The sequence below is a fragment of the Astatotilapia calliptera genome, chromosome 11 (genome assembly GCF_964374335.1).
Source record: "Astatotilapia calliptera chromosome 11, fAstCal68.1, whole genome shotgun sequence".
In the NCBI taxonomy this organism is placed as follows: Eukaryota; Metazoa; Chordata; class Actinopteri; order Cichliformes; family Cichlidae; genus Astatotilapia; species Astatotilapia calliptera.
In genome coordinates, this window is record NC_137432.1 from 14,245,661 (window position 1) to 14,389,839 (window position 144,179).

The window sequence follows — 144,179 nt, forward strand, 5'->3', positions numbered from 1 at the left end:
CCTCTTTTAAAGAGATTGTGCAAATATGTGTGTATCCAACCATTAAAAAAATGTTTCCACTTTCATTTAGTCAGAAATCCTCAAAACTACAAGAACGAAGAAAAAACTCAGGCCCTTATTTAAACGTGTGTCCTCGTCACAGCACACATGACATCATCTGCTACGCAATTCATAAGGACCAGACGTCAGCACACTCACGCAGGCATCGTAAAAGGATACATTCGTATATACACAGATTAGCAAATTCCTACATTTATAAAATAATACGCTCATGGAAAAGAAAGTGAGTCACAACAAATACAAACTTCTGTGTGCCTGTGCTGCTTTCACTCTTCAGTACGACCACTTGACTTTGAGCTCATGACAGTGGTTAGTATGCAAAGGCACGCCATTTTGCTAATCAGGACTGCTCGGATCATGAGTGGACTCTTCATCTCCATCTGTCACTGCAAAACAGGGTGGGTCAAAAACCACAGTCTGCATTAGGCTCTCCCATTATGTCTCTGCTACACTGCACGGCTTCACTTTGTATGACCCGGAGAGTGTTATTGTTTCTTTCTGTGCACTGGTGAGCAGAATTTCTTGTACTTCTGCAAATTATGAAGCTGCATATTTTTCACTCATGGTTTAATCAAACATGTTCATTAGTGTTATTCTTGGGGGAGCTGCCCTTAAATCAGAAGTATCCAAATACTTCAGATCAGTGAAGAGTGTTTGAATTTTAATATCATTTGGGAATTAATCGTTAAAAGACACACCACTGAAGCGTCAGACTCTAGAGTCAAAACTCACTATATGAATTACAAGCATGACTGTATGAAGTGAAACTTTAACATCTGACATGTGATAGAGAGACCTGTTTTTTGGTATCAAGTGGATATATATTTTTCACTCTTTACACCTAAAATTCAAACAAAATACACCCTATAATAAACACAACAGTCACCATGATGTGCGTGCAAAAGCCTTTTTTGAAATCTTGGCACCTCATTTAGTCAAAACAAAGTGGATATCTTGTCAGATATACAGCTACATGAGCTGAACACTCATGCTGGAGTTGTTTTTTTTCTGCACAATTATCATTAATCTTCAACATCAATAATGTGATCTACGACTCACCTGTGCCACTAATAACCCGACTCCATCATGCGGCTCCCTGATCGATCAGCGGGTTTGTTCTTGTCAGCAGGGCAGTGCTTGTGATTATTAATGGGAGCTCATAACCATACGCATCAAAAGGATCAAAGATTAAAGAAAAAAATCGGTTTAGTGAATGATAGCGTGTTCTCTGCTGCAGGCTTTCAGTTATATTTGCTTACCAGCAGATGAGATATCAATCATTGATAGCTCCAGCCCAACCTGTGCTGGAGCTGCTGCTGCAAGACTTTAACTTAATTTATTCTTGAGATACATAAACCCATCATTTCTGCCAGGGTTGCATTTCAGTTCAATGCGATTAAATTAAATTAAATTAAATTAAATTAAATTAAATTTATATAGCACTAATTGCAAAAAGGTTCTTTAGATTTTAAGCTAAAGACCCAACAAGAAAGAAGAGAAAAAACCCCAACAATCAGATGACCTGAGTATGAACAAGCACTTGGTGACAGTGGGAAGGAAAAACTCCCTTTTAACAGGAAGAAATCTCCAGCAGAACCAGGGTCAGGGAAGGGAAGTCATCTGCTGCAACCAGTTGGCCCTGATAGGACAAACCTCACCTAAGTTGACCCCCTACTGGGCTTGAGCAGCGGGTTTGTTTTTTTTTAATGCAAAGGCTGCATCAGTTAAGTTTGCTAGTGGTTTCAGCGTAGCAGAGACTTCTTAAACCTGAGAGCTCTTCTCAGACCAGACAGGTTGAGCACACACAGACATATTGTTTTCATATTTTTGTGGAGACATCTAATTGACATAATGTTTTCCCTAGCCCCTTACCCTTACCCTAACCATCAAAAATAAATGCCTAACCCTAACCCAATTGTAACCCTGACACTAAAACTGCATTTTGAGTCTCAAAAATGCCTTCAAACTCGTGGGGACGGGGATTTTGTCCCCATATGGACTGTTGGTCCCCACAAGTATAGTAAACTTCCAATCTTTGGTCCCCACAAATATATAAACATGGTACACACACACTTACACATCCACACACGTGCACAAACACACACACACACTTGATAACAATTGAAAGCACGTGTGCTCCACAGCAACTCGGGAAGATTGTGTTCCTAATTTGCTGCACAGCCTATCAGCTGTGAGTCTCAGTGTGTCTGGCGGAGGATGAGGTTGATTAGAAACTCACGGCAAATGTGCCAATAACTCTACCTGGCTCTGCTTCCTACTCTGTTACTTACTCTGAAGTCACTTTTGTTCAGTACAGAAGTTTTTAAACCATAGAAAACAGTGTTTATGCTGGCTTAGTGTTTTGTCTAAATAATGCTTTAACATTTAGATGTCAGTGTTTCCCACATCTTCAGATGATGTCAAATTAATATACTTTGGCTGTTTTGAACAGTTGTTATTTTTAAAGTTGGGTTGTTATTTAGGAAAAAACTAAAAACTGCATATTGATTCAACACCCTGAAACTTGTCTCTGTGTGGGATACTGAAATGATTAGGCTGACAGACTTTGAACTTTTCTGAGCCTGAGAAGTTCAACGACATTTTCAAGGACTTCTAGGCAGAGGTGTTATGCTGCACAGATCCCGATGCATCTCATAACTTATAGATAAAGGCCTTAACAGATACCACTAACTGTTTGCTCTGTGAAGTGACATCTCCTTGTCTTCCTGAAGGTTAGATTTCATACAATACAAGTTATACAAATTCATGATGTTTCTGGAGTTTGTCTTTTCTTGTGTTTTGATTTTACTTTCTTTATGACCTCTCCGTCCCCACAGAGTTTGGTTCACTCCTCCATTTTTGAAAACAAAATAAAAATCTTGAGGCCACATCAAAGACACAGCTGAACATGCAGAGCAAACCTATACTGGCAGTCATGGTGTCTAAATGTGTCTGAAGCTGCTAGCGAAGGCAGAGGTGTCTGATGGACTAAAGCAGTGGCTCCACTCTCAGGTCAAAGATGTAAGTGAAACAAGTTTCTTTTATGTTGGGCTGAAATTGAAATCTGAGCTGACAGCAGCCAGTAGAAGAACTGAAACTAAACAATTATCTTTTCACATCAGATCTTCTTTTTCATATTTTAGAAACTTTTCAACTTATCTATGCTTAACAAATGTTTGTTCCGATTCATTATTTCTTCTGCCAGTGAGTTTATGAGTTTACCCAAAGAGTTTTGGGTAAACTTCAGTATAATGCAGCAGAATTTAAGGATCAGTGTTTGTCTCCTTTTGGCTTAAATAAGAAAAATGATTTCATTAGACATGTCCACTGAGGGGAGTGAACAGCACTTTTTGGCTGCTTTAACCGGCATCATTTCAGTCTATGTACTTCCGTGTTGGATTTTTGGATGTGCTTTATGGGGCTTTGCTAAGACGGAAGCTATAAATGGATGCACAGATGATTAATATAGTAAAAACATGCACAAATGGGTATACTGATGATGATGACAACTGCCCTAAAGATTAGTTCCACACAGATGGATTAATAGAGTAAATCTATTTAAAGAAACACTGGCAGGACTCTTTACTCACGGGTAATGAGTATTTAGCTTCAGATTTATAACAGCTGAGTAGAAGAAAATAATATTATAAAATATTACAAAAAAATCCCAAAATATAAATGTTTTAAATTATATATATATATATATATATATATATATATATATATATATATATATATATATATATATATATATATATATATATATATATATATATATGTGTATATAGACCACAGCGACCTCCCTGAACAGGGTCCAGTAACCATCACAGTGGCAGATATCCAAGAAAGGGTCTCCAGTATGAAGAGTTGGACAGCACCAGGGCCCGACATGGTTCACGCCTACTGGCTGAAGAAGCTGACTGCACTCCACGAGCGTCTGGCAGCACAAATGAACCAGCTGCTAGTTAACGAGAGACACCCGGAATGGCTAACCGAAGGTCGGACGGTCCTGATCCCCAAGGACCCCAAGAAGGGACCGGTCCCCTCCAACTACCGACCAATAACCTGCCTCAGTACTACATGGAAGCTCCTGTCAGGCATCATATCGGCTAAGATGAACAGGCACATGGGTCAATACATGAGCGGGACACAGAAAGGAATTGGCAAGAATACCAGAGGCGCAAAACACCAGCTACTGGTAGACAGAACAATCAGCCAAGACTGCAAGACCAGACTGACCAACCTGTGCACTGCCTGGATTGATTACAAGAAGGCCTATGACTCAATGCCCCACAGCTGGATACTGGAATGCCTAGAATTGTACAAGATCAATGGGACCCTAAGAGCCTTCATCAGGAACTCAATGGGGATGTGGCGTACAACACTAGAGGCCAACTCCAAGCCCATAGCACAAGTCACCAAGGAGATGCTCTGTCCCCACTGCTGTTCTGCATAGGCCTGAACCCCCTCAGTGAGATCATTAACAAGACTGGCTACGGATACCGACTACGGAACGGAGCAGTTGTCAGCCACCTCCTGTACATGGATGACATCAAGCTGTATGCCAAGAGTGAACGAGACATCGATTCACTGATCCACACTACCAGGCTATACAGCAATGACATTGGAATGTCGTTCGGACTGGAGAAGTGTAGTCGGATGGTAACAAAGAGAGGGAAGGTAGTCAGAACTGAGGGGATTGAACTACCAGAAGGCAACATTGCAGACATAGAGGACAGTTACAGGTACCTGGGGATCCCACAGGCGAATGGGAACCATGAAGAGGCCGCTAGAAAAGCTGCAACCACCAAGTACCTGCAGAGGGTCAGGCAAGTCCTGAGGAGTCAGCTGAATGGTAAGAACAAGATCCGGGCCATCAACTCGTACACCCTGCCCGTGATCAGGTACCCTGCTGGGGTAATAGGCTGGCCAAAGGAGGAGATAGAAGCCACTGACATAAAGACAAGAAAGCTCCTTACCATGCATGGAGGGTTTCACCCCAAGTCCAGCACCCTGAGGCTGTATGCTAAGCGGAAGGAAGGGGGCCGGGGACTGGTGAGTGTCAGCACCACAGTCCAGGATGAGACAAGGAACATCCAAGAATACATTGGGAAGATGGCCCCAACTGACCGAGTGCTCAGTGAATACCTCAGGCAGCAGAAACCCAAGAAAGAGGAGGGAGACGAGGAACCATCATGGAAGGACAGGCCCCTGCACGGTATGTACCACCGGCAGATAGAGGAGGTGGCTGATATCCAGAAATCCTACCAGTGGCTGGACAAAGCTGGACTGAAAGACAGCACAGAGGCACTAATCATGGCAGCACAAGAACAAGCTCTGAGCACAAGATCCATAGAGGCTGGGGTCTATCACACCAGGCAAGACCCCAGGTGCAGGCTGTGTAAAGATGCCCCAGAGACAATCCAGCACATAACAGCAGGGTGCAAGATGCTAGCAGGCAAGGCATACATGGAACGCCATAACCAAGTGGCCGGCATAGTGTACAGGAACATCTGTGCCGAGTATAACCTGGAAGTCCCGAGGTCAAAATGGGAGATGCCCCCAAGGGTGGAGAATGACCGAGCTAAGATCCTGTGGGACTTCCAGATACAGACGGACAAAATGGTGGTGGCTAACCAACCGGACATAGTGGTGGTAGACAAACAGAAGAAGACGGCCGTAGTGATCGATGTAGCGGTTCCGAATGACAGCAATATCAGGAAGAAGGAACACGAGAAGCTGGAGAAATACCAAGGGCTCAGAGAAGAGCTCGAGAGGATGTGGAGGGTGAAGGTAACGGTGGTCCCCGTGGTAATCGGAGCACTAGGTGCGGTGACTCCCAAGCTAGGCGAGTGGCTCCAGCAGATCCCGGGAACAACATCGGAGATCTCTGTCCAGAAGAGCGCAGTCCTGGGAACAGCTAAGATACTGTGCAGGACCCTCAAGCTCCCAGGCCTCTGGTAGAGGACCCGAGCTTGAAGGATAAACCGCCCGCAGGGGCGTGCTGGGTGTTTATATATATATATATAATGTACCAGAGGTGTGGACTCGAGTCACATGACTTGGACTCGAGTCAGACTCGAGTCATTAATTTTATGACTTTAGACTTGACTTGAAAAAATGTTCTAAGACTTGTGACTTGACTTGGACTTTTACACCAATGACTTGGGACTTGAATTGGACTTGAACCGGTTTACTTGAAAAGACTTGATATTTTACCCCAAATATAAAATTTAACATGCATATTATATAGAGATTGAAAATGTGACGTCATTCACGGGTAGAACCGCAAAGGATTCTGGGAACTCGTGGCAAGCGGTAATAGCGCACGCAGGCTTTCAATTAAAATCAGTTATACAGCGATAAAAAGAAACACAAAAATGTCAAGAAGCTGTTGTATTATTAACTGCAATAGCCGGTCGCATGACAGCCACGGGAAGCCGACGGGTAAAGAGATCGGTTGTTATCGGATTACGTCGTTGAAGAGAAATTGTTCATGTTTCCGAAGTAACAAAGACGCGGACGGATGGCCTGGATTGCAGCCATTCAAAGATCAAATATAACGTCCCAGAACACTCCAGCTCACAGGTTAGTCTGCTCCAAGCATTTACACAAAGGTCAGTGTCTTTTAGTAGTTAATACGTCATTTTTCATAACATAATTGGTGATATAGGTTACAAGCAAGAACAGAAATTGTCGCGCTATGCTCCTTTGTTTATTGTGCATAAATAGTGAATTGTCCTGACACAATATTGCGTTTCGCTTCTGTTATTATGGTACATTGACAAAAACATATACTTTTATTCACAGGATAAAACAGTTTTTTTGTATCACTGATTGCCCAGTGCGATTACAGCATACAATATTATTGTCACTGCTACATTTCTGTGATGGGTACCAGAAATTATTTCCACTACTAATTAATTACCGTTGAGCTCAAAGGTCCTATTAATAAACGGTTAAGGAATGTGTATTTATGACGACGATTTGTGAGACTGGTAAACTTATGATAGGTACGATGGTCTTTCGTTCTACACGGTGCATTTCAAGGTCCTGCACCCATCCGGCGGTAAACTGTACCTGGGCTTGTTGCAGTGACCTGAAGTTACTAAACTTCATGAGTGTGTGCACTCACTCCAAGAACCGTATGATTATAAATATGCATATAAATATGCTACGATGAGATAGCTGACTTCATCTAACTAGCAAATGTTGTCCAGGCTACGTTGGTGATACAGTTTTTTTTAATGTGTATGATATTTTTGTCATGCGATTTTAAAGCTGGTCCTACAACCGCATCCAAGAATAACATGCAGCTTATCTCAGAACTGTCGGTGAAAATTATTCTTGGAGCTAGGTTTAATTGAGCTGCATTTTAAAGAGGTGCAATTTCACAATTTGTGTATATTTTCTAAGTTCACTATTTTGTCATGTGTTGAGAAAAACACAGATTTAAAAATTACATGGTCTAATATTTACATTTAGCATATAACTGCAACATTATTTTTTCTTTTTTTTTTTTAAAGACTCGAAAGGACTTGAAATTCAAAGTTTCAGACTTGTGACTTGACTCGGACTTTTACACCAGTGACTTGAGACTCGACTCTGACTTGCCTGACATTACTTGAGACTTGACTTGAGACTTGAGGATAAAGACTTGAGACTTACTTGAGACTTGCAAAACAATGACTTGGTCCCACCTCTGTAATGTACATACACCTTACATTTCTATATTTTTTTAAATTAAAATAGCGTTGTTATTAATGATATTGTTTGCATTTTTGTAATCTTAATAAAATTTGCCTTTTGAATATTGATCATTCCTTTACCTGTGATACTGGAGATTTTTGAGTTTTCAATTTTTGTATTGTAACAGTGGGTTCCACTAAAACGCTGTTTCCTCGGATTTGCTCTGGGAACTCAAACACATCTGATTTTCCTCCATGTCCTCTTCAGGAGTTTGATGCTTGTGCATACATACTTCCCTGAATAGCAGCTGAAATGTATTTCAGAGCCTGGGGCCCACAATCTTTGTAAATCTGTCACACTCAGTGTCTTTGTTCTTTAAGATGGTGGCTGAAGTGTGGACTATGTGTGGCACCTATATCCAAATATTCTTTTCTAATCTTACTGTACTGATGAGAAAAAACCCCTAACGGTCTTCATTTGTTAACCCTAACATTAACATTGTTAAAATTCCTGTGGTGCATTTAAGTTGCTATGATACTGACACGTCTTTTCATTTTGTGCGTCATGCCAGTACATTTACTCTGCCATCAGTGAAGTCCTCTGATGTACAATGACATTTGCAAAAACTTATAACATGGATTGGCAGTTTGTTTTGTGCCGACAACATCAGATCAAAATATTTTTTTAAATTCTTTTTTAAGATGCGTTCATTCCCTCCCAGATAATTTTCCCAATGACTCTGAACTCTTACTATAAATACAATTTTTTGTAACATATATAATGATTATAATCTGTCACTGTGCTAGCCTTAATGATGTAAAAACATAGATAAGTTTTCTACAAAGGAATGTCATGGCCAGAGTAAGAACAAAATACTTTATTGTTCATTCTGAGAAAAGAGATTAAACTTAAAATACTATTTGAGTACTCGATTTTTGAGAATAAAGTCACAATGTGAAGACTAAAGCTGCCGCTACAAGTCAAAATCTGCCACGGCTACAACCCAATCTACAGAATGCATTGTGTAGATGAGTTCGTGAAATCGCACTTCAAAAGCGGTTTTAGTAGCAAGGAAATGGTTTCTCTTTTAGCAGATAAACACAGTCAGGTGATTTGTATAAGGATGTTGAAGAGATGGTGCAGAAAGATGTATTTGGTCAGATGGAAAAAACACAAAGTTAAAAGAGTTGGCCAAAATTAATACACCGATGCAAGGATTTTGATGGTAACACCCCCGTGCATCATAGGACAGCTGATCAGGTTGTTTCACTAACTCATCCACACAAGGCTTTTGCAGAGGGTACAGCAGCTGTAGAAGTTGTTGGATTCGAAAGAACAACTGTAATCTACACATTTCAACTTTATTCTCAAAATAGTATTTAGATTTTAATCTTGAAATTTTGACTTTTTTCAAGATGAACATGTTTTTTTTTTATTACTCCATTGTTTTTTTTGTACTTTTTTGATTATTTTTGGTCACTTCTGTTGTGTTCTTGACAGTGAGCCTCCTATTTTCCTCATTACTCACACCCTTCCTGCTGCTCTGTTTGTATCCACTGAATCAGCTCATCAGTCACGGATGATTTGAATGAAAACGGAATCTGACCCAAAATGCTGAAAACCAAATCTGACAACTTTTACCCCTTCTGGGAGCTCAAGGGTAATTCTCTTACAAACCGCCTAAACAATCCCAGAGATTGTTAGCAAGACTGGAAGACAGACATGGTCAACACACAACACTCCAACTGAATGTGGCAGCACAGCCATTACACCGGAGAGTGTTTGTCTTATAAATGAGTATCACTGTCAGGGTGTATGTCAGATGAGCATTTCTTTGATCTCGGTGAAACACAAATGACTCTGCAGAGTGACTCAGACCCAATTAAGCCTCTCACCATCTAACAGTGCCTTTATTCTTCAAGCCTTCCCCAACCAATTGTCTCTCCAATCACGACCTCAGACGTGCGCTTTAACTGCAATCTCCCCTCTTTGACCCTCTTTCACAAATGTGTGAGAAAAACAGAGTATTTTGGCTTATTAAAAACTGCATTAGTGGTTTGATTAGCCTTTGGTTAACTGTGAGAATGAGCAGCATATAGAGTTTGAGGCACATACCAGCTGAGTACCTGATGCCCATCCGTGTCTGGAGATTAAGCATTCCCAGTCGTGACACAAATATGTAAATCTGTTTTGATCAGAGAAAAAGCCAGATGCTGTCAATTTAGCCCACAGCGATCAAGATTCAAAGTCCCAGCTCTTTAATTTTTACTTTTTAAAAAAGTCTTCTTAATATAAGCTGACGTCAGGAGTCAGCTCCCGAGTGTGGATCAATTACGAAACTGTCTGAAACAACAGTTTGCATGATGACAAATGATCCACTGATGTCTGCGTTACCTCCGCCTGCCTATGGAGTTATACAAGTAAATCCAAGTAATTAAATAAATTCAGTAATCTTTTTTTAACAGTCCAAATAAGTGAAATATCTTGAGTTCATCTAACATTTTCTTTCATTTGAGTTAGTTCAACTTATTATTTTTGATCAGCTTCAACTGTTTTGCCTATGAAATACCTGCTGCTTAAAAACAGCATTTATTCTTTATTTATTCTTTATTTCAATTATACGGCAGTCATCTTTGGAAGGCTTTGATTCCTGGGGTCCCAAACATAAAAGATATGTCTTTAGTCTCATATAAAAGCTGGACTGATTTAGATTCTGTTAAAAAGTGAACTGTCCTTGTCTTTTATTAGCTCTTCACAGGTTCCTGCACTTTAACATTCACCGAACACCAGAGTTAGCATTATTATACAAAAAAGTAACGTACACATTACAGTTTAGTTTGCTTAAAAGTTTGCAGTATGTTACTTATAGTAGTAACTTATGGAGAAAGTCACCCACCTTACTTTATCTTTATATGTCTTTACTGTGCATTTACTTAAAGACTGGACGTACCATCTTTTTTGTCACTTCTACCTTACTCCTCTGGCAATTTTAATAATGGTAAAATGTGTAGAAATGCTGTCATTTATACCTAACCTATGATACTTGTAGCAACATTCAATAGATGTACAAATATTATATGAAATGTAAAAGATTTTATTTGATGTTTGATCAGAAAAAAACACGAAATGCCAAAGACATATATAAGACTAATTTATATTCACTATTCAACTTCAAATGGTTACAACTTGTGAAAAAACTCATAAATGAAGTTGCTTAACAAAGTATATTTGCTAAATTGCAATTGCCTGCCACTATAATGCCATCCAGTGTCCAGTGTATGACTACAGTGGCAATTTGGTGCCAATTTGTACTTGTGTAGTTGTCCCATAATGAATTAGCTTGTTGCAATTCGTATTGCATTCATAATTTTTGATCGGCTTCTCTAAAGTTAGAATGCAAAAGTTCCAAAAATGCCAAACAGATATTTACTTCTATTAAAGCTGATAACCAAGAGTTGTTAAAAATAGATTACTACATTTAAAATCCGCTGCCCAAACTGTTGACTAAATATAGCACTGCAGTGAAAAAGAAGGGATACCCAGAGATAAAATATAGAGGTTAAATGGTAAATGAGAAACCACTGACCCTATTACTAAAACCAATACATCATAAGAGAGCGGGATCATTGAGGAATATTTGCGCTACTGATCCAGCTGCTCTGTATCAAATTACATAGAGACCAGAGTAACAATAGCCTGTTGATCCACTGATTCACACGCAAGGGTCGTCTGCATTATGAAGACTGATCACTAAACCAACACTGGTGACAGCACTGTTAGATTTTTTGTGTGTGAACATAAAATAAAAGTATGAAGTGCCTCCTGCCTGCAGTCCTTTTACAAACATATCTCACCCCTGTGGTTAAGCTAAAGGGAGAGAAACCCTGATTGTGTACACTGTCCTAAGAATACAGCCAAAGCTACTCAATAACAACACAGTACCAGTGTACAGTGTTACATAAGACCGACAGGACTATAAATGCAACACTATGTGCTATAATTTGAATATAGTAACATTGTTTAATTTACTATGTTTGCTCACATTAAAGTACATAGAGCAAGACAGGAAAACAACAAAGAGAACAGGTCGTTGTTCTATATTAGCACGGTTCTTGTTCTGTATTATGACATCTTACACGGAGAGTGTTGCCACTCAAAGTGCCAATTTTTCCTAGTGGTAGCTCTCAGCATTACATCAAAACAAACCAGAAGTTTGTAAAGATGTGTGTGTAAAAAACAGGAAACTTTCGTCTGCAAAAAAGTTCTGCTTTAAATCCTTTTTGCAGAACCTCTCCACAGCCTAAAGAAGTGGGTTTAACTGTTGTTACACATGTATATATTAAGTGTACATGTTTTTTTATTATAAGAATGCCAGTTTGACCACTTCAAAAATGTCAGTTGGGGATACCTTTTTAGATACTAATACGTGTTTCTTTGTATTGCTTTGCCTGGTTGTGCAGCTGGCAAACTGACATATTTAACCTCCTAAGACCTGAACTCTTCCACAGCATGCATTTTTAATTTCTCTTTGATATTTGGGCATGTTGGGACCTGATGAATGTAAAAACAAAGAATTTCCAGATTTTTAAAATTTTTTTTTTTTACCTGATTTTTGTTTCTGAGAGAAATGACATCCACATATAAGGACATTTGTTTTAAATGTTGATAGAACAGTGGCAGTATAATGTCCTCATATCTGGATATCAGTCCCCTGTAGAGCAAAATGTATTATTTTGCTCTAGAAATCCCAAAATATGATGTCTACATACATGGATGCCAGGAGGTTAAATAAGGTTGGTAGATGTTGTTTATATGCTTAAAATGGTCATTTTAGTGCATTTCTAGGTGGTTGTTAGATAAGCATGATTTATACTAAAAATAGGTGCCTTTTTTTTTTTTGTTTAGCAGCGCCCACTTGGTTGAGCAGCAAACCCATATGCCAAAAGACTGCAGGGGCCTCGGCTTGAAAAAAGGACATTGCTTGCACGTCAGTCTCCCTCACGCTCTCCCTGCTTTTCCTGTCTACTCTACTGTTGCTGTCCAATAAAGCCTAAAAATGCAGGAAAACAAAAAACAACAGGTGATTTTTACTAGGCGATGGTTTCATAACATATCATACATAATTCAGTTTTTGTTTATAAGGACGGGATGTTATTATTAATGGATAAAGTTGTTACAATGCTTTTCTAATATGTTATAGCTGCACAAGTGCTTTATTTTAGTCTGTTGCTGGATGAATGAAAGGGTGCCTGGTAACATCATGGTATCTGATACAAATATGAACCTTCATGGACTTGTGTGCCAACTTTGGTTGTTCAGCTCCTGATGGTGTAGGATGAGCTGATGGACAAAGAAACAAATAGAGTGAGCTTTTGTGTATTACAGTGAAATACAGTAATCTGTTACTATTGTAATCAGGAGACTTAAAGCGACATTAGACTTTGACATGGGAATGTAGGGGCAGCCTCTATGGTAATTCAGGTTGGAGGACTTGTTGTGTTTCAGGGCTCTGAATAAAAACAGCACAGTCTGTGTTAAGCTTCCTCTGACTTCCTCCAAAGCATCACAGGAAAAGTCACAAACATGCAAACCTCAAATGCTCATCATTCTTAAAACAAATAAATCTGTTGAACACTGAACGTCGAGTGTTCCAGCGCGATCTAAAAAAAACGAGTAAATCTTTTAAAAAAGCACCAACTGTCTAACTACATTATTGCATGTGGCAGTTTGAAACAATGATGAAATTTCAGATTTCATCTGGATGTCATCATTGTCTGTGGCTCCATCAGCAAAGTTTGGAGCTTCAAATTCCACCTTAAAGTTTCTGGGCATTAAGAAAGTGCTACACGCTGAGGAAGAACTCTGGGGGGAAAACCACCAGCCATGAACTTTAATTACACCAGCTTATAAGAGAGATGCGCTTTCAGCTTCATCTCTATTTGCCCCAGCTCACCACAGTTATTGGAAAATAAGAAACAAAAGAGTGTATAACCCAACATTTCTAAGAAAGTGCGGCAATAACAGTGATACGCTTGTCTTCACGCACTTTGTAATATCGCATGTCTGTCGTTCCCTTTCTTCCCCCGGCCGGCGCACACAGGTGCGATGCCGTCATTTCCCCTTTTCAATCCATCTTTTAAACGGTCTGTCTCTGTCACCTTTTTATTGGTGCCGTGCTGCCTGGAGGACCACACGGACACACAGACAAAGACCGTGGCGCAAAATACAGAATCACCCACACACAGCAGCGCGTCACACACACTGTAGGGGTGGACAATATAGCCATCCCCTGCTGGTTAATCACAGAATGGTGTGATCTTTCTAAAGTCACTCCCTCCTGAACCTTATGGTGGTGCTGGGACTCATATCGATTTTGCACACATGTTGAGCTGTAAGAACAGATAGAAGGCAGCAACACTGTGTTTGTGTGTGTGCGAGTTAGTGATGTGTCCATGCTGTTATTTCATTATCCAGCTGATGATGGCTCACCTACTGAGCCAGCCCACAGAGATCAGTCAGTCCTGCAGTGTTACTAACATCTTAACAGGTAGCATTTGTACTGTGTTCTAACAATGCCAACAAATGACATGTTTTTAATTTGAGTCCCATTAACATTTGCCTATGACAAAGAAACATGGGGCAAAGATCCAAATTGTCACTGAGATCCCAATGAAAAGCCTCGGCTATTCTTTTTGCAAGAATGATGAGAAGTGATATTAAACGATGGCTTGGCTGATCGAGGGTTCATCCTACAACAAGCTAAAGGTCGAAAAAAGAAGAAAATAGCAGACTGACTTCAAATGAAAAACCAGCAGAAAGATTTCAGTAATGTTTGGGATGATCTTCACTAAAGAGAAAGCATCTTTGGAATGAAACCTCTATGGGAATGATGGCATCAAGAGTAAGATACAATTTTTTACAATGTTTCATTTTCCTTACAGCAGTGTTTCTAACTGTGGGGCAGGGCTGCGGGCTCACAGCAGGTGGGCTGAGCACAATCAGGCAAAAGATAAGAAGGGAAAAACAGATTTATTTAGGCCAATGTTAGCATGGATCATTTTTTCATTGCTATAAAATAAAATGGGAAACAAATGGGAACGTGAACGTTTTTCAGCTTCTTAAATAGGACATCCTAGAAAAATATTCAGCTGTTCAGAATAGAATAACCCTTGTACAGTAGCTTTATGTTTTAAGGATGAGTGTGAAACACAGAAGTTTACAAAAATATGAATTTGGCTGATTGTGTTTTGCTGTTTTAAAGTCTTTCAGCTCTTCATCACACTGTCTTTGTCCATTTAGCCAGCTCAAAACTGATGCAACGCAACTAACAAACATGAGCCACGACAGTGAACATCATGTTTTGGAGATATGCCTGTGGGAATCCACCAGCCCAATGCCGGCTACATATTCACTGTATTGTTCTTTTCATATATCAGAGATAACTCATAAATTGTAGCTACTTTTGCATTTCACTAAAGCTGCTGGTGAAGCTCCAGGTCTCTTACATCAACACATGCACATAAGTTAGAAAGTTAACAACAGTGGATCACTCAGAGAGAAGCAATAGGATGCGTTTTGACTCCACCTCACCTCGTCCACCCACATAGTGCACAGCCGCTCCTCTCAGACTCAGAGCAAGAGCTGCGTCTGCCCAGCGAGAAACATCAGAGTCATGGATTTATTTATGTTTTAATCTAAATCTAGTGACCGAGCAGCTGATGTGACAACAGTGAGGCTCTGGTTGGCGTCTACAGGTGTGATGCCCCATTTCAGTCATTGCTCAAATTGTCTGTCATGTTTTTATTGGTGTGGGCCGTCGCAGTTATCTGAAGGGAAACACGGATGTCAACAGGAAAGCCTCGCGTTCACCCTCACACACAGAGACATTAAGCATAGCTTAACATGCGAGCACGAATACAATATAATTAATTCCACATTACAGCATATCGGTGCCTAACATAGTGTAAATGTGGACGTATTCTACAGTTTATCAGTCTTGTTAACGCCGCATTTCTCTCAGTATTTGCAGCTGTTTGTGTGTGTGCGGCTTGCCACAATTCTCTCAACACATTTTCTCCATTCAGCCAGCTAAACTCTCAATTTCCTGCCAGTGACAGACCGCCTCAGGCTGGCAATACAATTGTCTAAAATAGAAGAGAAGAGGGTGCGATGAAGAGGGTGTGTTTGGAATAGAGGAGTGAGATCCTTTCTCTCTACCTTGCTGATTCAGAATAAACATTACAAACAGAGTGAGGCTTCTAAGTGATTTTAAATCTATCCCAGCACCCAACACCACCGTCATATTCTCTCTCACAGTTGCCATTACATGCAGAGCAGCTTTGTGGTAGACCTAAGATTGAAAAGGTGGCTGGGCTGGCTGCACATGGTTTAAATGCACCATTATCACCTCTCCTGTCCTTGGAGGGTGGAGGCATTTAATAACTCCAGAAGAACAGTCACATTAGAGAAAACAGTGGTTGGAGACTGTGATACAAGCACATTTAATCAAAATGTGCAATAAATTTCCAAGCTCATTGCCTTTGAAACGGTTGTTTTGAAGATAGGAACTATTTCTACGACCACTCGGTGTCCGTTCTCATATTCAGTGAAACTTTAGTGCATCAATAAAAAGGCAATTGTCATGATCCTGGGTCATTTTGACCCAGCGTTTTGTGTTTCCTTTTGGTTTCACCTTGTGTTTTGTGTTTATTCTGGTTTTAGTTTTTAGGATTTGGTTCTTGTGTTTAGTGCTTGAGTGTTGTATCAGCCCTACCTGTGTCTGTCCTCTGTGCTCTGTTCGGGTCCTCGAGTTTTGTGTTGTAAAACAGTCCCAGTTTAGGTTCGTGTCTTTGTGCAGTCCTCGCCACCCTCATTTCTGTATATATTTCACCCTTTGTAAATAAAACGCTCACCTGCATCTAGCCGTTTCTTGCATCTTGGGTCCTCATTTAACTCCACCACACGACTGCTGCCCCAGCCGTGACAGCAATCATCTCAATCTGCTATCAGTTTGCAATCAGCTCATCATTTTGTAATTGGCTGGGGTCAAGCTGCCGATTACATGTAATCTGTTTGTGATAATATGGATTAACTGTAATAAACTGTCAAAAATCACAAATCTACAAACACAGAAATTTCCCAGTGACATTGTTGTACAACCAGAAACTGGAAGTTAGAAATTCTTCCACGCATAGTAATGTAGTTGCTGGAGGATGGCAAATTCATTTCAAAACTGGGCAAATATGCAGTAATCTTGATTTTATATAGCAGTACAACCAGAAAAGAATCAGTTGGCAACCAGTTGAGTCAACTCCTATTGCAAGGAGACACATTGCAGACAAGTTGCACTCACTGGTGCAGACTGACTCAGACTGACTGCAACATGTTGTCATGTTATCTGTCTGTTTATTAATTAGAAGGCAGTTCTTTGAAAACCTTCAGCAGTCTGTCAGAGAGTGATTGCAGTGAGTTGTTTGGAGACAGGTAGTCTCCCAACAGATGACTGTGCAATCTTCTTGTGAACAAAAGTGTTTGCCCAGAGGTCGAGGGTGCTGCATGCTCAGCCTCTGGTTGACCAGTTGGTTCCTGAATAGAACAAAATGTAATGTAATCACCAGACAACCACTTATTTTTCCTCATTTTTCCTAATTCCTATTTTTCCACAAGGAAGTTACTATCCTGCTTTTACCATAAAGGCAGATCAAGGAAATTAACTGGATAACAAATCTGACTTGAACCAGTTTGAGCTCTGGAGAAGAGCAAACAAACCACAAAGCTCAGTTTTGGCTGGACCCCATAATAGATCACAAACAGCAGGTGGCTACATAATGGCTTCATGCCTTGAGGATTTTGCTCAAACTTAGTGACATCATAAGATAAGACATTGGTTGAAATATTTCCCTAAATCCCTGATTGTGATGTTTAGCACACAGTCATCTTTTAAAAATGTTTTATTGCTGGTTATGTAAGACAAAATGAGTCCACCCCAGGACAGCATTTTGCACTTCCTGTCTGCTAATACTCTAATTTCAAACACTTAAACATATTTCCCACATCCCAAAAAAATCTAATAACATTTCCGAATGAATATTTCTGCCATCAACAGGGCACAGTTTTCCCCTGTTTAACTTGCTGCAGAACTTTCTACCATTACTGTTACACACACAGTGGCACAGACAGGGCGACACATGTAACTGATACTGCAGGATAGTACACATGCACACACTTACACACTCACACACTGTTTTTTATGGCCCAGAGAGGAGCATTAGTACTGATTAAAGGACCTATTAGAGAAAAAAAAAGCAGCTGAATGTAGTCTCACGTTATTTCCCCTGAGAAACTCATTTTTAAGATGCTTCAATAAGACCTCGCAGCTCCGGACTCACAAATTGTTCATTTGAATTCAAATAGCTTACAGCTTTTCATATAATTCCCCAAATCGGAAAAAGAATTTAATCACCATGTTCCAAGATGTTATCCAGATTAAGACAATCCTGCAAATGACAAATATGATTTAGAGGTTTGTTAGAAAGCTTCGATGCCACGATGTGGAAAATCAGAGAGAGCAGCAAAGTTCAGTAAGATTATTTCCTCTGAGAAAGCAGTCTTGAACAAATAACATCACACAGCAGCACAGGCGCACAATAACTCAACTACTGTTCATTATTGTCGCAATGCCCCCACAGTTCTGTCGCAAAACATTGGTATTGGGGAACAGAACTTACAGTAGGTGGAAAATACTATGGCTTTGCCTGAAGGGCAGGACTGCACTTTCTCATATCTTGGAGCTGCAAATGTCTTTCTTTTTTCCTGCAGATTAATTCTGCCTTAAAAAAATAAAATAAAAAAACAACAATAAAAAACATGTTCATGTTTTTATATCACGCCTGCCCATACAGGTTTTACTATTCATTCAGAATTCCCTCATGTTTCAGGTTAACGAGAAAATGTGAGCTTGTTAACAGGCTGAGAGGGAGAACATTGAAAGGAGAAGAAGAAATAGAGGTTGGGAATAAAAGAAGAAGAGACAACAAGAAAAAGATGGAAGAAGAAGCAGATTATAAAAGATATCAGAAGATGAATAAGATAAAAGAAGATTTTAAAAGAAGAAAACTATAAAACAAGGAAATAGAAGAAAAATACTCTGTTTAGTACCCTATAGTGAGAAAGGTGTAACTGCATGTTTTTTTACATTAACCAGAAATAAGAAGTTCTCATAATACATGTACAAACGCTGTTGTCCTTGTCAAAGGGTAGAAGAACCTCAAGGATGTCTACTGAGAAAAATCCTGACTAAAGACATTTTCACACATGAATTTCAGCTTTGTGAGAACTGATTAAGATGAATGTGCAGAGCGCACGTCTGCACCTCCACATTTAATGGCCTTTAACTTGAATGGCCCCCATCGGTCTGATTGTACCAATGAGAGAACAGCTCTGGTACCTCAATCCACAGCAAGCGAGTCGGTATCTCGAATTATACCTCCTGCATGTCCCAGTCAGACAGCTCTATCACCTGAAATCAAACTTATTGTTTCCTGTAGTGAGGAAATAGCAGACAAACGATCTCCAGTTGTGTGCTGCAGTGTTCCCACCTGATGGTCCCAAAGTTTTCTGAAGTTTTTTCCTGTTCCTTTCCTGTTTCTGTGAAAAATGATTTTGCTGGGTCTGCCTGGAAGCTTTTGCTCATGTTGTCCCAGCTGCAATACCAGTGGCTTCCAGGATTACATGTGTTTAAACTCCAGATAAAAGATACTTCATCATGACACCCTCGGTCATAGTTGGCTAAAAGTTTAGAAAAGGAGAAACTTCTGTACATTTGAAGAAGACTTTGGAGGTTAAAAAAAGCCACTGAAACTATCCAGATGCTGAAGAAGATGAAATTCTTGCTCATTCCTTGAGCTCCCAGTTTTTTATTTCATTATTTTGCCTTTGTCTTCACATGGCTGCAAAAAAAACCTTTACCAGTAAAAAAAAAAAAGCATCTAACTGTTTCCATCAGCAATCAGCATGTTTTTAAGTGTATGTAGTTAATGCTTAATAATCATCATCATTTTTGCCCCCTCTCACTCCCCACCTCTGTGCTCATCTCTGCACCCAACCTTCCCTTCATGTCCAACAATAGAAAACGCACCAGTTAATTAAAGAATGGAGGGTCCATCTACTGAAGAGGTTTGTGACCCATACACCACAAGAGTGCAATTAAATCAAGTACCCGCTGGCAGGAGGAGAGACAGAGAGAATAAATATGAATACATTCCTTAAAAATCTGTGTGCATGTATGTTTCCTTTGAGAAGTGATGTCATTATGAGCCACAGGCCTGTGTGGAACACCTTGTTTGGGTATTTTATTTTTTAAAAAGGCAGAATAATCACTGAAGATTAACGCAACATGTTGTAAGTGATTCTTAGTGAACTTGGCATCAGGACAAATCTGTGTTCAGTACCAAAACTGGTATTGGATGCTGCTTTTTGCAATATTTATGCTGTTATAATAGCTTTTTCTTGTCTTTCCTGTGGTAATTATTATGCTCCAAGTTCCATAAAGAGCTGGCATTTAAAGTCCAGGATCAACTCAAGTTTACGGCATCAGAGATCCACAAAAATACAATCATAACCAAAGCAGAATCCAAAACCATGAAGACATTATGTAGCCATCCCCTTCCTGTGAACTTAATACCACGGGGAAGAATATCCACTGTCTGTCTACTGCAATGAGATTGCAGCTCATCCAATATGCAGAAGCAGGTATGCTAGGTATGAATTTCAAACAGTCTGCAAAGAATCTCTTATTATCAAATGGTTCATAGAGCCAGACTCATGAATGCATGTGTTTAAGCTCAGAATGGCAGAGAGAGTGACGACAGCATCAACCACAGAACTGGAGCTGAGCTGTTTGTTGGAAATTAGATGAAGAATAATATGTCAATCTGACTCTAACTATGCCTGACTGATGTTGTCGACTTCTAAGCTGTAGGTTTTTCTATGAGAAATGTTTGATTGACTAATCCAAAAATACATAAACATGACGATGGGAGTAATGAAAAACTAATGTTACGTTTACATCACTAAAGCCCAACACATAATATAAACCCTTAACCAAAGTTTGCACTCATCCATTCAGCCAAAGCAGGCAAGAACCCCTCGGGGTTCATTTCAGCCTGGTTATATTTTACCACAGCATAAATCACCATAATGAGCATGCAGAGTGGGAACCAGAAGAAATGGAAAATTTGCACATGGCTTAGGCAGATGGCAGATACAAAGTAGCAGCTAGTTAGCAGAGAGCAAATGCCTTCACTCAGACTGACACAGAGCAGCACAGGCACCAACATGCAAGCAACTGAAAGAGTTCAAACTTCAAACCAACAGGCAAACTTTAGTTGGTGAAGTGATTCAGCCGTCGTCGGCGGAGCGGTCCTTTAGGTTGGGCCTGGTGTTGCAGCATGGGCAGAAAAATACCCCGATTTCTAACTTTGTGTGTGACTGATGCACAAGAGGTAATCTGAGCTTGTAAATACAACACTTCATTACACAAACCCACTTCCACAGTTTGGTCTAAAGTTAGTTGTAGCATTTGCAGTTTTCACATTAAGAGGTGGGCGGGTGAGCAGTCGTTTCTCATTTTACCTCATCATTTTCATAGATTTTTTTTTTTATTGTTGCTTGAATCAGTTGACGCTGACCTATGAATCACTCTAGCATGACACATGACACACCTAACTCAAGGGATCACCTAACTCAACGATCATTCATCGTTGTGTCCGCACATAACAGAAAACTCAGCAAAGAACCACTTAATTTCCCACTGTTAGATTTTTCCTATTTCTTTGACTGAATCTACGATAAAAGCCAAAGGTAGCAGAAAAATACATAAAATAGCATTTTTGCACTAACACGGTGATTCTCAAAGTGCTGTTGGCCTATGACTTTTATATTCTGGCATGCTGTGCAGAAAACAAATATTGACACAGGACCTCAGAGATACATCTGGCCATTCTGTTGATCCATCTACTGAAGCCTCATCAGAAATGGTCTCAGGTGAAGTGTGGCTGTCAAGAAGGCTGCTAGGGCTCCTGAAATATGTTTTGCAGTCAAACGGTGCATTTTGAGTTGCCCTAATGTTTTTTCTTAACACTTCCTGACCTCGGCCTCACCCTCACTATTTCCGTTGACTGTCATTTTTAATTACATCACAAACACATATATAATCTTCTTCTACTTTGTGGAAATCAGTTATTCTGGTTTGTGTTGCACAGCTGCTAAATGTTGACATGGTCTGAAAAGTCAGTGTTAGCTTAAAAATTTGCAGTCCCTGTTTGTTTTCCTATATTTGAGAAGAAAAGCCATAAAAACTTTCTTTCTGTTTTCTGGCTTTTAATTCACATTCATTTTTTTCCTCCCCAATAACAGAGAGAACCTGTCTGATGAGGCTTACAGGCTGACTTTTGTAATGAAATCCTGTGAGAGGGTAGTGGATTAGTGAGCTTCCAGTTGTCTCTTGACATCTGCCCACTTGATACCTCAAAATCTATGAATTCTTATTTAAAACACAAAGTGAGTGCGGTGTTTGTCTTTGACAGAGGGCAGAGGGGCACGAGTATCAGCCTACAGGTGCGTGCCTGATCAAAAAGTTCATGGCAGTGTTATGAGACAGACATATGGCAGCCTTATTAACATAGTGCTAAAGAGCTAAATCACACCCGGGACAGACTCAGACTATCCACTGGCAGCCTCCCACATCTGACAGTGTCAAACCTTGGTGTAATTTGAGTGAAAGGGAGCTAGCTCACAATCCTCTCTCAACTTTCTGACACATCTTTGATTTCTTTTTTGCAGGTTTGAATTGAAAGATACGTTTTCCTCATTTCAGAGGTGGGACTGCGCTGCTGGGTAAAAAAAAAATTACTTTAAATATCCTCCCGGTGCCAGGTCACAGCTCACATAAAATAAAATAAAAAGTCTGAATAGGAAAATAAATGGAAAAAGAACAGTCTGACACAGTTACTGAATGAGGAATGAAGACCAGCGCAACAGAGAATGACAGAGAATGGCTAAAATCCATTGTTCATATACAGCAAGTGAATGATTGGTGTACAGTATTGTGCAAATATTAGTTTATTTTAATTTGTGCAGGTCCACTGGCTTTACTGACATTAAGCAACATTTCATAACAAAAGGGAGCTGCAATAAAGAACTTTATATGTTTAAAGGTCCAGGATGCATCCGCAGGGGAGTTAGATTTTCAAGGAAGAGCCAGAGAGTGAAAATATGTTTCAAAAGTACTTTAATACCTTTCTGTAAACTCAGCGGTACCTGAACTACTGAAGAATTTAACAGGATTCACAAAAATGCTGCAAGCAAGCAGCCATTTATATCTACCCAACAGGTGTAATGTACCTGAGTCCTGTATGTTTCAGCTCCAGCAAACAACAACGTTGTAAAATGAATCCTTTGACTCAGACAATTTGATGATAGCTAAAATAGATCATTAGGTTTTAATGAACTTTTAAAAGCACAGTTTGCACTTCAGGGTGTTATTATTCCAGCGTTCGAATCTGTAAAATATATATGAAAGGGATCCTCATGCTGTTACTTTCATTCTGGCCTTCAGAGACACTGAATTTTTATGTTATTTTACTTTATTTATTTTTAATCAAACATTAAAAAGCAGAATTTTATTTCAAAACTTCCACATGTGTTATATAAACCCTACATATTCACACTCATAGCATCACTGTTTCGTGTATAAGTGCTGTACCCACAAGCTGTGATTCGGATTTTTTCTTTAATTAAGTACTTCATAGATTGACAAAATGATCCCACTTCTATTTAATTAAACAATTTAAAGATGCCAAGAAGACACTGGGGATGTTTTTACTGTTTAAAGAAAAGCTGTTGTACACAGAGCTCATACACATTCATCGCTGATGAAGGTACACACTCAGACAGGAGATAATATAAGCAAGTACCGTATGTGTTTCTGATCTTTAACACTCACGTCTGTTTGATTGCATGACACATCCACGAGATTACAGTGGATCCATGTGCATGACACCAAAAGGCTTCGTTAGAAGTCTCAGAGTTTCATTCTTCTCCACTTCATTCTGTCATAATTTCATCAGAGATCATCAGTGGAAAAAAGAAAAGATAGTCCCAGGATGATTTTCAGGCCGTCAGACATGAACAGTGTCCCTGCTTTTGATCAGCTAAAGCTGTTAGAGCCTCGCTGCAGCTGGCGAAGGCACTGACCTGCAAGTTTGTTATCATCTACAGCAAACCAGTTAAAGATCCCCAAAGCGTCTCTTTACTGGATTCAAAATACTAACCCCTCATTTTCAGTCACAGGTGTATTTAAAGCTGCCACCTTTGTCCCAATCCTCTCTCTCCTAGATTGGCGTGGGTACATGTGGAAGTGTGTGTGAGCGTTCATTATGCTTTCTAAGTTTACATGCATGTTTGCGTCTTCACTGGCGTCAGCGCTGTCACTTTCTGCACCAGCACCAGGCTCCTCCCACAGGCCGAGGCTCCTCCCCCTCCCTCTCTGTCAGTATAAAGTATGGTCTTCTCTCAATCTCATACTCAGTCACAGCCTCATCAGTGGAGCAAAGCTCACTATCTTCAAATCAGCCTCTCCTGGTTTACTTCAACAGCTGCAGGTAAGGTTTAAAATATTCTCTGCAGTTTGTTTCATTTTAAAACTTCATTTTATTTCTCTGTTTTCCTGTCACAGGAGGATGTCCCCTCATTTTCAGTTATTTATACACTGAAAATGAGAATACTGTAGACAAGTAAAGACTGGACTGGTATTTATATAGATAGTTATCCATCTATATGTCGTTTTCTTCTTTTGCCTTTTTAGAGCACAAATGAAATGTTTATTACAGTGGATCTTTTCTTCTCTTTATTTAAGTGAGTGGTGGGTTTTAATGAAAGAAAATTATATTCATACACGAGCCAAACAGAATTATTAAAAGATTATACAATATTTATGATTAAAAGTCTTTAAAAAGTAACAGATGAGTAAAAATAGATCCATGCTGAAAGCTGAGCTGAAAGAGAATTATGTCTGAGTGTCCAAATGACCACATAAGAAATTTAATTTTGCCCCTAACTTTTATCTGGAGGAAAACTCTGTGTTTGTGTTTAAATGCTCACAGAAGCTGCTGGTTCTGTGAGCATCATTTGACCTTTGTTGTGGATAAAATTATCATTCCAAGAGTTGGAGTTAAAAGAAAGTAGGAAAGAAATTCCTCATCACATTTCATAGGAGCTATTTTTATTTTTATTTTTAATCTCTGTGTATAAACTAAGTAGTGATGGGTAAAAGTGTTATTTTCTCATTTTGTTTTCTGAGGAGAGGAGAGGAGAGCTGTCACATACATTACATTATCACATCATTACCAGCCTATTACATAATGATTGAGAGACAATGACCAGCTGCTAAAAGGAATTATATTAGCATGAGCAGAATGGCTATTTACACCACCGCTGTGTCTGTTTAAACAAATTATTCAAACCAAACGTTTCACTGGACTTATGGTGATAAAATCACACAAGAAGAAATTCTCCATTTCAGTTGGTTTAAAACTGCAGAGGAGGGCGATTTCACCTGCACGTCTGTAATGATTTGACCAGTGAACAACGACTAGAAGACGTTCTGGACTGTTAACGGTACAAAAGGATCTAGACTAAGAACAAAGACTCAGTACATAAAATAAATGAAAAATCTAAAACACTTATTTTTTTATTTGTTCTGCAAAGGTAGAAACCATGGCAAAGTTATGCTCTCCTGCATATCTATGTTCTGGTGTTTATGGGCTGTAAAAAGATCATCCTTGACTTAGTAAATATATTAACACAGAGAGACGCAGCAGAGCGCTGTAACACTGTGACAGACTGAGGCAGTGGGGTTTTTGATTTATCTGAGATTGAAAGCCTCCAAGCAGCTTTTGCTGTTGGTTTTATCTAATTATCCACTTTAACTCATTTTCCTTTGGAAATAAATTTCGGGAGTAAAACATTATTCATCAAAGATAATATGCTGCTTTGGCAGGCTTCAAGATCAAAATAAAATAAATAAATCATCAAAATGATCTTCTAACCAAATTAATAAGAAACATCTATAAATGTATTTATTATTATGTTTAATAATATTATATGTATTTACATGAGGGGTTAAAAAGGTTTCATGCCTCTGCTTTCAGTGTGAGTAAACTTCATGTATTGATTCTGTGTGACACCGACTGTCCTGTGAGCCCCGTTCAAAAAACAGCACATAGATCAACATTCGACTATAGAGACCGCAACTCCAAACAGCACATACATATACATGTATGTGTCTGTGTGTAAAAATGAAGCCGTTCTGTCACAGGCAGAGCAGGAGAGTATTTATGAAACATGAAATAATGTTTGCTGTAGTTCGAGGCAGAACCATTAAAGAGTCATCTCTTTCTCACCCGATGTGTTTAAATGACCTTAAATTGATTTATTGCTGCTTTTTGCAAAGCCAATATTGCCTGCATTGGTTTGTTTTCCCTTAGCAAGCTGAGGTGAGACAGAAAGAGAGAAGAGGGCAGATGAGAGGCAGTAAAGAGCAAATAAAGACTAACTGGAAATGTGCTATTGAGTTTGTTTAACTGTTATTCTCTCCCTGTCTCTCCATCCAGCCATGAATGTAGGCATCTGTGTTTGTGTTATCCTGGCTGCTTTGTCCAGTGGTTCCCTGAGTCTGCCTTCACAATCAATTGTAAGACACACACACACACACACACACACACACACACACACACACACACACACACACACACACACACACACACACACACACACACACACACACATTATGCAGAGCTAAACAGCGCGTACATTGCCAATTAAGGGAAGTGGAGTAGGACCCTGATTACAAACTTTAATGTCTAAATTGCCTCCACGTGGTACAATTGGATTCAATTTTTCACTGGAGGATAAATATTTTTTTTCATTTGAATTTTTTTTTTTGTTTTTATTACTTTTTAAATGTGTTATTTCATAAATGTGTCATTTTCTCCACAGACAGCTGAAAGTACGGCTCTTCTCTCAGGCAGCGGATCTCTCCCTTCTCCCAGCCTGAAACGGCAGGCTCGCTCCGCTCCAGCGCCCCTCTCAGGGCATCTTATCAACTACAGCCAGCACCAAGAGGACGCAGACACTCCAGACAGCCTGAACCAGCTTCTGGCCAGACTCATCTCTAGGAAAGGTGTGATCAGACTGCCGATACAGAATAAGAGAACAAAGGATGGGAAGAGAAAATAAAATGACCGCCTTTCCCTTTTCCCTTTACTTGTCATCTCATTACATGCTCATATTTCCCTCTTCCTCACATCCATCCTTCTGCAGCTTGCGTTCATTCATGCTGTGTTTCAGTCCCACCATCTGGCATTTCCCACCTCCCTCTGGCCTCCTCTCTTCATCTTTCCACGCTTGCTACTCCCCTAACATTTCTGCCTGCGCCCTCTATCATAGTCGTCTGCCTACCTCCTGACCTCACTCTCTGCTTCCTCTGTCACCGCGCATCGGTTTTTTTCTTTCAAGTAAACGCTGTGTGACTACGAGACCTGCTGAGCTCATGGACAGAAATAGAAACACAGCGAGTCAGCATGAGTTAGATCAACAGTGCCATTTGGAAGATAGACCGTATATTATTATCATACAGTATGGGTAGTTTAAAAAAAAAAAAGAAGAACAACATAAGTTTTATGAAATGCAGTGAATGTTTTCTTTTGTTTAGTTTGTTTCATCCATGTCTCCTCTAGGCTCTGCCTACCACACCAGATCCTCCCTCAGCAGCAGAGCCAGTGGTCTCCCCCCCAACCACAGGATAAAGGACAGAGATTATCTCGGCTGGATGGACTTCGGACGGCGTAGTGCAGAGGAGTACGAATACTAGTCCTGAAGGCACGGCTTTGTTTCTTCGAACGCTGAGCCCAAAACCTCCAACATCACCAGTTAAAGTTTTTATTTTAAAAAACCTGGAGCCCTTTTCACACTGCACTCTCAGCCCACCAGAGCTGACTTAGTGAGAAGTATATCTCAGCACATATCCTTCAATCTACGAACCACAAACTTCAATCCAAAACTTACGGCACATTATTGTATATCTGTGTTGCTGTTAAGACCAAAGGTAGCAATGCTTGTCCATCCCGCAGTGCTTTCTTAGTCCCTCACTCTCTCTGTGGTTTGGATGGTAATCACTAAAAATGAGTCACAAAAAAAGTTTTTTCATGGAAAAAAGGTGTTTTGATTTCTTAAAATATGGGGTCACTGTAATTTTCTAACCAGCATAGAGTTTTTAATTTGTTTGGCAGTACTTTCTTACTTAAAGTTACATGAGTAGCTCACGATCTGCTAATGCTATTAGACATTGGTTACACAGCAGATGCTTGTTACCATAAATTCATTGTTAGTTAAGTTGTTTTTGACAAATGCAATGTTAGCTTTTTGGTGTTAACAGATCAGTGAAGAAACAGTAGGTCTGGTATAACAATGGGAAATGCCACATTTCCATTTCAGTGGATATACAGAGCTTAACTAAGAAATCACAAATATTTTAGCAATGAGTCAAAACTTGTTTAAAACTAAAAAAGATTATCATTTAGTCTGCAATAAATCATGTTTATATGACTAAATTTAAGCCAGTGCTCTGAGAACTGCACTAAAAACATCATTTCGATTAATATGCTGCTGGATTAACCCATTACAGAAACATTAAAAATGATTTTGGCAATTACCAGTATTGTTAATTTAGGGCTTCTGTGACATTAAACTTACACTGGGTGGAGATCTAATTAATTTGTTTAGCACTGTAAGTCCAACAACTTCAACTGTTAAAAGGCAAAAATTACAAAAAGCTGTTAAACATAACACCCTTTAAATATATTTCCAGTGAGAAAAATCAGTGTCTTAGGATTTAGACATTCGTATTTTAAAGTACTGTTAAAATGCTTAATTTTACTGAGCGTTACTGTATGAATGTATCTGTAGACTTTTAATGTGCCCTTAAGGTGTCCTCTGCAAACTAATCTTCATAAAATTACACAATAAAAAAACAAAAACGACACAACAATAAAAAGCATGTTGTTTCATATCACACCATGCTCAACACTGAATGTGACACATCATTCAAAAATCTTTGATCGTGCTAGAAACTGGGAGAACTGGGTGAAAAGTGGCTAACATGGCAGGCTGCTGCAGTGTGCAGTGTGAAAAGGGCAAAACAGGTTTTGACAAGCACAAAGTGTTGTCTGTTTGATACCTGGGAGTCTCCCTGACTTTGCATAATGGACTTCAGTGGCAGACACAATAACATCAGGATGCTGCAGATATTAAATCTACAGATTAGAAATGTTTTCTTTTCTTTTCTTTTTTTAACGGCCTTTATTATATATAAAGGTTAACTCTCTGTATTAAGTCATTTGTTTCTACAGATTCAGTGAAACTCCAAATAAAGCTTTGTTTTCCTCCAATGTCAGCAAGAAATTCAAACGCTTTCTTTTCAGTCTCATGATCTTATGGTTTCAGGGCACAGGTGGTGGGGCAGTTCTCTATATAGTGTTAGATTTGATCACTGCAGAAGAGAAAGAATGGATGTCTCTTTTTTTTACAAACCTTTGGTGCAACCCAGTGTGGGATTTCAGCAAAAGAAAGCCAAAACATTTTCATTTGTGCCCACTATAAGTAAAATAGCTTTGGGACAAAGGAGCTGGTAGCTAGAAAAGGTTATAATTTAAATCAGACTTAAGTCTCAAAGAGCTCATTTTGCCTTTAAAAGTGTTTGTGTTCGTGCCTGGGGATTAATTAAAGTGGATTATGTTAATGATCTGTTAGTCCTAATGCAATGAAGTTAGGATGAGTACTGTGAATAAAATAAAAAGCCCTAAAATAATAAAAACAAATCTCCTGGTGAAATGAACTAAATGCTGATGAGGGGCAAAATAAAAAATTATCTTCCTCACAAATATGAAAACAGAAAGACAAATTAAACTCTGGCTCTGTTTCTAATTAAATTTGTACTTGAAGTCTTTGTGTGCGAAACTGGCAAAAGTGATATAAATATACTGATAGGTGCTCTTTGATGAACACGTGGAAAGGAATTCTCTTCCGTTTATCCAATTTAAAGTCACGGGGAGGCTGGAACTGACCCCAGCTGCCATAGAGCGAGAGGAGACACCCCGAACAGGTCGCCTGTTACAGGACCAATGCAGAGAGACAGATAATCATTCATAGATTTATCAACTTACTGTGATATTAACTTACCAATATTAGTTATGATGTTATGACAATGAAAAATCCCATCATAGCTTAAAGACCTTACACTAAAATATTATCACAATAGAGTACTTCTGTCCCAGATTGCAGGCTTACTTGTGATTCATTCAAATCTACTGGAAGTTGGACCAGTGAGGCCATGAGATAAGTGAACCATTTTGAAGAAGAAGTCTCACAATTACTAAGATACACTACCTGGCTTAGCTTTGATTACAGCAGGCATTCGCTGTGGCATTGTTTCAATAAGCTTCTGCAATGTCACAAGATTTATTTCCATTCAGTGTTGGATAATTTTTTTTTTACCAACATCTTGTATTGATGATGATAGTGTTTTTTCTTTTACCTTTCAATACGGATGGTCTGTTTATGTTTTGATCAAGAGCCTTTTTTGGGCAGCTGAAGAGGAGAAGTCTATCTTATGTCCAACCTCTGGCTGTATCTTGGTCACATTACCCAGCAAAACCCAGTATGCAGGTTCATCTGTAACAGTCCTTGTGCCACAGATCAACACTGTTGCTTCTACATTAAACAGAAGAGCAGCGACATGGGTGCAGGTCTCCGGGACTCCGGCCTTACAGGTGCAGTGGGCGGCTTCAACCTTCCCTGTGATGCTCACAATGACCCATGGCTGTAATGCTGGTTCATTCAGTCTTTGAGAGGGCAGTACCTGAAACACACACAGACCCCAACCCCAGATCACAGCACTGCCCCCACAGACTTGTACAGTAGTGTTACACCCCGGCCTAGGCAACCGGGGTGCAACGTAGAAAAACAAAGATACGGAAAATAAAACCACGAAGGCCCTCCACCAAAATCCCAAAACGAAGGTGTCTCCAACGAAAATATTAACAAACCCATTCACAACTATTTACAACAGACTATTTATTTACAACAAACACACCAAACTATTTACAACACGGGGGAGATCGCGACCATGACACACTGAAACACAAGGCTTAAATACATAGAGGGAGCAATCAGGAAATGGACCACAGGAGGGAAACACAGCTGGGGCAAATTAGAACTGACGAGACAGGGAAAATGTAAACTGAACACACTAAGATAACACAGACTTTCAAAGTAAAGCAGGAAATACACAAGTCATGCAAAAACAAAACACCGACACACCGAAACGTAACATTTCCCCCTACCCAAAAATCAAACATGTAACCCCAAGTGAAAAGTTTGATTCAGACAAACGAAGGCTGAAACGAAGGCAGACGAAGCTGATGGAGGCTGGAGCGGTCCCACTGACCCTCCAGCAGACGACGAAGGCTGGAGCGGTCCCTCGGACCCTCCAGTGAAGGCGGATGAAGGCTGGAGCGGTCCCACGGACCCTCCAGCGATGACAAAGGCTGGGGCGGTCCCACGGACCCTCCCCCCAGCGAAGGCGGATGAAGGCAGACGAAGCTGATGGAGGCTGGAGCGGTCCCACGGACCCTCCAGCAGACGACGAAGGCTGGTGCGGTCCCCCGGACCCTCCAGCAGAGGCGGATGAAGGCTGGAGCGGTCCCTCGGACGCTCCAGCGAAGGCGGATGAGCAGCCCACCAGCTGCACACACGGACACGCAGCCCATCAGCTGCACACACGGACACGCAGCCCACCAGCTGCACACACGGACACGCAGCCCACCAGCTGCACACACGGACACGCAGCCCACCAGCTGCAGAAGGCTGGAGCGGTCCCTCGGATCCTCCAGCGAAGGCGGATGAAGGCTGGAGCGGTCCCTCGGATCCTCCAGCGAAGACAGAAGGCCGAAGCTGTCCCTCCTTCGGACCCTCCAGCGATCCCGGACGAGCCCCCATATGTTACACCCCGGCCTAGGCAACCGGGGTGCAACGTAGAAAAACAAAGATACGGAAAATAAAACCACGAAGGCCCTCCACCAAAATCCCAAAACGAAGGTGTCTCCAACGAAAATATTAACAAACCCATTCACAACTATTTACAACAGACTATTTATTTACAACAAACACACCAAACTATTTACAACACGGGGGAGATCGCGACCATGACACACTGAAACACAAGGCTTAAATACATAGAGGGAGCAATCAGGAAATGGACCACAGGAGGGAAACACAGCTGGGGCAAATTAGAACTGACGAGACAGGGAAAATGTAAACTGAACACACTAAGATAACACAGACTTTCAAAGTAAAGCAGGAAATACACAAGTCATGCAAAAACAAAACACCGACACACCGAAACGTAACAGTAGGCATGATGGGTGCATCACTTCATCTGCCTCTCTTCGTACCCTGTTGCGCCCATCACTCTGGAACAAGGTAAATCTGGACTCATCAGACCACATGACCTTCTTTCATTGCTCCACAGTCCAATCTTTATGCTCCCTAGCAAATTGAAGCCTCTTTTTTTTTCGGTTTGCCTCACTGATCAGTGTTTTTTTTTTGGGCTCCACATCTATTCAGTCCCAATCTGTTGAGTTCCTTTTGCATTGCGTGTGTGGAAATGCTCTTATTTTCACTATTAAACATAGCCCTGAGTTCTACTGTTGTTGTTGTTGTTTTTTAAAATTAGATTTCACCAAATGTTTAAGTGATATCCGATCACAATCAATTTTTTTCCGGTCACGTTTCTTCCTCGAAGACGATTGGGTACCCACAACCCTTCCACTTTTTAATAATGCGTTGGACAGTTCTTAATCCAATTTTAGTAGTTTCTGCATCTCCTTAGATGTTATCTTTTATCAATGCATGCCAATGATTTGACCCTTTCCAAACACTATCATCTTTTCCACGACCACGAGATGAGTCTTTCGACATGGTTGTTTATGAAATGAGAAGCAACTCATTGCACCAGTTGGGGTTAAACAACTTGTTGCCAGCTGAAAGACCTATGCAGTAATTATCCAATAGGAGGGCTTGTACCCATTTGCTTAGTTAAATCCAGGTGGTTACCTTTTTTTGGCCAGGCAGTGTAATTACATTACTAATTTGCAGACTTACGGACACACATTTAAAAAAAAAAAAAAAAAAAAAGTGGTATTGCAGCATTTGAACAGTCGATTACTGGATACCTTAATGACCTCCACAGACTGTTGTGTGCAGTAATTACCTCATTGATTTGTTAAAAAGTGCAAAGATGTGTGAGAGATGAATTGTGGGGCTTCTGTGGGAACAGCAGGAAAAAGAAGACTCACACATGCTTGGAGTTGAATTTTCACAAACTTGTAATGAAAGATACTTTTCATTTTTGCCTTTATACACAAATACAGCTCATAATGTTGCCTGCTCTATTACGTGCTAACATTCACAACATTCATTCATATTCAAGTGACTGACTTTGATGTGCCGTCACAGAACTGTCACCACTCTATGTTTTCGTGTGCAGAACACAAGAAGGACCAATGTAATAGAACACAACATGGTTATATTACCTTAAGTAATAATTTGGTAACCCTCTGTTTACATTGAAAACATGTTGAATGATCAGACAACTCAATGAATTTAATGTAATGAGTGAAATACTCATTGGTGGCATTGCTTGACTGATTTTTCAGCGCAGTTTCATCTGTTGTTGGATAAAGAGAAATCGTCATTGAGCTGCACTTGAGGACAGTATGAATGTAACTGTTAACATGCTTCCTGGTTGGAGGCTCATCGAATACACAAGAATATTGTAGCTCTCTGTTGGAGTCATCTGAAGTTTTTCACTTTCTATTCTAAGTTTTCTGCATGATTACGGTGAGTACACCTATGTCACACATATGAAATAAGAATTTCAGCTAAAATTTCTCTTTATTAAAAAATGGTGGCATGTGTTATCTGCACACAGGATGAAAATGTCTCTTTATATAGACAGGTGGGTATCTGCTGGTCTCTTAGCTCAGATTTATCCATCCAGTCTCGTTCAAAGTCCTGAACTCAGTTGATCTGCTGTAGTAAGAGTATAACTCATTTTGAAAAAGGTATTTAAAAAAAAAAAAATACAAAATGACTAGTTATGTTATAATGGGTCTGTTTATTTATTCGTTTTAGATGCACTGATTACCATCGTCCTCACACACTCTATTGAAAACAGACATGCACACATTCACGCTCCAACACGCAGACACATTTGAAATAATCACCATCTGACATTCAGAACATGTTAAAAACCAGGAAGACATGAAACAATCAATATCAGTTGTACAAAGTTTACAACAACAGAATAATACCAACTACCCTAAACCGAGCCATAGTGTTAGAAAGTGCAGGAGGCCACGAGTCCCTGTTTGTAGGGCTAGCAAAAACAGATCCAGGAGCAGCTTATGTATGCGATTAATACATTTATAGTGTGAATGTGAGTATTAAGAGACAAATGTGTCTCAATTGTTCAAGTGCAAAAGTAAACAGGGAAAAATAAAGAAGACTTGTGATGCTGAACTTAAGCAGGGCTTAAAAGTGCAACGGAAATATCAGAGGTAAACTTTACAACAAACGATGCATCGCTATCACCTTAATCAGAGTTTCTGGAAATTTCTGCCCCAAAATCGATTTGAATGTGGATGCACAACATATTATTTTCGACTTATTGTCTTTGAGCACATTGATTGGAGACATAAATACTAAGGTCCTGTGTTCAAGTCATTCTCGTATAAGACACTGCTCACACACATATTTACATGCACACCCACATCAGTACCTAAAAGCACACAAATAGAGGCAACAACTGTAAAACTAAACAAGGATCAAGTGCTTTCGAAGTTAGAATAAAGGAAAATCATTAACGGCATTGCTACAATATAATGAGGCTGTAGATATTTGGCATTGGTTTCATCACGTTTAGCTGGACTGTTTGACAAAGCAACACTAGGTTAGTAACCTTTTATTGGCTACAATTGTCTTTTTGACAATTATTAATTGGAATTGAGTTCGTTTTCTAAATAATGTGACACCTCTCAGCGTTATGGATTGATATGAGTTTGGCTGGTGTGTTTATGAGGGTTGACACAGGAGGTTTGGCAAAGATTTTTTTTTTCCAGGCGATTAACGTGTACGCGTGAGATTAATGTGAAGTTCACGTGAAATTAAAAAACAAAATTAACCATATGCTGATAAAACAAGACAATCAAAGCAGTTTTAAAAGCCTCGGCTGAAGACATGACTGTTACAGCTGTAGAGATGGTAGTGATTTATAAACAGCATCATTAAACAGTGATAGTGAGCCTGGCATTAGTCAATAGGCAAACTCTTACCCAGTTCCCATTACTGAGCTTGAGTCCTGCTGGTTATAGAAACACTAACAGCTACTGGCTGGTTACTGGTGGCTGATTTAGTGGCTAAATGATATGGATTAATTACTCACATCCTCCAGACACACTGTCAACCCTTCAAATCTGATCTGCTCTAGCTCTCGTGCATTTATTTTTATTTTATGCTTCACTTTAAGACATCCACGTGGAACCACAAATCTAATCGATCTAAGCACGTTTCACAGGGTCTTCACTGAGGGCAGGGAAACAGCTCAGCAGTGGCTAAAGATTCAAAAGGTGAGGGGGAGGGTGGGGTCTTTAGTACACCAAAACCAAGCTCACTAAACTGCAACTACCTGTAACGGAGATTTTCTGGAACTAAACTCCACATTCACTGACATGGTCACAAAATGCTGCCATGACTACACACACACACACACACACACACACACAAGCTACCAACCACGCTCACGTGAACTAGTCATGTACTTCAAATGTGCAACTTTCACTTGCTCATATATATATCTGTATTCAAAGAAACTATATTTATTCTAAAAAAGTTTTACTCAAGTTTAAATGTATTTTCATGTTCGCATTAGAAACTTCACGTATAATATATTGATCGAGAGAACACAGTGTATCTCGTTGTCGCTGTCACACTGACAGGATGCTACAGATGAGGTCTATCTGTAAAGAGCACAGTCCTGGGTCACTAAAATACCGTTAAGAATCGACTCTTCCTTCAAGTACCAGAGTAAAAGGTGAGAGGGGCTAAATTAAGACTATAAGAGCTAAATGCATCTGCATGTGTGTGTGACTGAGTGTTTTTAGTTTTCATTGGCATGATCATGTGACCGTTTGGTTTCGTACTCCTCACTTCTTCCTCTTTGGTCCCTGTTCTGGTCTTAATGAAAGTCTGCAGTTAGTTTATTTGGATAATTTGAGAATGACTGCACACTGGAACACAGAGTGCTGAATATTAAAAAAAAACCAATTAAATTACTATCTATACCGACCACTGATGTGTAAAGGAATTACTAGTATTTGTATGTGTGTGTGTCAGTGGAAGTGTCCCATGGCTTCAGCAGCCTTCACTCTCACAACAGGATCTGGATCTTGAAGCAGCATCACCAAACCTGTAAACGAACGCACACAAATATTAAAACCAGCAAACAAACAGAATGAGATCAGAGAGGAAATGAAGGGATTTTTTCACTTTACCTTTAGTGATGGTGCCCATGTTGAGGTGGGAGTGATGCTCCTCTTGAAGATTTCCCAGCATGAACCCTGATGATGGATACATCATCATCATCATCACATGTCATCTGTAAACTATCATACTGTAACCTAACTGACACAGAGGCTGGTTTTCATTTGACACTTCGTGCTTATTGATAGAACTTCAGTTTATAATATGGAGTGATCTTTTAAAGTGCAGTGATACCTATAAACATGGCAGCTCCTGCTCTGACCTCAGGCCAGTTACTCTTGAAGAATTGGATGACTGAAATGTGGTAGAAGTTCAGCATGCCAGGAAAGTCCTGAATCTACAGCCCACAAAACACACAATAAGCATCACAAACGAGCATCTATATTATGATTTATTGTAACTTTGCGGTGAGAAAAGCAAACATCAGGACAGAAAGCTGACAAAATCTAAAACTAACGGTTTGAATTTATCTCCCCACATTTAAATAAGCTTAACTCAGACGGTCTCTCAGCTCACCAGGTATTTTGTGAGGTCGTTGATGAATTCTCCGTAGTGCAAGCTCTTATCTTCATGTAGGTGGTTCTGAAACATGGCTGTGATCTGTTCTGATCCCACTACAGGAGCACACACTCGCATCGCATACTTACACGCCTAAACAAACAAATCAATCCACTTTTACATGACAGCATGTAACAGCTCACCCTCTAGTACTAAAGTGTATCTGCAATAAGAGAGAAAGCTGCTGTCACAGTTTGTGTGTGCTTTCCAACTTTACCTTAACCACCTCCGGGTTTGGATCAACCAGGTGTAACAGCAGGCTGACCAGAACATTGTGGATCTGGTCTTTGAACACTTGCTCTCCTGAGCCAAACGTGGACAGGTTACCCATGAGATGGATGGAAGTACAGCGGATGTCATCGTTCTCCTGGTTGAGAGTCAGAAGCGGCACTTAGCATTTTATCTAGACAACTAGAGAAAGTGCATTGCCTGTTTCATCGTCTCATGTAGGTTGGAATGGGAAATTTCACTTTATTAGGCACAGAGGTGTAGGCAGGTAAACAGGTGTGCCTACAAAAAGGGCCCTGTTAGTAGGCACACCTGCTGAAAAGCCACAAACGTACAGGTGTCTCATAAAGCCTCCTTGCGTCTGAATATTTAAAAAGTCATCTTCTCACAGGACTGAACAAAGCTTGAGAAATCTAACTGACCTCAGATGTGAATGAACTTTTAAGAAATATTGATATAAAATACAACAAAATGTTACTTTATTTAGATTAATATTTGATTAATAACATGATACAGGACATATATAAAGACCAAGCTTACACTTTCCAAGAAAGGTTTAATCTTCATGAAGATGTAGACCGCGAGTAGGTGAACGTTTTTCTTGTCAAGGTGGACAAGAACTTTAGACAAGCCTGACATGGCCTCAAGTGTGATCAGTTTACCTGTTTCAGTTTTATATAGAAAAAAGAGAGATCTGATTAATGACTGTACCATGTACGCTTTAAGAAACACTGCAGTGAATTAGATACAAATGTTTATTAGCGTTACCTTTTTTCACTTTTAATCTGCTGTTGACTTACCTGGATCATCTTTCTCCTCCATTCCTGAACTCATGGCTGCCAGCAGCTCCTTGGCATATTTATTCACCTAATATGAAAGTTACATGTGAGTGAGTGTCGTAACAGTTAGGGTGGCTGAGTGCGAGTGCTGTGAGTGTGCGTACCTTTTCAGGTGAGCCCACGGCTATGTTCCCCAGCCCTCGCACAGACAACATGCGGACCGTGCAGCATGGATCTGATATCCTCTCCATCATGTTGTTCATTAACACATCTACTAACATCAGCTCTGTCACCACATGATGGTTCAACAGCTGGAGTCACAAGATAAGACCGTGACAAAAGACATAAAATAAATAAAAAACATTTTATTGTTGTTCTCCTGCTGCTGGCCAATGAAGCTGCTAAAGATACTCATTTAGTCATTTGCAATTTAGATATAACGATAAGAATTGGAGACATGTAATCACTGGGTTTATCACCTCAGAAAAGAAAGCAGTGACAGTGATTCGCTGGCATTCATAGATATTGTTCAGTAATGGACACAGACACTCCACGATTGCAGGCAATCTGGGACCAGCATGCTTAGCCATCGCCCTAAGGACAAGGCAAACAAACGCTTGTTTACAAAGACACCATAGCACATTTAGAGCACATTTAAATTAACATTTTAACTCCTAATAAGACAGGGTTTGGATAAAATGCAAAACAAGGGCATAGTTTTAAAAGAGATTTACAGCTTTACTGATGTGCAACATGAAGATATCTGTACCTTGCTAGCAGTGTCACTCCTTTAACATGTGTACTGGCTTCCTTCACTGCATCCCAGGCGTTATCCTCATCCAGTTTTTTCATCACCTCATCTAACTGGGCTCGTGCTAACAAAATTCTCAGCGCTTCAGCTGCTACCCTGGAAGAGAAGAAAGGATTGGATCCAAAAGTTCACCCACAGAAACACCTGACATTCTAACTTGACAGAGATTTTATTTATTTATTTTATACATAAAAAAAAAAAGATGAGTACCCTGCGACGTGGATGGAGGCAGTGTGTTTTGAGTTGCTGTCCTTTGGTGCTGAGACTCCGACGCTCGCTCCCAGTCGCACAGTGAGGCAGGAGAATAGCCGAGGGAACAGACTGACCGCTGGCTCCTGACTCTGACCGTTTAATAACAGCTCCTTGAGACCGCATGTCATCTGAATGACAAAAGTCACACAACATTCACACCCATCAATTATCTATAGTAAATTTACCAAGTTTAAAAACAGCACCAGAAACTAAACACAAGCTAATTTCTTTGTAGTCTGTACAACAGACTTTCATGATATGTGTGTGTCCTGTGCACAACAATTGCATCTCAATTTACATGTAGTGAGTCACTTTGTAACTTACAGCCAGTGGCTGATTAGTAGCCACCTTTGTTGTTCCTCCTCTCATCAATGACTCCTTCTTGTCTACGTAGGGTGCCATGATGCTAAGTTTCTCCATCACCATCTCCATGATCTGATTAGCTACAATGGGGTCTGCTCCCAAAGCCATCCACATCTCACTGATCCAGCTGCACGAACAAATACGCTTCATGTTCACACATGTCCCAGAAAATATCTGTTACAGCTAAAATATGAGCAATTCTTTCTTATATTAAGACACAAAACAGCTGGCATGTGGTCATGCTGAGGAAGAGGATTTAAAGGTTCTTTATACTTACTTGTCATAAGGAAGTGGTTGGTTGACTAGTGTATTGATAACAGTCTGTAGATGCTGAGAAGCCAGGATAAGTACTGTTTGTCCCACTGCCACTCTCACCTGAACATAATACAATAAAACAGTTATTCTTAGCAAAGCGAGTGAGTTCATTAAGTACCTGCAAGAAAACAAAGTAAGAGAGTTGTGAAGTAAACGGCTCATCATTGCAAAATAGGGCTCAAAGGTATTCTTCTAATTTGCTCTTTGTTATTTTAACATGGGGATAATAAGAAATCCTTTAAATTGTAAATGCTGATAACGCTCAATATCTGAATAATTTAAGTGTGTGATATATGAATTGTGCATTCATGTTTGTCTTTACCTGGTCCTCTGTGACGCTCTGCAGACGCACATGCAGCACCTCCAGCATCTCTGGGACCTACATACACACCAAACAACACAGAAACAAACAATCGCTGTGTTTGGTGATCCAGCAGGACAGCAGCAGGTAAAGCACTTCACTGTTACAGTTGCAAAACCATGTCTGTGAAGCTGGTTACATTTAGCAGGACTTTTGATTTGATGTCATCTGTACGGCCATCAAGATCATTTTAGACAAACACAATCTAACTAAACCAGTAACAGCTATACTTTCCATGTCCTGCTTAATTCTCAGAAATATTTCATCAACATTTCTGGGATGTCTTGACCTAACAGGCCTCTACAGGTCACACCAGATCATGTGAATCAGGTCAGAGCTAAGAGGCTCCAAAAAAGTGGAATTTCCTCCTTTCTTTGTCTTTTTTTGTAAACCACTTTGCTGTTTAATTCTGTTCTGAATTTATTGCTCACTCATTGATTCAAAGATTTCTTGGCCCTTGGGTTGCAAAGCAGCCAATCTTGAGTTTTTAAATGTAGTTTGTACCTTCAAAGTGGTCTTTAAAAAAAATAAAAAAAAAACTTTCCCCTTCATTAGGCGTTTTCCCGATCAGTGTTTTTTATGAATACATGAACAAAGACTTTAACAAGGTTTAAAGATTTACAGTGCCGTTTTTTGCAGCCCTTTGGTCTTCTTCAACTCCCAAGACTGAGTGTTATTCCCTTTGATGTTTGAAGGACACCTACTCCCAGGAGAGTAGCAGTAGTCTTAAATTTTATTCACTTGTAGACAATTAGTTGTTTTCGCGGGCTGAATAACATCCAGATCTTTAGAAGTGCTTGTTGCTTTGTTGCTGCTTTTCCCTGCTTGGCGGATCGCTCAAATGCCTCTTCTTAAGGTTCTGTGAAAGCTATCCCCCAAATTTGTGAGTAGGCAAATGTTGTATACATTTATTTATAAGGAAATGTCAGTGATTCCAGAGATTTCTCTTTTGCAACTTTATATCATATGCAATGACTGTACAGGCATAAGAAAATGCAACTAAAGGCAGTCCGTGCGTTACCATATCTTGTAGTCCGCCTCCTCTGTTCTTGAGCAGAGTATTCAGAATGACAGTTGAAGCTCGGCAGCAGTTTGTCTGGCTGTCGACAAGCCCTTCAAACAGCATGAACACCAATGTCGTCAGCTGCTGCTGAGGCAGACGCTTACTCATCACCTGATTTCATGCAGGGAAAGATACAGTTACACACACACACACACACACACACACACACACACACACACACACACACACCTACATTATGGTGGACAGAGTGTGACAGACTATACGCATTACAACAGATAACTGCACAAACATATTGTTGAGTGTCATACTAAAAGATAAAATCCACACTGGCAAGAAAACAAGTATTGAGCACGAGCAATAAAGCAGTTTGCAGCTCTCCTGCGCGTACCTTGGTAAGGTCTGAGCAGGTCTTGTACAGAACTGAGTGGTCAGGGTTCTCCAGCCGATCCTTTAACAACAGCAGAGAGTCCACAGATTCATCCTTATAATCCAAAGAGAATCCTAGGAACAGGGATAGAAATATTTAAATAAGTTTTACACTGACAATAATTATTCACAGTTCAACTCCAGATTATCCAACCCCTGCTCCTTTTATAAACTAATAACAAAATAACAGACAGGGTCTCATCATTGCCTCCTTACCTTTCCCCACTTTATGACATGGTACTTCCTTAAAACAATGTATAAAATGTCAAAGCGTTACATGACTGTACCTTCATATCGAAGTTGTATATAAAGGAGTGTGTGTATGCACTCGACGGCAGCAGCGCGCACGGCAGGGACAGGGTCCGAACAGCGTGGAGACAGGCGGCCCAGCAGAGCTCCAAGGTTGTGGAAAGACACCATGTTCTACACAAAGTTTTGAGTTGTTAAATGGTAATTACACGATTATCCATTGAATTATAAAAACATTTTGTCACCAATATATCTGCCCTATGTTTTTGTGTGTACCTTGACAGTCAGGTTATCCAGGTAGTAAGCCAGTATGTGAGCTGTGGCTGTGATAGCTCGCTCCCTCTCGTGGTCCTGTCCAGAACTCAACCATGATTCAATGTGCTGCACAAGGAAGTCACATCAGAAAACGCAGGTTACATACACTATGGTAAATGGCCTGTATTTGTATAGTGCTTTACTTTGTCCTTTACAAAAGCTTTACACGTACACTACGATATGATACTGGCATGTTAAAGTCAATCATTACTGTATGGCAGTCTACAATACTTAAAGATTTTTATAAAGTTATTTGTGGAACTGGAGTCGTGAGCAGGACTGACAGAAACTAAAATTAAAAGCAGAGAAAGAGCAATTTGTATCATGCACTTAAAACCAGAAATAAATAGTGCTAGAATCACCAGATACCTAATGATACAATATTGTCACTATACTTCACTCACAATATAATATTATTGTACTTTTAACATATGCTGAATATATTCAAAAGCATATTTTGGAATTTATATTTCAGTTTAAAAAGGTGATTTGTCTTCAAAGTTAAACTATTTCAGTATTTGTTTTACTCTATAAGATAAAGTTATTGCCTTTATTTTTTGTGCTTTAAATGAGATTGTTAAGCAGATCCTGCTTTAGACCCTTCACTAAAACCTGCTGTCAATGCTGGAGCGTGAGGAGGCTGCTGTGACTGAGCCATCAGCGTGCTTTGAAGTAGGAGCTAGCTTTAGTCGAGCTAAGTGTGTCCAGTGTTGGACAGTTTCTCACTTGCATTAAACTGAGTCAACATTATGTCAGGATGATGGTAAGAGAGTATTTAAATTATTTTTCTAATAGAAGTATTATTTATTTAATAGAATATTGATATTTTGTTTCCCTTAATCGATCTATTATCACCATGTAAAACACTGTGCTACTATTCTGTATTGATTTTATTCCCCATTCTTCTACTGCTCGACCAAAACTACTAGTAAAGATTTTCATCAGCCCCTTAATCTTATGACAAAATGACCTCATTTATTTTTAAAAAATTAAATAAATAACATATTGAATAGCCAAGTGAAAACAAGAGCATTTGCTGAAGCGGCAGGCTTCACCTTAAAGACATTCTGTAAACCGTCGGGTGTTGGATCTTTAGCCAATACGCTCTTCAGCAGCTCCTGCAGAGCAGCCAGCGTGTCTTTGTACAGCGCCTGTAGAGATCCACCAGAATATATTGACTGACAGCATGACAGCATTTAAAATACTTGGCTACAATGACAGACAAAGTTTGCTATAAAGATCAGAGGTGGTACAAACAAACTACAGCAGATCTCAGTCTATCTCACTTCACCTTTCTCTGCTTGGGGTCGAGTGGCTCCTCTTCTTTAGTTTTCTCTGGAGTGTTCGTCTCAGCTGGCAGACAGAACACACTGTTGATACACACCTTTAGCAAGTCAAAGTTCTCATTCTCGCTCATCGGAGGGTCCAGTGGACTGAGGCATTAAGGTCAAAGATAAAACACTGGGAGATGACAGAGCTTCAGTCACTGATGATTCATTTCACGTCAGCAAAGTGCTGCCTCGTATTTGTCTTCTGTTGACTTTGAGTTCTGTGGTTATCATTTAAGTCTGCAAAAGGAAGTCACCCCAAATCAAAGTTTTACAGTTCATTCAGTGCAAACAGTAAGATTAACTACTACAAACACTCATTTATTAGTAAGCGCTCTGTACATATATTCAGTAGCTGTTAGTCTCTATTATTAAGGGACTTAATTTGTGTCATATTACTTTGCAAAGTTCAGTTTCTTCACTGAAGTGAAGGATACATAAGGTTGGCACACGTGCTCATCACAAGCTGGCGTACTGGAGTCCTCAGTGCATCAGCTTGCTCTGCCTTAATGAAGTCCTGACCAGTGAAAAAAATAAAAGACAAGAACATGTCTGCTGTTCTTACTGTCTGCAATTATTGTGTAACAAGAAGCTGGCCCTTAATTTCCACTGACCAGCATAACAGTAATGAGCTCCTGCTTGCGAGAGAAGATGTAGCCCTGTTTCTTCACACACTCACTGATGGCTCTGGCTATGAGGCCAACACTCTGGATCAAACTGAGCTTCATAGTCAGGTCCTGTATTGGGAAAATGCAGAGATGACGGTGCACAAAATAAAGACAAATGACGCACAAAGACATAAAAAAAACAACAAAAAAAAACAAAGAGAGAAAATGATTCGGGTCAAGAGGCAGTCTCCGTTATCAAGAATGAACAAGATGCACTGCAAACCTGTTTTAGCAGACACAACTCTAAACAAAGCATAGTAAAAATAAACAATAAAATACATATAATAATAAATCAGTCAGCTAATTAATTGAATCAATCCAACATGTATATTGCAGATTGATCCTCCATGCCTATGGATGGAAAGAAATGTGAGGTGATCAGTAGAACAACACAACATCTGCAAGCTCTGATCAGTAAGACATAAAAGGTGTTCACACAGCGTGCGAGTCACCAGTGAGTAATGTAACAGCAATCAACCTTTAAGCAAATAAGGCAAAAAGAAAGAAAGAGTAGAGCTTATAGTGAAGAACAGAGAGAGACGGACCTGAAGGTGTTATTTATCAATGTCACCCTGACTAGAACAATGCCGTAAACACAGCTGTTTCTTTGCCCCAAATGATTATAATCACAAGACAAAATGTTAACAGCTTAACAGCACACACATAATACAATATTGTCGTAAACCTGAATATTATTTAGTAAGGACTAATGTAAGAAAGGTGGTCTGCTAGTTTCTTATCATCTGCTCTTTGTAGCTGAGAGCCGACAACAAAAGATAAAAAAATCTTTCAAGCTTTCCTGAAGTGAGTGTGTGAGATATTTTCAGTGATGCATCACTTTGAAGCTACATTTCCCAGAAGTACACCACGGTCCCTTATTGCAATAAGAAGTGATGCTCAATATGGTTTCCGACAGTTCAACAACCAAATTTAGCTGGGATATATTTTAGTCTCATTGCTATTAGGTGATTGTAAAAAAGTTTTAAATTGCATTTTAAAAATCAACATAAACTCCACCACCACACTGGAAACATGTTAGTGATCGATCATACATGAATGCCTTCAGAGGACAGTAAAGTCTGGTGCTCTTGCACCGTGAAACTTCACATGTATGCAGTGAAGCTGGGTTGAAGCATAATGAAAAGGCTGTTTTACTGCACAGCGCTCTCAAATTGAAGACTTTCATGTATGATTTTAGTGACAATATCACCAAAAGTATGCAGATTTTATGCAGAAATATATTAAGAAAGGAGGGTGAGATCAAACTGAAGAAAGAGGAAATGTTAACTAGCAAGGATTAAAGACAAAGCTCCTGGATTCCTGTGACGATACCTTTGTCTCTACTTTAATCCCCAGAACCTGCATAAAGAAAAGGTGATAAGGAATGAGCTCACATACAAACACAGCCCTGATTCCTGCAGGATTCAGTCAAATAAAATGTTCATCAATAAGCTGTTAAAATTAAGAGTTTCCTTGTTCACTGCCTGTAGCATCAGACCTGGATTTTAGCTCAGTTTGCTGTTTTTTCTCTTTCTTCTCATGAACTGTCTGATCACCTAAGTCAGCGGTCCCCAACCTTTTTAGCACCACAGACCAGTTTAATGTCAGACAATATTTTCACAGACTGGCCTTTAAGGTGTTGCGGATAAATACAACAAAATAAAATGATACGACCAAGACAAAAACTGTGGTATTTTGTAAATATAATAATAAAGGCAAATTCACTGTGTAATTGTGTAACTTTATTAGCAGCGTCCTCCTGAAATGCGCCGACAGCATTGAGAGTAACATCCTCCTCTCTGCCCCTTAATGCTCTCTGGTCGCTATGGTAATGCGTAAATATTTCTTTCAAATATATACACCTAAGCCTCAACTCTCGCGGCACAGACCAGACGACTCACAGACTGGTCCCCAGCCAGGGGGTTGGGGACCGCTGACCTAAGTGATGCAGGAGTCTGTGACACCCAGCAACACCATCTCAAACAATGGCAAACTACTAAATCACAGGACTGTTTCTCTGTGTTTCCATACCTTGGTGTTGAAATGTTTACTGATGCAGCGTAGGATGTCCTGATCAATGCGGTTCAGAATCTTTTCTGGAGGGGCGTTCGCAGCCACCTGACCGTAGCACAGGATTAATGTGCTTTTCACCTTCTCCACCTCGACATCATTACGCTCCTGAGGTTAGACAAGAAAGGAATAACCAGCCGTTTTGTTTTTTGTAAAAAAAAACTGTACAATCAGTATTCATTTTGTTAACCAATAATTTTTGTCACACTTTTTCCTAATAAAAACAAGCTGACAAGGAAATAAAAAATAATGCTCGAGGACAAAAACGATGACGGGATGTGTTGCCACTTTTTGTCAACGAAAAAAAAATATTGAAAATATTCTGCAGAGACAAGATCCAATAAGAACTATCTAAGAGACAGGTGTATAGATGGGTGGGAATATGGAAGTGATCCAGTCAGAAGTAATCTCTGATCTTAAATTAACATATGAGAGGAAGAGAAGAGTAGACATATGGACACATTTGATATTTCATGTCAAGGAAAATAAACAGTGTTGAGAAACTGTCACCAACAAAACTTGACACTCTTTCACACTTTATAATGTAGCCAACGTCAGATTTGGTCTCATATCTTATGATATTTAGCTAAAACTACAATAATTTAGATTTTTTTAGAATGAGATTTTGGTCAAAAGATTGTGAACAAATCAAAATTTGACGTCTAAATGAACACTGCTCTACATAAAATAAACATAAGGAAACTTGTTATTTGCACATTTTCCATCGTACTTTCAGCAGGTTAAAGATGCTCGGTGACTTCTTGAAGGCATCCGATTTTCCAAACTCATCCAGCTTGGCCAGAGTTCCCTCCAAGTGGCTATTTGCACACAGACCGACGCCCATCGCCACTCCCTGAGAGATGCAGATGACGGGGATTTAGAGTCAGACTATAAACCTGTGCAACAACATCGAAAGTGACATGAGTTTTGTACGAAAGAATATTGTCAGGTGAAAGTTTCAGGTACCTCTCTTTCGACTGCATCATTGTGCCGAGCTGCGAGGAGAACTTCATGCAGCTGTTTTTTGACCAGGTCTTTATTGAAACAGTGTTGGAGAGTCACTCCTATACATCGATACAGGAAGCTCTAAAAAAAGGGAAAAAAAAAGGCTCATTATATAAATATCTAAGCAGCATTTTCATATCTTTCTCTCCTATAAGAGGAACATCTATGATATCAATTATACTATACAAAATTTACTAGTTAAGTTTTGTTTATTTTCAAGCTACACCCTTGGTCAGGTGTAACTTTTCAACTTTCTGTATACAATCAAAAAATATATATATAAATAAATAAATATAAATTTTATGTGTTCTGCTAAGCATTCATTATGTCTGCAGCAGATGACCAAATCAAATTATACCTTGCAATTGGATTTAAGAATGAAGAAATACTTGTGATTTAAATATGATTCATAATATTAGCATGAAAAAAAATGGACCCATTTAGAAGAAAACAACTTGGTGATTTGGGTGAGATGATGAACGTTTGGCATCAGCTCTCATTGCACAGTCTTGCCAAAATATGCACAAGGAGTACCATGGGCATCATTTTAGTGCTAATGTGTGCTGTGTGAACTGTGGTCTCATATTTGTGATGGAAATCTTAGAATATTGCAGTTTTCTTCTCTTGGAAATTGACAATTTTACTGTCAGAAATTCTGACGTTTTTCTTAGATTTATTACCACCCTCTACCTGCTCCATATTTTTCACTTCTAAATTAAGTTTGCTTTGAAGTCTTAGCAGCTCTGAACTGATTTAATAAACCTTTACTGTTAAAAAGGTACCTACCTTCTCCTCTAAGGCGTTGTTATATGTAGGGAGGTATCTGGTTGATTCAGCTGCCAACTGACATACCCACTTATCATCATCAAGTGCTGTCAGGGTTTTAGACAAGAGCTGTGGACAGTTTTAGCACCGTTAGGATGACTTTGATCAAATTAATTGACTTAAATGTTTTTTGACGAAGCAGGGATCATAACAGTCTAACTATATAAATAATCTAATAATGATGACAACCATCATTCACTCTCTTCCCAAATAAGTGGGACGATATTTTTGTTTTATTCAGCTGAAAATCACTAATGCATTTGAAGAGGGAATATTAAAAATAAACCCACACACCTCCAGTAACCTCTTGTCCCATTCCTTCTTATCCAGACTCTCTGCAGCGGACTCTGTTAAAACCAAAAACCACAGTCAGAAAGCTCTGGCAGCAGCATAGTGAAAAATACTGTGCATGAGGATGACACTCAAGGTGACGATCATCTTTACAAGAAAAAAAAAAAACAAAAAAAAACCAAGCATGAGAACCCCTGAAGGGCAAAAGTGCCAGTTTGTGTAACTACAGCAAAGCACATATATAGTATAATACAAATAAATGCATAAAATGATTACTGTATGTGCACATATTTTCATACCCTCTAGTACTGTAAGCAGTGGAGCTATTTCTTTGTCCCAGACTGCCTCAGCATTGGGGTGAATGTTAATACTGAGGATTTGGAGGAGAGAGAGGGACGGAGCGCCATGATCTCTGTTATTGAATGGAAAAGCTGCATTCACCTACAAAAACAGATACGTATCATTTATATCACAGATCACATAAAAGACAAACAATTGCAGTAAATCTGTCTAACTTGGTTATTGCTCCGTGGTAGGAGGAGCTAGAGAAAAAAATGCAACTACAAAGAATTTGGGATTAAAAGCCATAGAGAGTGAAACAAACGCATGCACGCACACAAAAAACACAAATACAGACTTAACTTTCACTCACAGTATGCATATAACACCCCATCATTATATGCAGATCACACACACACACACACACACACACACACACACACACACACACACACACACACACACACACACACACACACACACCGGGGATTAAATTAGCAGAATAAATCCATGCAGTCCTTTTTTCTTTTTGTTTCATTTTCTTTTTTTTAATTTTATTACAAAAATTTTGCTCCAGCCAATTATTAGATGGGATGCTTGGCAAGCCTTTATTTGAATACTGAAGATGCAAAAAGGGAATTAGGTTTAGCCGATGCTTCTATATTTGCTTACCAGCAGTCTGATCATCAGTGTTTGTGGAGATGGTAGATTGACTAAAGGACAGAGATGAGACATGTTTAGGTTAAACTGATCATTCAGAACAAGAACAAGAGACGTAAGAACAAATTTCAATGCTTATGAAGTTATTTATAATATTATTTTTTCCACTTCCACACACAACATTTCAACATAGACCCCTTACAGCACACTGCTTTCCACACGTTACATAAAGAAGTGTCTATAGCCATGTACCTTCCCGTGTAAAGTCGATTTTGAAGCTGGGCTCTTGGTTATTTTTCTTCTTGCTGCCCAGCACTATGAGACTTTTACAAAGAGGAGTAGTGGCATTGGTGTACTGTGAAGGGGTCAGATAAAACAGCAACTTTGGCCACAGTACCTTCAAACAAGAAAACACACATGTTAAATATCACAGCAAAGTTCTTAAACGTAACACTTTTAACTGACTAGTAGTACAAATCAAATTTAACTGACCTACACTACTAGTCAGGGAAGTTTCACACATGCACAGCATAAAATAAAGACATAAGAAACACCTGCTGCTAACACCGTTTCCTGAACAACACATGTTAATATATATATACACAATATTTATCAGATCAGACTGGTAGAAAGGGTACATACATCGGCTAGTCGTCCAACAGTGGTAGTGAGGAGATGAAGGGTGTTGTCACACATTGACCTGAGTGACTCGTTAGTTACCTCCTCTGGATCTGTGGGCCTCTGACTCCGCTGAAGACACACAGAAAAGGGCACAGGTAGTAATACATATTTTACTTAAAAACATCTTTGCTGGTCCTTCTGTACAGTTCTTCCTTAATCTGGGGTGCTAAAGTCCTCAGGTTATCTGTGAGAGGACTGATGTTTCACATCTGCAGAATCTGTCATTTTCAGCTCCATATAGTTCATTAATCTTATAGACTTTAAGATAAAGTATTAAAGCTCATTTGTGAATTATGAATTGTGAATGATTATGAATGTCTGGGCATTAATGGGCTTGTTTGCATGTCATCATTCATGTTTGCACCTTAGATTTTAATCACATGGAAAACAGAAAATGATATTTGTTTTTACTGTTACCATTTTGTACATCGTGTACATATATACAACAAAAAGCCACCATACTAACACACACATACAGCACTGAAAATGCAACTAACAGAGAACTTCCATACAAATCAGGAAAAAAAAAAAAAAGGGGGAAATGAACACAAAAGGAGTTGTACCTGATACGTGTCAGGTAAAGCACAATGTTGAACTATGAATCGAACCAGTAACTCTCCTCCCTCTAACTCCAAGTAGCCGTGATGAGCCATGGCACTGATCACTTGGACCACACGCTTCTTCACCTGGGAAACAATGACATCATTGTCTAAACAACTAAAAGCTTAAGGAAAAGAGTAAAACACAAGAAGAATATGTTCATCCATCTAACAGCATGATAGTCAAAAAAAAATAAAATAAAAAGGTGTGTGTGTGTGTGTGTGTGTGTGTGCGTGCGTTACCTTGTTGCTGTGGTCAGCCATCGGCTGTCTGATGCTGGCCAGAATCAGCAGCTTCTTGCTCTCCATAGTAGAAGCTGTAATGCACAGGTACTAATAAAGGCAAAGTCTTAAATAATCAAATGAATCAACACTTCTATGTATGCACACATAGATACATAAATACTATCACGTGATTTAGGTAAACTGAACAATTTGCTTCTTACTTGTCTTGAAATGTCTGTGTGCCGTAAAACAGGCAAGTGTGTGATCAGGGAATAGTGTGTGTCATGCTTGGAGCTGTTATTGTATTTCCTTACTGGAGGAGTTGATGAGGTGACGGAGGACAGCCAAGGAGCCCATCCTGCTTCTCTCATTACTGTTCTCCAACTTCTGAAGAACAAACATAACCAGGCGATCTGGGAAAGAGTTCGCTAAAGGGAGAGAATTAGAAGTTTAAAAAAAATAAAATAAATACATTTAAATGTGAAATGCATAAATTGACACAGATGTAATAATCAGGTCAAAAAAAGGCAAGCAAAGCAAGACAGAGGATAAGAGCAGTCCACAAACTGCCACAGTTAATGCAATTATCCTGTGGTGGAAACTGGGTCTAACACGCTAATGCACATCTCATTACTGCTCTTGTGACTCTCCAGAGCTAAACCAGATAGAAAAGCTTGACCGGACAACATTCAGCTGTCACTGTGCACTCCACATCAACATAAGAAGAAAAATAAAAGTAAAATTAGTACCAATCAAACTGAAGCAGCGCAGGACCTCATTGTGGTTCTTGACAGTAGGAGGGTTACTGTAGTCAACAGGGGCAGACACCTGGTAGAAACAAGGGAAGAGCATCATGGTGTCTATTCTGGTGACTTTTAGTTACATCAGGAAAATAATGGTCGCGGTAGATTAGATTATTTTAGATGTCATTAAAAATGGCTCACTATAACACAATTGTGCTACATGTCGCATTATTCTAAATAATATTTTTACCATTACCTTTATCCCTTGTATTAAAACAGCTGTGATAATAACAGCGTATGTGTTATTCAGCATGGATAAAATACAGTTTTCTAATTTGGTTTCTGTGGCTTCGGGTGTCATGGGTGCAGATGTGTGTTTGGATCAGTGACAGCCAGGAAATGTATATCTACCTAATACGAATCACTGCATTTGTATATTAAAAATGGGACTGATATAATTTTACATAACAAGGACTCTGCTCATAATCTACAAGTCAGAGTGCAAATCAAGCAGCTAAAGACAATAAAACATTTGTATAAACGCTCTCCTGCAGCTGTATCATATATAGGGATGATGGTGTTCTCCTGCTGCTGAAGAATGGGAGAATATTAACATGAGTTCATTTTTGCATGGACCAGTGCATTTTTGAAAACCATAATAAAAAAAATTAACAGTCTGAGCACATGGTCTGTTTTTACAGCACAAAGTCACATGTGTTTATTGTTTTTGAAAAGCTTCATGTGCCACCACTTTCCCACTTCGGGTACACTTCTCAGCTGAAAATAAGAACTGAAAATGTTGTAGGAACACATTCTTAACAGCAACATGCGCTTTTAAGCACCGTTAAATATTACATATATAAAATGGAGGGAAAAAAAATTACAAAAGGAACTGTAACAGACACTGCTGCTGTAACATTATGCCATCACATCACATTACGTAGTTGAGGTGAAATTTTGCAACACGCAGGCATCAGGCCAAGTGTCAGCTGAGTCACAAGGATGTGAAAATGTGTGACCTCAGTAACAGTTACGGTCATTTGATTCATCAACTAAGAAAAGCAGCACAGGTGAGCAATTCGCAAGAATTAACCCAGTCCATTCATTCACAGATTTGTGCTTTCAATACCATAAGTAGTTCAGCACCAAACAGAAATACTGAGAAACAATTCTTCTAACCATTTGTTTCTCATCAATACACTACACAATCAATGATACCAATTTATTACCATGCAAAGAAATGCACTTAAAGTGTACCTGTTGGTGCAGTGCAAAGAGCAGAGCTTCCAGTTGTGCCTCCAGCACCCTGCTGCCCATGTTGACAGATGCATCTAGGACTTGGCACAGACTCTGTTTAGAAAAACAAAACAGGTACACTCACGCAAAGGCTCAGACTCAGTTTAAGATGCACTTCTACTTAAAGCCAGGACAGAGTTTAGAGATGCTCAGAGAGTAATGGTCCTCCATTTCCTTACATAAATTATACTTTCTACAAAAACCCATAATAAACAATCCCTACACTGATGCATCACACTGTGCCCACCTTGCTAATGATGTAGTGCTCGTTGTTTTTCTTGTACAGGGACAGGATGGCAGGAACAAGTCTGGGAATCTGTTCCTCCAGTTTGTCGCTGGCCATCAGATGACACATTGATCCCACCGCCTCAGCCACTGTCAGCCTCAACTGGAAGCCAAACAGAAAAGAAAAGTCAGAATATGAGGTGATAGAGATGACAAAGATTAGGTGAGTACTTGGACATATGTGTAATAAGAATGACCTTCACATCAATAACCTGTGATTGAATAAATATTAGTTCCCAGAACAAGCCTCTTTCTGAGATAATTTAACTAAATACTCTTCTAATAAACAGTTGTATCTTCCCAATTGTGCAACAAACGGTTTAATTGTTTGGTTCAGTAACACAGATTAATATAGAGTCAGTACAAAAAGTAAAGATGTCACCCTCTTCTAGTTGAGTTTTGTGACTCTCTTTTGTTGACTAAAACAGATTGCACCTTCCAGAAAACTCAAAAAACATTTTTTTGGGAATTTCCCAATAAAACAGTGTCTCTCCAGGATAGGAGAGTAAATTACACCAAGTGTTCTCTCTGTGAGAAAATTAATTTAGCTTTTATCATTTATTTTTTTATTTGTCATTGCAGCTTTGGATGGCTTACTTCTGCTTCCTTAATGATTCAGCTTCCTTCAACAATGCCTCAACCCATGACTTCTTGCAAAATGTAGGTGGTTTTTCAGTTGTATAGTCCACTGCATTTCATATCATCTTGCACGATCAACCTACCTTGGGCTCTCTGCTTTGTAACCAGTTATTGAAGAGGATTTCAAAAGCAGCATAGATGTCACTGGAGAACGTGTCTTTTCTGACTGAAGGATCTGGAGCCTTGTCTAAGTTGGCCAGGTACTCCAAGATACTGTCGCTGAAATGAGACAGAGCTGCAGGGAGAGAAAAAACAACAAAAAAGGAAACAGAAAAGCCGTGTGACTGTAAAGAGCAGGCAAAGCAAATACGCGAACATCGTGAAGCTGCACTTTTTGTTTGGTTTGTTCAGTCAAAATCTAAGAAACCACTGGAAAACAGGTCAGGTGGTTCTTACCAGAAGAGAAGACCCACTTTATGTTGTCCTGTTTTGCCATGCTCAGCATGGGTAACATGGTTCCCAGAATAGCATTCAGAAACGGCACCATGCCATAAACTAGAGAACAGAACAGATTACACATTTATGGCACGCTTACATTTCCCTCTTCCTCTATAACAGCAGTGAGACATACATTGGCATTATTTTTGCACTATGAGACTAATTTTTATACAATAATTCAAATGGATTTGTCTATCAGTTATTTGGCTGTTACCACAATAAGTGACACTCAGACATGAGTAGTTCAGACAACTCTGATTATTTTTCTTTTAAGTTATTCCAGATTTCATTTTATGGAGTTTGGGGAGAAAAAAAACAACAACTTCATTCATGCCATAAAACACATGCTCAAATTCAAATGTAGGATTAGTAACGTCAGCCGCACTTTAAAGGCCCTTTAAAGACTGACAAACTCTGTTTAACTACCTGACATGCTACTTTGGTAGCTGCCATACTTGGAGCACAGACACTGAAGTTCAGGGCTCTAAATAAGTTTTACTAATCCATTAGAAAAGTACACATCAGCTCAGAAGTTTTGAAAAATATCTTACTGCTGCCAGTATGACTCCATACTTAGTGGAAAAAATGAGCCCTAATCATTTGTAATCACAGAGTGCTCCTAAAAAACAGAGAGAAAGAAAAAAATCCTGGTGTTGTGCAAAATCTTTGACCTGCAAGTGCTCTTACTGGACAGGTTTAACAGGTTCAGCTTTTCTCAGCAACCGCTCAATTCCTTTCTTCTCAGCCAAAATCCTACCCTGGCCTGTATGTGGGCTTCCTTAAAGACAGACTGCACATTTTTCCTTTCATGTACGCCAGTAAAAATGTCCTTACCATTTGAATCAGAGAGGTTGGCCAGTGTTTGAACTACAAAGAAGTGAGGCAGGACCCCTGGCTGGAACTTGCTTAGTATCTCCTCCATGATGTCATTGATGTGCTTATTACCCACCGCGACCAAGATATTACTGGCTGCCTGCTGCCAGTCTGGGATGACCTCCTGAATCAACCATGAAGGCAGAACAACAATGAAGAGGATGTAAGAAAGGGGCCACACGAAACTGTATGACTAAGGCTTTTAAGATATCTTAATCAAAACTCAATCATGTAATGTCCACACTCTTAAAAAACACAAAAATCAATGATTAAAAGTAAATATTCTACCTTTGTCAAAGGAGCTTAGAAAGAAAAACATCTGGACTTCTTTAAGTTTCTTGAAGACGTTACACCTCTCAGCTTCTTTAGCTCTAAAGAAGAAGAACTGAAGAAGCTTCTCTGATGAGAGGTGAAAGGTCCACTTAAAGAAGTCCAGATGCTTTTCTTTCCAAGCTCCTTAGACTACGATGACCTGGGCGACTGAGAACCTTCACAAACATAAATAATTTACCTTTGATCGAGTCATTTCATCTGAGGCCAGGGAGATAATACTCTTTATCCTGGAAGGACTGATCTCCTCTATCCTGCAGCTAACAATCAGCTCAATAGTCCGAAGAATCACAACTCTGTGGCTCACCACCAGCTACAGAAGAAAGATGAGATGAAGAAGAGGAAGATATGAAGAGGCGATATAAAAGCATGGAGAAAAAAAAAAAAAAAAAAAAAGAGGACCACAGGCTGGTCTGCGATGGAATAACATCAGTCACTATGCCAATAAGCTCTCCGACCACACAGAAATCAGCCTTCATTTTGATGTCAGTACAAGCGTAAAATCTGATGACTGCATCTCCCAAAGCTGTGTTACCTTGTTGTCAAAATCTGTCCATAGAAAGGCAGAGCTTCCAAAATAGCCTTTGTGGTAGTTTCTGTTATAGTATATGTCTCCCTAAGCACATTTTAGCATGATGATACTGACGGATTAATAAGATGAAAACAGTATCAGCCTCACTGACAAGGTCATTAACATAAAGGAGAACAGGAACACAATGGAGTGAAACAGGAAATTAAAATGCTACAGGAGCAGTTAATCTGAAACATAACAGCATGACTCTGTTTTCTGCTGAATGTCAGGGACTGCCTTTAGATAAGCAAAGAATATATCACCAAGAACATTTTACACCATCTAAATTTAAAAAAGCCAACTAATGAACTGAATGAATTCAGTGGCTACAGCGGTATCAAAAGTCTCTGCATCTGTGTGCGGGAAAAAAATGCAGAAAAACAGGCTCAAAATAGATTTAACAGTCCATATTGCTTTTAAACATTAAACGACTTTGCAGTTGTTTTCTTAGTTACGTAATTATGGCTGACTTTCGTCTTCCTAAGGACTCTCACTATTCTGGGTTGTTACCTTAGGGTGTTTCAGGAGGTAGTCCTGACACATGGCCAACACTCGGTCTGGCTGCTGTTTTCCCAGAGTCAAAATAGACTTCCTGACTTGTTCCTGGACTTCTGAGTCTTTATCGGTGGCTGCATCAAGAAGAGCCAGGGTCACCTCTGAAAGGAGAAAACAACCTCAGAAGCATATCGGAGCAGAAAAGGAGTAAACATAAGTGGATGGACAACATTTCAGAAAGCTAAATTGACCAATGTCAAATACATGTGGCTTAGCCTTCAGTAGGGAAGGGAAGAGACTCACGTTCAACATCCGTCTCATCCATGTTGGACAGCAAGGAGCTCTGGCTTCCTGGAGCCAGAGGCCAAAGAGGGGTTGTTTCTCCTGGGATACAGATGGGCTAGAGCTACCGAAGACAGTATACAGTATTTACAGTTAATACTGTTCTTAATATTGCCATTTTTTCATTGGAAATAAACTGCTGTTTTGACTTGGGAGCAACCAAAATCATTTGATTCATTTAAAATGTTCATACTACCATCCCAGTATGGATGTTCCTTTATCAAATATGTGCAGTAATGTATGCAAAAACATGACAACCAGGGGTTAAAGTGGGTTGGAACAATCTGAAATAGCATCCCACCGCCTTCAGTTAATGATTAATTACATCTGATAGAGAGGTTAGTGCATCTTACTATTGAGTGAGTTGTGCTTGTTTCCAGTGATGGCATGGAGACACTTGCTCAATAATAAGAAAACAATGACATCCCATGGTTCATTTACATCTTAAACACATCCCTTTTTCCTTTTCATCCCTGTGATGCAATTAATGGTGCTGATTTAAATAAGGTTTCACGGTAGTCTGCATCTAGTTAGTGCCACAGAAGAGGTAAGAAATGATTTTTAATGGGGAAGTATTGTAAAAAGTAACTTTAAAACAGCTCAACAAATATCAACAAATGCACAAACTATATCCGTGCAGTGTGTTGCAAAATACATCCGTGAGCTAAATGCTCAGTTGCTTTTTTTTTCCCAGGGAGAGGAAAAAAATGTTAACATGCATCACTGACATATGGAGAAAGATGCCAGAAAGATGAGTTATTTATTTTTAAAGAATGGGATTTTCACATGCTGAGCAGTCTCTGAGTTTTAAATCAGATACTGGATTATGCATGATGTGTTGTTGAATTATGTTTTTGCCTAACATTTTGCAAATGCTTACATGAAAATATGGCAGTAGGCAGTTTACTGCATGCTACACTGGTTAGTTTGCAGTATTGTTATCAAGTTTACAGAGAATTAGTATGTTGAACTGAATATATCTTGGGTACTGCTAATGGGTTACATGAGTTTATATTTAAGGTGATTAAGTTGATGCGGATTAGACTCATTCACCGAAGTCTACCTTTTACTGTCTTAACATCTGCTTATATCTTGTTGAATTCAGGTGGTTAAATCCATAAAGAGCAGGGAATATCGGAGTAGCATGGCAGTTCAGCTGATCACAATCTGCAGACAAAGAAACATCTACTGGACATCACAGAACACATTTTTATGTAACTTACTTCTAACTCACAGTAATTATTTGGCCCTGCTGCAGCCAATCTTTGTGCCTTCACCTGCCAAATCTCAGTTTAACCTCTGATTACAACAACTCACGTAGACACAGGGAACCTGCGGGAAGCTACCTGAGAGCAGACAGTTGATTGTGACCTCTGTGACAAGTTCACACTGAGACACGCTAACACCTATTAATGAGTTTAAGGCTGTATTCAACCAAAAACTGCCACTATCTGGTCAATAGGACTTAACTTTTTATCAGTCCGCCACACCTGCTGTGCTAAAGGGTTAACATAACCAACAACTGAATCGTTGCTAGCTCGTTCAGTCATTTATTGTAATTTTACGTTGATTATACCATAAAGAACGATGACATTGCAAGCAAACACACCGTGTGGGCTAAGCTAAGTAGAGTGCCTGAAGTGAAGCCACTTATACATGAGTGAACTGTTAAACCTTTAGCTTTTACCTGCTTTGGTGGTGATGCTGCTGTCGCAACCTACTCAAGAGTCATTAGTGTGCTAACCTAGCAGCAGCTGCTGCTACGGAAGAGCTACTAGCCTTCTTATTGAAGCAAAACAGCGGCCTTTCTAATATGGCTAACTTACCAGCCGAGGGTCTGCCAAACAATAATCTCTCACCCCACGGTCAAGTCTTATCTTGGTTTAAAAAACAGGCTTGCGTATCCGTGTCACAGTTGACGTTAGCGCCTGACTAAAGACTGCAGGTGTAAACACGCTTGGTCATGTGCTTTCAGTCAGCAGGAACGCATCAGGCAGGGGGCGTGGCTAGCGTGCAGACCTGAAACACATAGAGCTGCCACTTTCACTGCTACCGAGAGGTATCGAGACTTTGACTTGCTCAAGTGCGTCATCAAATTAGTATTTATTTCTGTTGGGTAAACTGGGTACCTCATCATAATTCATTATTTAAAAAAAAAAGTAAAAACGGCTAAAAAAAGATAAAGTGGATGTGGGTGTTTGATGTGATTTACTCAAAGAAAAACATTCAAGCGTAAGTGTGAGTGTAAATGGAGCACAAACGCAATTTTAACATACTAACAGTACTAATAGAACAAATCTCCATACTGTAATGGAGTTGTGGTTATGAATTTTTAAAAAAGGGTATGATCCTTTTATAGACGAAACGTCTGTCAATAAAGATTGATTCATTGATTCATTGAATCATTGATTGATTGATAAAGTAGATGTTTTTTCTAACTATAGATTTAATATTTATGTCTTTTAAGACTCTAACAAGGGTTACTGGGGAAAAGACCACATTATTTCATCAAACAATAAAAGTACAAATTCCAATCTTGACTTGGTTACTGTGCTCTAATTCTACACAAATTAAATGTGTGCAGGAAATGTCATCTCCAAAAGAATATAAAGACTTTACAGATTGAAATGTTTACTTAAAAGCCCAAAAGAATATTTGTCATGTCTCTTGGAGCAATAGTTAAAATCGTGGGGAAATACTGCCATCTAATGATCCACCCTAACATTGTCGCATGGGAAGTAGTTTCACCTCTGTCGTTATTTGTTCACTTCTCTCTGTGATGATAGTTTTCATTACATATTAACTACAGTGCTTAAGAGTTCTGTGCAGATTCAGTTTTTTCTCTTTGTTTTTAGTTTTCTTCGTTGGTCTAACCATGGACTATAATAATGACCAAGTGTTCACAGATAGAGTTGTGACTGGAGTCCAAAGATATGTAAATGAACTAGCTAACAATAGAAAGCATAGAACATGCCTAATTATTAACAAATATAGTTCAACATTTGACATTTGTCGCACCTTTAAGCATTTTTTGTAGGTCCTGTGTTGAACTTGTTATGAGAGGAAATCAGAAAAAGAAAGAACAGTCGACTGTATCTGTCTTGGTGCTAAGAAGAGATTATAGATGTTGCATTAAAGATTCTTTTTACATTTTTAACGCCCCAAATTGGGATTTTTAGCATTCTTTTGCAGGACAAAGAGCAAGCCACACACTGTTGTCCAGGTTTTAAAAAATGCTTGATTTAAATAATCTTAATTAATCTTTAACAAATGCTTTGCAGCTTTGACTTTCAAAGCTGTTGGCGACCAATCACTGAAGGAGGAAAAATGTCACTACAGCATATAGTTTGCCATGGCAGCCCAGTGTATAATGCAGGCAACCCGAATCTGACCTGTGAAAATCTAAACCAAATTACTGTCTTAATACTTTTAGGTAACTGAAGTTATACACAGAAAGTGAAGAAACAATCAACAGATTGTATTGGTCAAAACTAAACATATATTCAGAAGTCATTTAAATACATATATGGCCATTTTAAAAGAGAGCTACAGTGAAAATGTTCATCAGTAATGGATGCGGTAATCTTGATTCCCTCTCTTCCTCTATCTGATGGATGCAGGTGAGGACCATCTCTTTAATTTGGAGCATTTGCATGCAAGACACTTTATTAATCAGCACAAAACATCAAGTATACAAACTCTGTGTTTGAGTCCCAAATAGTGAATTTGTGCCTGCCAGTTTCTTTTTAATAAAACATGAAAAATGAAATATTAAATTGCCTCAAATAAAAGTTTTGGGCAAATTTTGAGCAGGCAATGAAAGAATCGAATCTATATTTGACATTGATTTTAGCAATTTTACAATAGCCCTTTTTAATTTTTATGCCAACATATTTTAGACTAAATAAATAATAACAAAGACTTAATAATAATAACAACAATAATAATACAGATAAATGTTTGGCAGTTAGACTCAGATGGCCTAAATGCTGGTGGTGGAGATGAAGGTGGCTTGAATGGAGCTTGAGTGATGAGTGAGTGGAGACGGGGAGGAGGTGGGTTGCACAAAGGAGTCCGCGAAGGAGAAAGACAGATGCGCAGTGAGATTTTAAGTACGTGACACGAATGTTGATTGGCCGGGAAAAGGCAGAGAGAAGATGACTGGACTAGCCCAGCGATGACACAAGCAGCTTGACAGCGTGGGAAAGTGGATAAATCTTAGATTTATTTGGCAGCATATGGGAGCGAGCAGACATTGAACCTTCCCATAAGCTTCATTTAAGAAAAATAGAACTAGGGTGGGGAAAAACCTTGCATTTTATTCAATATACTGGAAGAAAAAAAAAAAGATCAGCACTAGGTGGTGAAAAAGACATTTTCTCAGGTTTGCTTCTCTGAAGAGTAAGATATGTATGTTTCACTTGTCGTTTTCTGGTTGTGACGTTCTGCTCAGCAGTCTGCAACTGTTTACAGAACTGGACTTTATCATTTTTATCACTGTTTAAGCATGAAGAAAGGAACCAGAACTGCTGTTTACTCTGTTTATACACACAAATTTGGGACAAAAGAGACTTGGACATCAGTTATTTCCTGAGGAAGTTCACTGCTTACATTTCAAAAGACTAACATAAGCTTTCTGTACCAGGAATGATGAAGTAGAGTCTGCATATTACAGCAGTGTATCTTATACCAAGACATATAATTAGAAAACTTGCTGATATGAAATAAATTGCTGGTCTCACTGTGCAGCATTGATTCATCTCGTTTACTCCCCTGCAGTGAACAAATTGAATAAACAACAAAACATTCAGCAGAATTTCCTCCCTGTAGTCACCCTGTTGTCGGGTAGAAGCCTGAGGAGTGGACATTGCTGTCAAAGACAAAGAGGCTACATTCAGAACCACCGTCCTCTCACTGCAAAAATGCAGAGCTCTGGTTCACCCCCAAATCAGACCGTTTTAGTATATTTGACCTCTCTCTTCTTTTGTTGTTTGTAGCCTACAGCATATTAAACAGTTTTCATATTCATCTCTGTGAACTGACCGACCTCATAAGCGAGTGTGGGAACCTCCACCTGTTGCATACTTTCCAGAGTGGATATGCTCTTCAGCATTACTTCTCTGTGTAGCAGAATGAATACTGTATGCAGTACTTTTGTTTTTAATCCAACTACTAACCAATCATATTAGATGGCTCTGCTATAAATAGTAGCTGCCATCTGAGTGTCCCTGAATCGCTCACCTGTTGTTATCCGCATGCGGCCTTTCGGTCACCTGACTTCCCTGGGTGTTACAGTTAGGAGTTGCGTACATGTTGCGGCTTCCTCAGCCTGAATTGGCTGTACTTTTGTTGATTGGTGTTACTCATGTTATCACCTGCGGATTATCTTCCTGAAGCCTCCCATCGCTGCTGGTATGTGTTTATTTTGTGTCATTTATTATTTTACTTGGTGGTAAATAAGTGTGTTTATAGGCAGTGTTGGGAAGGTTACTTTTAAAATGTATTCCACTACAGATTACAGAATACATGCCCTAAAATGTATTTTGTAACATATTCCTTTACGTTACTCAGTGAGAGTAACGTATTCTGATTACTTTGGATTACTTAATATTTTTTCATGCTTTTTACAACTACATGAAAGTACTATTGCTGTGTGATTTATTACTATTACTGAAGGATAATCGCCATACCAATACCAACTAGATTCTTAAATTTTAATATAAAATAAATGAGTAACAGTAAGGTGGACATTAGGTAAGGCTGCACTTTTTGCAGCGATCTCGTATAGAAAACTATTCCGCGTGTATATAAAACAGGTCCGCGGCTCCGAGCGTTAGTACAGGGACAGTTACTCATATTTTGTATTTTAAATACATTCAACAAAAATATAAACGCAACACCTTTGTTACTGCTCCCATTCCCCATGGGATGGACGTAGAGACCTAAAATTCATTCCAGATACACAATATAACCATCCCTCCCAAACAGTGGTCACAAATCAGTCCAAATGTGTGGTAGTGGGCACATCTGCTATATTGAGATAATCCATCCCACCTCACAGGTGTGCCACATCAGGATGCTGATCTGACATCATGAGTAGTGCACAGGTGTACCTCAGACTGCCCACAACAAAAGGCCACCCTGGAATGTGCAGTTTTTTGCGCTATTGGGGGTCTGGGGACCCAGAACCGGTCAGTATCTGGTGTGACCACCATTTGCCTCATGCAGTGCAACACATCGTCGCAAGTAGTGTATCAGATTGTCAATTGTGGCCTGTGGAATGTTGGTCCACTCCACTTCAATGGCTGTGCGAGGTTGTTGGATATTCGTGGGAACTGGTACACGCTGTTGTATACGCCGGTCAAGCACATCCCGAACATGCTCAATGGGTGACATGTCCGGTGAGTATGCTGGCCATGCAAGAACTGGGACATTCTCAGCTGCCATCTGCCCTGAACAATGTGAACCATGATTCATCCGTGAAGCGCACACCTCTCCAACGTGCCAGACGCCATCGAATGTGAGCATTTGCCCACACAAGTCTGTTACGGCGACGAGCTGGAGTCAGGTCAAGACCCCGATGAGGACGACTGGCATGCAGTTGAGCGTCCCTGAGACGGTTTCTGACAGTTTGTGCAGAAATTGTTTGGTTGTGCAAACCAATTGTTCCAGCAGCTGTCTGGGTGGCTGGTCTCAGACGATCTTGGAGGTGAACCTGCTGGATGTGGAGGTCCTGGGCTGGTGTGGTTACACAAGGTCTGCGGTTGTGAGGCCGGTTGGATGTGCTGCCATATTCTCTGAAACGCCTGTGGAGACGGCTTATGGTTGAGAAATGAACATTCAATGCACGGGCGACAGATCTGGTTGACATTCCTGCAGTCAGCATGCCAATTGCACGCTCCCTCATTGCTTGTGGCATCTGTGGCATTTTGCTGTGAGACAAAACTACACATTCCAGGGTGGCCTTTTGTTGTGGGCAGTATAAGGTACACCTGTGCACTACTCATGATGTCAGATCAGCATCCTGATGTGGCACACCTGTGAGGTGGGATGGATTATCTCAATATAGCAGATGTGCCCACTACCACACATTTGGACTGATTTGTGACCACTGTTTGGGAGGGATGGTTATATTGTGTATCTGGAATGAATTTTAGGTCTCTACGTCCATCCCATGGGGAATGGGAGCAGTAACAAAGGTGTTGCGTTTATATTTTTGTTGAGTGTACGTAACGGTGGTACATGCCGTTACTCCCCAACACTGTTTATTGGCTTCTGCAGAAACCTCATATGGGCTACTTTGTTAACAAATTGAGCGACGCTGTTTGATCGGAAGTGTAGGCCTCAGTGGGTGGCTGATAACTTTTATAGCTTGGGCGCCACTGCTTCTCCGGGCTACACTGACAGAAGTTCTGCTGCTTTACCTTTTCTTTTGGATTTCTTTTTTTGTTTTGTTTTGTTGTTTGTCTGTTCTGTTTGCGTTGTTTGCCGTCTCACTGGAAGTGTTGGGATATGGGAGCCTGTTGATGTGCATGTGAATTGATTGAATTTTTTACTTAGAGCAGTTGGATGTATGACAATTTGGCGTGACACTGTAACCCCCCTAACCCCCCTGGAAATTACGCCCCTGTGAGCAGTTGAAAGTGTAAATGATGACTTTTTGTCAGTGATTGGTTTTTGTTTCCAATGCTGGACAAAACATGTTATGGTTGTTCCTCCACTCACAGGTGTGGTTTTCAGTGAGAAGCAACAGCAAAACACAAATTAATTTAAAAGGAACAGTAACATGCACTGGTGTTATAAATAAAGTATAAAGGCACTTTCTCCATTTAACCATATATGACAGAGAAAAACTCTTACTGTATACGGCGACATCTCTTGATGCATTTCCAGAAGAACTGATGGCCATGCAGGAATACAATCCACCATCAGAGGGCACCACCTCATCAATCATCAACACATTATCCACCACTCGCACACGGCCTGAAGTTGAACTCTGACAGAGAGAAAAAGACAGAAGGTGTTTTTCTGGTCTGAAATCTGACTAAAGCACAGCTGCTTTCGAAATGAAACACAATCAAACCAACCAAAGACTTGAAGCATGATGGCAGCACTGCTCTCAGCAATCTTGTTGGTAGCCGTGCAGACGTACTCCTCAAAGTTCTTCCTGACAACAGACTGTATAGTCATCTGGCTGCTGTCTGAGTTGAAGTGATGACGGGAGGGGTTAAACTCCACAGGCCTGGAAAAAATGAAGGTAAATTTACTTTCATGGCAAGCATGCATATATGTTAACTAACTAAAAAGAAAAGAATGAACTGTGTGATTAATTAGATAAGTTTATCTGCACGGTGGTTAGCACTGTTGCCGCACAGCAAGAAGGTCCTGAGTTCAATTCCAACATCAGGCCGGGATCTTTCTGTGTGGAGTTTGCATGTTCTCCCCGTGTTTGCGTGGGTTCCCTCCGGGTACTCCGGCTTCCTCCCAAAGACATGCAGCTTGTGGGGATAGGTTAATTGGATAATCCAAATTGCCTCTAGGTGTGAATGTGTGAGTAAATGTGAGTGCGAATGGTTGTCTGTCCCTGTGTGTTGGCCCTGCGACAGACTGGCGACCTGTCCAGGGTGTACCCCGCCTCTCGCCCTATGACAGCTGGGATAGGCTCCAGCACCCCCCGCGACCCCGAAAAGGATGACCGGAAGAGAATGGATGGTGCTTTTCTTTTTCCATTTGTCAAGGGGTTGACATTTGTAAAAGCACAGTAAGAGAGAAATGAGACACTGGCAGACCGACTCAGAGTTTCAAAGACGTGCGCACGGGTGAGAGTCTCTGAGCAGACTAACACACCGAGCACCGTTTACTCGCTTTATTTATAAGGCAAAATGGGTTACATAGTACTTCCTTTTTCAACTGAAGAGGGGAGAGCTCAGGCATTGTCTTAGCTATCTAACTTCTGCACACAAACTGAAAAACAACGACACAGCAGTATTCATGCTTATCTGACATCGCAGACACTGAAGTAAAGAATGCATGTATATCCTGTCTTTGTCAAACATCTCACACACTTAAGCAAGGAATACATTGTGTTCTTTTCAACAGTAAGCTTTACCGTGTGAAAATATATAAACACTTGATTATAAGGCATACTTGTTTCTACTTGATTATACTTTAATGATTTAACTAAAATAAAAATTCTCTTAACATTCCCTCCTGATGTTAATATATTTCACATATTTTACTCAATGCATAGTCACTTGTTAGTCACATTTTCAACTTGCACGTCATTCAGTGAAATAATTAAACAACAAGCTTGTCAAGATTGTCATAGAGATTTTCTTCTCTCTCTCTCACACTCAGCATATCATACTGACGATAGGGATCCTCCATAACTGACTGAGCCAAGACATGGTTTCCTAACATACGCTTGAACATGTTTGTCATTATGCTTCTCAGACATGGGATAATACAAGCAATGAAAAGGCAAAATAGTAACATCACACTGAAAAGGGCCAACAGGCCTTTAATCAGTAGAGATTTCCAAGAGCCGCTCAGCAGCCAGTCCCACCAACCTTGAGTATCGGTAACGTAGTCCTGCTGCTGAGCGTCTCTCAGTTGTTTCAAAACATTCAAAGCATTTGTCATGTTTAATGAATGGATGTTATCAGGTATGTAGGTACAACATGTAGTGTTAAACAATACGCAGAGACCACCTTTCTCTGCGAGAATGATGTCTAAAGCCACTCGGTGCTGCATGACAGTGATGCGAATTGCATCAATTTCTTCATTCTGTCCTTGATTAATGCGGGTTGAAGCATTTAAAAATAATCCAAAACGATAGTCCAGGGTTTCTATCTATAGTGCGTGTTTCCCTACTCCTATCCATGGAAACAAAGCGTGTATTACCTTCTGGCTCTTGGTCCAGAGTTTGAAGTCATCTGGTACATCAGAACCAAGATATGGATCATGGGGCTTGAGGCCTGTGTTACGTTTAGCTCTGGTGTTGCTGTTCACTGACATCTTAAAGGTGTGGTCAGATACCAGAACAGGGGCACAGAGTCCGGTGCTGTTTGGTGGCAGCATGAAATAGACTTTCAGGCCACACGCCCAAGCTGCGCCCTGTACCCAGTATGTACCTGTTGATGAGCCGATGCCATCCCAATCTGGTGCCGCCAGGATCATGGAGCAGTTTCGGTTTTGTCCTAATTTCTTCAGACCCTGGGGCGTACCTGTTTGTCCGGTTGCTCCTGTGAAGTTAAAGCACACTGGGTGTTGTATGTCAGGTGGCAAAACAACTGAGAATGATTTCAGTTTTCTATGGCTGACGTTTATATGCACCCAGTAGGCTTCATTGCAGGTGTAGTTTATATTTGGGTACTGGTGGGTGCAGTTTGTTATGTTGTAGATTAGAGACTTTACACTCTGTGGGACTATATATTGTGTAGTGTTGTGGCATGTGTTGCTGTTTTGGTCCTTTATGGATCCACCTATCACCATCACAGGTTTTCCTGGTGTTGATCAGGTCCCGGTAATGGCTTTGTCATATATGCAGAGTGCTTCAGCCTTGGTTCGGGGTTTTCCATACACTGTGGCATGGAGTGCTGTCGTGGGCATATGTGAGCAGACATAGCAGTTTGTGGCATTGTCTTCTCTGTGCACTCTGTCATGGACATACCGGTACCATGCATTGTTCAGCCACGGGTGGTTGTGTTCTTTGTCTATCTCCTTCAGGTGCGAGTTGTCGTGGGTCCACCTCTTAGGTCGGAGAATAATTGGTACTGTCTTGTGGGTTCCACTGGGCATCAACCAAAAGAGTGTCGTCATCAGGAGGATAGCCATTAGACAGAATATGTAGCACATGAGTAGTTTTCGTTTGATGTCACAAGCGCCCAAGCACAACAGCTTTGGGGCTGGAACTGGTGCTAGCATTGATTCTGAAGCTGGTTCTTCTTCTGGATTTATCAGGTTGTTTTCCTCAGTCATCTTGTTGAGATTTTATTCAGGCGTCCCTGGTGTTATTATTGGTTCTGCTCTTCGGTGGGATAGGTCAGTCTGATCTTCAGGGCGACCAGGCACACCCGAGCTCCCACGTGAGTAGCACTGCCGAGGAAGCACAGGGCGGGAAACCCGTTCAGCCCTGTCCTCCAGCAGGGGTTCACGTAAGAGTCAGGGGAACCGGCGTCTTATTGTGGTGCAAACACTTTCTTCACGTGGGATTGATGAATCCACGAAACTCGTTCGGCTATCTTACACGCTGTGGGTGTGGTAAGTAGCACCTGGAAGGGACCTTCCCACTTTGGAGCACTCCAGTTTTTCCGCTGGAGGACTTTAATCAGAATCCAATCACCGGGGTTCAACCTGCAAGAAACTGAAGAAAAGTCACTCGGCAGTTGATTGCTTAATCTCACTTCTTTATTCTCAAATAGTTTTGTCATCCATTCTGCCATTGTTGTTTCTGCAATAGATTTATTAATTGGCTCACTCATTATGGGGAGTGGAAAATGTCTGCCATGTACGATTTCAAATGGCGTTAGACCACCTGTTCCTTGAGTTATTCTCATCCATAATTTAACCAAGCTTAGACATTCAGGCCAAGGTTTTTTAGTCTCTTCCATACATTTCCTCAACCTTTGTTTAATTGTGCCGTTAGTTCTCTCGACTAATCCTGCACTTTGTGGATGATAAGAACAGTGATGTTTTATGCTGAAGCCTAAAGCTTCAGAAACTTTACTTATTACTTCATTTACAAAATGTGTGCCATTGTCTGATCTTATCAGAGATGGAATACCGTACGTTGGAATAAAATGATTACATAGACATTTTGCTACTGATATTGCATCTGCTTTTTTCACTGGGTATATTTCTGGCCACTTGGAAAATACATCAATTATCACAAGTGCATATTTGGAGGATTGTGATTCATTTAATTCTATGAAATCCATGTGGACAGTGTGAAATGGATGCGGTGGTATAGGGAAATGCCCTCGCTTTGGACGTAGATTTCCCTGTGCGTTGTGTCTTTGGCAAATCATACATGTTCTGATAAACTCTTGTGCTGAACTTTCAAAATTTTTTGTATAGAATTGTTTATTAAGAATATTAATCATCCCTCCTGATGACACATGAGTTTTCCCATGTGTCACTAAAGCAGCAGTTCTATGCAAAGATTTTGGAAGCACTGGTTTGCCATTACACATCATGAGGTTGTCTTTTAATTCTGCTCCATCTTTCAACCAAGATTTTTGTTCACTCAGCGATGCTGTTTTCTGTGCATCTGCTAGTATTTCTAAAGGTATTAGATCTATGGTTTCTGTTGTTAAAACATCAATTTGTTTTTCTGCAGCTGCTTTTGCTGCTTTGTCAGCAAAGTTATTTCCTCTCGTAATTTCTGTGTCATCCTTTTGATGAGCTGCACATTTGCATAGTGCTAATTCTTTTGGCAACGTTATTACTTCTAATAGCTTTTTTAGAAGGTTTGCATGTTGAACTGTGTTGCCTGAGGAAGTTGTCATTCCTCTGTTATGCCATATTTTAGCGAAATGATGAACTGCTGAATAGACATATTGACTGTCTGTGTAAACATTAACACTTTGACCCTTATACAAAGTACATGCTCTGATGACTGCGGTTAGTTCTGCGCTTTGAGCAGAGTTTGAGGAGCTGAGAGCTTTTGCTTCTATCACTTTATCAACAGTTGTGACCGCATAACCCACACAATTTCTACCGTGAATGTCTTTTGACGCTGAGCCGTCCACAAAAACATTACTGAAACTGCTCTGGGGGGAGCTGTATATATCAGTGCGAGGTTTTGTATCTTCCTCTAATTTTTGAATGCAACAGTGTTGTTCTCCGTCCAGAGAAATCGGCAAAAGTGTACTTGGGTTTAGCTGGCCACACTTCTCTATTTTTATGTGTGATTGTGTAAGTAGAATCCCCACATAAGAAAGTTGTCTTGCATGCGTGAGGAAAGAGAGGTTCGCTTGGAGCAAAATAGAGGTCACTGCATGTGGGACTTTGATGATCAATTTATGTCCTAGAACAATGTCTGCACATTTTTTAACTGCCTCTGCTGCTGCTGCGCATGCCTGAACACAGGTAGGTAATCCAGCAGCTACAGAGTCAAGTTTGCATGAGTAGAAAGCTAATGGACGTTGTTTTTCTCCAAAAGCTTGAGTTAAGACTGCTTTCATATACCCTCCTGCACCATCAACATGGAGAACGAAAGGTTTTCCATAGTCTGGTAATGCTAAGACGGTACATGTCTGCAGTGCTATTTTCAAATCAACGAAAGCTTTTTCTGCTTCTGGAGTCCATTGTACTTTGTCTTTTTTACTGCTAGGTCTTTTTTACTGGAAGAATTGGTGTATTACACGTGGCTTTATTAGTTTTCACGAGAATACCTGCTTTCTGCATGTCTGCAATTACTGGCCTAATTCTTTCCTTTGCTTCTGCACTCAAAGGATATTGTGGTTTCACAGGCCTTCTGGCCCTTATGCTGACCTAACTATCAGAGTGTCATTAGAGAATTTCATTTTCACTTGAGGCAATTTTAGATACCTTCTAGTTTTTCAAAGAATTCACACATCTTACATATTTCAAACTTTGAAGTTTTTTGTTTTGTATATATATTATTTCCTAAACTTTGCATTGTTCATAGCTCACAGTTCTAAAACTGGGCATTTGTAAATCATATGTCTAATCACTATGTGTCACCATAATCCACAAGTATTGGCACAAATTTGTTTCCAAACTAACAAAATAATCAAACAAAACAAAAACGTACATGAGTCAGGATACAAAGAGACAAAGAAAAATGCTGCCAGAAACAAAGCAGAAGTGTGAGGGGAAACTGAGCTCACAGACAGCTGTATGTGTTCGCTTTTAACAGCATGCAGCCTCTGCTCTAAAAAAAAGAACCAATAAAAATAAAAGAAAATGTGTAACATGCTTATCAACTTAGCGGTGTCCACACATTTAATTCAGCTTCATAATCCTGTAGGTTTAGTTATTATCTACAGGGTTTGGCTTATTAGTTGTTATTATAGATGTGCTCTGTATCTCAGTAATATTTATCTAGGATAAATGACAGGTTTTCAAGCAGGTTAAGTGCCTCTATGCACCTAATTGGTTTAGATATTGCTTTTATTTTCTTCATCTCATATGTCATTATACTGAGTTTGAGCAAACCTTTAAGCTTGATGCAGACTTCTTCATAACAATTGTCCATCTCACATCATACTGGCTAAGATACTTCTTGTCAATATTAATATTATATTTTTATTAATTATTATCATCTTTTTCTCTCTATATAATAACAATAGTGTATTACAATATTTTATTAGTGTATATCACTATATTATTACTGAGCCAATTTAATAGTTAGGATCATCTTACTCGGCAAACAGATAATTTATAGTTCATCCAATCTGTACAAGATTTGCTTTTTTCTCTTAACAGGTTTGTGCCTACTTTTAGACTGGTCTTCTGTTTGCCTCATCTCAGATCCAACCTTCAGATTATTATATTTTATTTTGTATCCATCAGGGACCGTGAGTGAGCTGCAGTCTCACTCACCCTCCAGGATGGAAACATTTATCTTTTCACACACTTTCCTTGGCTGAACAATGACACAGCCTTAATCTACCTTATGCATCTCTCTTTTTTATAGAAAAGGTCTTCATATGAATGATTTCCTTTTATTTATTTCATACAATCTGGGCATGATGGGTCATAAATGCACTGATTTTTGCAGCCACGGCCACTATCTCTATGTGACATAAAAAGGGGATCGGTTAGATGCTGTTTTGTCACATGTCCTGAGGCTGATTTCACAATTATAGTGTTTTTTGAGAATGTTACATTTGGGACTTCTACAGTTAAGACAGTTCTACAAGCTCCTGTGTCTCAAAACATTTTTAACGGCACACCTTTCACATATATTACAACTGCTGGTTTGGCTTTTGACTTTTTTCCACATATAACTCTTTTTGCAAAGCGGTTTTTAAAGCATTTATTGAATCAGGGGTGCATTTGCCTTGCCAAGCTGGACAATATATTTTATGTGGATTTCTCCACCTTTTTGCACTGACTATTCCTGCATTTGAACAGTTTTTTCTAACCACTCTTCGTCTGCTGTTAATTTTACTTTAGTTTTAGAGTTACCCATTTTGAACTAATTACGTCAGAACTGTGACACCTTTGGCATGAAAAAGTGAGAATGGGTTTTCGATAACAGCCTTCTACTCTCTCACTAATTGAGAGAGCGGTTATCGATTTTACGTGATGAAGCACAACCCTTTTCACCTTTACCAATACGTGAGTGTTCACAGGAAAACAGTTTGAGAAGTGGTTCGACCGCGTATTGGGTCGTAAAAACAACTCACTCCTCACAAACAAAGCGCGTTTCTATGATTTTTATTGAGATTTTCCGTAGGCCTATTTATTTGTGTAACACCTTCACCTTCAGCCACTCTTCTTGAGTGACCGGAAACCTGTTCCGTTACAGCCACTCCCAGAGCGACCGGAACTTTTAATAGCGATTTTTCTAGAATTTCGCTCTTGCCTGTCGTCTTCCTAGTCCCGCATGGACACTGAGATCTGTCGGCGTACCTAGGTTTACACACTACTTAAAGGAAAATCTCAATATCAACGTATTTTAGCGCTTGGTGGAATGCGTGTCATATTCACCTCTACTGTGGCGCTGCGTTTTTGGATCCGGTGCTCATCGGGTCCTGGAGTCGTGAAGGCCGAACGCTGACCGGAGATCGAATTCACGTGTCCGGGTTTTTCGTTTTACTGATCAGATTTCTTCCAGCGCAGGCGTCACGACGTCAGGATCCGATGGAGACCGTCTATGGAAAACTAGACGTTAAAAATAACAGTCAGTTCTCCGGCTACGAAGGACCAATTAAATGTCAAGGGGTTGACATTTGTAAAAGCACAGTAAGAGAGAAATGAGACACTGGCAGACCGACTCAGAGTTTCAAAGACGTGCGCACGGGTGAGAGTCTCTGAGCAGACTAACACACCGAGCACCGTTTACTCGCTTTATTTATAAGGCAAAATGGGTTACATAGTACTTCCTTTTTCAACTGAAGAGGGGAGAGCTCAGGCATTGTCTTAGCTATCTAACTTCTGCACACAAACTGAAAAACAACGACACAGCAGTATTCATGCTTATCTGACATCGCAGACACTGAAGTAAAGAATGCATGTATATCCTGTCTTTGTCAAACATCTCACACACTTAAGCAAGGAATACATTGTGTTCTTTTCAACAGTAAGCTTTACCGTGTGAAAATATATAAACACTTGATTATAAGGCATACTTGTTTCTACTTGATTATACTTTAATGATTTAACTAAAATAAAAATTCTCTTAACACCATTACATGTGGTGTAAATGATATTGAACCACATAATTGTTCTGACATGGTTATACTTGTTTTCCATTTTATGAAAAACAAAAAGTTTACCTGTAGATAGAGAAATAACATAAACATCTGCAGACATTTTTTATTCCATCCTAACCTAACAATTATGAAATTTACCAGAATTGAGTCCTGTTTATTTTGACTTAATTTTTATTTTGGTTGTCATTATATAACACTGTTTTGCCAGCAGCAGATATCAGTGGTTGTTTGTCAAAAAAACATCTCAGAGAAGGGAAAAAAGTGTCTGTTTTAAAGAATGTATTTTTATACAGTGGAGTTTACTGATGGCGACTCGGGAGGTTTTAGTCAAAAGTCAACCCATTTAGATTGTAACAATCTCATTAGTTAAATTTAAATGGAGGAAATTAGTCAAAGAAATGCAGAGTTTGCAAACTGGCACGTAACATCATGTAGCATTACCGTAAGTTGTTTGTTGGAGTATTTTTGGGTCTTATCTCGGCCTCTACTATTGACAGAAGTTCTTTCTTTTGTTTGGCAGCCGCCTTGGGGAGATGATGAAAGGAAAACAGGGGACTTAACAAATAAACACATTTGGTAAACCAATTTTCTTCACCACACTCTCACACGTTGTAAACATATCAGATCTACCCAGATAGATAACAACGTCCGCTGCACACACACACACACAACAACAGGCCAGCATCTATGGGACTGATAAACTTCTTATTAACAGTGCAGACTTTCGGACTTCCCCAAAGAGATTCTGGCAAACCGTCAGGCGACTCAGGAGGGGAAAGCGGTGCTCTACCTGCACTGTGTACAGTGCAGGTGGAGTGCTGCTGACTTCGACTGAGAAAATTGCCAGGCAGTGGAAGGAATACTTCGAGGACCTCCTCAATCCCACTGGCACGTCTTCCGTGGTGGAAGCAGAATCTGGGGACGAAGGGGATAACCCGCCAATCTCTGGGGGCGAGGTCACTGAGGCAGTTAAACAACTCCTTGGTGGCAGAGCCCCTGGGGTGGACGGGGTCCACCCCGAGTTCCTGAAGGCTCTGGATGTTGTAGGGCTGTCTTGGTTGACACACCTCTACAATGTTGCGTGGAGATCAGGGGCAGTACCCCTGAAGTGGTGGGAATGAGAATCAGCACCTCCAAATCTGAGGCTATGGTCCTCAGCTGGAAAAGGGGGGAGTACCCACTGCGGGTCGGGGATGAGTTCCTGCCCCAAAGTGGAGGAGTTTAAGTATCTCAGGGTCTTGTTCCCGAGTGACGGGAGAAAGGAGCCGGAGATTGACAGATGGATTGGTGCAGCGGACGCAGCGATGCGGACGCTGTACTGGTCTGTTGTGGTGAGGAGAGAGCTGAGTGTAAAAGTGAAGCTCTCAATTTACTGGTGAATCTACGTCCCTACCCTCACCTATGGCCACGAGCTGTGGGTAGTGACCGAAAGAACGAGATCGCGAATACAAGCGGCAGAAATGAGCTTCCTCCGAAGGGTGGCTGGCCTCTCCCTTAGAGATAGGGTGAGAAGTTCGGCCATTTGGAAGGGGCTGGGAGTAGAGCCGCTGCTCCTCCACATCGAAAGGAGCCAGTTGAGGTGGTTCGGGCATCTGACAAGGATGCCTCCTGGGCACCTCCTGGGTGAGGTTTTCCGGGCATGTCCCACCGGGAGGAGGCCCTGGGGCAGACCCAGGACATGCTGGAGAGATTATATCTCTCGGCTGGCCTGGAAACGTCTTGGTGTTCCCCCGGACAAGCTGGAGGAGGTGGCTGGGGAGAGGGAGGTCTGGGCTTCTCTGCTTGGGCTGCTGCCCCCGCGCGCGACCCGGCCCTGGATAAGTGGAAGAAAATGGATGGATGAATGGACAGTTCTACTATATAAAGGATAAAATATATGTTAATTGTTCCTGAAAGTAAGAAATTATTGTGCTCAATCAGCCAAAACACAATCTATAAAAAAGTTACATAAATAAGATAGCTTTAAAAAAATGCTCAAAAGAAAATAGTTAAATTATTTAGATATAAATGAAATAAAGTAAAACAAAGGAGCTAAAAAAACCAAACCCCCCCCCCCCCCCCCCCCGCCCACAGAAATCGAATCATAAGACATTAAAATGGTAACTTCAATGTTCAGTGTAAATTGCTGAAGAATAAAGTCAATGTATACAGTCTTCCATTTCAGCCTGTTGTTAATGTGGATGCTCAGGCATCTATACTGCTCCATATCAACATCCTGGCCCGAGATAGACAGGTCAAGGTCAAGTGGCTTTATTGTCATTCCAACCATGTGCAGTGGTACAGTACACAGTGAAATGAGACAACCTTCCTCCAAGACCCTGGTGCTACATATGACATATAACACACAATCAACGCAGGACTACATAAAGTGCAATGTGCAAAAAATGCAAAAACAAAACCAAGACAGAACAGAACGTTACAGACACAAGACAGTGCAGACACAACTGCAATAGAAATGACTGAGCATTGTGCAAAAAGTAACTTGGTGTATGAAGGTGTGCTGTCTGTGTGTGTATGAAATTGTGCAGATAAGTGCTTGGTAGTGACGTGTATGAGGGTGTGTGTGTGTGTGTCAGTCCAGTCACTGAGTGTTCAGGAGTCTAACAGCCTGGGGGAAGAAACTGTTTGTCAGTCTGACAGTGAGGGCCCGAATGCTCCGGTACCTCTTGTCAGAAGGCAGCCGGGCGAATAGTGTCCGTGAGGGTTTCTCCAAAATGCCTGTGGCTTTGCGGATGTAGCTGGTGCGATAAGTGTCTGTGATGGAGGAAAGAGAGGCTCCAGTGATGTTCTCATCTGTTCTCACTATCTGTTGTAGGGTGTTGCGATCCGATACAGTGCAGTTATCATCAGACCAGACAGTGATGCAGCTGCTCAGGACGCTCTCAATAGTCCCTCTGTAAAAGTAGGAGTTTTCAGTGCTTTTTCACTTTCAGAAGCAGAAGCTTTCACTGAGTTAGTGCAGAGCTGTACTGACAGTTTGAGGTGTATGAGGTGAACAGGAATAGAGACAGCATAGCCGCTCACCACTATATAAAACAAAGCACTGTGGCCTGCCTGTCAGGTGGTGTGTAATCTTAGACATGATGGGCCATTCTCACATTGTACAGAAAAAACTGCCATCAGTCATAACTGTGGTCAATCTCATTTTATATTACATGAAAGAAGAAATTCAGATTAGCAGCCACATCATACTCATGCTGATCACACTCACTATTACACAGCACTGCATCTGCAGACAGACTTTTTTCTTTGTTTTCTAGTCCTGATGTTTTCTTCAGAAGTCAACAGATGTTTACGTGACTGGAGTTTATCACATCCTAAACATCCAAACATGAAGAAAGCAACTGAGACTACAGTTTAACTCTGTTTATACACAGCTGGATTTCGAGAAAGATAAAAAGTTGGTATCAAAAAAGTTGCTTGGATATCAAAATACCAACATTAGCTCAGCATACCACGACTGAACAATAAGGTTTTTAATGCTGTAGTCATGTGAGTTATAGTACATAGTACATCTTGCTTACTTGAAGGATTTAAGTCAGAAATCCATTCAGCACAACTGGAGTCAATACTTGGTTGATCTGGAATTAAAAACTGCTAAATAAATGTTGTGTTCAGTGACTGTAGAAGCTTTTGGCTTCACTTTTGTAAAGTGGGAGGAAGCAGAGACATGTCATCATTCTTTTTATACATTTACATTAAATTTGAACATGGCGCTCAGTGAGCTGTGGAAGCACAGTCATTTCCATGCAGGGCTTTTTTTTAATGGAACATATTATATTCTTAAACTCTCTAAATATAGTAGCCAGGTGTTATATGTAACTGTGATAGGCTTAGTCAATAAAGAAAAAACAGGTTTTCTCAGTGTTCATAGTTTTACTGTATGAGATAATTACACCAGGAAAAAGGGAAAAACATTCATTTGGTGAGTAAAAGAGACATACAGCTGCTTTCCAAGTCAAAGTTTTTTATAAAACACAAAGAGAAAGAAGTAACATGTATTTACAAGAATGTACAGTGAAAAACATAATATAAAAACAAACATGCATCGCCTTCAAAAATTCGAAGATACTTCAAATAAATTGTCGTTTGAACAGCTTGCGCCCTGTAATCATTAATTTGGTCATAAATACAAAAATGAGTTACATCAATCAGTTTTGTGTCTAGCAACCATATCATACATGTCGGCTATTATTACAGGTACTTTAAAGAGGGATCTCATTTTAAGGTCCCCTAAGTGGTCAGTGACACTAGCAGAGCTTCAAAACTTTTCCTAAAAAAGTGCTTGAGAACAAAACTGGCTAAAAAGTCCAATTATGTTTTTCATTTTTACAACATTTCTCATTTAGTCACGGTACGGCTTTTAAACCCAATAAATACCAACACAAATTAGCATACTTTAAATTAAGGTTGGTTATGTGTAGGTTTAGTATATATTGCCCTTTAAATAGTCCACATGGTAAAGTTGTCATATTTGGTGTTACATTAATAGGATATTTTGTCATAGACATAAGTTAGTAGAGCTGCCACAGTGCAGTAATAATAAAAAGTTAGTAACAAAAACCAAAATGAACTAGGTCCTCACGCCTGTGTAACATTCAAATGTGAAAGGCAAACCTTTGTTGTGTCTTTATGATTTTTTTTCATAAATCAAGTGTAAAGTTAGAAAGTAACAACAATGGCTTTAGCCTGTAAACCACAGACATGAGGATTACCCTGTAAAAGCAGACAAAGTAACAAAAAAACTTCTGCTAATCTCCTGTCTGCAGTCACGTATCAACCAGGTCAGCTAGAAGCTTGAGGAGAGGACGGTGCTGTCACGAGAGGCTGCACAAAGAATCGCTGTCCACTGACTGAAACCGTTCAGAGGTTTGGGTCAGGCCAAAGTCAGCCAGTCCCCTACGGAGTGTTAAAGTGTTTGCCCTTTCCCATGGCACCTATCATTACTTCACTTCTTCTTCTGTTGTTTGTAAAGTACATGAAATCTTCCCGTCTTTGTTTTCTTGTCTCATGCATTAATGCTGGGCAGGTCTCTATCAGGTTGGGTTTTCCTGCGAGACGAAAAGAAGTAGTCGGTGAGATTCTCAACGCATGTTTATGACATATCTGTGTAGATTTACAGTGTGTGGGAGAAAATGAACGTACTCATTCTTGGTGAGTGGGGCCTTGTCACATTTCCCTTCCTTGAGTGGGACCCCCACCTGTTGCATACTGCTTTTCAGAGTGGACATGCCCTTCAGCTTTACTTCTCTGCAGACAAAACACATAAATATATGAGTTATGATCATGGAAATATATGATATAAGCTTCATCTCCTCCAGGTTATTCCAAACACTTACCCCTTTTCACCTCCTTCTTCCAGCTTTTTGATTCCTGGAACTTTCTGCCCAAAGAGCTTCACGGCAATGCACATGAGCAGGCCGCAGTGGTTTCTGTAGCAGCAGGTGGCATCGACAGCAATGAATACCACCAGAAAGATGATCATGACGATGCCAACCACAGCGCCTTTGGTCATGCCGCTCTTGGCTGGTGGGAGAGAGGAAAAAGTCTCAATGCGCAAACAGAAAACATTAAACATCTTTATTCTGACAAGAAAATTCTATTATTCAGGTAGATCTGCTGTGATTTTGTATGAGTGTCAGTTTTTCAATGTATAAATTACACTCTAAGAATAACTTCTAGCTCCGTATATGCTGCAGATCTCAAGAGGCCACATACCAGACTGTTCTGCGATGGTGAAGTTGAATGTGGCAGGTATGGAGGAACCGTTGGCATTGACTGCTGAGACTTCCAGCTGATAGTTTGAGCCAAAAGCCAAGTCTTTGAGGGAAACAGAGTCAGCATCAGGTGGCATCTGCAGTTCCTTCCACTCAGCCTCTTCTTTATCCTGGTTAAAGACAGCAGAGCAACCAAAGGACTTAATCAAGGGAAATGGGTTGATGGAGACAAACACAAAGACAGGCTCATGCTGTCTCTTACCTGTCTGTATCGAACATTAAACTGCAACACAGGGCTGCCACCATCTACCGTGTGTTTAAGAGGGACAGAGAAGGTGTTGCTCTCTATTTTCATCTCATCAGAGGATAGAACTGGACTGTCAGGTTCACCTGTGGGAACGACGCAAGAAAAACACGAAGAATTCATAACAATATTTAAAACCTGATCACTGCATTTGACTGATTTACTTAAATTAGCATGTCAGGTTAGTTTAGCAAAAAACTGTGAGAACTTTACCTTCTGAGGATGGATGACGGTGGATTACATCATGTGATGAACAGCGCGAGTGAATATCAGGAGACGGAAGAAGATGACATGGAAAAGAAAAAGTAATGATGGCAGATAAGGATGTAGTACCACAAAAACATCAGCAAGCATCCTGCACAGTGTGAACCAGTAATTCATTCACTCCTATTTAAATTTATGGAATGAATTAGAGATATAATGTATGCTTTATATAATATGTTGGTAATGTGTGAAGAACTTACGTATTCCCTGTGTGTGGACATTGTGTGTCTCAGAGAACTTTCCACGTCCCACTGCATTCAGTGCAGAGAGACGTACTGTGTACGAAGTGTACGGCTTGAGGTTGATAACAAGAGGATCTACAAAAAACACACAAACAGCATCAGATACTGCACATATTCAAGTCCTACTACTCATTCACACATTCATAAAACTTTTACTTGTGAGCAGGTGAAAGTGTAAATGATGACTGATGCATATACACGGCTGGAAAGAGGAGGTGTTTCACCTGTAGCCGGGACGGTGTTCTCCTTCCACTGCTCTGTGGGTTTTTCTTTCCACTGCAGGACAAAACTTGTGATGGGTGTTCCTCCACTCACAGGTGTGGTTTTCAGTGAGAAGTGGACTGAAGCTGGACCCGCAGAGACTGACAGGTAGAGAGGTGGACCGGGCTGAGCTGAAGTTAGGGTGTAAAATGAAAAAAATGAAAAAGGGAACAGCAAAACACAAATTAATATAAAAGAAACAGAACATGCACTGGTGTTATAAATAAAGTATAAAGGCACTTTCTCCATTTAACCATATATGACAGAGAAAAACTCTTACTGTATACGGCGACATCTCTTGATGCATTTCCAGAAGAACTGATGGCCATGCAGGAATACAATCCACCATCAGAGGGCACCACCTCATCAATCATCAACACATTATCCACCACTCGCACGCGGCCTGAAGTTGAACTCTGACAGAGAGAAAAAGACAGAAGGTAAAAACATTTTAAAAAACATTACATATATTTAACCATATAACATTATGGGCTCTATCAAATTTTTCAATTCAGGATTAGTGCTTACATATAGGTCCTTGAATTCAGCTACACAATTTGCTGTTTGAATCTAAGTATTTATGTTTATACAGTCTTACCAGTGTTTGTCCATTTTGCTTGTTGAGCCAGTGTAATTCAGGGTGGGGATGGCCAGTCACATTACAGGACACAGATACAGCCTCACCCACCAACACACGCTGCTGCTCTGCTGAGACAAACACCTCGGGGGCCTCTGAAATGAAACACATCAATGATCGTGACACAAACTGCTGAAACAAGATTTAAAAAGAGTTTTTCTAGCACAGCTGTTTTTAAAGTGAAACACAATCAAACCAACCAAAGACATGAAGCATGATGGTAGCGCTGCTCTCAGCAATCTTGTTGGTGGCCGTGCAGACGTACTCCCCAAAGTCCTCCCTCACAACAGACTGTATAGTCAGCTGGCTGCTGTCTGAGTTGAAGTGATGACGGGAGGGGTTAAACTGAACAGGCCTGGAAAAAATGAAATAAATAGAAAATTGCTTATTTTTTTCATGTTAATATGCTATGCAATATGAGATAGTGAGACTGTTTAGATATCAGGAATGGAGAAAACGAGGCCAGGAGAGGGAGGCAGAGATAAAGCTGGAAATCAAGGAACACACACACACAGCCCCCTTAGACACGTGCACTCTGCTCCACCCGCTGATGCACAGTGTAGATGTCACGCTACATTAGTGACGGAGAGCGTCAGGGGGACTAGTCCAAACATCAACACAACGTGACCCAGTTTCTTTGCTGATTGTACATTTTCCCTCAGCTATGGTGGTAATTAAAACCAATAAAAACAACAACAACAACAACATTATTTACATTTTGTGACAAGCATGCATATATGTGAATTAAATAAAAAGGAAAGGATGAACTGTGTGAAAAATCAGACAAGTTTAACCTTAGAGGTTTTGTGATGCCGTTAGAGAGAGGGATGTAACGTGCTCAGATCGTGTTCAGCCCATACATTTGATTTTTATTATTAAATCATAAAATGTGGTCTTACATGGTCCAGGTGATGTTGGGTTGTGGCAGACCGTCCACCAAACACAACAAAGAGACGTTAGTTTCAGGTCCAGCCAACACTTTCTTCACCTCTTCTCTCAGTCTCACAGTCGGGGGAGCTGCAGGAGAGGGTTGAGTTTCAGTACATTTTCAGGTGGGTTTTTTTTGTTTGTTAATCTCATTCTAAAACTCAATGAGGAAGTGATGATAATAATTCAGCCTCATGAATGTGTTGGTGCAAAACAGTCACTTACCATTGACAACAACAGAAACAGAGAGTTCCATAAAGATTGACGGCCTCCCTCTGATCTGAGCTCTGCACACGTATGTCCCAGCATCCTCTCTCTTCACCTTTTCAATACGGAGCGTGTTATCAGACTGCTTACGCATATGCCCTCCCACTGAAGCAAGAGAAGAAAGGCAGAAAAAATTAACTAAAAACTATTTTGATGCAGAAATATTGATTAGAGGAGCTTTGGCTATGATAGTCATACACCAACTTTTGCTTATTACGACTCTAAAGTTTACAGGAGAGTTTGCTTGGGAAACTGAATGTTCACAAAAGGTTCACAAAACGCTCTTTTTAAATCACAAAGCAAGCCTTCATATTGCAGGGTAGCATCAGGTCCTATGTTCCCATTTTTTGCTCTTACCATTAGAGATTTCTTGCTGGTTCTTAAACCACTGAACATCCACCTGTGGCTGTCCAGTCACCAGGCAGGGTACCAGCCCATCTGTACCCTCCAGAAACTCATGGTAGGTCTTAGTGCTTCCAAAGGATGGCCCATCTGACAGAAGAGGAAAAGATTAAGGATAAAGCAACAAGTCCTAGCATACATTTTACTGAGTTTAAAGTTTAAATGGAAAAAGTGCCGCCAGCTGTTACGTACCATAAACAAACAGCTGTATCTGAGCATCATCTTTATGTCCGCTGTCAAAATCGCAGTGGCAGGTGTACCTGCCAGCATCCTGCATTGTAGCCTTCTTAATTACCAATTTGGAGGAGGCCTCGTCCAACTTATTCACAATCTCTTCATCATCTATGTCCTCCCCATCCTTTTGCCAGGTTATGTCTCCCTCTGCTCCAGCTGAGAGGAGAGACAAGAAGGTCAAAAAGAAAAAGAGAGGGGAAAAAAATATAATTTGTAGCCTTATTTTAATACCTTCACAAGAGTATAAAGCTGGATTGCAAAATATGTTCATGCTGAATCGTTTCAATTAGATAAGAAATATAAACGACTCACCTTTACACAACAGCAAGATCTCATCTCCAACTTTAATATCTAGTTTAGTGGAAATGATGCTCATTTTAGCATCTGGAGGAGAAGACAGGAGAGGAGATTGGTTTTAGTCTGGGATGTTTTTCCTCTCTTTGGAAGAAGAAAAACACAGAGCAACATCTCATCCAAAGCAAACACAGTAACACTGTTGTTCCTAAATCACCTATCAGGACTTTTTAGTTCATTGTTAAACATTTAACAGACAGCAGTTGAATGACATGCACAACACATCTCTCCCCAGTAAATCCAGTTCAAACACTCCAACGCTCTGTGGATGTGTCTCTCAATAAAGCATAGTTTTCTTGAATAATTTCATCCTTACACTTCACAGTTTTCATAGACCACAGTCTCAGTTTTCCCACTCTGACAACTCTGCATTTCCACTTCAAAATCATTAAAAACATCAGCAGATCTTACCTATGCTGTCCATCAGCTGCAGGAGCAGCAAGGCCAATGTCAGGATGCGAGTTGGTTGGTTCATCTTGCTCACCTGTCTGCAGATTACCGATCTTTCAAACGACAACTGTGCTGTCAGCAAATCAAATTCAGAAAAATCAGCTAGTCAAAAAATAAATCTGTCTGAGTATGAAACTGACAGGCAAACACCTGTATCCTATCCACCGAGCACCACTCTGAGAGAAACAGGGTCTATGTCAGTGGTTATATAGGGGCACAAGGGCAAAAGAGATGAGAGGAAATGAGGAGGAGGAGGCGGGGAACAGACTTCTGGTCTCTCATCCCTCCTAAAACTCCAGCAGAGTCACTTTGGGTCATTCAGGAAGAAAACTGGGATGTGGTGAGTGAATGACGTCATTGCTCCTCTCATCTTTTCCTTAATCTCTCTCTTTTTGTTTTGCTCAAAATGGTCCCCCACGTTCTATTATCTTTATCTCTTTTGTTCATTTTTTTCACCGCATTCTGCTTTGCTCCCCTCCAGTTTCTCGGCCAGTTCAATTCAATTCGGCACGCTCTATCAGCGCATAGGTCACGTGAGCAGTTGAAAATGTGTGACACAGAAAAGCTCAATCTAATAGGTAATCCATGAATGTGCATCAAGAATGGGAAAAATTGCAATTATAGTAGATTTGCTTGTTTATATGTTTGTAAGTTCATTTCATGTGACTGCCTACACTGTAAGAACAAGTCCTAATATAAAAGTATTTTACTGTGTATTTTGCAGTTTTGTTCTGTTCTTCTAGAATATCATTAAATTTACATCAATAGTCTGTGATTTCACATTTCAAATGTAAATTAATGTAAAATCACTGTAATGTAATAAAACATAATGTCCTTGTTTTTTAAATGTATTTGTCTGTACATATGCATATTTAGATTGTTAAAATACATTCACAGATGTATCATGATTGCACAAATATTTGTCCGTTATGTGAAGGATTGAACTGTTAAATTCAAATGTAATGCTATGGAAAAATATATAACATGATTCCTATAAACTTTGTTTACATCAAATAATAATTGTTATTGCTATATAGGGCGATCGTGGCTCAAGAGTTGGCAGTTCGCCTTGTAATCGGAAGGTTGCCGGTTCGAGCTGTCAGTCTGTCCCCAGGCATGCAATCCACTATTATTTAAGTTAACTGTATATTTCTGTACATTTAAGTATTATTATTCATATTGCCACATTCATAGTCAATGAATGTGCAATGAAATTACCTATAAACAAAGTCATTGTTTATAGGTAATTTCATTGCTTGATCACATTAAAATGTTCCTAATTTAATGTTTAAAAGCACTTGAAAAAGGCAAAATCCCATGTAAAATTAGGGCAACCAACTGTATTGTCATTACTGAAAAAAACCTTATTTTTATGGGAAAGTTATTTTCTGTTATTTCATGGTATTATTTTGGCGCCCCAGCTGCCAGAATATTACTGTTTTTCTAGGATTTCTTTTTAACAGTGTATGTTTGCCAGTATTGTTGGGTTGGCCTGTTTTAATTCATATTTATCTTCTTTTCTATCTTTTCATTTGCACTTTTTTTTTAACACTGCAAAACAACAACATTTTTCTTCAGAATAAACAATGTGCACAAATTAGGTACGGTATTTACATTGCATATATCGCTAAATATACCTCTACATCACATCAGTGTGTGTATGTGCATGCTCTGTCCTTCAGTTTGCATTGTGTAAGGACACAATCGTTATCTCATTTTATGGGAATATTTGTATTATTCTCATTACCGAGGAGGCATTAGGTTCTTTAAAATCTGCAGTTAAAAAGTTACATTTGCTAAAGTTCACGTTGCCCCTCTCTCGCTCCCTCTCTCTCACCTTCTCCACCCTGTTCCCTCCTTGTCCCTTCAGGCTGCCGGATGAAAGTGAGGGGAGGCAGCCCTCAAGGGAAAGAAGAGATGGAGAAAGATATTTTTATCATTCCATCGTTTGTTCCTCTCATTTAAAGAGGGTCACATTCTTCTCAAGAAAGCGCACCAGACTGCACATACAGCATGGCAACGCTCGCATTCACAGACATTTTACATCCTGCAGGAAGCTGAGATCAACAAACCACAGTGATGCCCATTCTGCTGCAAAGAAAACAATTTCTTAACTTTGCAAAACAGCTCGTATTCTGGGATCGCCTTTGGTAGTGTTAATTGTTGGCTACATTTGATCACAGACCTTGAAAAAAAAAGCTTTTGTTTGAGATGTGAAAGCGACGTCAAATCAAAGGAGCGAAGTGTATACAGTGACGAGGTGACATAAATGTTGTGTTTTCACGGGAGAATGGTTTTTTTCTCTTGTCACTCTCAAAATGAGACATGCCACTGAGCAAGCGTGTGCTACTCACATCAGATTAAAGCAAGAATAAACAATCAGCAGTAATCAGTGAAAAGCAAAATGATGTAGGTGCTTTTTTTGTACTACGTGCTCTGTGAATCTATCATGGTCTGTTAAGTTACTGCTGAATCAGTGATTCTGTTCTTAACAACTTCTGATATATCAAAATATAAATGCAGTGCCTTTCATGAGAACTGATTAATGTTGTTGAGGATTATCTTTAAATCTTATCAGGGTTTAAAATTGTGCATTGTTAAAGGTGTGCAAAGAGTCCTGGCTCCCCACTGAAGCATTTTTAGACCATTTTTTAATGCAGTTACGTTTCAATAAGGCTTGCTTTAAGTGTTCTAACCATCTTTGTGCCTGTGCCCATTTTTAATGTGTTAATTTATTTTGATGTCAGCAAGAATTAGATATGATCTTTGGGATCCAGCATCTATAGTGGGTGGATTTAACTATCTATTGCTAACCAAAGTCGGTACAACATTAGTTCATAACTTAGTCCAAATTGGTCACTCTTGGTTTCAAAAAAATAACACGATTGTTTACATCACCATAAATGTGCTAAATTCAAGTGTTGGTCTGCCACATAATCCCATATACTACATGGTTGCCATGTATATGGGACAAAATAGCAAAGACTGTTTGGGCCACACTGTTTGTTTGAGCTGCTCAGTCAGGGAAACCCATGCCTTGAAACTCTTGGTGTACAGTGTTTGTGCTGATGTTCATGTCAGAGGAGCTTGGAGCTCTGCAGTTATTGAGGCAGTGGAGAGCTGCTGACTTTTATGCGCTATGTATCTCAGTGCTCAGAGACTCACTCTGTAACTTCACATTATCTGCCACTTTGTGCCTGAGATTATTGCAGTGGTGGATCCTATTGCAGTACTGTGCTGAACTACAGTGAGCTCTTTAGAACGATCCACTATTTCACAAATGTTTGTTCAGGTCCACTGCACGACTAGGTGCTTGATTTCATACACCTGTGGAAATGCGACTGAAAATACTTGGATTCAAAAACTGAGAGACCGTGTCGTCCAATACCCTTGTCCACCGAGTGTCGTGGAATCCACTATGACAAAATCAAACACAGTAACTAGCAATAGGGAACACTTTACATCCCTTTTGATCATAACCATAAAGATCGTAATGATGATCAGTGTTATGAACTTAAACGTGTAAAAGTGTACACACATGCACGCATACAGTTTATGCCACTGTGTTTCATCTATGTGATGTTAGTCAAGTCTTGTTCCTTTGGGTCCTATCACTTCCACTGGCCAACTGCCAGCCTGCCTCTCCTTCTTTCCCTTTGATAGCCTATCAGTGTCTCCACACCAACGTCCAGCCAGCCAGTCAAAGGTTGGAGAGCCCAAAGGGGACACCTATCAGGTTGATTATCAGGAGGTGTTATTATGGCTCATTAGAACAGAGTGCGCTCATAACGAGGGCGTTTAACGACGGTGGTCACACACACACAGATCTTGTTGGCATCATATTTATTTGAGTCTTTTTTCTTTTTTTTTTGCTTGATTACTAGCAAAATTTATAAAACTGACAAAAGTCTTGCTTTAATTCATGGTGCTGCTAACAATTTATTAGTTCAGGCCCAAGGCGCTATGAAGGCAAAATCCAAAATAACCACACATCTAAGTGGTCACACAAAGATCAAGAGGAGTAATGATGTGATTAGCACTGTTGCCTTATAGCTAGTAGGTTATTGGTTAGAACCACGACTGGAGGCCTGCATACTCTCTGGGTACTAGGGTTTCCTCCCATAGTCCAAAGACATGCATGTTAGAGTAATTAGTGAGGCTAAAGCTTAACGTGTATTAATGCACTGTCAGCTAAAAATGAAACTGTAAGTAGTAAGCATAAGTAAATGTGAGTATGAATTTTGAGAGTACCGGTCGCAGCAGATGGCCGCCCCTCCCTGAGCCTGGTTCTGCCGGAGGTTTCTTCCTGTTAAAAGGGAGTTTTTCCTTCCCACTGTTGCCAAAGTCCTTGCTCATAGGGGGTCATATGATTGTTGGGTTTTTCTCTGTATCTATGAAGCGCCTTGAGGCGACTTATGTTGGGATTTGGCGCTATATAAATAAAATTGAATTGAATTGAATTGAATTACTTGCAAAGACGACATTAGTTTACATACCTCCCTAAATATCACATTGTTTTTATTTTGTTTTTTTTCTAAAGGAAAGTTTCAATATAACAGCTTTAAATACATAAACATATATGTTACCTGAACAGAGAGACTGACTAATCAGTAAATAGTGAACATATATATGTTTGTCTCATTTTTTTTTTTCATTTGTTGGTCTCAGCAGCATTTTTTGGGGCTATCTAGTGGCCATAAACTGTTACACATTACATTATCCAAGAGCTTTATTTCTTGCCTGTGAGTTATACATTAACCCAAGACAGTATTTTTTAATATTAACTCTAACTGTTGACATCTAAGAATTTTTGCAACCCCTCTTTTTGATCTTGTGGCAAATAAACAAATAAACTTAGAACAACAGGTGATTTTGTCAAAAACTCAAAATTGTACTTATATTAATAACTCTCTGTTTAACAAGACCAAGAAGGACTTGGCAGAATGTGTAAAATTTATTTCCATTTGGAACATTTTGCAGAGATTAGTGGGAAACAAACAGATTTAACATCCGGTAACACAGCGTTCCCAGATAAAAACTCTATCGTACTTTCTATGTGCCATTTATTTACCCAAGACAACATTCTTCGATGAAGACACACCATCCACAAACACACAAATACACACACACACACACACACACACACACACACACACACACACACACACACACACACACACACACACACACACACACACACACACACACACACAGCATGGTAACGGTGTCCACGTCCTCTGTTTTGTCCTTGTGGCCAATAAATAAACAAATTGAGAACAATTGTTCCAGCTGTTGGTGCCAAAACCTCAACATTACGCTTATATTTATAACTACATATATTTATAGCCAAACTGTCTCAGACATACATGCAAATTCACAAGCAAATGCTCAAAAACAGACTAAATCCAGTTAATATACTCAAACAAAATATACTAAAACTAAGTAAAGCTGTGTACCATATTGTCGATGGTGGAATCCATTTGTTTTGTTTTGGGGGGTTTTCTAACATCAAGGGGAGAAGTATATTGAAATTGATTAAATTATTATACTTTATACTAATTATTATACTTTATACTAACTATTATACTTAATACTTAATCTGCTTTTTCAGGTTAAAGAGTATCAGCAACCAGGTGGTGCCACGCATAGCACGATAGCTAAAACATCTAACAAAAACGCACCTTTGGTTGAGCTGAACAAATCAAATTTTATAATGGCTTATGATTTGTTTTTCTTATGTACATAACAGAAGCCTAATTTGTCTTCCAAATCTAGAAGGACGCATCCATCCTTAAACCCAACCACAAAAAAATGAAATAAAATTCTAAAAAGTGTAAAAGAAAAACTGATTCCAGGATGTGAACTGTCTTTGGCTTTGGGGTCACGCAATGGGCCAACATGTCTCCTTTGTTGGCTTTTCAGGTAAGAAAATGATGCTAAAGGGGTTTTCTGGTGGATCAGAATATAACAAATATTTGCTATACAAATAAAAACAACTCTTCTTTCATGTTCAATTCATGTGTTTAAAGGCTACACATAAGTTAAAATGGTAGACATATAGACTTAAAATAGTAAAGAATAATAATTTTTTTTTAAACTATGCTGATTAAAAAACAAAGCAAAAAAAAAACTAAATTTTCCTTCTTTGTTGGAGTTTGAGAGATAAAGAAAGATGAGTTGGAAACTTGCTGTTTGTCTTCGTTTTCACAGAAGAACAAACATTTTAACAAAACCTTTAAAAGCAGGTAAGTCTGTAAAAAAAAAAGAAAAGAAAAATTCAACATAACATCCCAAGATCTCTTTTAGCTAGTTTTAAGTTGTACGTTAAAGTTAACCAGGTAAGCAAAGTTAGATTTGAAGAAATTTAGAAGTGTAGAAGTATATATTTTTATGTATCGTTTAAGATAAAAAGACCTTATTAAAAAAACATGTTTCAGTGTCAAAGACACAGAGGACCTTAAATGTGTCTAAGGACAGATAATACACAAAAGAATTGCATACACGAACATGTACAGACTGACAGGAACAAGAGCAGCTGAAGACATGAGGACGAGACAGGCAGGAAGGAGTGAGAGACAGCAAGGCTCTCGTGACTGAGGAGAGGCCCACCCTCGCTCTCCCCTTTGTGTGAACAAAACAGACCGCTGTGAGTATGTGCTTGTCCTCAAGCGTCTTCATTATGCTGAAAATCCTGGCTCATGTTTTTTGTATTGTTTTTAAAAAGCTACTTAGATACATTTTTAAGTTCAACTTTTTAAAAGTTTAAACAGTTTCCAAATGTTCAGAGTCTCGAAAAAAGGCAAAAGTTTTCGTTCCAGTTTGAAGAATGGAAAAGTGAGGCAAGTACAACAAAAGAATTTGGCAGATTATGAACATGTGAAAAACTGTGCAATGGAGCGATGTAACGGATAAATAATTTTCCAAATCCCAGAGGACAGTTTTTCATTCCTAACACACATTGCTCCATCCGAGTTTCATTCATCTCTGATCAGATCAGACTACATAAATGACTCCAGATTCTCAGGATTTATGCAAATTTGTTCTTTATAAAAACTATATTGCAGACACGGGTGAATTAAAAGTTCCAGACAAAAATATTAATAGAAAATATAATGAGGAAGAATCGTGTTATCATTGCCAAGAAATCTATTCATGCGGTCACAGTATTGTTGTTCTCTAACATCACGATGCAGGAAGTACTTAGTGCTTGCACACAGATGATAACGGATGCTTAGCCAGTGCACGTACGACATTGCAAAGGCTTGTGTACATGTGTCTGTGTATGTGCGCAACGGTAGACATTAAGTACAGACCGAATCCATCAAGCTGTCTGAGTATGTGTTGTCTTAATTGAGTTTATTGTGTGCTGCATGCTGCATTGTGATATTATGTACTATAGATGAGGTAATCAAAGTCTTCACAATTTTACATTGAGCAACATTATTCTGAAATGATTTCATAATTTGCAGATGCATATTTTTGCAGATTGGTGATTATTTGCCCTTTTTTTTTTTATCTTTATCATGTATCATGTTACTGATCTGTTACCAACATAATAACCATATGTTTCTTTTGAGTACCCCCTATACTGTCAGCTTTTTATTGCTCCCATCACAACTTTTTTCAGACATGTTGCTGCCATTAAATTCAAAATGCCCCAGTCCCATTTAAAACATTTGATATACGTTCTATGTTCTACTGTAAATAAAACATGGGCATGAAATTCGGACTTTTTTTTTAAATTTATATTTTATATAAATTGTTTAACAAAGAAACACATTGGAAGAGAACCAGAGATTAATAATAACTAATACTTCATTGTAGAGAGGTGTATAAATGCAGAGTGAGTGAAAAAAGGTGAGTGAAGACGAAACACACACAGTGCATCATGGGAGGATGAATGGTCTCTCTCTTTCTAGACCCTGTCAGTTCTCTTGCTGCTGCATTTTGGATCAACTGAAGGCTTTTCAGGGAGCTTTCAGCACATCTATAATGAAGGAAACTGTTTCCAGGGCCTACTCCGTGGATCGGCTTCCTCCGAGGCGTGGACGTCTATCAGCAGAGAATGTACCTTCACCTATCAGCAGAGAATGTCCCTTAGTCTGTAACACAGTCAAATATATTCTCAAGTAATATTCAAGTATGCCATTCAGCGTGTTAGTACGAGCAGCTCGGGAGCAGCTTGGGAGAACAAGAAAACAGAGACTGCTTTAGATTGTCTTCCCAAAGTGACTCAACTTTATTCACAAGTACAACAGTTTATATAGAGGGTAAAATTCATGAGACAGCAGATTTATCAGTTTAAACCAGTACAGACCAAGATAAGGCAGCGTCTTCCTGCCCTTGGGTGAAGAAGCATCCTTTGTGTAGTTTATTAGTTCAGCTACAATTGTGATTATCTCAGCGACATATTTTCAAGGCACAAAACGAAGAGTTCTTACATTAGTGAAATCTGAAACAAACCATTTGGCCTTCAACAGGCGTCTAAAAGATTAAGAAACTAATGTAGCTGAGGGAGTGATCTCTGTGGTATTTCAACCTTGTACCAGCCTGTGATTCTCACACATCAATTCTTGGGTCAAAGAGAAAAATAACTAAAACAAAAGGGGCCTTATTGAATGACAGAGTTTTCCTGCATAATGTCACTATAAAACAATATCCAGTAAATGCTACCATGGTACTAAAATACCTAACATATAATAACAAATTACAGAGTTTTTATGCGGCCAGACTAAAGAGCTGAGCTGCATAAAAAACTAAATCTGAGCCCTGGCTGAACGATATGACCCAAGCTGTCAGATGCGAGTGAGGTTTAAGTGTCACAATCCGGGTGTTTTAGTTCAGATCATTGACTCTGTTCTTAGTGCATCGCAGACTGACTGTATTGAGCCCTCCCCTGCAGCCTGTGAAAGTTTCTTTTACACTTTTTTAATGAGAAGGTTTCTCCACTAGGGTTCAAATCTCTCCTTCTGCTCATGGCCCCTCAGTCTGTGTTCCTTGCTATACTGTCTTTGACAGGTTTGAGACGTTGACTTTGTCCTCTTTAAAGGAGAGTTTTGGTAGTTTGAAGCCTGCGTACTAAAGTGTACACATTAGTTTTTGACTGCTGGTGAAAGAAAAGTTTTCTTTACAAATAACTCTCTCACTGAACTAACACAGCCAATCCCTCAACATGTTTGTACTCTCTGCTCATATTGCCTGCATATTAAATCATTTTTTGCTTTTTAAAGAACGCATTTTAGCATTGCACTCAACAACAATCAAATCCTCCCCAACAAAAAAAGTAAAGTAAGGACCAAATGGCATTATATTTGTTGACGTTAATGTACAACGTGGGATGCAAGTGGCCCACGGGCTGTGAGTTTGAGAGCCCTGCTCTATATAATTGCATAATGGCTGTTCTACATCTAGCCAGGGCTCATCTAAGAAAGTGTATTTTAACCTTCCTGAGATGAATTTGTAGCCTGTTGGCTAAGAAGTGGTGGCGAAAGTTAGGCAGATCTAGTCCTCCTCTATCCTTGGTCCTTTGTAGGGTTTTTTAAGAGCTTATCTTCCCAAGGAATTTAGAAATGGAAAATTCCAGAGATCTAAAACAGTCAGGAGATGGTTTACGCGGGATCATTGAGAATAAATAATTGATTCTTGGCAAAACCCTCATTTGTTTTGAAGCGACTCTTCCCATGAGTGATATGGGTAGAGACTTCCATCTAGGCCATAGGTGTCAAACTCTGGCCCACGGGCCAAATTTGGCAAAGCCATACCAAATTACTATTAGAGCTGGCCTACTGGTATTATACAGCTAATATATATATTGTTTAGTTTTAAGCTTTGCTCGTTCCATATTCAGTTTTTCAGCAAAACTTGTTTGAGTCCATAAGAAAAGATTCATTCTTATATCTAGAGGACGATTTTTTTTCCCAATAAATATTAACGTTAGCCTGCGACTTTGTTCCAGTTCTGAATTTTGGCCCACTGTGTATTTGAGTTTGACACCCCTGATCTAGATCATCTTCTACTTTCCTTAAAAGTGGGATGTGATTTAATGCAGTTACATCTGCAAGCCTAGGAGGAATATTTAACATTTCCAGATTGCAGTTGGGTAGAAGAAGAATAACAAAAGAAGCAATTAATTGAAAGAACTGTAGATTTTAAACAGTTTATATACCAGTATATGTACTCACAATACAAAACGTTTTGTTAAGTGCAGATAATTTAATGATTAGAAATCTGCCCTCTGGATTTATAACTGTGAGTATGTAACATTAATATTTTTGTGTATTAAAATGCTACTCCCCTTTGTCTAGAGTTATAGCAGGCAGAGAACACATTAGGAAACTCGGGTGTTTTAAGTTCATCTGTAGCTGTGACAGTCTATGAGTACATCTGCCTGCAGTTTTTTAAGCTGGTTACATATCTTTAACCTCTGTTCTCTGGAGCAAGCTCCATGCATATTCCATGTGATATTCCATAGTTGTGTATGTGTAGTGAGTGTGGAAAAAGGCACTACTATCTATCAGTCAAGTTTTAAAAAATATGTGGCAAGAGGCTCCATAAGTCTGATTATGTGTATGCATATTGATTTGTATGAGCGAGTGTGTAGGCGCTTGTGCGTGTGGGTCCTATATGTCTGTATGCGCTGTGCGGCTGTAGTGGATGTGCTGATGCTGAGTGCACGATTATGCCGTGCAGATGTGTAAAAATCGTTGTTTGTGACTGCATATTGAAATAGGTGATCGGTGCAGTGAAAGAGAAGAGAAGGAAGAAAACCATGGAAAAGGGCAAGCGAGAGGGATGAAACAGAAAACTTGAACAAAAAATAAAACATTGTAACTAATACAAGACTCTATCTAAGTGGGAAAAAATGCCTGCCACCAGTTTAAGAGTTAAATTTTGGAAGATTTTTTTTTTCTGCTTGTCCCGTAGTTAAATGTATGAGGTGCAAAAATGCCGTGGTCTGCAGTCATGTCTGTAAGATAGTCATTAGCTGTGTCTCAATGCAGGGGCTGCATCCAGAGGCTGTGCAACGCTGTGAAATTGGACGGTCTAGGCTTCAGATTCGCGTCACTGCTGTCTCGGTGGAGTTTAATAAACTCAGCCGTCTGCTCGTTGCTATCTAAAATATACAGTGGGGCAAAAAAGTATTTAGTCAGCCACCGATTGTGCAAGTTCCCCCACCTAAAATGATGACAGAGGTCAGTAATTTGCACCAGAGGTACACTTCAACTGTGAGAGACAGAATGTGAAAAAAAAATCCATGAATTCACATGGTAGGATTTGTAAAGAATTTATTCGTAAATCAGGGTGGAAAATAAGTATTTGGTCACCTCAAACAAGGAAAATCTCTGGCTCTCACAGACCTGTAACGTCTTCTGTAAGAAGCTTTTCTGTCCCCCACTCGTTACCTGTATGAATGGCACCTGTTTGAACTCATCATCTGTATAAAAGACACCTGTCCACAGCCTCAAACAGTCAGACTCCAAACTCCGCCATGGCCAAGACCAAAGAGCTTTCGAAGGACACCAGGAAAAGTATTGTAGACCTGCACCAGACTGGGAAGAGTGAATCTACAATAGGCAAGCAGCTTGGTGTGAAAAAATCAACTGTGGGAGCAATCATCAGAAAATGGAAGACATACAAGACCACTGATAATCTCCCTCGATCTGGGGCTCCACGCAAGATCTCATCCCGTGGGGTCAAAATGATCATGAGAACGGTGAGCAAAGATCCCAGAACCACACGGGGGGACCTGGTGAATGACCTGCAGAGAGCTGGGACCAAAGTAACAAAGGTCACCATCAGTAACACACTACAACGGCAGGGAATCAAATCCCGCAGTGCCAGACGTGTTCCGCTGCTGAAGCCAGCGCATGTCCAGGCCCGTCTGAAGTTTGCCAGAGAGCACATGGATGATACAGCAGAGGATTGGGAGAATGTCATGTGGTCAGATGAAACCAAAGTAGAACTTTTTGGTATAAACTCAACTCGTCGTGTTTGGAGGAAGAAGAATACTGAGTTGCATCCCAAGAACACCATACCTACTGTGAAGCATGGGGGTGGAAACATCATGCTATGGGGCTGTTTTTCTGCCAAGGGGACAGGACGACTGATCCGTGTTAAGGACAGAATGAATGGGGCCATGTATCGTGAGATTTTGAGCCAAAACCTCCTTCCATCAATGAGAACTTTGAAGATGAAACGAGGCTGGGTCTTCCAACATGACAATGATCCAAAACACACCGCCCGGGCAACAAAGGAGTGGCTCCGTAAGAAGCATTTGAAAGTCCTGGAGTGGCCTAGCCAGTCTCCAGACCTCAACCCCATAGAAAATCTGTGGTGGGAGTTGAAAGTCCGTGTTGCTCGGCGACAGCCCCAAAACATCACTGCTCTCGAGAAGATCTGCATGGAGGAATGGGCCAAAATACCAGCTACTGTGTGTGCAAACCTGGTAAAGACCTATAGTAAACGTTTGACCTCTGTTATTGCCAACAAAGGTTATGTTACAAAGTATTGAGTTGTATTTTTGTTATTGACCAAATACTTATTTTCCACCCTGATTTACGAATAAATTCTTTACAAATCCTACCATGTGGATTCATGGATTTTTTTTTCACATTCTGTCTCTCACAGTTGAAGTGTACCTCTGGTGCAAATTACTGACCTCTGTCATCATTTTAGGTGGGGGAACTTGCACAATCGGTGGCTGACTAAATACTTTTTTGCCCCAATGTAACAGGACATTGGAGCAAATTCTCGACCATCTCACACTTCTGTTTAATCAGTTTTCTGTTTGACGTCTATTCAGCTGTGTAAAAACTATAACTTTAATCTCAGCCAAACCAATTTACTCATAAAACACTTAAAAAAGCCAAACAATGACATTTTTAAGTTCTAAGTGACTTATCTATAACCTGAGTAGATAAAGACCGCGCAGGGTTTGAAAATGATGTGCCAGGAGTTCGCTGTTCTCGCCGGCTCTAGTGAGCCTTGACCACCCAGTCAGGTCAATAGCTGACCGGGTGTTCAAACCACGGAGGACACCCAACCCATCCTTCAAATTCGGGCAATGAAGGATGCATTTGTCGGCCACATTTGGAGCAACCTTCCAATTTGGACCGCCTTCATCGCATCGCTGTGAAATAATCGGCCTTCAAATGCGGCCTCCAAAGGATCCAGACCCTGAATTGCGACACAGCCATTGTTACTAAAATAACGCTGGACCGGGCTCTAAACAAAAGAAGTGATAGTGATAGTATTGCAGCGTCTTGCTAAATTTATACAAAGTGTATTTATACACAGAAATACAGACAGAAAGATGCCCTGAGGTCATGACACCCTGTTTACACCAGCCATTGTTGTCACATAAATACCTAATAAACAAACACCGCAGTGGGCTGTCTGTGTGTATACCACTTTTACGTGCATTGTGTGTGGCTATTCTGAACTCATCCAGCATCTTGTGCGACCCTGCACCTCCACATTTCTCCAGGTCGTAATGGGAGTAACACACCCACACAGTTTCCTGCTCGGTGCTCCTCTCTTCCTGACCTCTTTTGCCATACAGGAAACTCATAGTGAATACACAGAGGACAAAGACAGGTGATACTCATGACCTTCTAATATTTGATTGCTTGGTTTTCTCTGATGAGATGTGATATCACGAAAGATTTGGGTCAGAGGTAAAGCACTATAGTTACACTCCAGTGACCCCAGACGGGCAACAGGAAATATTTAGATGTTTTTCTTAAAATGTATTGACTAAACAAAGTACTGTAAGAAATGGTTTTTCAGCCAAAGCCATGTCGCTCATCAAACAGCCCCACAGTCTAAACAATCTTGGATGTCGCCATAAAGTCTCTCACCAGAGCTTTCATCTGAACATCGAGAACATCCAGACCCACTCTGGCAGATCCAGCTGCAGATGAGACGGTGAAGTTTCCTTGCTGTGATTTTTTTTTAAAAAACCCAACATCAGAGCATTGCAGTTACATCATTTTACATTTTGTTTATTTTAACTTAAAAATAGAGCTGTTTCCTGATAGAACATCAAGATATTTTCTTCTTAAAGAAGTCAGCATATCAGGCATGCTTTCAAACGAGTGAAAAGTATTTAGCATTGTTATTATTCAGAAATTCACTATTCTTCCTCACTCACACAATCCATCATCAGTCTGTGATTGGGAGCCACTCCCCTGGAATTAGTTTTACTATAGCTGAGCCTGCCGATGCTACTGTACGTCACTGAAATTCAAAATACAATCAGCCACAACAATAGAAGGAAGACAGATGGTAGGCTGCTCTGAAGACAGTTCATCTAAAATTAAACATCTTTAGTCTAATCAGCTATTTTTGCACACAAACAGAGGGACATACCTATCTACAAGCAGCTTCTGCAGCAGCGTACGCATGGGCTCAGTTTGGCCTTGGCCATTGGATGAATTTCAATCACACATTTATTCTGAGGTCATTCAAATTTAATCATTTGGCCATTTGGGGGAAAAAAAAGTTTGCTTATAAAACAATAAATAACCCAAACGCTGACATTGTTAATTGGTGGGAAGTTTTCAATTCCAGCCCAGTTTCTTAACTCAAATACAAACTTTACCAAAATAGAGGCCTGTTTATTTGTCTTATAGTTTATTTTTTTGCCATTACATGAGTGAATGAACACATGTCCAAACAGTGCGCTTTGGCAGTGGCTGATATTTTACTAGGGTTTCCGTTAAGGATGCTTTCTGACAAACAACTGCTTTTTAAGCTCTGATCTGGACAGAGTGAGAAAAAATAAAGAGCGGATCTTTATACAGTCGGGAACTTGCGAGCACAGGCTTCACTGAAGGTTTGGAAAGTCATCCCACTTAGATTATTGCAGATTAGCAACAATCAGCACAAACACGACAGATTTATACGTAGGAAGTTCATTATAGTGGCAACAGTGACCTTCATGTACTTTAAAGACAGTGTTTGCAAACTGGCACGTAACATGCGGCATTACTGTAAATCGTTTGTTGGGGTATTTTGCGGTCTTATCTCGGCCTCTTCTATTGACAGAGGCCTTTTCTTTTGTTGAAATGGTGCGACGATAAAAGGGAAAAGAGAAGATCTGACAAATAAACACATTCGGTAAGCTCACTTTATTCCCCACACTTTCATACATAGTAAACTCAGTACAGATTGCCGCAAAGAGATATGAAAGTTCACTCCGCACAACAGATTTGTGTCCACAACAACAGGCCAGTGTCAGCATCGATAAACCTTCTGATAAAATCTGTAGTGGAACACAGACTATGGATTCACATAGACAAGGCATATTTGTCAAAATTACTTTTATAGGATTTTTAAAAATTGTCTTTATGTCGTCAGCATGTTTCTTCTCAGCAACAGCCCACTCATAGCATTGCTAATTTATTAATCCATACCACATTAATGCCAGATCTTGACACATATCTTGCAGAAGCATGACTTCTCCAAGCACTGTGTGCCTGCCAGTCTGATGATGTGACCTGAAGCTGGTGAACGTGACTGTTTGTTGTGCCTGAGCCTCATTCAGGGATTTTTTTGTTTATTTTCTTTAGTCTTTTTTGGACCTCCCTGACCACATCCTCTTACGTTTTTTCAGCGTTACTCCTACCGTCATCCCTGTCGCCCCCCATCAAAACACACCCACGTAGTCCTAGGCATGTGCACAGTGTCATGCATACAGGAAATGGAACGTGCTGCTGAAACAATAGAAAGACATCTTAACTGCAGCCAGGAGCCACACTGCAGACGAAGCAGTGGCACATAGATGAGACATTAGGTCACTTTTGCCAAATTTCTGGAACCCTTTGCGCTGGACTATGAGCTTATTGATATGTGAACGTGTGGATTTTAAATTTTATCTTCACATTAGAAGACTCTTTGGGACAAAACTTGGTTTTTTCAAGTGTGACTTCTAATTTAACATACAGCCCAGTGGATGATAATAATAATATTGGTGTCCTTTTAGGCCATTTGCCCAAGGGCTCTCTTACAGTTCCGCCTCCTCTTCCTCCTACTCTTTCTGTCCAGGCTCCCTGTCTGACTGTCTGTGTCTCTACGTGACCGGTCCCGGGTCTTTCAGTGCCAGTGGAGGCCGCCGTGACATGAGATAACACTAACTAGCTTCCTGCCATTATTCCTAATTGCCCCACGGCCCGGAACTGTGCAGACACCCTGGGTGGGGCGTGACTGAGGAGTATGTTCGTCTATGTGAGTGTGTGTGTGTGTCTGTGAAATTTAAGTTTTCATATATCTGCAAATGCTAACTACCTGTTTATGAGTTTATGACCAGATGTCTGAGATAGAGGAGTGCTGTTTTAACAGTGGCAACAGAGGAACAGAGAAGAAATATGTAGATAACTGAGTGAAATTCAATCGTATTTATATGCCAGCAGTTCACAATAACAGTCAAATTCAGGGTGGTTTTTGTCATAAGGTTTAGCGAGAAAATCGTTGCAATCCAACAATTAGCTATAAACAAGCACTTGGCGACTGTGGGAAGGAAGAATCCCTTTTTAACACGAGGAGACCTCTGGGAGAGTCAGACTCAGTGACAGGCAGTGCTGTGATTGGTGTAGGGGTGAAGGGAAAGACAATAAAGGAGAGCACAGAGAGATAAGTGTAAGCGAGATGCAAGCATTAGGTATAAAAACCAGAGAGCGCATGAACAGTCTCAAGCATCAAATGCACATAAGCTCTAAATTAATAAAAATGGAGCTATGGAGAAACACCCACTTTGTATTTGTGATGAATGGTAGCGGCCTGTAACATATGCCACACAACACGCAACAGTGACAGGGACTGGGTCATACAGACTGGGCGGATGCTTAGATGCACTGTATGCTATCACTGGTCTATCTGCAGATGTCTACAGCAGGCTATATGACCCTAGGGAGGGCTGGCGGCATGTGTCTTATAAAGACAACAGCAAGATACTTTTGTAGACAACCACTTGTTTAACGGGGCGGGGGGGGGGGGGGGGGGGGGGGGGCCACATCACAGGCTCACATTTACATCTATTCCAGTTAATTGTTTCTGCTAGATGTTATTTCAAAGCAACTTTGTCCAAATTATTTTTGGACAAAAACAGTTTTGTCATTTTTAGGCTGGTCAAAAACACCTTTAATGCAAAATCATTTGATTGGTGTGAACAGTGCTCTGGGTGATGGAAGTCAACACACTAAGGAAGACTATGCTGGCTGCTTGTCGCAAACTTTATTAAGATTACAGGATCTTCTAAGGGACTATTAGTTATCTTGTGTACTGTATGCTGTGTGTGTGTGTATGATGAGAGCATCAAAGCAGGATAGCATCCTGTGGGCAGCCCAGGGCAGGACCAGCGGGTACAAGGCGGCAGCGAGGTGGGTGTCCTAGAGCACATCATTTACTTTTTGAGATCCACACACACCCAATTCTTCCCCTGGGGACAAAAGGCCACCATGTAATTGAAATAGTGTCAGAACTCTGGGGAGAGGCACATGCAGAGAAGCTGTTCCAGAAACTACTTTAACTTAACTTTAACTATGTAAAAAAAGAAACATCAGAAAAAACTGAAGGACAATAGGCAATAATTAAGGAGAGTGCATCAACATTTTTTTTAAAGTAATTTAGTAGTTTGAGTCAATGATTGCTAAAGTCTATGTTTGCATTTAGCAGATACAGAGGGAAAAAACGTCTCACAAAAATAAATATCAGAAAATAAACTTAGAAATCTTGAGCGTAATGGATAAATGTATTTTAAGTTAATTCTTAAATGATAGTCACTGATGAAAACTTGACAAATTAAATGTTCCTTCCAATGGATAATGCAGGATATAACTGGAGTGGCTCCATCGTGTTTTATGCCAACGGAAAAACAAAACGTAGGCCAAAATGAAAAAGTTACAAATATGAACATACTATTAGTTTTGGTTTAGTCAGGAAGAGGGCCCATCATGTGGCGAAGATGCTGAACGTGTATGTGCCCACGTACTGCAAACAACCCACAGGCTGCATGGGACAGTTAGAGTGGCAGTGGTATGAAATTAAGTTATAAAGAGAAGATAATTTATGTTGATTTGTTTAAAAAATACACACAAGTATATATTTATATCAAACTCTATTTTTATTCTTTAGCATTTACACCAAAGAATAAAAATAGATTTATTAAATAAACAGGAACAGAAATTAAGTCTATTTTATGATGACTAGTAAGATTGCACTGATTTGTGGAACCAAATTAATAGAAATTCAATATCTAGTGTTGTTTGAGTTTTTGATAATTAATGAACTTATAACTGGTAACAACTTGGTAATATGTTATGCACGATTTAGAAAATGTGCAGTATTATGCATAAAATGGTTTTGTTGGTTAAATATTTAATTTGTTTGGTTGTTTTTGTTTTTATTACAAACTTGAAAAAGAAACTCTTTAACTCAGAGTTTCTCTGTAACAAAATCTGTTAGTGTATAGAGCTGATACAAGTTAGGAAGGATTTGGTTTATTCATTTATATATAAAACTGTTGTATTCGTTTTGTCTGCGTTCTGTTCTGTAAGCCTTCTTTTGCACAATGTTATTAATAGTATTATATATTCATGTGAATTGGTTTGCACAGTTCTGCAAAAAATACATTTTTGTCACGTTCAGCTCACTTGAGTTTGGCTTCTTTTACTTTGCCTTGCTCGTGGAGGCCCCTTAGGTGCAAATAACAAGAACAAAATATGCAAATACACAAAAAAATATAACAAATATATATAACAAAACACAAAAGGTTTAAGAAAACAGATTGAAAACAGTAGAAACACACACAATGGTATTTTATTTAATAAAAGGTTTCATTTTGCAAAATGATTTCTTGTTTCTTTTGTTTTTCTTTTCATTTTACTGTTTTTCACGCTGTTATATTAGGGCACAAAAGCATCATGATGAGCCACTGTGTCTGTGTTTTATGAGGAGCTGGTTACTGTGCTTTGTTCATGAGGATACTTGGCTGCCATCTACTGGTTGAATCAAATCATTGTTAAGTTTAGTAATAATTTGGAGCAGCAGTTTTTGTTGGGGTTTTTTTTGGGGGGGGGGGGGGGGGTTAAATCTAAGAATTTTGAGTCAGTTAACAGTAGATACTTGATCTGAAGTAGCTGACATATCGACATAGTAAAGAGTTTAATTGTTCCAGAACTCCCTCTCTGTCTTTGTTTCATCTGGCAGTCAAAATGTATCTAATCTATTACTAATTATCTCAATTTTTTTATATTAAACTAAAAGCGGCTGATTGCACCATGATCATGAGGGCATGAATAATGCTGTGACAGCTATTTCTCTCGCATGTCATTAAATTCTTTTCAAAGACCTGTAATGAAGCACAAAACCCACAGACCAAACTAAACTTACTCAGCTACCCAGTTTATGTGTAACACTGCTGGCCTCCAGTGTCATCTGAGATGCTTTCAGGTAGAAACTATAGGCATCTGTTGCATCTTCATAAAACCAAAACATGACCACTGAATTTGAACCACTGAACATCTCAGTAATTTATTATTGAACATCTGTTACCATTTTTAAAAAGTTAGAAAGCTGTATAAAATGTAATCTCATAATTGTCTTATTGACAGTTTGAAGAAAAATAGCTTTTAGGTACTAAAAAGAAACAGCTGTCAAAGCACTTCTGCCAACATATTCAAAATCACTTTATTTTTTCATAAGATGGTGCATTTCCTCATTTTAAACTTTTGATATGCTTAATATTTTGTAAAACATGGGCTTATGTGATTTGCAAATCATATAATTTTGTTAGCTAATTTCATTTTTGTTTTATCCGAGACGTTGACATGTATATAAAATGTGAAAAATAAAGTTTATCAGCAAAAGTGAAGCTGCAAAAACCATTTGAAACAATGGGAATCAGGGTCTGCCAGACAGAACATTTTATTGCTGCTCTGAGCTGTCCAATGTGTGGAGGAGGTGGAGGAGGGTGTGGTAGTTAATGTTCTCAGTGGTATTAGCAATGTGTGCTGGACTGCCAGTTGTGTCTTTTTCCCTTTACTTAAAGGGAAAAAATAATGAACAATAATGAACAATGTAATACTGCAAACTGCTATTTGAAGGAAACACATTATCAACAACATTATGCCTCTCTGTATCCTCACATCAAGTTGGAGTGAATCCACATTAATATGATCCTGGGCTTGAATTGGCTTTAGTTACTTCCTGTCCACATTTCCTTGTCTCTGATTGGCACCTTTGTTCCTGTTTACCTTAAGTGAAATCAAGTGGTACAGATTATCATTAATAAGGACTGCACTCCCTTCCCCTCACATCTTTCACTTGCACATGAGGTGGCATGTTTGTTATATTTGCTCTTTTCATTAGGTAGTTTATTTTATTAATTAATTAATTTATCTTGCAGTAAGCTAATAACCCAGAGTCTAGTCTTTGTCCCTTTGTATTCGGGTACAAATACAAAGAGGGGAGCCCTGGAAGGGCGTCACCCAGCCACTATGTTGCAGAAGCCCTAGGAGGTTGTGGCGATGAGCCTGCAGGCTCTGCCGGCCAGCCAGAGAAAACCGAGGTTTGGTCCCAGAGAAGAGAGAAAATCTTTAGGAATTATTTAGAGACAGACAGTTTTAAAATCATTTAACCACTTAATTCAACAAGTCTATGGAGATATATGTCAACGTTTATATGGCTTTAAATGTGTCATAAACAGCATTAATGTGTGTGTATTTTATTCTCTTAGTTCACTTTACGAAAGCACATGGCAACTCCATATAAAAAAAGAACAGATAAAGTCCAGTACTGGACTGTTTTTGTGCTTTTGAGGCCAAATCACCCAGGGCTTCTTAGATTAGACTGACGAGTATTTGAAATGTCAGCAATTCTTGATTATTGTAGTTTCATCACTGATTTATCGGTAGTCATAAATGAAGCAAACGTTTCAATTATCCATGCTTAAAAGTAACAAGGCTTGTTTGGTAGACTCATCTTTGGTGATACTGACACCGATAGTGAAACTGATTAGTCCTGGAGAGCAGCTCAGCAAAACAGCTCACCTACATGTACCTGTGGTTCCATCCTCTAACAAATGCTACTGCTGTCATGATATCATGTGCTGTGTAAATGTGCAGGCAGGAGATTGGACCTAAATGCAGGACTCACAGAACACAAAGGCATGAATTTAAAACGGCAGCTTTCACAGCCGTCACAACACAACACAAGGCGTGGAAAACAAAGGGCTTAAATACAAACTGGAGTAATCAGGGAATGGGCGACAGGAGGGAAACATGCTGGGAGAAATTAGACCTGACGAGACAAGGGAAACAACACTGACATGAGACACAGACTTTCAAAGTAAAACAGGAAACACACAACAGGCACAGACTTGATACAGAACAGAGGAAACGTGGGACACAGGGACAGGAATGACGAGAGACACGACTGACAGGGGCGAACAACATAATTAACATTAAAAGTGAACTAAACCACTACTAATCATAAACCATGATGAAATCACAGAATAATAATAATAATAATACAGAAAACACTCGATCACTGACCCAGGACCATGATAACTGTGTAGTGAGGTGGTTGTGGCTTATACGATTGTCTGATTTTAACCGTATTAAATTTGTATTTACCTCATTTATGTGTTTAACTCTTCAATGTTCCACATTTCAGCAGAGCCATCAATGAATGAACTTCACTTTGGAATGTTGGGTATGTTTGTCAAACGGTACATGCTTTGTCTTCACAGGAGCTGTGTGGAAGAACCACTCGTCTGCAAGTGCAGCAGATACTGAACTCGACTGTTTTGCTCTCCGCTGGTGATCGTGGAGGTCCCAAAGAACACCAAAAAGCCAAAGAAGCCTTAACCTAAAGTTGCTGCCACATTGTTTTCTACTTTGGCATGTCTGATGCCATATTAGAAAATATTTTAAATGGGTTTAAATGTGAGGAATTGAAGGAATGTCGAATTGTGCTAGATTGTTAGGAGTGTATGTATCATTCTTGATCCAATCCTGCACAGATCCTGTTTGATCTGTTTAGTGTTGAACAATTGCATTTTATTTGTGTGTTTGTGTGAAATTTTAATAATAAATGTACAGTTTTGTGTTGTTTTTTGTTGTTGCTTGCCCTTTCTTACTTGTAAAATGAAAGCAACATTTCATTTTGTATTTGAGTTTTTAAAATAAATGCTGTTAAAAATTTATATATTTTCAGAATAAATTATTAATTAATTAAACAAAATGTACAAATATGTTCATTTATCTTAAAATAGATACTTTTAAAAAAGCTAACTTTTCTCCACTGTTGTCTCCCATTTTACTGTTTTGTTGTTCAATAGTTTCTAAAAGGAATATGATTTGAATAACACTGAACGTTCTAATCTAATAAAATTTGTGCACATTTGGCTCAAATTCGAGCTGGATCAGGTATTACGAGACTCCTCATCTGGTACTGATCTGGTGCATTATGAGTAGATGAAGTGCACGCTATGTGGTGCAAAGTCTGTAATCGCTCATGTAATGTTTAACTATATTTTTTGATTGCCAATTACACTGAGTTCCAGGTGTACTGAGCCTTTTCTTCATTTAGTCCAAAGTTGAGGTAAACAAAGAACAAGTGTGCAATCTAGGAGTTCACAGGGTGCAGTAAAGAAAATGTCCAAGAATGACCATACATAACAATAAATCTAAAATCTAGATTCTAGACTGTTCTTGTAACACGTTTTCCTTTAAAGTTGCCCTGCATTATTTTTTTAATTAAGTATATTACACTTAAAGTAATAACACCTGGTTTACATTAAGAGCTACTCTAAATAAAAGCATCTCTGCTATGGCTGTGGAAAAGCCATCATTTATCAGTGAAGGCTGAGACTACATCAGATTATAAATTCTTACACCAATTTTATTAGCCTAAAAAGAAATGGTCCTGAAAAAAAATGGTTTTTTTAATCTGAAGGACTTTACCAACATTTTTCAGTACATTCAGACATCAGATTTATATTTTTACTCCTCTTGCTAGGCATCATTTCTGTTAAATTATCACACAAATAAGCGATAACCTGTATTTTATGATTAAATAATACCAAAGTAACAGAAATTAAGTATTCACATAGTACATTTTAGTGCATGAGTTTAGACTCACTGGGCAAATTATAATTTTTTACTTTTTTTTTTTTTTAAAGTTAAATCTAAAGTAGTTATTCAATTCCCCCCTCCAAAAAATAACATATTAAAATAATGAAGATGTAAATAATTATTAGAGATAAAAATAAGTTAAAAAGTGCTTACTAAAAAATGACAGATTTCAGCATATTATGTGAACTGGAAAATAAAATTAAAACAGCAGTATAGAGGTATAAAAATCTCACTTTAATTTGTGAGGAATTCAAATGTTGCAACAGTATTTCCTTGTGGGTAAATCAGCACAAATTGTACAATCTTTAATGTCCAGTGCTTGTGGCTTCAGATTTATATCAGGATACACTAAATATTTTGTCAAGCTAGTTTTATCTGTATCTATAAATAGTCTCCATTTAATTTAAAGCATGCCAGTTATGAGAACTTTAATGGACTCAGTGAGGCTTCTGAATCCTGGTTTAATTGTATTAGAAGACATGTGAATAAATGTTGCTACTTCTAATGCTATTTACTCATGGTCCTAATATTGAAACCATAAATAAGTTTAAGAATATTGGCTCAGTTAGCATGAATTACTTGGTCTGAAATAACAGGCCAGGATTTTTGCCACTCCTGATCTCTATGGTGGTCAATCCAGGCTCCATGGCAGAGAGAAGCTCTCACCCTCCAGCTCTTTGGAAATCACAGAGGTGAATCGGGTCAGTTGCTCTGAGCTGAAGTGGTTTTTCCAGTCTCCAGCAATACCTGACAACAAAAACATGTCAAGCTTGAGTCACATAAACATAAAAACATCTGATGAGAAAAGAAATTGATTCTGGGAAGAAATCTAAAAATACACTTTTGATAGAAGATATGGAAACTCGCCTTTTCTTAGAAAAGGAGACTTGTCACTGTCCATGTACACCTTGGGGATTAGACTGAAGTTGGACATGTTGTTGTTCTGCATGCTCTTGAAAGAACAATGCTCTGCTATCTTCTGAATGACTTCCTCAGTCAGATTACAGCCCAGAAAATCGGAGATATGCCTGAGTGATGCAGGCAGGTCCTGGAAGAAACACGGTTGTTATATTATGTGAAACAGTGTGTGTTTTTCAAATTTAGCTTTTAATGAAAGCTCATTCTGAAGTCATTTTAAGATCATACTTTGAAAGGTCAGCGATTTGAGTGATTTAAGCTTCACATTTTTGGCACGATAAAAAGTCTGAGTTTTATTAGTTGAATACTATACGTCCAAACGTAATATGAACTTTGAGGGTTTTTTTAACAGCAAGAATATTAAAATAACCTTTTCTATTGGGAATATTGCAGACATACTGACAACACAATACTCGAAGATAAAGTGTTCTGTACAGTGATCTGTTATGCTTTCCTTTCATGGAAAACAATGGAAGACGTTGTTAACAAAAAAATTTTTAAGTGTTTTACCTGAACCATTTCTTCGTAGGTAATGTACATTATTCTGTCTCCTAGTTCACTGTTTCTCCAGCTCTTTACGTGGTCTGTCCATTTTCCAAACATCACTGCAAATAAGATAGAAATTGGCAAATCATTCACATGCAACCACTCTTCTACTGGTGATAATAGAAGTGCAGTTTTGATCTCTGACCTTTGCCCTCAAGAAATTTATCCATGAACTCATCAAAGGTTCCTGGATCCTCAAGGAAGCCAGCCATCTGGTGGAAGTAGTATGAAGACACCATGATGTCCTTTGGGTTCCTCATGACGTAGATCACCTACAGCAGAAAGAGTGCAAAAACATAATGAGTGTAAAGTCTCTTATATAATCAGGAATGAATTGGGAATATCACACAGAGTCATTACCTTTGCTTTGGAGGCACAGAAGGAAGGGGGCATGAGGCTGTATGGAAAATGTGAGACCAGTGCCCGTGGAGATGCCAGCTTATCCACCACCCGTGCCAGTTGTTTCTCTTCTAGCCATGGGACTCTCTCCCAGTTAGGAATGGTATGGATGGGGGTCAGATCCCCCCCATTCAGCACCAGTGGGAGGATCTCCTGCATCCAGATTGTACCTGAAGAAATAACAGTGAAATAACAATCTGTATTGGAAACTATGCCCGGGCTCAGGAACCCTTCTGAGAAACAATGCCATTGAACACAGTTTGTCATTGCACCACAACTTCAAAACAACATCCTGCCCTGCAAGGGAAAAAAGATCCAGAAAGGCTGTTGTCTTCTTTGAGGCTGACTTCATCTAACAAAGACTTAAGTGAAAGATTTTCCAGAGGTCTGACAAATCAAAATTTGAAAGGGTCGTCCAGATGATTCAACTTCTTTGACCAAGTATACGTAAAGCATGTGTACTTATACTGGATGTAAATGTACCCTCAGTACAAAAATAAAAAAAAACAGCTCTTTGAAAAACATTTCTACCAGCTATTTTTGTGCTAAGCTAACTCAGCCTTACATTTGTTGCTGCTGCCTGCACTGTAGATGGGTGACTTTGCATCAACATGTAAACAGAAAAAATTTATGTAGCCCAACATTACATTAGGATTTAGTAGGTGGGAGAATGCTAAGATCTGTTGGAGTGGTGGGCATAGGGAAAAGAATCACATAAGAACAATTCCCAATGTGAGCTCCAGTAGGATTTTTCTTTGAGTACATGCTGTGATCAGCTAAGGTATGCTGCTGCTCTGAGATTCACTGTTGTTCATGGATTTAGCCAACAGAGATGCTAGATGTTACAGAGTATGAAGCTGCTATAAACGTCAAGCTCAGTGAGTGGACTACTAATAATATTCCCACCATCATTGTCTGTTAAACTGACCATGAAGCCCACAGTCTGCTCTCTACCAGTCCTACAAGGTGCATTATTACAAACAGTAAGCTAACTTGTTGAGCCTTCACTTAACTGCATAGCATTTTCATGCAACCTCTGAATGGGATACAGAGAGTATACTCCAGTTTGTTTTTTAAATAAATAAGGACATTATGTATAATCTCTGAATTTCAAGAAATTCCCACTTTCCCCCCTGCTGTCCTGTCTTACAGCTGAGTATGAAGTGGTGGGAATGAGAATCAGCACCTCTAAGTTTGAGAAAGTTGGCAGAAATGGCCTTTCTCTGAAGGGAGGCTGGTCTCTCCATTAGAGATTGTGCCTCAGGGTAGAGCTGCTACTCTTCCATACTGAAAGGAGCCAGTTGAAGTAGAACCTTCTACTATAAAAGCATGCTGTAATAGCTGCAGTGTGTGGTTTAGCATTATGTTGCTGAAATATGCAAGACCTTCCCTGAAAAAGATATTGCCTGGACGGCAGTGTATGTTCCTCTGAAACCTGTATATCCTTCTGAGACCAAGCCGGTTCATTTATGTGCTCTGTAATGGATATTTGCTTTTGGTCTATATCGTTTGACTTATTTGAGCTACCCTCCTAAGCCCTGATGTGCTTATTAGAGGAGTTCCTCTCCAATGGTGGGTGGTCCCTTTAGGCCAAAAAGGCAGGATATCACAGAAAAAGAGGCAGAAAATCACAGAAAAATTAAACTAAAAGTTACTTTTCTGCTCTGAAGGCACCTTTCCAGATGTGCAAGCACTCACTCCATAAGCACAGACCCCCACACCTTCAGATATGCAGGCATTAATTTGAGGAACATTTTTCTGAAACCATTCCACAACTTGTGAATGCTGTTTTCAGAAAGGAACCGCTGCCTAGCGTCATTTTTGAGAAACTCTGCCTCTCTGAGATGATCTTTTGATTCCAAGTCATGTTGCTGACGACCTGTCGCTAATTAACCAAATAAGTTTTGAAATGCTCCTCCATGTGATTATTTTTAGTGTCACTTCCCTTTTCAGTGTTCTTTTGCCCAAATCTCAGCTTTTTTGAGATGTTTTGCTGCCATCAAAACAAATTTCTTAAATATACAGGAATAAATTCCTCCATATATAAAATGTGGAAACTAAAGCTTATCAACAAAAACCATCAGAGACAACTAGAAAAGCTAAAAAGCGACAACAGATATGAGAACAAACACATACCTGACTTCGGATAAGTGATGGCAAACACATCAGTGTCTTCCACACAGAAATTTTGGGCATACTCCAAGCTCTCCGTGGTGTGGGCCTCCAGGGGCAGGAGGAGACCGTGGTACTTAATGTACTCAGTGGCAGACATGACAGTTCTCTGGATGAGTGAGTCTTCTGTACTTTTCTCCTATCCTTCGTTAGAGACTTTCTCCTGTTACGTAGTCAGTGCCCTTTCCCTGAGCACCTCCTTATTTAATAATCTAGTTGGCATGATTGGACCATTCTCCCCCAAGTACGTATACCTTCCTGAAAGGGAACTTTGTATTCCAAACTGCTTTTATATTTCAGAGGTTGAAGCCAAGACCTAATGACCACGGGTTGGTCTCAAATAGTATACTGTCTTTTTATTCGATTACTCTTGGCTTTATGTAGTAAAACTGACTTAAAGAAAATAAAACATAAACAACCTCATGCTGCAGACATTACTGACTGGTCATAGGTTTTGAAATTTTGTTGGGTTGTAATCATCAAGTTATGTTCTCCCTTTCTGTGTCTTGACATAAAGTTGGAGTGATTCCGTGTTAGTATAATGCCTGGCTTGATATGACTCACTGGAATTCACAACCGCAGCAAAGTAGCACGACAGTGTAAACACTACAGCGTTGTTCAGCAAGCTCGTAAAAGCAAGTAGTGTGTGTGCCTGTGTTTATGTCTGTGTCTGTGACCATTGTGCCTTTTCAACAATGACAGCTTTATTGGACTCAAGGGACAACAAATGAGAGACAGAAAAAAATTGGGCCGTGTGAGCTGAACTAGCAAAAAATGAGTGAATACCATTCGTTTTGTACGTCCTCCTTTTTATTCAGTTTTTTCTTACCGAAAAACAATCCTGCGTGAAAAATGGGCTCCTCTCCTTGATGACCTATTTGTCCACATGTGATCTTTTTATTAGTATACTGGATCTGACTGTATTACAGTTTTTCTCGATTGCTTAAACACTATAACCAGGCCTCTAAACTAAAATTTCAAAACCGTAACGCTATTGGTCAAAAAGCTCACCCATTTCCCTGAACTATAAACACTATTCCCTGCTTTGACACATGACTCAAATTTGGTGAACTGTCACTGCAAAACTCTACACACAAATCCCTACATTTTACAGTGCTTACACCATGTAGTCATTTAGAAAGCACTAGCATGCAATAATGTTAACTTAAGTCAGCATAGCTTGAGCTCAATTAGCACACAATTAACCAGGTGGAAACACTAGGAGTCAAAATTTAGCACACACCAATCAGAACCTGCGATGGATAGATAAAAGGGCCAAAGTCAGCTCATTCAGGTTTGAAACAATGGATCCAAAGAGATGCAAAGGAAGAGGACGTGGTGGAGAAAGAGGACGTGGTGAAGGAGGAGGACGTGGTGGAGGAAGAGGACATGGTGACGGAGGAGGACGTGGTGGAGGAAGAGGACATGGTGAAAGAGGAGGACGTGGTGAAGGAGGAGGACGTGGTGGAGGAAGAGGACATGGTGAAAGAGGAGGACGTGGTGAAAGAGGAGGACGTGGTGGAAGAGGAGGAGGAGGTGGTCTAGGACAACAGGAAGGTGGTGGAGGAGGAGGGAGAGGTGGAGGAGGAGGAGGACGTGGTGAAGGAGGTGGAGGTGGAGAACGACGGCGACAAGGAAGGGGAAGAGCAAGGGCACGAAGACAGTTAGTCTCGGATGAAATTCGAGCCACTTTAGTTGACCATGTCCTTGTCCATGGGATGACTATGAGGGAGGCTGGGCAACGAGTACAACCAAATTTGAGTCGCTTCACTGTTGTCTCCATCATCAGAACCTTCAGGGAGGAAAACAGGTAGGTGTACTTGCAGTAAGACTGCTTTGTACAGTAACGTTTAAGTTACTGAACTTATGTGTCTTGAGTTTCAGTATGTTTCCATTATTTGCCTGTAAAATGAATGTGTGACAGTTACAGTAATGAGTGCTTCTATTTTTGTAGGACACAGAGACGACCACCTGGTGGAGGCAGGTTAAGGCTTTTGTCGGAGGAGCAAGAGAGGGAACTTGTAAACATGGTAATTGCAAATAATGTAATCCGCCTGCAAGAGATTCAAAGGAGAGTGATTGAGGATGATCATCTTTTTCGAGGCATAAATGCCATCAGCCTCTCCACAATTGACCGCATCCTCCGAAAGAATCAATTCCGGATGAAACAGGCATACCGAGTCCCTTTCAAACGAAACTGACAGAGTGAAAAACCAACGTGTGGAATATGTTCAGGTATGAGTTTGGATATTGTATAAAGTATTGTGTACCATCACAGCATGGCAGTTTATGCTGCCATTTCAGCACTCTTGAACTGTGGTTCAGGGTACCGATTGACTCTACTGTGTTATGTGTTTTGCAGAGAATCTTTGAGATTGAAGGACGGCCTGTTCCCCATGAAATAATCTTTGTGGATGAGGCAGGTTTTCACCTGACCAAAAGAAGGAAAAGGGGGAGGAACATAATTGGCCATCGGGCTATTGTAAATGTCCCTGGTCAGCGTGGGGGGAATGTCACTATGTGCGCAGCCATCAGCCAACGAGGGGTACTCCACCGCCATGCCGTACTAGGACCCTATAACACTATGCTTCTCCTTGCTTTTCTTGATGGTTTAAGACAACATATGTTCCAGCTGGACTACAGGGAACCAGCACAGCCAGAGCAGCCTCACTACGTTGTTGTGTGGGATAACGTCAGCTTCCATCGCGCTGCTCTGGTTCGTGACTGGTTTACCAATAACCCAAGGTTTTCTAATATCTTTCTGCCTGCATACTCTCCCTTTCTAAACCCGATAGAGGAGTTATTTTCGGCATGTCGGTGGAAAGTGTATGACCGAGAACCTTATGTCCGTGTTCACCTCCTTCAGGCCATGGAAGAAGCCTGCCTAGACATATCAGTAGATGCATGCCAGGGGTGGATCAGGCATGCAAGAGGATTTTACCCCCGCTGCCTGGCTGGGGCCAATATAGCCTGTGATGTGGATGAGATTCTCTGGCCTGACCCAGACCAAAGACAAGATGCTGAGGTGGGATAATGTTTCTGGTGTGTGTTGTACTGTATAGTACATGAATAACAATGTGCCACTGTACATACATTGGTTGCGTCTTTTGTGTTTATCATGTGGCAAGGGTTTTGAAGGGGAGAATCATAAGCAACCTAATTGTTTTGGAACTATTGTTTTGAATTAATTGTACCAGTGTGCAAAACTCTGTTGTAGTGTGTGTGTTTTTGAGGGCTTGTGTTTGATGTCTGAGGGCAAAGTTTGGTTTTTCAGCAGGAGTGAATAGTTTTGAGTGTAGAGCTTCATTTTGACCTGGAAATAGGATGTTTGGGAAATTGAGTGAGATGTTATGGATTTGTGTTTACTGTTGTGAGGATATGAGGCGTAGTTTCAAGAAATGTGTTTTAGCAATCGAGAAAAACTGTAATGGAAAAAGTTTCACACCAGTAGTTCTTTAGTTTATAAAGAAATACAAGTTATCCTGCATTTGGAGTGAAAGTTCAGGAATGTGTTATTCTTTGCTTGTTCCAGATACAAATTTGATTACTTTCAGATTTTTGCAGCATTCCTGGCTGCTAACTCTTTGCAGAAGACTCACTGAAATTTTGATTCATATAAGCATGGTGTGTATTTTCAAAATACAGAAAGTAAAGTTTTAAATATTATAGGAGTTCTGTCTTTCATCCCAAAGACAGAATTCCTAAACACAAACTTAATAACGTAGTATATGCAGTGTTGGGAAGGTTACTTTTAAAATGTATTCCACTACAGATTACAGAATACATGCCCCAAAATGTATTTTGTAACGTATTCCGTTACGTTACTCAATGAGAGTAACGTATTCTGAATACTTTGGATTACTTAATATATTATCATGCTTTTTACAACTGCATGAATGTACTGTTGCTGTGTGATTTATTACTATTACTGAAAGCCCACGGCTGATTTGGTGCAACATTTGTTGGATATGGTTCATTTAAGACAGACAATTGCTTTAGTCTACCCAATGTGTGGGCTTCCAACCCCTGTGGTCTGACATGTAGGAATGTGTTTGCATTTGTCTCCAAGATACAGTTCATCATAAAATGTTGCTGTAAGCACACCTGTATATGCTAGCAGCTTCAAATCTGCATAGCTGTTGCATTTTAAGTTGAATATGCTTGCAAATAACTTTTCTCCAAAACATAAAAAGGCAAGGCATTTTCAAGCTTTGACTTGCTCCATAAAGTTAGCAAAGCATTTTTATATCTAATATCCTAGCTTTTTTTTCAGTCTACCATTGCAACATCCCAGAAGGATCAACTTGTGTGAGCTCGCCTGCTGACTAAAAGCTCCAGCTCTGTAATATATAAGTGGTGATTAGAGCACATTGAGTCACTATGTACACATAATGTACAGGCTTGAAAATCAGATTAGAGGAATGCAGAGTGGCTAAAGTAGCTTGATTCATTATGAGAGAAAAAAAGCAACCCCGTTACAGATATAGGGGAATGGAGCTTTATTTGTAGGCCTTATTTTTACAAAATCCAACAGAAATGTGTCTTTTCAAAGATTCATCCATCATTCTTGTTATTACAGCTACAGCTGAAATAAAAACAAGCCTGTGTGTCTATCATACGTCTGGAGAACAATATGATGTTTAGCATTTAAAATTTGACTACCATTTCATCAAAACTATAAAAGAAGTAAATAAGACAACAAGTTACTGTTAATGACTTTATTGATCTTCTTGTTAAAATTCTCAACAACAAATTAAATACAACATTACATCCATGTTAATTAAGATTGCAGTATCATAACTTTGTATTAGCAGAAACATGTGGACTGTGCCGTGAATGTGCTATGCTCAGTAACTTTAAAAATTGTACCAGTTAAATGTCAAATACATGCAGATCCAGAATATGGAGGTCCTAGATGGCAAAAGTTAATCATATACAAGGTTAACATGCAATAAGTATTACACACTAAAAAACAATATATATTAACCCTTTAAAGCCGGTCGGAGCGGGCACGCTCCGTTTTACATAACTATTTTTAAATCCCGGTAGCACTGCAACCACGTAAGCTAGCGCAATAATTTTTTTTGCATATGAAACCGGAGGAGTTGTACTTACATCTTATTCCATCAGCTTGCCCTAGGTCACAGTTTCCTTCTACATATAGCTTTGCAAAAACTGCATAAAAAGCACTTGTAGCAACAAAAACATAATATTACAGAAACACGCTTTGCCGATCCGATCAGCTGTTTGTAACACTTCCTACATCCATCAGCGCGAACTATCGCATGTCCGTCATGACCTGTTCGAAACCGGAAGTGACGTCATTTTGCGGCAATTTAGTTTTTTACCACTAGTTCATGGCACTAGTTTATGGGCTCAAATTGTGGTTATAAATATTTTAAAATATTTATTATAAATATTTTACAAGTACGAATATTTTGTAAATCAGACAGCATAGTTGTGAACTGAGTTTTGTAACCTGTAAACCAAATATCTGAAAATTTTATGTTTGTGCATCTATGGAAGAGAATTTGTGTCAATGTAAAAGAGATTTGTATTTGTAAAAAAATATTTACACATTACAAATTTGTTTTTTAAGGTCTGGTTACAGATGCAAAGCAAAAAACTATATATTAAACTTAAAAATTTTGACCAAATTCTTCTTCCTTTCAGCTGATTGGTCAATGTCAGGTCAATCACAAATTTAACAATCCAATCAGAGACAGATGGGTTGGGCTGTCGAAGGGGTGCTTTGCTGAGCTGCAGGTCCTGGAAGGGTAATATAGTTTGAAGCTGGAGGATTTCCATATGAATATTCATTATAAGCTAGGTCCCTTAACTTCCGGTAGCTGTTGAAAGGATAAAGCTGTGATATACCAGAAATCCCATTATTACTTTAGTATTACCTAACACAAAGTCAGGGCTGACCTGGGACCTGTGAGTCACACTGCGGAGCATAAAGGCCCTTTCACAACGGCATGCGCTGCACTCACCGCTAAATCAGAGCGAAGGATCCAAAATTTGTTGTGCTGGTCGATGCACTCTTTTGTTTTTTTGGGGCAGCTCTATGTATACTAGATGTGCCTCCTATAAGAAATATAACATTACTCGCGATATAGGTCTCGATTTTGTCTTTACCACTCCTGATCTCTCCATCTCACTATTTCAGATGGTGGTCAATCCAAGCTCCATGGCAGAGAGAAGCTCTCACCTTCCAGCTCTTTGGAAATCACAGAGGTGAATCGGGTCAGTTGCTCTGAGCTGAAGTGGTTTTTCCAGTCTCCAGCATTGCCTGACAACAAAAACACGCATGCAAAGAGTCACATAAACATAAAAACACCTGATGAGAACAGAAATTGACCATGGAAGAAACTCTGAAAAGACATCTTTGATAACAAACGCGTCCAAGTTGGTGTGTTGTGTTCAATATCACTAATTTTTCAACCCAGTCAGATGTGTCATAATGGGATATGGAAACTCACCTTTTCTTAGGAAAGGAGATTTGTCATGGTCCATGTACACCTTGGGGATCAGACTGAAGTTGGACATGTTGTTGTTCTGCATGCTCTTGAAAGAACAATGCTCTGCTACCTTCTGAATTACTTCTTCAGTCAGATTGCAGCCCAGGAAATCAGAAATACGCCTGAGAGCCGCAGGCAGGTCCTGGAAGAAACACGCTCGTTATATAATGTGAAACAGTCAGTGTTTTTTTAAATTTGGCTTTTATTGAAAACTTATTCTAAAGTCATTTCATGAGCAAACTTTGAAAGGTCAGGGGTTTGAATAGTTTAAGTCACAATTTCAAGTTTTGGCAAGACATAAGTCTGGGTTTGTTTTGCTCAAAGTGACAAATGTGGAGGGTGCACTCCAATGTTCCCTCTAATTTTTCATGTGTCTGAGCGAACACACAAACTCCCTGCGCGGTCCCTTGGACCACTGTGAGCAACATTAGAAGTGTGCACTGTGGTCACGCCAACATCGAATCCATCCAAATTACATGGTTTATTAAAATAATCAAATTAAAGCATTTATGTTAGACTACTTTTAATTAACTGCTTCAGCACACTGACAATGAAAATTTGAAAAAAAAAAAAATCTTGTTCATGACCTGTTTAGTATGTTAACACTATTGGAAGTGAAAATAACTCTAACTCCAATTTTGAAAACACAACTTTCTTTCTTTTTTAAATAAAGCTCTGACTTGAATTATGAGTATGAGTCTGTGGTCTGGGAGAGAGTCCTGTAATTCTCTGTTTGCAAAATACAGTATATAATGACCAATAGTATTCAGGAAGAAAACCAAACATTGCATATCTTTTTATCATAACTCTGGTTTTAGGTGGCCTATCAACACAATTTAAAAACTGGTATAAAGTCCACACTTTTTCCGTCAATTGTTTCGTCTGTCCTGCTCACATCTCCAATGGTTGTACACGTTGTCATTAATGTGGCTTCACTCCACATAAGCCACGCCGCTTTGCTAGCTAAAACACCGGTGTCGGCACATAAGGACGCTGTCATAGCCTGTCAACCACATTGATTAGCTGCGAATGTAAATGGCATTATTGGCTGGACTATGGAATACGGTGGCATCGTTCTAATCCCATACAGGAGCAGCCAGTCACTCACTGACTAACACTGCAAAACAGAATTGTTAAAGTTTTAATTTTAATTTCAATTCAGGTTAGATTTTTTTTTGTGCACAACACAGATTTTCTGTGCGCAGAGACCGTGCCAGCAGTGCGCAATTGTGCATGTGCGCAGCTTAGAGGGAACATTGGTGCACTCGGGCCTTTAGGTGGAGCATCAAAATATGTGGGAAATTGTGTCTCAAAACTAGGGATGGGAATTTAAACATGTAAAATAATTTATTAATATAATTTAAATAAAAAATAACGCATTTAATCACACTTTGCATTTCAAGCAAAGGGGAACTTTTGTCAATGCACAATTTCCTGGAATACCAACTACACTAATGCACACATCAGATGTACAAAAAGGGAGAAGAAGAACGCGCATTGTTAGGACTGATCGGAGGCAAATTTCATTTCAAAAGACTACCTGACAGAAGCCTTGATAAAAGCATGGTTTTGTGCAAGCTGTCCAAAAAGGAGTTTCCATACCACCGAAGCACCTCAACCTTACGATACCATCCAAATTCAAAACATGTTGCAGGAGGCACAGAACCTAGCACTGGCAGTGACAATAAAACATATGAACAGTCCAAATTTGATGAAATGACTGGCCCCAGAACCAAAATTAGTAAGCCAATATTGGACAAACTTACCAACTCTCGCATAAAAGGATTGCTCTGGACTGTAGACTACTATCAGTGGTAGAAGATAGGGGGTTAGAAAATGTGCTACAGTTAGCATCAGGTGATCCAACTTTCAACTGCTGTGCCGAAAGACTATTTCAAGTAAAATTGAACAGCCTTATGATATTGAAAGGGAAGCAAAATGAGATGCATTACAGACACCCCTGCTAATATGGAGGAACTACACCAGGAGCAAACAAGACTGGAGCAACAGAAAGAGCCACTCACACAGGATGTTACTACACGGTCAAATGATGGTGTAAACCATGATGTTGAAGAGCAGCAGTAAGGTGACTCCTGTGCGGATGGCGAATTCAGTCGACTGCTTGTTTCGGATGCGAATTTGGCTCAATGATCCGTTCTAATTTTCCTGTAGGAGCTTAATTACTTTCGGTGGGATGTGCTCAGTCTCCAGTGTCATCCAAAGTGTTGCCCAATCGATGCAGTCGAATGTAGGCTGAAAGTCAATAAAGATGATGACCGTCCGTTTCCCACATAAAATTTGCTCCTCACCTGGCAAATACTGAACATCTGGTCACAGGACCCGCGGTGAGATCTGAAGCCGGCTTGCTCTTTGCGATTCGTTTGTTCGCGATGTTTCTGCAGGCATGATTGAATTACTTTCATGAAGACTTTTCCACTGATCAAGAGCAGACTGATGCCGCATTCGTTTTGGCATTCTTGGTTGTTGCCTTTCTTGAAGATTGGGATAATGATGGCCTTCTCCCATGTTCTTGGAATCGTCTCTGTGCGCCACATTTTTTTGCGGAAGAAGGTGCACTTGTTGGAGAAGAACATCACCGCCAGCCTTGATCGATTCCGCTGTAATTGCATCCACACCAAGCGCTTTTCCATTTTTCAAAGTCCCGATGGCTGTCTTCACCTTTGCCAGGGTTGACTCATCATCGGACCATCGGGGTCTCTGGTGCTTCGATGGGTGGCGGCTCTGCTGGTGGTCCTTGTGGCTCCGTCCAGCACTGTAACCGCTCAGTTGATGATCATACAAAGGTGCCATCAGCCTTTCAGATGTTGTCATTTGTTGATTTGGTTTTTCTACTCAGGCATCAGAGCATTCGATAAATGGTGTGGCACTCATGCTTTGAGGCCACTTCCTCCAAGTCAGCCACTACTTGGTTCCAGTAAGCCTCGCGTTCTTCCTTCAATCGGCGTCAGACGTCCTTGTTGAGCTGACGATATCGTTTAAAGTCGACCAGCTTCACATATTTCGCTTCATCTACCATATCGAGACATTCGTCGGATATCTACGGCTGTGTTCGGCAGCGTGTGGGATGGCACAGGTCTTTGGCGCTTTCCATGATGACGTCCAAAACTTGTTGCTCTTTGACGTTGACATCTTCGGATGGCACCAATGCAGCAAAATGGCTGGATAATGCTATTTGAAATTCTGCCTTGTAAGCGGGATCTGACAGGCATTTCCAGTTGGGCTTTGCCAATGGGTGCGATTTGCATTTGGCTCTTTGTAGTAGAAGATTTATCACGGAAACAGGAGTCAATCAGGATGTAATCCAACATCGCTGAGTCATCACCTGTTGGATTTTGCCATGTGAGTTGATGTTTCTTTGGATGTTAAAATTGGGTGTTTTTCCGATGATGAAGTTGTTGGTGTTGGCGAAGGACAAGAGGCGCAAACCGTTGTTGTTCATTACACCATGTCCAAAATGACCCGACCCCGTGCTCTCCCACCCAGTCCGATTGAATCCAACGTGTGTTGTAGTTGGTTATAGAAATTGTTCTTGGCCGGGTCTGGATTTGTCTCGGTTGGTGTGTAGATGGTAATGAGGTGGGTTTTGATGCTACCGTTGATGGTGAGCACTACAAGGCGATTGGAGATTGGCTGGAATGAGACAACACTCTTGACTGTGCGACGGGCAACCATGAAGCCAACTCCTGCTTTTCGTTTTTCTCCACCCGAGTAGTAGAGTGCCATCTGGTCATCGTTGAGTGATGGTTTGACGACCGTCTGCCCTGATCCTGTGAGTCATAATTTGGATAAAGCTCTGATGTCGATTTTGCAGTTCAGTAGTTCTGGCAATGATTTCAAATTTGTATTTCCACTTTCGGTGTGATGATGTTTCGGTTCCTTCGGCCAGTAGCCCACTTCTCACCAGCATCCTTGTTCCCCAATACTGGCGCATCGGCTGCCCCGGATGCGGTAGCATTAAACAAAGAATTTAGGACATTATTTTCTTGAACTGTCTACTACAGGTTTGTGACTGAGCTTCTTGGAGGTGAGCCATATGTCTTATATTCCGTGGTTTTACCTGCTTTCTGCCACCTGCGTCACACCATGGAGGTCTCCAATGATAACTCAAACTACATGGTGAAATTTAAGACTGCCTTCACAAAGGACCTATCCCAGCGTGTAGCTACACTCAACCATCAGTGGCTCAAGATAGCTACTGTGCTTGACCCACGCTTTAAGGATTTAAAGCATCTTGCAAGCGGAGAGCGAGAAGAGTTTTGGACCAGCCTTGAAGCCCTGCTGCAGGAATAGCGTAAAGATGCCACCACAAAGGAGGCAGCAAAGACAATGGGCCTCCTCCTCTCTTCTTTGTCTTCAGACTCTGATTGAGATGAGGATGCCCTGTGCAACAGGGCTCTGAGTTTGTACAGAGCAGAATCCATCATCAGCGAGACAGACTCCCCACTGCAGTGGTGGTCCAGTCGAGCAGAGACCCACCCACAGCTGTCTGGCCTGGCCTGGAAGCGATGATGATGATGGTTATGCATTTACCTGTCACTTGCAATGTTTCATGTACATGTTACCTGCAGTGAAATGGGTCCCCTTCTAACTATATACACTGCAAAAACATCACATTGGGAGATCACATCAGAGAGCTGTCTTCCCAAAGGATGATAAGAAAAACAATGAAATGCACAATACATGAGGGGAGAGGAGGAGAAAAGCAGACTGAGCTCCTGAGAGGAGAGCAGTTTGAGAACAGAAAAAAACACCTCAGCACAAAGCACATGAATCTTCATACCTTACAAGATAAAAACAGATAAAAGCACAGTTACTTTGTCTAAGTAACTGGTTAAAAGACACAGACAGTATGGAGTACGTAGGTATTGTGAGTCCAATGGGTTTGTTATTTTTTGCACTAAAATAGTCGATGATCACACTGTTTTAGCGGAATGTACAAAATAATTTTGGCTAAGGTTACTCACAGTTTAAAGGTGAAACTGGTCAAATAACCTTTTATATTTCTGCTTTATTTTTTTAAGAAGAAAAACTGCACGTTATGTTGAAATTTTTATCATTATTATTGAAAGACAATACCATTTTGAAAATGTACTTATAACAGTATTTTATTTTAAAGTCTGCCCAATTTTGGCCAGAGATATTATTTTTGCTTCTCTGTTTTGAATTGAAATGCAGTTTAATTTTTTTTTTCCCCCAGAAATTAAGAGCTTGAGTTTACAATTTTCATGACCATGTCTATTATTTATTCTGTCGCCCACTAAAACCCTTTTAAATCAAAAAAAACATTTGCGCTTTGAGGCACATTTGCTTGTGCGATTAAATGTGATTAATCAAGATTAATTCATTAATTACAAAACCTCTAGTTAATTAGATTAACTTTCTTTTAATTGAGTCCCACCCCTACTCAAAACACAATATAGATGTAGGTAAGTAACAATTTTTAAAAACACAGTTGTCAGCTTGGTCGAGTGGCCATGGAAGCAGACATCCAACATAAGAACCAAAGAGTCTTTGACTGAATGGAATAGATGGGTTTAAATAACCTCACAGCATATTCCATTCTGCAGGTTTCACTCAGGACTATAGATGATACAAAAGAAATTGCATTGTAACACAGAAATATTTATAAAAATACACTATTTACAAACATTTCCAACTTAGGCCACATTTAAAATAATAACCAACAATAATCCTATTATAAATATGAATGAATGAATAAATAAATTCCCATACCCTATACTCGTGCCTTACTCTCCTCCCGGAACAAATAAATTGTTTGCGGGTCCTGGGGCCAGTGTTGGGGAGTAACGGAATACATGTACCACCGTTACGTATTTAAAATACAAAATATGAGTAAATGTATTCCGTTACAGTTACCGTTTAAAAAGGTGGTATTTAGAATACAGTTACTTTGTTGAAATAAATGGATTACACGGCGGTACTTCCCTGTTTCATATTGTGGCGGGTCAGGACTGTTTGGGTTTTGTTTGACAGCTATGTTCTGTTGTTCCAGGCGGCAGCGTTACGGTTGCCATGGTGACGCGCTCTCTCTGCGACTGTGTGTTTCCTGGGTTAGAGAGCGCTTTTTTGTTGTTGTTGTTCTCGTGCTAAGCTAATTGGCCTAAAGAATGTAGCCTTATGGCAGTGTAGTCCGTGCTGCAGGGAGAATGGACTGCCATACCTGTTATGTGTCTGTGAGCGAAGGAGGGAGAAAAATGTGAGTGGAAAAGTACGAGCTTTCACAGAGCAGAAACAATAATAACCACTGCAGCCAAGAAGAGTGCCTGACGAGCCCAGTTGTAAGTAAGCTATTAAGACTCGAGTGTACACTGTGTTCGTGTTTTCCTCTGAAACAATAAGTTCCGTTGGAGCAGCCTTTCAACGCTTCTCTCTGTCTCTATTTTTCGGCTACGAGCCCGACTCGGAACCGACGTATTAGCCAGAGGTCCCTTTACTACGGTTCGGAGCCACGGACCTTCAGTAATAGTAATAAATCACACAGCAACAGTACATTCATGCAGTTGTAAAAAGCATGATAATATATTAAGTAATCCAAAGTATTCAGAATACATTACTCTCATTGAGTAACGTAACGGAATACATTACAAAATACATTTTGGGGCATGTATTCTGTAATCTGTAGTGGAATACATTTTAAAAGTAACCTTCCCAACACTGCCTGGGGCACAATCTTCCCCGATCATAACATTGCAACCAGGAAGCAGCAGAGGTGAGTAAAAGGCTGAAAAAACTATTTCTTTCTATGATGTTCTAGCTGACTACTATGATTTATGTTTGCAAAAATTCATGTTATTTAACCAACAGATTTGTATATTGTAGAGCTGGGCGATAGAACGATAACGATATGTATTGCGAAATAACTTTTTCTCGATAGAAAAATTAAACTATTGCGATAGGCCTCACCGCTCTTGTCCTCTTAAAAAAAAACAAAAAACAAAAAAAAAAACAGCCAATCCAAATTAAGTAGCGCAGAGCCGAACCAATCGCAGCCGCAGCGTCACGTCACGTGACTTGTTACGTACAGCACAAGTGCCAAGCCGCACATGTGTATTTGTTTTGGGAAGCAGCCAGCCGGCGTGCCGCCCGGGTAACGGAGGAAATGAGTGTGCTGACTAGAGAAAAATCAACCGAGAGCGTGACCGAAGAGAAAATAGATGATGGCTCCAATGCCGGAGAGATTGTCGAACGGAAGAGCCATAGAAGTTCCGTAGTGTGAAGGTATTTCGGCTATTTCAAGTCTGACAAAAAACAGAGTAGCGCGCACTGTAAATTGTGCCAAAAGCAAGTCTGGAAATGCAATAAAGCGGTGCATGCTCAATCTCTGACTGGAAGCACTAATTCGTCATTCGGCTTTTGTCAGACTAAAGTAACTGTTAAAACTGTTTGAAAAGCTAAGCTATACAACAAGGAGAGATTGAGAATTTCCTTTTAGTTCTCAGTTTATTTGATATTGACAAAAGTTAGTCAATTTTGTCTGTTCTTCTGTAAAACAAACTAAGATTTATTTTTAGAATTAATATTTTGTTTCTAAGTGGAATTGACAATTTAGTCTGTTTCGTTTGTTCTATTTTGAAACTTAAACGCTTTAGCGGCTGCCTTTTGTGTAGTTTGCAATATTTGCCTTTATTTATCTGAAAAAGTCTCATGTTCCTTTAGTACATCTACCCTGTTGAACTTATTATGGGAAATAAATATTTAAATCAAAACAAGCTGCTGATTATTTCACATTTTACTTGTGAGCAACGGCACATTTAAATCTAACAAATATAGTTATTTGGCTTATATCGTGATAGATATCGTTATTGCCTGAAATGAAAAAAACATATCGTGATATGAAAAAATCTCATATCGCCCAGCTCTAGTATATTGATATAGATCGCTTTCTTTACTTGTATAGTGTAGGCGAATGCCGTAGTGACGAGGTGCAGGCTGAAGTTGAGCAAGACAACCGCACCCACAAATACACACACAGCTAACAACAGCTGCTCATGTAATTCAGCTGATGACCTGATAATGAATAAAAGTTTCAACAGTCCTCCAATTACTTTCTGTTTACTTCAATGCAGAATATGACAATTGAAAATATAACAAGAGAAAGTGTGAGTTAAAATATTTATTCTGTGCAGGTAATGGCAGCTCTCTGTTACACCTGTCTCTCATAGTGTGCACGCACACACTGACAATGCGGTGCACTATGAGACACTGTGTCTGGTAGTTTAGTCAAGAAAAAAAAAAAACCTCACATGAAATACTTTCCTTTCAGTGAAAACATTGGAAGTGTTTTACCTGAGCCATTTCTTCATATGTAATGTACATTATTCTGTCTCCCAGTTCACTGTTTCTCCAACTCTTCATGTGGTCTGTCCATTTTCCAAACATCACTGCAAATGAAGCAGACATTGGCTGACCAGTTACAGATCCAACCACTATTGTGATAGAACTTGCAAATATTGATTTTCTTGCATGTCTCCTCTTGTGCATATGTGATCTCTGACCTTTGCCCTCAAGAAATTTATCCATGAACTCATCAAAGGTTCCTGGATCCTCAAGGAAGCCAGCCATCTGGTGGAAGTAGTATGAAGACACCATGATGTCCTTTGGGTTCCTCATGACGTAGATCACCTACAGCAGAAAGAGTGCAAAAACATAATGAGTGTAAAGTCTCTTATATAATCAGGAATGAATTGGGAATATCACACAGAGTCATTACCTTTGCTTTGGAGGCACAGAAGGAAGGGGGTATGAGGCTGTATGGAAAATGTGAGACCAGTGCCCGTGGAGATGCCAGCTTATCCACCACCCGTGCCAGTTGTTTCTCTTCTAGCCATGGGACTCTCTCCCAGTTAGGAATGGTATGGATGGGGGTCAGATCCCCCCCATTCAGCACCAGTGGGAGGATCTCCTGCATCCAGATTGTACCTGAAGAAATAACAGTGAAATAACAATCTGTATTGGAAACTATGCCCGGGCTCAGGAACCCTTCTGAGAAACAATGCCATTGAACACAGTTTGTCATTACTGGGATTTAAATAGGCTCGTTACTCGTTACTTCGTGTGGTGGCTATGGAGCTTCCACAGATTCAGTAACATTAGCAAGTGGTGGAGGGCAGCAGGTGGAGGATGGAAAGAGGACGCAGAAGGAAAAGAGACCCGAGGCGGCCGCCGGTCCAAGTGTGAACTGAACTTCAGGTAAGAAGTTCTGACCTGCAGTCTCTCTGGGTCAGATATGAACCAAGTTTAGGTGGAGTTTATTTTCGTTATTCTGACTTTTTCCGTACTGCGTGCTAGCTAGCATGACGGAGTTTCTATACAGCTGGGTGGTGCTATGATACTGATGTTGAACTTTATTTTGTTCATAAGTTATTAGAGTTGCCAACCGTCCCGTCTGGTATTCAGAGAAATATTACGCGTTTCTTATTGAGGTGAAAAGGAACAGTTTGTCCCGTAATTCAGCTACAATGAAAAAGGCACAAAGCTGGAGTTATTCTGTGTCTTTACGCTGCACAGCTGCCTCTTCTTCCCTCTCCTGTTTCTACTTCAATCATGAAAACTGATCAATGATCAGCTGATCGGCTTTTCTCTCTTGTTTGTTTATCGCTCACTTTGCGCCAAAAGAGGAAACCAGCGGATGTCGCGCTAAACAACAGCAGCACGTTTAAGCTTGATCAGCTATTGTTAGAATTTATTTAATATTAATTTCTAATATCGGCTGATGTTTGCTGGAGCCACAGCTGTAAAGCTGCTGGTCATGATATCAGTTTGGTTATCTGGTGAGAGGGAAACATGAAGATGAAACCAGGAGATGTCCTTACTGAATCATCAGAGCTGAGCAGGTGATGGAGAAACAGGTTTACCTTTTAGGTGACATGAATGAGTTGAAGGGAAGTTATGAACTGTTTCTGAGAGACAAATAACCCCAGGATCCTTTTCTAAGTAGCTGACAGCTGGTAACTGTGCAGGGGCGGATCTAGCAAAGTGTGGCCAAGGGGGCAGGTAGGGCATTAACAGGGAGAGGGGGGCACAAGGAAATACTTTTCTTTCTTATTCCCATTTAAAATGTCTAGCTTTTAAAAAATAATTATCTGAATCTTACAACAAACGATTGATAGATTGATGCATATATACCATCAAAACAGTGAACATCACTGTCACAACAGTGTTTATTTTCATTCAAAGGCTTTATGATTTTTCCTATAATGGTGGGCCGGTCTCTAGTCAAAATGCCCGGGCCAATTTTCTGTCCCAGTCCAGCCCTGTATGCAGCTCATCTGCAGTCTGGTGTTACCTACATCTTCGTATTCAGAAGGCAGAATTTCCGAGTTCTGAGTACAATCGAAAGCACCACGACTGCAGTTTTTGTGTTGGATGTAAAAGGCGCGCATGACGCTGTGACGTAGGCTAGAATCATGGCAGCAGTCAATGACGGTCCAGGCGTGGGATTTCTCTCGTGGAAATGTGCACATTATCTTTTCCTTTCTATTGGTAGGTGGCACAGTGCACTTGTGGCAAGTAAGCAAGCTAGAAGACTGGCAAAGTTATGGAAGAAACACATTAACAAGAGAATTCTGAGTAAAACCAAAGTTACTTTCCCTAGTAACTAGTTACTTTGAAAGTAACGAGTAACTTTAAGTAACTGAGTTACTTTTGAGAGAAGTAACTAGTAATGTAACTAAGTTACTATTTTAAAGTAACTTACCCAACACTGATTCTGAGTGAGTTACTATGACGACACACTCCGTGAAGCTAACCTGCCCCCTAGCAGGTTTACTTCAACTAACCCTGACCTTCTCCGCCTCTTTGTCAGAAACCTGACTGTAGGAAGTGTCAGACATGGCATGCCCCTTCCTTGAAGAGCCAGTAGATGTTGAAGCCCAAATTCTCCACAGAGCTTTCCGCCGGGAGAGAGTGATTAGAGCGCGTTTGGACATTTTATCATTTCCTGATGATTTTCTGTGTGAACGTCACCGTTTTTCAGCACAATCTATAATTTATTTGAATAACATCCTCAGGCCTAATATTGCTCATGTGACACATCGCGGACATCCTCTCAGTTCTGTACATATTATTTGTATTGCACTTCGGTTTTTTGCAAACGGGAGCTTTCTGTATAATATTGGTGACGCTGAGCACGTTTCCAAGGCTACCGTCTGTCGGGCAGTCAGGAATGTTACAGTTGCACTGAAACGTCTCCTGTACTCGTTTGTGGTGTTCCCCGGTCATAGACCCACAAGATTTATCAAAGAGGGATGCCACAAAATTGCAGGTAGCAGGATGAACTTAATTCATGATGTGGTGATACTTGAACTACTACTTAAATTTTACATTTATTCTCACGGTTCCCAGGCGTGATTGGCTGTATAGATGGCACTCACATTCCAATCATTGCTCCTTCAGTAAATGAAGGAGACTATGTGAACAGGAAGTCTTTCCACAGCATTAATGTACAGGTACATAGCTCCCTGTAGCATTTCAAACTAACAAATTATTTATTATAGTAATGGATGCTAATTTGTGTTCTCTGCACTGTGAAGATCATATGTGATGCTGCCAACATTATCACAAATATGGAAGCCAACTGCTCAGCCTCTGTGAGTGGTGGTGGTGGACGACCTCCACCTGTTTTTCGGGCCTTTTTTTCTGTTGGCTATAACGGGTCACATTTGAGCATACAGAGTAAGCAAATATGTAATTGTAATGTGCTCAGATAATTTCAATAAGTGCTTACAGAGGGGAAATTAATGTAGCCTCTAACTGCAATTGATTTACATCGGACAAACAGACCAAGCACTATGGCTCATAATACAATTACACCTTACCTGTTTGGACTATATTTTTATATTTCATTTTTACTTGCTGCCAGGAACGTTTGGGGCCTGTTGGGTTGCACCTGCGCTCACGTCACATCACAAAATAAAATGTATAAAATATAAAATAAAATAAAATATAATAAAATAACGTGTTAAATGGGTGGAAATCCCTAGATCAATGTTTAAATTAACACTCACGCATTGACTCTGTCGGCTATGTTTTGCCATGCATGCTCCCTTTCTTTTGCAGCTGAGGCTGTGTTACTTTTTTTCCGCAAAATTTGCATGTTATCGGCATATGCTGCCATCAGAATTTCGGCCTCAAGTGCTGTAAAATACATTGACCGCGCCTTCTTTCCCTCCGTCTCCATGGTGACTCGCTTAATCTGTGCTCCACTAATCAGGGCTTTATGTATCCTTGTGCGCGCGTTTAACTTGGGGTTAAAGCAACTCCGCGTTGATTGAACTAATTGTTATCAGCCTTTCTGAAACCGAATATTCCGAGTTGGACAGTTCGGGGTTACTCAACCCTGAGTATCGTTTTTCACTCTGAGTTTTCTAAACTGGCTTCCTGAAATAGGGCCCAGGTCTTCAAGTATAACTGCATAACGGGTTAACAGAAACAATAGTGGGAACCGGTGCTTAGTATCAGGAACGCTTATGAAAATCGGTCTTAGTAAATGTGAGCACAGTTTGTAACTGCTCTCCAATTAAAGATCCTGCACATCATACACACACATGACTGCCAGGTGCAGTGCTTTCCATCATCTCAACACACTCTTTTCACTTGTTGGTATATTTCATCTCTATCATTAACCACGCTAATCTGCTGGACATCCTTTCTACCTTGTCTTGACTAGCCAGTTGTTACAAGCCCCATTTTCTTTTCTTAGTGTGCAGCCTCACATACAACTCATTATAAACCATTTCCTTTCATAAGCGCTCTCTTTGCTGTATGACAAGCTCCCAGTACTCAGGTCTTTCTTCACTTTGGATACTTTCCTGTAGTTCTTCTTTTCACAACAAGTCTACTTGTTGTTTGGAAACTATCCAGAGGATACATTCTGCGCAGTTTTCCCAGACATCTGATAACCCTTGCCTTCCACCCAGAGCTATCTTAAATCCTCTCTGAACTCTGTGCAACATTCTTTGCTCTTCAACTTCAGCGACTCATCTGCCTAGCTACATTCTCACCTGCCACTACCTTGCAGACTCCCATTTCCTTCAAACTGCACATTTTATACACTTTTATACATCCCTCTATGTTCCTCCCTCTTCTTGAAGTACATGTTCACCACAGCCATTTGCATCATTTTTCACAATATCATAACAGTTGACACACGGCTTTGGAGTGACTGGAAAAACTTTGCATAACTCTTGCATAGTGCACAGTATCTAGGCTTACTTAACCACATATATAGGTTTATGCAGTCTCTAGCCTTCAAAGGCAAACTGGTAATAGTAAACATTCAGGTTGAGCAGCAAACTGTTCAAGGACGGTGTTGTGCCAAAAAGTGATTGCCTGCCAAAAACTGATTTCCAATGTTTCCGTGTATTTTTTATGTGTAATATCTTTACGTATGTTCGTAAACAGACTTCGGTGAACAGGGTTTACAAAGGGGTTATATATAGAATAAAAAAATTATCTGTTTTTCAAGTATCTTTACAACTCTGTGTTATTGTACTTACATTATAACCAATTTGGTCGTTTATCCCCACTTAAAATATTTTTACAGAACTATTGTAATATTTGCTGCCATTTCTGTTGTCCTCTTGGCCAGCTTACTCTCACAAAAGACATTTTTAATGTTAATGACATTTTTTTAACTGCATAAATAAAGGTTACGTAAAAGTCACTGCCAAAAACTGATTGCGGCTTCTACCTTCTTACACTAATGTTGTTTGTGGCTCAAGATGACTTTATGTCATCCATAAGGGATGCATTTAGGGTTGCCAACCGTCCCTTAAAAAACGGAATCGTCCCGTATTTAGAAACAAAAGTACACGTCCCGTATTGAGCTAATAAGGGACGCACTTTGTCCCGTAATACAGTGAGAATCAAAAGTAGTCTATAACTTTTAATGGAATTAACACTTTGTTTGAAAACATAATTCCCAGCCCCTCTCCTGCTTTGTGACCAATGAGCTGACAGCACACTTATGACAATTCGAGTATGACAAGTCAGATTACCGCTCATCTCATTGGTTGAGGAAAGGTCGCTTACGGAGAAAATACCGGAAGACAACCGATGACCACAACAACAAGCATGGCCAACAGGGGAACAAACGCCGACACTGCGGTGCAAGTCTCGGACGGCACACTGTGCGTCCATAAAATGAAGGTTATAACAGAAAATCTGTCGCTCACTCTCTCTGTCTTTCACTCACACAGACACACCACCACATCAACTTTGCTAAATTGCTAATGAAAAACATTGATCAGGCAGCTGTGATTGAGCAGCAATGTAAATCCAACTATTTTCACGGTTGTTGTGGTCGTGATAATTTTGTGATGCCACATGGAAAAGGCTCGGATGAGCTTTCCAAAGTTCTACAAGTTGTGCCTCCATCGCTTGTGTCCAGATCACACGCTGCACAGCTGTGCTGCAACGTCTTTTTCACCGACGTTTACGTGTTTGCGCGTGAGCAGCTGCGGTGACACCCTCACGAGCGATTGATGATCGGGAGCTGGTCGTGAGGTGTTAATCGCTTCTCGTTACCCCACGTATACTACACGACGCATGATGAAGGCCAAAATCGGGCTGATCACCAAATCGGTCGCACGACTCAAAAATCGGCTCAAAATGGGCCAAAAATCGCACAGTGTGAGCCCAGCATTAGAGCAGCAATGTTTGTTCGCTCAGAGAAAGAAAAAAAAAAGGCTGCAAAAGTACAGGGAGGAATGGGAAAAGGAAAACACCTGGCTGGAAAAGTGCACTATAAAGCGCACTGCACTGTGTGCTGGCGCACTTTTTCCATAGGCATGCTTCTAATGGTGGGCACATGAAGAACATGAGGGGCATGAAAGCTCGGGGAACCCTTTACCAATTTTTTGTCCGCCAGGCCATGGCAGAGGGCAGATATGGTATGTAAACATTGGTTTGTTTTTTTAAACCCTCTGGTTAAGGTTAATATGGGCATGTGCAGTGAATATCAGGGCTATGTGGCCAGAAGTGTAATAATATAATTTATTTTGTGTAATAAACAACTGCAAGGATAGATGATTACAACAAATAGATGACTAATACATACAAGTAATACATAGATGAATAATGATGATGAGTTAAGATGCGTAATCATGGGAACAAGTGGGTTTACAAACAGGAGCAGCTGATTAGCATTAGAAAAGCTGAAATAATACCTCAACTGAAGCCAACTGTACTAAATGCACTAAATGTGCACTGTTACAAGAATATTTTTCGTTCTATTGCTTTCTATTAATTTATATAATTTTAAGTTAAGTAGGACAGAGTTCTTTTAAAGAAAGATTTACTTATATTCTCAAAAGTTAAGCATGACAGGCTTCTGTTTAAGAAAGAGACCTGTTTTACTGTGTTAATGTTGTCATTGTGAGCTAAAAATAAATGGCTAAATGATCATTTGTTTCCCATATGGTCATATCACAAAGAATATGCATCTGCTTAAATCAAGTTCAAGTCAAATGGTTAAAAAATAATTTCACACACAAAAAAAGAGCTACCACACTGGGAAGGGTGAAGACAACTGGGTCGCCCGGCCCTGGCCACGAGGTGTCCCTTATTTATTTTTCAGGGAGTTGGCAACCCTAGATGCATTTGACATATGTTTCACATATTATAGGCCAACACTTATAGCAGTTTAAATACGAGCAATCAGTTTTTGGCAAATACCGGAAATCACTTTTTGGCAGAACAACTGTTGTACTGTACAACAACTGTTGTATTGTACAACAACGGCGTACAATTCACTCGCGAACCTCATTTATTTTCACCCTCACCCGCAGACTCTGCGTGCTCTGTCTGACACCACTTACACAGATAAATGCGCAGGTGCAGCGTCTATCATCAAATTCTACCATCACAAAGGTTTAGTCATCAGTTTTCTGTGAAGTAAAAGCCGCTTGAGTGTTTTACAGAAGCTCTCACCTGACTTCGGGTAGGTAACAGCCAGGACGTCGTCGTCTTCAAACTTGAATCCCTGAGCAAACTCCAAACTCTCATAAGAGTGAGTTTCCTTGGGCACAATCAGTCCGTGATAGTGCAGGTACATCTCCTCGGAAATCGACATTTTTCGAAGTATGCAGAGAAAGTGTAGCTGTCAGTAACCGTCGTACTTCCCCGCCACGTTCACGCACGGTGGGAAATCACAGAGGAGGCGAAAATGCAAATCAAACAGTAAATATTTACTTTCCTCGTGCCCAGTGCTTGATTCCTTAAACATCTCCAAAGTTATTTATTATGTTACTTATGACCTCAAAATTACTATTCAGACTAATAGCAATTAACTGTCCCACAATCATGTCGAATAAAGTAATAGCCAGATTTTACAGGGTAACGTGAAGGCAGCACGTGATTTTCTGTATGGCGCCTGATTTACAATTAGGTTTTGTTCGATACAGCAATATATATATATATATATATATATATATATATATATATATATATATATATATATATATATATATATATATATATATATATATATTAATATCAGGTCAATACAGGGGCACTATTATGGGCAGAAATCTGTGCCATCAGAAACTGAATTTGAATAAGTTCAATTTGAATTTGAATTGCTCCGATTGAATCTGAATTGTAACTTGAATAAATGCTTTTGAAAACTGAATTTGAATTAGTCTAATTTGAAATTGAATTTATGGTTTGAAAATGATCATCACTAAATTGAAATTGAATTTTATATTTTGAAAATGAATTGATTTGCTTTGAAACTGCATTTTATCCTTTAAAAATTCAGCTCTCGAATAATTTCAGTTTCACTTCTCACCATTCAGTTTCAGTTCTACAATTCAATTTCAGTTCCAAAATTCAGTTTTTTGGAACTTACATCCGATTCCGGTTCAAGCGCAGATTAATAGAACTACGTTTTACTAGCGGACCGAAAGTGTTACTGACGGGAATCTACAGCGTCTTGAGCTGAATTAAGACTTCAGAAGTCATTCGTCATGTCGAATGACCAGCGGATAAACTCTCAGGTTGGTAATAAATGTATTACATGTATAAGAACAAGCGTCATGTTAACAAATGATAGCCGTGCAGTAACTTTTATGCTTATTGTAGCTGTTAGCTAAAAACGCTAATTTAGCGTAGTTTGCCCTGAATTCAGCTTTGACAAACAAATATGATCGACTGTTTCTAGTAGAATTCCAGAGTTGTCATCTTGTACCCTCTCAGAGTACCCCCTCTGTATGCTTGCAGAGACCCCTACAGTAGGGAAACATGCAAAACGGTGCCCAAACCTTTGTATTTTAGCTTCATTTATGTCTTACACAGCATCCCAACTCTTTAGCTAACTTAATAACTTTAGCTAAAGTGAATAGTTAGTCTAATTCATTAGTGCAGCATTACTGGATCACCTCTGTTTGAAGTGATATAATGTGGATGTGGATGTAAGTTCCAAAAAACTGAATTGTAGAACTGAAACTGAATGGTGAGAAGTGAAACTGAAATTATTCGAGAGCTGAATTTTTAAAGGATAAAATGTAGTTTCAAAGCAAATCAATTCATTTTCAAAATATAAAATTAAATTTCATTTTAGTGATGATCATTTTCAAAGCATAAATTCAATTTCAAATTAGACTAATTCAAATTCATTTTTCAAAAGCATTTATTCAAGTTACAATTCAGATTGTAAGCAATTCAAATTCAAATTGAACTTATTCAAATTCAGTTTCTGATGGCACAGATTTCTGCCCATAGGTATCGTCACTGATTTCTAGAATCGATTCAATTCCGATTCACAAGGTCCCGAATCAATTCGATCCACGATTCGATTTAATTCGATTCGATTTAAATCTGGGAAATTTTGACAGTCAGAAATATTATAATTCAGATCAGTACATTTACATATTTTTGTATCAATAAAAAGGAAGCTGACACACGCAAGACTTTATCACAGGTGTAAGCGTCACAGCAGATGCCTTTGTGTCAAAGTAGCTGAAGATAAAACACAGAAAAACATGAAGGTGATTTTCCTGGCCTGGGATTTTATAAAAAATATTCTGCAGTACATCAAAAACGAAAGAAAACCATTAATCAACATATGAACATTACCTTTGACGTTACAGCGGTTTTATTAGAGACACGGCTAAGCGTTTTGCATTTTGAATAATTTGTTCAGTATTGAACAGCAGAAATGAGGTTTTCTTTTCAGAAGAATGTAAAAGGGGGAAAAAAACAGCGGCCAACAGCGCTGTAAACTACGGTAGACTTGTGCGTAGCAAGCAAGCGAATAACGCAGAAAACAGATTTTTAGACGGGAAACTGTTCTTGAAGTACAGAGAGAGAGAGAGAGAGAAAGAGAGAGTGCTGTGCATAATGGTGGAAGCAAAACAGTAAAAGTCAGAGTGAATTCATGACGATGTTTATGTGAAGCGTAGTTTGGATCTTCTTTTGCTGCTGGTTCGGTCAATATTGTTTGGAGAGAGATCAAACTAACAGCTTTAGAATCAGCGCATAAAGGGCGTGAACACAAAGCGCGGACCCGCCGACAGATCAGAATCAGCGAGCTGTCGGCTTTCAGCCCCGACTGTGAGAAAGGCGACATCTAACTGATTCTGATTCGCGGGTCGCGCTGTGTGTTTAAGTCTATGTGCAGAATCCCTGTACCTGCTCTCATTTACTGTCTTAGCTGTTTGGTGGTTGTTGAAATTTTGTGAGATTTCACCAGAGATTCTGGCATTTCGGGCAAAATAAATTTATATTAAAAAATCGATTCAGGATTTTAATGAATCGATTTTACGTTATCCAAGCCAGAATCGATTTTAATCGATAAATCGATTATAAAAACCCACCCCTACTTTTAACGTATAAAGCTTATGTAGAGGAGAGACGTGTGTTGTGAGTTATGAGATAAAACATCAGCAATTTGCAAACACATTTCAGTTACCACTAAATGACCCAGGGTTTACTTTCCCAAATACTCAGTTAACCCAACAAAACACGCCTTCCAGCTTTTCATTGATTTTGAATCTGGGTTTTTTTTTTGGAGACCTGGAATATAAATGTGTCTGCCTCCAAAGCACTTTAGGGCAGCTTAAAGTTATAGACATGACCGGCAAGACAAAAAGGTTCATAGTGCATGTTTGAGGTATATTTTTTCCCAAATGATAATTTATTTATCACAATTCAGTGGGTTTCATACTCAATTTAGCAGATATAAATAACCTCTCCCTTCGAATATTTTCCTGTATTTTTTATTCCACCACCACACCATACACTTTCTTGGCAGTTTTTCTCAGCACATACTTCAGTCATATTGCAGACTTCACCACAGTACAGAAAGCTAACTTGTTTAGCCTGCACTAAACTGTACAGCATTTTAACACAACCTCTGAGTAAGACACAGTTAGCATACTTCAATTTGTCTTTTAAGACTTTCACGACACATTTCTCTGCACCAGCGTCACATACGTGTTTCACTTTTGACTTCCTCATGGTGGTTAAGGATAGAAATAGAAATGTCTGATCACAGATCAGTTGCCCACTTTGCCTCAGTCCATTTTAAAAGAGCTTGTGCTCAATGAAGATGGTGATGTTTCTGGTTCTTGTTCATATGTGGCTTCTCCTTTGCAGAGAGACAGGGCTTTAACCTGAATTTGTGACCTGTGTTCACAGACAAGGATTTCTAGAAGTGCTCCTCTACCCATCCCATAGTTTTCATGACAGAAACCTGGTTTTTATGCAGTACTGCCTGAAGATCAAGGGCCAATTTTAATTTTTAGCATTGTTCCTGGTTGTTAGTGCAATTTCCCTAGTACGTATACCTTCCAGAAAAAAAACTTAGTATTCCAAAATGCTTTGATAATTTCCAGGTTGGATGGAGCCAAGTCCTGATGACCACGGGCTGGTCTGAACCAAAAGACCCTTGTGTTCTTACTAAATTAGTCTTGGCTGTATTTAGTAAACTAACTTAAAGAACAAACAAACTATGACCAGCCTTGTGCTGCAGACATTACTGACTGCAGCATAAAGCTGGATCATAGGTTTTTTAAAACTTTGTTAAGTTGTAGCCTTCAAATGTCCTCTGTGTTTCTGGGAAAGTATCAGAATGTTCTCCCTTCTTGTATCTTGACCTTATCTTGGAGTGGGTCAAGGGCGTAGATTTGGTTTTGGCATTGGTGGGGACGGATGATTCAACCACTGAACCCTGCCCTGTTTCTTTTTTTCCTTTCTGTCTTTGCTTCTTGATTAAAAAAAGTAGAAATATACTTGCCTACATATGCTATTCTGCATGCTTTTAAACCATTTAAAATTGCAGTTCATAGTTTTATATGTGAATTATATAATGTTAAATTACTATAAAAACAAATGACTGACTAAGTATTTTAGGCTTTAGTTTACTTCAGCCATATTCCACACAAATCAGGTATCATACAAACATAAAAATAGCTTCAAATACAGTCATGACAATAAAAGAAAATGACTTTAAGGACTTAACAACATTAGTTCAGTTATAGTACACCAACATCTCTAACACATTAGCACTAAGGGAACACTGAATGACCTGGTGGTTTTTGTCCATAAAACTGCTCATCTAAGATGACCACAAAGTAAAAGATCTCTTAGCAAAATTATGCAACATTTTAGGCACACTACACTATTGCCCCTATCAAATCAGTGAGCTGGGATTTTTTATTCTAAACATGAACTACTGTTACAGCAACAGACATGGACTACTGGTGCCCTACACAACAACTCAATGTCCACTATGTGAAGGAGCCGAACACATGCTTTCTCCTCTCGTTAACTGAGATAAACTGCTGGCATATTTGTTTTACATCTATACTGTCCAGTCTCTCCTGGTGGACCTTAGCGATCTTTTTAGTCTTCTGAGAGCACTGAAGCTTCTTTCAGGCTCAGTACATGCGTTTTATCCTCAGATTAAAATTATTATTCTGTGCTTGATGTGCCTCACCTTTGGCCCTAGCTCTTCCCCTCTGACTGCACTAGGACATATTGCTACCTGATAAAATAAAACATGGATTCGTGCCATATAAAAAGTGAGACATGTCAATTCAGATTCTTTGTCAAATATACACTAATGAATCAATTTACATCAGCAGCCTAACAATTATGATAATAAATACTAGTTAATCTATAGCACCAAATCTTCAGTCAGTCACCTGTGACCTCGCCTCTTCACCTCTGTCCGAGCTACAACATGGCAGAGCTGCCTCTGTCAGCTGATGAATAACAGTGAGACATTCCACATACATGCAGTCACACATGTGCTTCAAATACAGTAATGAACCACCAAGTCATCATCCAATGTCACCTGTGATTCTTGTATCACCATTACTCTCTATCACCTGACAAATAGGACATACATGACAATAAGGCAAGGCAAGTTTATTTGTATAGCACAATTCAACAACAAGGTGATTCAAAGTGCTTTACAGAGACATTAGAAACAAGAACAAATAAAAAGCATGATTTAAAATTGATTAAAACAAGCAAATAAACTAACTAACTAATTAACAAACAAACAAACAAACAAACAAACAAACAAACAAAACAGTATATAAAATCAAAACAGATAAAATCAGAACAGTAGATAAAATCAGTAGTTAAATGTAAGTTTTGAAATTTAAGCTTAAAGTGTGGATTTGGTGCTTTATTCAAATGCAGCTGAGAACAGGTGAGTCTTCAACCTGGATTTAAATAAACTGAGTGTTTCAGCTGATCTGAGGCTTTCTGGGAGTTTGTTCCAGATATAAGGAGCATAAAAGCTGAATGCAGCTTCTCCGTGTCTGGTTCTGACTCTGGGAACTGATAAAAGACCGGATCCAGATGACCTGAGGGATCTGGATGGTTCATACTGGGTCAGGAGGTCATTGATGTATTTTGGTCCTAAACCATTCAGAGCTTTATAGGCCAGCATCAGAACTTTAAAGTCTATCCTCTGACGGACAGGCAGCCAGTGTAAAGACCTCAGAGCTGGACTGATGTGGTCCACTTTTTTGGTCTTAGTGAGGACTCAAGCAGCAGAGTTCTGAATGAGCTGTAGTTGTCTGACTGATTTTTTAGGTAGACCTGTAAAGATGCTGTTACAGTAATCAAGCCTACTAAAGATGAATGCATGGACTAGTTTTTCCAGGTCCTGTTGAGACATCAGATCTTTTATCCTTGATATATTCTTGAGGTGATAGTAAGCTGACTTTGTTATTGTCTTAATGTGTTTTTCTAAGTTTAGGTCTGCATCCATCACTACACCCAAATTTCTCGCCTGGTTTGTGGTTTTTAGATGTATAGATTGAAGTTCTCTGGTGACCTGTAATCGTTTTTCTTTGGCGCCAAAGACTATTACCTCAGTTTTGTTTTTGTTTAGCTGGAGAAAATTGTGGCACAACCAGTCATTGATTTCCTCAATGCATTTACCAAGAGCCTGTACAGGGCCTCGGTCTCCTGGTGACATTGTGATATATATTTGTGTGTCATCTGCATAGCTGTGATAGTTTATTTTGTTGTTGTTTATAATCTGTGCCAGTGGGAGCATGTAGATGTTAAACAGAAGGGGTCCCAAGATGGAACCTTGGGGAACTCCACATGTGATACTTGTCTGCTCAGATGTGAAGTTACCTATTGATACAAAGTATTTCCTGTTTTCTACGTATGTTTTGAACCAGTTTAGTACAGTTCCTGAAAGACCTGTCCAGTTCTCCAGTCGTTTGAGTAATATGTTGTGGTCAACTGTATCAAATGCTGCACTGAGATCCAGTAAAACTAGGACTGACATTTTTCCACTGTCTGTATTCAGACATATGTCATTAAACACTTTGGTCAGAGCGGTTTCAGTGCTGTGGTTCTGTCTAAAACCTGACTGGAAGGCATCGTAGCAATTATTCTGTTTTAAGAAGTAACTGAGCTGTTGAGAAACTGCTTTTTCAATGATCTTACTTAAAAACGGGAGATTTGAGATCGGCCTGTAGTTGTTCATTTGTGTCTTGTCAAGATTGTCCTTTTTCAGTACAGGTTTGATTACAGCAGTTTTTAGTGATTCTGGAAACACACCTGATAATAAAGAAAAGTTGACGATCTGTAACAGGTCTGACTCTAAAGTCTTTGAGACCTTTTTGAAAAAACTTGTTGGCAGGACATCTAAACAGCAGGAGGAGGAGTTCAGTTGACCTAAGATGTCCTCCAGGTCTTTGCTGTTAATAGGTTGAAACTGTTTCATGGTGTTTAAACAGTTTTTTGGTGGACACAGTACATATCCTGGATCTGCTGTTGATGTACCAATTGCTTGTCTAATTTTTTGGATTTTTTCAGTGAAGAATTTGGCAAAGTCATTGCAGGCCATGGTCGAATGAAGTTCAGCTGCCACTGACACAGGAGGGTTTGTTAGCCTGTCAACTGTAGAAAATAAGACCCGAGAAGTAGGACCTCCTTGCATTCCTCAGTTGTAAATTATAATTGTGAAGTTTCTCTTTATAAATGTCATAATGAACCTGGAGGTTTGTTTTTCTCCATCTGCGCTCAGCTTTCCTACACTCTCTTTTTTCTTTTTTCACCAGTGTGGAGTTTCTCCATGGAGACTTTTTCCTTCCAGAGATAACCTTCACCTTAATGGGAGCAATAGTGTCCATTACATTTAACATGTTAGCATTGAAGCTATTGACGAGCTCATTGACTGACCCTCTGGGCAGGTCAGGTGTTAATGGGAAGACCTGGTTAAAAATTGCACTACTGTGTTCAGTTATACACCGTTTTGTGATCACTGTTGTTGATATATTTGTGTGGGCTGAGATTTTACTTTCAAAGAAAACACAGTAATGATCAGACAGGCCCACATCAGACACAGTAACCTTTGAAATGCTCAGGCCTTTGGAGATCAGTAGGTCAAGAGTGTGTCCTCTATTATGTGTGGCCTCTGTTACATGCTGAGTCAGCCCAAAGTTGCCCAGAGTGTTACTCAGGTCTTTAGTCCCTTTGTCCTGAGGGTTGTCCACATGAATGTTAAAATCCCCAGCAATAATTACACAGTCAAAATCAACACAGATCACAGACAGCAGTTCACTGAGGTCATTAAAAAAGTCTGTGCAGTATTTGGGAGGCCTGTAAACATTAAGAAACACAACTTTGGATGGGGCCTTCAGCTGTAAAGCCACATATTCAAAAGACTGAAAACTTCCAGGAGATAGCTGCTTACATTGAAATGATTCATTAAATAAGACAGCAACCCCTCCTCCTCTCCTGCTCGCCCTGACCTCACTGATAAAACTGTAGTTAGGAGGGGTCGTCTCGATGAGAACAGCTCCACTGTTACTTTGGTCCAACCAAGTTTCAGTTAAAAACATAAAATCAAGGCTGTGCTCAGTGATTAAATCATTAATTAAAAATGTTTTCCCAGCTAGAGATCTAATGTTTAATAAAGCCAACTTAAGTGTTTTAGAGGTATTACTTGTCCCCTCGTGTTTGGGAGCAGTCTGTGGCACACAAGGTATGTTTACTATGTTTAAAGATCTTTTGGAGTGCAGCTCTCTGTGTTTTGACCAGGCCACATGTCTCCTGTCACCTAAAAGTACAGAAATTTTAAAACCTTCTAGTAAACAGGGTCCCAGCTTCTCCTGGGAAAAGTCATCACTGCCATAATCCTCACAGCCCGGACCCTTCACACATCACGCATCAGACTGCGGAGACAGGGCATGAAGAGGAACTAAGGGGGGCGAGGCTGGGCAATGTGACTTCGATTGCTCTGTTGAGGGTGGGGCTCGATGGCGAACCTTTGGCCGCTCTGGTGGGGGGTTTATGGGGGACAAAAAGGGATTGGGACGGGGGGTAGATCTGAGCCCAGCATTGACCCGCTCCATCATCTCCTCAGTGAATTTCAGGTGTGGGGAGGAGGGAGAAAGGGAGGGGGAGGAGGGTGATGGCCTGTCAGGGGTTTGGGGGACTGGGGAAGGTCGTGGTCCCTTGTCCTGGTCGTTGGTGTTGTTGAGAGAGTTGGAGGCAAATAGGGACCCCTCTTCTTGCCTTAGATGTCTCTCCTTTCTGAGGCTCTTCCTCAGATGCCATGGATGTCTCTCCTTTCTGAGGCTCTTCCCGGGTGGGGGCAAATGGAGCTCCTCCTCAAGGTTTCTGCTGGGCTTTGTCTGTTCTTGGAGTACTGTTTGTTCCTCTTTATGAGATAACTCCTCGTTTATCTCAGCCTTGGCACCAAGCACGGATGGATGACGTATGGAATAAAACAAGTTGGAGGTGAACAGTTTCACCCCTGACTTGTTAAAATTAAATCCATTTGCTTTGAACAGATGCCTGCGTTCCCAAAAAATATTAAAGTTGTCGATAAAGTGCACTGAGTGGTCAGCACATGCTGATATAAGCCATTTATTCAGTGTAAACAACCTGCTGAATCTCTCGTCTCCTCCTCTGACCGGCGGTACAGGTCCACTGATGAATACAGCTGCATTCAGAGAGTTTACAGTATTTAATAATCCAGTAAAGTCCCGTTTCAGAACCTCCGACTGTTGTTTGGACACATCGTTTGACCCTGTATGCAGAACAATGTTTGTCACAGTTGGATATTCATCTGCCATTTGAAGAATTCTCTCCTTCAGGTTGTTGACCATATCGTTAGGAAAGCAGAGGACTTTAGTGTTCTTACCGCACATCCTTTGTACATCCTTTACGGCAGAGTCACCCACAATCAGAGTTTCAGGCCTAGCCTTTAGCTTTCCCTGTGGCCTTTCACTTTTCAACAGATTTTCAGACCTTATTTCGCTGCTTTTAGATGGATGGTTGTCCGATATAGATCCAGGGTCCTTTGATAGTGGAGCAAATCTGTTCTGCAGTTTCACATTCAGTTGTTTTGGAGGTTTGTTGTTAACCTTCCTATTCACGGTTGTCCAGTCCTGTTTCCTCCCGTATATAGGGGTAGAAGAGCTTCTCTGTCTCGTAGGAAGTGAAGGCCAGTCGGTTTCAGAGATTTCAGCTCGCTGTGCCCTGCCTGTGATACGTCCTCCCCCTTCCAGGAGACATGATTTATGTCTTGGTTTTGCACCAAGACAGTCTAAGGGGGGATTATCACTTGAGGATTTATAATAATGCACAGAGTCTACTTTCTTGGTCATGTTATCTGTGCTCCTTAGCTGTGTACTAGCTTGCTCATCGCCATTGTTTTGAATCAAAGGCAAGGTTGTTTCATTTCCACACAGTCCATTTACCTCCACGTTTACTTCTAAGCGATGAATTTTTGTCTCCAGTACTGCAATCTTCTGCAGGAGGCTGTGGTAGTCATCTGTGGAGAGGGAAGGCATCTTGTTGCTAGTTAGCCTAGCGGTTAGCACCTTTCCAGGCTATTGAGGCTGCTCGGTGCCCAGACGCTGTAATCAGGCTTCAGCTGTGTCTAGGCCACAGACACACGGAGCGCTGAGGACAAGGTAACCATAAAATGTTGCTGTTTCTGTTAAGAACACTCTAGTCCTAATGATCTACAAGTGTCCAGAAGTTATCGCAGGTAAGCTCACACGGAAAAAAGGGAAAAAATCAGCATAAAAATCAATAAAAATCAATATAAGAAGCAAAGCATTCAAGTTTTGTTTCTGAGTTTTGTATATAGTGTGTATATTAGCTTTCATTGTACATAGCACATTGTAAATAGCACTGCAACAGAAGGGGTGAGCTGCCGTATTGTTTTTCCTTGCACTGTTTTCTCCTGTTTATTTCAGTTAGGGAGTTAGGTGTAGCGCTTGTCTTTTGTTTGATGTTTGATTTCACATAGGGTTTTAGATAGCACCTCCTCCTGACTTAGCTTGTTTTGTTTGTTATTTTGGCCTTTGTTCACCCTGGAGCTTCATTTTTGCAGTGTAGATAATAAAACACGATTCACTAAGGAATTGGTTTCCCTCTGTGTATGGTTTTGGGGACCAGGGCGGGGCAGTCTTTTCAAACTTATGTTGCGTTCCTGTACCCCTAGACTGGGGCGTAACACCACACCACTAACCTCGTCAAACACCTCAGGGTAAATCATATCACAGAATATGACGTCTGTTAAGGTTCAAATATCCTTTCCAACGGTCCAACCGTACATCTCTCGCGGAGTCCTTTAGTGCTGCAGACAGGCAACATGTTCAAATTGCGCACAACTTCAGTTTTTTTATTTCTATATGATGAATTCTGCATTATTAAGTGATAAGAACAAGTAATCTGATATCCTGTAATCATTAT

At 39.9% G+C, this 144,179-nt stretch overlaps 5 protein-coding genes and 2 long non-coding RNA genes across 10 annotated transcripts; 2 read left to right on the forward strand and 5 right to left on the reverse strand.

Annotated features, from left to right (window-relative positions):
- The first annotated feature begins 24,295 nt into the window (after positions 1-24,295).
- ccka (cholecystokinin a) lies at positions 24,296-29,255 on the forward strand. Its single transcript, XM_026185978.2, has 4 exons — positions 24,296-24,410; positions 26,421-26,500; positions 26,806-26,989; positions 27,546-29,255. The coding sequence occupies exons 1-4, from the start codon at positions 24,311-24,313 to the stop codon at positions 27,677-27,679; spliced, it is 498 nt and encodes a 165-aa protein (XP_026041763.2). The 5' UTR covers positions 24,296-24,310; the 3' UTR covers positions 27,680-29,255.
- A 4,767-nt stretch (positions 29,256-34,022) lies between these two features.
- On the reverse strand, positions 34,023-59,066 carry mroh1 (maestro heat-like repeat family member 1). Of its 4 annotated transcripts, XM_026183997.2 has the most exons (46): positions 58,616-59,066; positions 57,853-57,956; positions 56,751-56,853; positions 56,463-56,608; positions 55,563-55,694; positions 55,013-55,175; positions 54,137-54,235; positions 53,824-53,975; positions 53,064-53,204; positions 52,778-52,870; positions 51,527-51,605; positions 51,092-51,205; positions 50,796-50,869; positions 50,517-50,639; positions 49,915-50,022; positions 49,525-49,669; positions 49,285-49,325; positions 48,633-48,774; positions 48,337-48,389; positions 48,004-48,111; positions 47,179-47,298; positions 46,943-47,065; positions 46,174-46,320; positions 45,475-45,501; positions 44,089-44,211; positions 43,912-43,991; positions 43,438-43,579; positions 43,202-43,297; positions 42,108-42,212; positions 41,870-42,005; positions 41,545-41,657; positions 41,154-41,306; positions 40,094-40,150; positions 39,734-39,831; positions 39,418-39,583; positions 39,052-39,221; positions 38,800-38,937; positions 38,510-38,624; positions 38,195-38,341; positions 38,052-38,118; positions 37,792-37,913; positions 37,241-37,390; positions 36,982-37,116; positions 36,700-36,802; positions 36,477-36,542; positions 34,023-36,391 (listed from the first exon to the last, which is right to left on the reverse strand). In XM_026183997.2, exons 3-46 carry the CDS (start codon positions 56,770-56,772, stop codon positions 36,315-36,317), a joined length of 4,911 nt encoding a protein of 1,636 aa, XP_026039782.2. In that variant the 5' UTR covers positions 56,773-56,853; positions 57,853-57,956; positions 58,616-59,066; the 3' UTR covers positions 34,023-36,314. The 4 variants fall into 4 exon arrangements, with proteins under 4 accessions (XP_026039782.2, XP_026039781.2, XP_026039785.2 ...); XM_026183996.2 differs by lacking the exon at positions 57,853-57,956; XM_026184000.2 differs by lacking the exons at positions 57,853-57,956; positions 58,616-59,066 and adding an exon at positions 58,477-58,497.
- An 8,707-nt stretch (positions 59,067-67,773) lies between these two features.
- On the reverse strand, positions 67,774-72,812 carry LOC145431908 (uncharacterized). The gene is made up of 2 exons (XR_013912224.1): positions 72,474-72,812; positions 67,774-68,154 (listed from the first exon to the last, which is right to left on the reverse strand). It is a non-coding gene; the product is annotated as an uncharacterized LOC145431908 (long non-coding RNA).
- A 4,336-nt stretch (positions 72,813-77,148) lies between these two features.
- Positions 77,149-83,430, reverse strand: ncam3 (neural cell adhesion molecule 3). Its single transcript, XM_026185474.2, has 17 exons — positions 83,219-83,430; positions 82,766-82,837; positions 82,412-82,609; positions 82,175-82,309; positions 81,776-81,922; positions 81,523-81,640; positions 80,824-80,978; positions 80,585-80,718; positions 80,267-80,402; positions 79,950-80,117; positions 79,684-79,800; positions 79,433-79,435; positions 79,178-79,305; positions 78,917-79,085; positions 78,538-78,724; positions 78,344-78,448; positions 77,149-78,249 (listed from the first exon to the last, which is right to left on the reverse strand). Exons 1-17 carry the CDS (start codon positions 83,280-83,282, stop codon positions 78,207-78,209), a joined length of 2,079 nt encoding a protein of 692 aa, XP_026041259.1. The 5' UTR covers positions 83,283-83,430; the 3' UTR covers positions 77,149-78,206.
- Positions 83,431-83,532: 102 nt separating this feature from the next.
- LOC145431909 (uncharacterized) lies at positions 83,533-85,662 on the forward strand. The gene is made up of 2 exons (XR_013912225.1): positions 83,533-83,597; positions 85,128-85,662. It is a non-coding gene; the product is annotated as an uncharacterized LOC145431909 (long non-coding RNA).
- A 20,943-nt stretch (positions 85,663-106,605) lies between these two features.
- On the reverse strand, positions 106,606-110,689 carry LOC113032041 (sulfotransferase 2B1-like). Its single transcript, XM_026184688.2, has 6 exons — positions 110,392-110,689; positions 108,217-108,425; positions 108,002-108,128; positions 107,821-107,915; positions 107,260-107,440; positions 106,606-107,139 (listed from the first exon to the last, which is right to left on the reverse strand). The coding sequence occupies exons 1-6, from the start codon at positions 110,525-110,527 to the stop codon at positions 107,024-107,026; spliced, it is 864 nt and encodes a 287-aa protein (XP_026040473.1). The 5' UTR covers positions 110,528-110,689; the 3' UTR covers positions 106,606-107,023.
- Positions 110,690-116,158: 5,469 nt separating this feature from the next.
- Positions 116,159-133,138, reverse strand: LOC113032558 (sulfotransferase 2B1-like). The gene is made up of 6 exons (XM_026185544.2): positions 132,921-133,138; positions 125,701-125,909; positions 125,486-125,612; positions 125,277-125,371; positions 116,910-117,090; positions 116,159-116,719 (listed from the first exon to the last, which is right to left on the reverse strand). Exons 1-6 carry the CDS (start codon positions 133,060-133,062, stop codon positions 116,604-116,606), a joined length of 870 nt encoding a protein of 289 aa, XP_026041329.2. The 5' UTR covers positions 133,063-133,138; the 3' UTR covers positions 116,159-116,603.
- Positions 133,139-144,179: the final 11,041 nt, after the last annotated feature.

What these genes read in the sequence shown, in the direction of transcription:
- mroh1 (XM_026183996.2), bottom strand. Translation starts at nt 56,772, where the DNA reads ATGGATGAGACGGATGTTGAAC. An exon ending in ACCTCCTGAAACACCCTAAG is followed by an intron (nt 55,695 to 56,462) that starts GTAACAACCCAG and finishes TTTCTTCTGTAG; the next exon opens with CTGGTGGTGAGCCACAGAGT. An exon ending in TTAAACCTTTCTTGGAAAGT is followed by an intron (nt 37,391 to 37,791) that starts GTAAGCTTGGTC and finishes ACTCTCAACCAG; the next exon opens with GAGAACGATGACATCCGCTG.
- ccka (XM_026185978.2), top strand. Translation starts at nt 24,311, where the DNA reads ATGGTCTTCTCTCAATCTCATACTCAGTCACAGCCTCATCAGTGGAGC. An exon ending in GTTTACTTCAACAGCTGCAG is followed by an intron (nt 24,411 to 26,420) that starts GTAAGGTTTAAA and finishes CTCTCCATCCAG; the next exon opens with CCATGAATGTAGGCATCTGT. An exon ending in CAGACTCATCTCTAGGAAAG is followed by an intron (nt 26,990 to 27,545) that starts GTGTGATCAGAC and finishes TGTCTCCTCTAG; the next exon opens with GCTCTGCCTACCACACCAGA.
- LOC113032558 (XM_026185544.2), bottom strand. Translation starts at nt 133,062, where the DNA reads ATGTCGATTTCCGAGGAGATGTACCTGCACTATCACGGACTGATTGTG. An exon ending in TCTGTGCCTCCAAAGCAAAG is followed by an intron (nt 125,613 to 125,700) that starts GTAATGACTCTG and finishes TTTCTGCTGTAG; the next exon opens with GTGATCTACGTCATGAGGAA. An exon ending in TAAATTTCTTGAGGGCAAAG is followed by an intron (nt 125,372 to 125,485) that starts GTCAGAGATCAC and finishes CTTCATTTGCAG; the next exon opens with TGATGTTTGGAAAATGGACA.
- ncam3 (XM_026185474.2), bottom strand. Translation starts at nt 83,282, where the DNA reads ATGAACCAACCAACTCGCATCCTGACATTGGCCTTGCTGCTCCTGCAG. An exon ending in GATCTTGCTGTTGTGTAAAG is followed by an intron (nt 82,610 to 82,765) that starts GTGAGTCGTTTA and finishes CTCTCCTCTCAG; the next exon opens with CTGGAGCAGAGGGAGACATA. An exon ending in CCAGCAAGAAATCTCTAATG is followed by an intron (nt 81,923 to 82,174) that starts GTAAGAGCAAAA and finishes CTCTTGCTTCAG; the next exon opens with TGGGAGGGCATATGCGTAAG.
- LOC113032041 (XM_026184688.2), bottom strand. Translation starts at nt 110,527, where the DNA reads ATGTCTGCCACTGAGTACATTAAGTACCACGGTCTCCTCCTGCCCCTG. An exon ending in CATCACTTATCCGAAGTCAG is followed by an intron (nt 108,426 to 110,391) that starts GTATGTGTTTGT and finishes TTATTTCTTCAG; the next exon opens with GTACAATCTGGATGCAGGAG. An exon ending in TAAATTTCTTGAGGGCAAAG is followed by an intron (nt 107,916 to 108,001) that starts GTCAGAGATCAA and finishes TCTTATTTGCAG; the next exon opens with TGATGTTTGGAAAATGGACA.